General features: G+C 41.0%; 1 protein-coding gene and 1 pseudogene across 3 annotated transcripts; both read right to left on the reverse strand.

Moving 5' to 3' along the window:
• Positions 1-53768: 53768 nt before the first annotated feature.
• On the reverse strand, positions 53769-72390 carry LOC309653406 (diacylglycerol O-acyltransferase 2-like protein 6; annotated as a pseudogene). Its single transcript has 6 exons — positions 72376-72390; positions 65960-66058; positions 56549-56653; positions 55950-56025; positions 55377-55581; positions 53769-53962 (listed from the first exon to the last, which is right to left on the reverse strand). The product of its transcript is annotated as a diacylglycerol O-acyltransferase 2-like protein 6 (transcript).
• Positions 72391-75506: 3116 nt separating this feature from the next.
• On the reverse strand, positions 75507-111679 carry LOC309653422 (immunoglobulin-binding protein 1-like). Of its 2 annotated transcripts, XM_082448039.1 has the most exons (6): positions 111459-111677; positions 110778-111071; positions 102399-102594; positions 100738-100817; positions 99907-100019; positions 75541-75836 (listed from the first exon to the last, which is right to left on the reverse strand). In XM_082448039.1, exons 1-6 carry the CDS (start codon positions 111647-111649, stop codon positions 75697-75699), a joined length of 1014 nt encoding a protein of 337 aa, XP_082304165.1. In that variant the 5' UTR covers positions 111650-111677; the 3' UTR covers positions 75541-75696. The 2 variants fall into 2 exon arrangements, with proteins under 2 accessions (XP_082304164.1, XP_082304165.1); XM_082448038.1 differs by lacking the exons at positions 99907-100019; positions 100738-100817 and having other exon boundaries at positions 75507-75836; positions 111459-111679.
• Positions 111680-144179: the final 32500 nt, after the last annotated feature.

Consider the following 144179-nt stretch of genomic DNA (forward strand, 5'->3'; position numbering starts at 1 on the left):
CTGTTCTCAGCAAGAATCTCACTGAGATTGGACGGAGAAACGAAAAACTTTACAGAAAAACACACGGTAAGAGAATTCAGCACCATGCAACAGCTTTATAACAAAGGATAAAGGAACTTCTCTAGGCAGGAATCACAAAGAAAAGAAAAGACCTCCTAGAACAAACCAAAAACAATTAACAAAACGGTAAGAGGTACATCCATATTAATAATAACGTTACATGTAAATGGATACATTGCTCCAACTACAAGTGATAGACTCCCTGAAGGGATACAACATCAAGACCATTATATGTGCTGCCTAAAAGAGACCCACTTTAGACCTAGGGAGACATACAGACTGAAAGTGAGGAGATGGCAAGAGACATTCCATGCAAATGGAAATCAAAGGAAACCTGGAGTTACAATTCTCATATCAGGCGAAATAGACTTTAAGATAAAGACTATTACAAGAAACAAACAAGGACACTACATACTGATCAAGGGATCAAACCAAGGAGAGGATATGACAAATGCGAATACTTATGAACCCAACCGAGGAGCACTTCAATACATAACATGTATCCTAACAGCCATAAAGGGGAACTTGACACTACCACCAAAAGAGTAGGGGACATTACCACACAACTTCCACCAATGGACAGATCATCCAAAATGAAAAAAAATCAGGAAACATAAGTTTTAAATGACACATTGAACAGGAGGGACTTCATTCATATGTATACAACATTCTATTGCAAAACAACAGAAAACACTTTTTCCTCAGGTGCTCATGGCACATTCTCCAAGGTATATTTCATGTAGGACCACAAATAAAGCCTTAGAAAGTTAAGAAAATTGAAACAGTATCAGGTATACTTTCCACCCACAGTGCTATGAAACTAGTTAGCAATTAAAAGGAAAAAAAACTGTAAATGATACAAACACGGGGAAGCTAAAGAAAACGCTGTTACATAACCAAGATTTCACTGCAGAAAACCAAGATGGGATCAAAAATACCTGGCAAAAAGTGACAATGAAAATAAGACCACCCAAAACTATGGTATGAAGCAAATGCAAATGTAAAAGGAGAGCTGTGTGAAAAAAAAAGCCAAAGGGAAATCTCTCCCAGCAGCCGCAGGAAGAGTGGATGAAATCTGCACACTCAACGTGAAGCACCGCGCATCTGTGGAACACCTGAATACACAATGAATCAGACCAAAATTGACGAGGTGGACTTTGAGAGCAAAGACATATTATTCTTTCCAGTTTTTCACTTTTTGTGACTGTGGAGGTGTATGCTGCTGTTTGGGATTTTGTCTGTATAGCTTAGCTTTAACCATTTGTGTAGAGTTCTGTCCGTCTGTTATGTGTTTTTAGTTTTTAAAACTTTCTCTTGATACATACTTTTTATTTTAATAACTTCATTTTATTTTATTTTACTTTATTTTGTTTTATTTTATCTGCATTCTTTGTTTCCTTCTCTTTCCTCTCCCACTTTTTCTGAGCCGTGACGATGCATGTCTCTTGGTGGTCCGGCCAGGAGTCAGTGTGGTGCATCTGAGGTGGGAGAGACAACTTCAAGACACTGGTGCACAGGAGACCTGACAGCTCCACATAATATCAAAGGGAGATAAACTCCCAGAGATTTCTTTCTTAATGACAAGACCCACAATCACTCAGTGACCAGCAGTCTACAGTGCTGGACACCGTATGACAAACAATGAGCAAGACAGAAACACAGCCCCATCCTTTATCAGACAGGATGCCTTAAATCATAATAAGGACGGAGACACGAAAATACACACCACCAGACGTGGACTTGCCCACCAGAAATAAAAGATCCAGCCTCATCTTCCAGAACACAAGCACAGCTCCCCTCAACCAAGAAGCATACAGAACCCACTGAACAAACCTTAACCGCTGGGGACAGACACCAAAGACAGCAATAACTACGGGCATGCCGCCTGTGAAAAGGAAACCCAAGCACAGTAAGTTAAGCAAAATGAGGAGACCAAAAAACACACAGCAGACGAAGCAGCAAGGTCAAAACGCACCAGACCTAACAAAGGAAGAGGAAATAGGCAGTCTACCCGAAAAAGAATTCAGAATCATGATAGGAAAGACGATTCAACATCGTAGAAATAGGAGAGAGAAAATACAAGAAACGTTTCACAAGGGTCGACAAGAACTGAAGAGCAAACAAACAATGATGAAGAACACAATAAATGAAAATAATTATTCTCTAGCATGGATCACTAGCACAATAAATGAGTCAGAAGAACGGTTAAGTGACCTGGAAGATAAAATAGTTCAAATAAATACTGCGGATCAAAATAAAGAACAAAGAAAGAAAGGAACGAGGACAGTCATAGCGACCCTTGGAACAACATTAAATGCACGAACATTCGAATTATATGGGTCTCAGAAGAAGAAGAGAAATAGAAAAGGCTTCAGAATATACTTGAAGAGATGATAGTTGAAAACTTCCCTAGTAAGGGAAACGAAAGATTAAGCCAAGCCCAGGAAGCACAGAGAGTCCCATACAGGATAAATCCAAGGAGAAACACACCAAGACACGTATTCATCAAACTATTAGAAACTAAATACATAGAAAGCATGTAAAAAGCAGCATGGGAAAAGCAGCATATACCATACAAGGGAATCCACGTAAGTTAACAGCTGACCTTTCAGCAGAAATTCTGCCAGAGAGAAGGGAGTGGCAGTATACGTATTTAAAGAGATGAAAGGAAAAAAACCTACAACCGATGTTACTGTTCTCAGCAAGAATCTCACTGAGATTGGACGGAGAAACGAAAAACTTTACAGAAAAACACACGGTAAGAGAATTCAGCACCATGCAACAGCTTTATAACAAAGGATAAAGGAACTTCTCTAGGCAGGAATCACAAAGAAAAGAAAAGACCTCCTAGAACAAACCAAAAACAATTAACAGAACGGTAAGAGGTACATCCATATTAATAATAACGTTACATGTAAATGGATACATTGCTCCAACTACAAGTGATAGACTCCCTGAAGGGATACAACATCAAGACCATTATATGTGCTGCCTAAAAGAGACCCACTTTAGACCTAGGGAGACATACAGACTGAAAGTGAGAAGATGGCAAGAGACATTCCATGCAAATGGAAATCAAAGGAAACCTGGAGTTACAATTCTCATATCAGGCGAAATAGACTTTAAGATAAAGACTATTACAAGAAACAAACAAGGACACTACATACTGATCAAGGGATCAAACCAAGGAGAGGATATGACAAATGCGAATACTTATGAACCCAACCGAGGAGCACTTCAATACATAACATGTATCCTAACAGCCATAAAGGGGAACTTGACACTACCACCAAAAGAGTAGGGGACATTACCACACAACTTCCACCAATGGACAGATCATCCAAAATGAAAAAAAATCAGGAAACATAAGTTTTAAATGACACATTGAACAGGAGGGACTTCATTCATATGTATACAACATTCTATTGCAAAACAACAGAAAACACTTTTTCCTCAGGTGCTCATGGCACATTCTCCAAGGTATATTTCATGTAGGACCACAAATAAAGCCTTAGAAAGTTAAGAAAATTGAAACAGTATCAGGTATACTTTCCACCCACAGTGCTATGAAACTAGTTAGCAATTAAAAGGAAAAAAAACTGTAAATGATACAAACACGGGGAAGCTAAAGAAAACGCTGTTACATAACCAAGATTTCACTGCAGAAAACCAAGATGGGATCAAAAATACCTGGCAAAAAGTGACAATGAAAATAAGACCACCCAAAACTATGGTATGAAGCAAATGCAACTGTAAAAGGAGAGCTGTGTGAAAAAAAAAGCCAAAGGGAAATCTCTCCCAGCAGCCGCAGGAAGAGTGGATGAAATCTGCACACTCAACGTGAAGCACCGCGCATCTGTGGAACACCTGAATACACAATGAATCAGACCAAAATTGACGAGGTGGACTTTGAGAGCAAAGACATATTATTCTTTCCAGTTTTTCACTTTTTGTGACTGTGGAGGTGTATGCTGCTGTTTGGGATTTTGTCTGTATAGCTTAGCTTTAACCATTTGTGTAGAGTTCTGTCCGTCTGTTATGTGTTTTTAGTTTTTAAAACTTTCTCTTGATACATACTTTTTATTTTAATAACTTCATTTTATTTTATTTTACTTTATTTTGTTTTATTTATCTGCATTCTTTGTTTCCTTCTCTTTCCTCTCCCACTTTTTCTGAGCCGTGACGATGCATGTCTCTTGGTGGTCCGGCCAGGAGTCAGTGTGGTGCATCTGAGGTGGGAGAGACAACTTCAAGACACTGGTGCACAGGAGACCTGACAGCTCCACATAATATCAAAGGGAGATAAACTCCCAGAGATTTCTTTCTTAATGACAAGACCCACAATCACTCAGTGACCAGCAGTCTACAGTGCTGGACACCGTATGACAAACAATGAGCAAGACAGAAACACAGCCCCATCCTTTATCAGACAGGATGCCTTAAATCATAATAAGGACGGAGACACAAAAATACACACCACCAGACGTGGACTTGCCCACCAGAAATAAAAGATCCAGCCTCATCTTCCAGAACACAAGCACAGCTCCCCTCAACCAAGAAGCATACAGAACCCACTGAACAAACCTTAACCGCTGGGGACAGACACCAAAGACAGCAATAACTACGGGCATGCCGCCTGTGAAAAGGAAACCCAAGCACAGTAAGTTAAGCAAAATGAGGAGACCAAAAAACACACAGCAGACGAAGCAGCAAGGTCAAAACGCACCAGACCTAACAAAGGAAGAGGAAATAGGCAGTCTACCCGAAAAAGAATTCAGAATCATGATAGGAAAGACGATTCAACATCGTAGAAATAGGAGAGAGAAAATACAAGAAACGTTTCACAAGGGTCGACAAGAACTGAAGAGCAAACAAACAATGATGAAGAACACAATAAATGAAAATAATTATTCTCTAGCATGGATCACTAGCACAATAAATGAGGCAGAAGAACGGTTAAGTGACCTGGAAGATAAAATAGTTCAAATAAATACTGCGGATCAAAATAAGGAACAAAGAAAGAAAGGAACGAGGACAGTCATAGCGACCCTTGGAACAACATTAAATGCACGAACATTCGAATTATATGGGTCTCAGAAGAAGAAGAGAAATAGAAAAGGCTTCAGAATATACTTGAAGAGATGATAGTTGAAAACTTCCCTAGTAAGGGAAACGAAAGATTAAGCCAAGCCCAGGAAGCACAGAGAGTCCCATACAGGATAAATCCAAGGAGAAACACACCAAGACACGTATTCATCAAACTATTAGAAACTAAATACATAGAAAGCATGTAAAAAGCAGCATGGGAAAAGCAGCATATACCATACAAGGGAATCCACGTAAGTTAACAGCTGACCTTTCAGCAGAAATTCTGCCAGAGAGAAGGGAGTGGCAGTATACGTATTTAAAGACATGAAAGGAAAAAAACCTACAACCGATGTTACTGTTCTCAGCAAGAATCTCACTGAGATTGGACGGAGAAACGAAAAACTTTACAGAAAAACACACGGTAAGAGAATTCAGCACCATGCAACAGCTTTATAACAAAGGATAAAGGAACTTCTCTAGGCAGGAATCACAAAGAAAAGAAAAGACCTCCTAGAACAAACCAAAAACAATTAACAAAACGGTAAGAGGTACATCCATATTAATAATAACGTTACATGTAAATGGATACATTGCTCCAACTACAAGTGATAGACTCCCTGAAGGGATACAACATCAAGACCATTATATGTGCTGCCTAAAAGAGACCCACTTTAGACCTAGGGAGACATACAGACTGAAAGTGAGGAGATGGCAAGAGACATTCCATGCAAATGGAAATCAAAGGAAACCTGGAGTTACAATTCTCATATCAGGCGAAATAGACTTTAAGATAAAGACTATTACAAGAAACAAACAAGGACACTACATACTGATCAAGGGATCAAACCAAGGAGAGGATATGACAAATGCGAATACTTATGAACCCAACCGAGGAGCACTTCAATACATAACATGTATCCTAACAGCCATAAAGGGGAACTTGACACTACCACCAAAAGAGTAGGGGACATTACCACACAACTTCCACCAATGGACAGATCATCCAAAATGAAAAAAAATCAGGAAACATAAGTTTTAAATGACACATTGAACAGGAGGGACTTCATTCATATGTATACAACATTCTATTGCAAAACAACAGAAAACACTTTTTCCTCAAGTGCTCATGGCACATTCTCCAAGGTATATTTCATGTAGGACCACAAATAAAGCCTTAGAAAGTTAAGAAAATTGAAACAGTATCAGGTATACTTTCCACCCACAGTGCTATGAAACTAGTTAGCCATTAAAAGGAAAAAAAAACTGTAAATGATACAAACACGGGGAAGCTAAAGAAAACGCTGTTACATAACCAAGATTTCACTGCAGAAAACCAAGATGGGATCAAAAATACCTGGGAAAAAGTGACAATGAAAATAAGACCACCCAAAACTATGGTGTGAAGCAAATGCAACTGTAAAAGGAGAGCTGTGTGAAAAAAAAAGCCAAAGGGAAATCTCTCCCAGCAGCCGCAGGAAGAGTGGATGAAATCTGCACACTCAACGTGAAGCACCGCGCATCTGTGGAACACCTGAATACACAATGAATCAGACCAAAATTGACGAGGTGGACTTTGAGAGCAAAGACATATTATTCTTTCCAGTTTTTCACTTTTTGTGACTGTGGAGGTGTATGCTGCTGTTTGGGATTTTGTCTGTATAGCTTAGCTTTAACCATTTGTGTAGAGTTCTGTCCGTCTGTTATGTGTTTTTAGTTTTTAAAACTTTCTCTTGATACATACTTTTTATTTTAATAACTTCATTTTATTTTATTTTACTTTATTTTGTTTTATTTTATCTGCATTCTTTGTTTCCTTCTCTTTCCTCTCCCACTTTTTCTGAGCCGTGACGATGCATGTCTCTTGGTGGTCCGGCCAGGAGTCAGTGTGGTGCATCTGAGGTGGGAGAGACAACTTCAAGACACTGGTGCACAGGAGACCTGACAGCTCCACATAATATCAAAGGGAGATAAACTCCCAGAGATTTCTTTCTTAATGACAAGACCCACAATCACTCAGTGACCAGCAGTCTACAGTGCTGGACACCGTATGACAAACAATGAGCAAGACAGAAACACAGCCCCATCCTTTATCAGACAGGATGCCTTAAATCATAATAAGGACGGAGACACCAAAATACACACCACCAGACGTGGACTTGCCCACCAGAAATAAAAGATCCAGCCTCATCTTCCAGAACACAAGCACAGCTCCCCTCAACCAAGAAGCATACAGAACCCACTGAACAAACCTTAACCGCTGGGGACAGACACCAAAGACAGCAATAACTACGGGCATGCCGCCTGTGAAAAGGAAACCCAAGCACAGTAAGTTAAGCAAAATGAGGAGACCAAAAAACACACAGCAGACGAAGCAGCAAGGTCAAAACGCACCAGACCTAACAAAGGAAGAGGAAATAGGCAGTCTACCCGAAAAAGAATTCAGAATCATGATAGGAAAGACGATTCAACATCGTAGAAATAGGAGAGAGAAAATACAAGAAACGTTTCACAAGGGTCGACAAGAACTGAAGAGCAAACAAACAATGATGAAGAACACAATAAATGAAAATAATTATTCTCTAGCATGGATCACTAGCACAATAAATGAGGCAGAAGAACGGTTAAGTGACCTGGAAGATAAAATATTTCAAATAAATACTGCGGATCAAAATAAAGAACAAAGAAAGAAAGGAACGAGGACAGTCATAGCGACCCTTGGAACAACATTAAATGCACGAACATTCGAATTATATGGGTCTCAGAAGAAGAAGAGAAATAGAAAAGGCTTCAGAATATACTTGAAGAGATGATAGTTGAAATCTTCCCTAGTAAGGGAAACGAAAGATTAAGCCAAGCCCAGGAAGCACAGAGAGTCCCATACAGGATAAATCCAAGGAGAAACACACCAAGACACGTATTCATCAAACTATTAGAAACTAAATACATAGAAAGCATGTAAAAAGCAGCATGGGAAAAGCAGCATATACCATACAAGGGAATCCACGTAAGTTAACAGCTGACCTTTCAGCAGAAATTCTGCCAGAGAGAAGGGAGTGGCAGTATACATATTTAAAGAGATGAAAGGAAAAAAACCTACAACCGATGTTACTGTTCTCAGCAAGAATCTCACTGAGATTGGACGGAGAAACGAAAAACTTTACAGAAAAACACACGGTAAGAGAATTCAGCACCATGCAACAGCTTTATAACAAAGGATAAAGGAACTTCTCTAGGCAGGAATCACAAAGAAAAGAAAAGACCTCCTAGAACAAACCAAAAACAATTAACAAAACGGTAAGAGGTACATCCATATTAATAATAACGTTACATGTAAATGGATACATTGCTCCAACTACAAGTGATAGACTCCCTGAAGGGATACAACATCAAGACCATTATATGTGCTGCCTAAAAGAGACCCACTTTAGACCTAGGGAGACATACAGACTGAAAGTGAGGAGATGGCAAGAGACATTCCATGCAAATGGAAATCAAAGGAAACCTGGAGTTACAATTCTCATATCAGGCGAAATAGACTTTAAGATAAAGACTATTACAAGAAACAAACAAGGACACTACATACTGATCAAGGGATCAAACCAAGGAGAGGATATGACAAATGCGAATACTTATGAACCCAACCGAGGAGCACTTCAATACATAACATGTATCCTAACAGCCATAAAGGGGAACTTGACACTACCACCAAAAGAGTAGGGGACATTACCACACAACTTCCACCAATGGACAGATCATCCAAAATGAAAAAAAATCAGGAAACATAAGTTTTAAATGACACATTGAACAGGAGGGACTTCATTCATATGTATACAACATTCTATTGCAAAACAACAGAAAACACTTTTTCCTCAGGTGCTCATGGCACATTCTCCAAGGTATATTTCATGTAGGACCACAAATAAAGCCTTAGAAAGTTAAGAAAATTGAAACAGTATCAGGTATACTTTCCACCCACAGTGCTATGAAACTAGTTAGCAATTAAAAGGAAAAAAAACTGTAAATGATACAAACACGGGGAAGCTAAAGAAAACGCTGTTACATAACCAAGATTTCACTGCAGAAAACCAAGATGGGATCAAAAATACCTGGGAAAAAGTGACAATGAAAATAAGACCACCCAAAACTATGGTATGAAGCAAATGCAACTGTAAAAGGAGAGCTGTGTGAAAAAAAAAGCCAAAGGGAAATCTCTCCCAGCAGCCGCAAGAAGAGTGGATGAAATCTGCACACTCAACGTGAAGCACCGCGCATCTGTGGAACACCTGAATACACAATGAATCAGACCAAAATTGACGAGGTGGACTTTGTGAGCAAAGACATATTATTCTTTCCAGTTTTTCACTTTTTGTGACTGTGGAGGTGTATGCTGCTGTTTGGGATTTTGTCTGTATAGCTTAGCTTTAACCATTTGTGTAGAGTTCTGTCCGTCTGTTATGTGTTTTTAGTTTTTAAAACTTTCTCTTGATACATACTTTTTATTTTAATAACTTCATTTTATTTTATTTTACTTTATTTTGTTTTATTTTATCTGCATTCTTTGTTTCCTTCTCTTTCCTCTCCCACTTTTTCTGAGCCGTGACGATGCATGTCTCTTGGTGGTCCGGCCAGGAGTCAGTGTGGTGCATCTGAGGTGGGAGAGACAACTTCAAGACACTGGTGCACAGGAGACCTGACAGCTCCACATAATATCAAAGGGAGATAAACTCCCAGAGATTTCTTTCTTAACGACAAGACCCACAAGCACTCAGTGACCAGCAGTCTACAGTGCTGGACACCGTATGACAAACAATGAGCAAGACAGAAACACAGCCCCATCCTTTATCAGAGAGGATGCCTTAAATCATAATAAGGACGGAGACACCAAAATACACACCACCAGACGTGGACTTGCCCACCAGAAATAAAAGATCCAGCCTCATCTTCCAGAACACAAGCACAGCTCCCCTCAATCAAGAAGCATACAGAACCCACTGAACAAACCTTAACCGCTGGGGACAGACACCAAAACAGCAATAACTACGGGCATGCCGCCTGTGAAAAGGAAACCCAAGCACAGTAAGTTAAGCAAAATGAGGAGACCAAAAAACACACAGCAGACGAAGCAGCAAGGTCAAAACGCACCAGACCTAACAAATGAAGAGGAAATAGGCAGTCCACCCGAAAAAGAATTCCGAATCATGATAGGAAAGACGATTCAACATCGTGGAAATAGGAGAGAGAAAATACAAGAAACGTTTCACAAGGGTCGACAAGAACTGAAGAGCAAACAAACAATGATGAAGACCAAAATAAATGAAAATAATTATTCTCTAGCATGGATCACTAGCACAATAAGTGAGGCAGAAGAACGGTTACGTGGCCTGGAAAATAAAATAGTTCAAATAAATACGGCGGGACAAAATAAGAAAGAAGAAAGAAAGGAATGGTGGACAGTCTTAGCGACCCTTGCGACAACATTAAACGCAACCACATTCGAATTATATGGGTCTCAGAAGAAGAAGAGAAATAGAAAAGGCGTGAGAATATATTTGAAGAGATTATAGTTGACAACTTCCTTAGTAAGGGAACGGAAAGGGTCAATCAAGTCCAGGAAGCACAGAGAGTCCCACACAGGATAAATCCAAGGAGAAACACGCCAAGACACGTATTCATCAAACTATTAAAAACTAAATGCATAGGAAACATGTAAAAAGCAACATGGGAAAAGCACCATATACCATTCAAGGGAATCCACGTAAGTTAACAGCTGACCTTACAGCAGAAATCCTGCCAGAGAGAAAGGAGTGGCAGTATACGTATTTAAAGAGATGAAAGCAAGAAAGCTACAACCGATGTTACTGTTTTCAGCAAGAATCTCATTGAGATTGGACGGAGAAACTAAAAACTTTACAGAAAAACAAACGGAAAAAGAATTCAGCACCAACAACAGCTTTATAACAAAGGATAAAGGAACTTCTCTAGGCAGGAATCACAAGGAAAAGGAAGACCTCCTAGAACAAAGCAAAACAATTAACAAAACGGTAAGAGGAACATCCATATTGATAATTACCTTACATGTAAATGGATTCATTGCTCCAACCACAACAGATAAACTGGCTGAAGGGATACAACAACAAGCCCATTATATATGCTGCCTAGAAGAGATCCACTATAGACCTAGGGAGACATACAGACTGAAAGTGAGGAGATGGCAAGAGACATTCTATGCAAATGGAAATCAAAGGAAACCTGGAGTTACAATTCTCATATCAGAAGAAATAGACTTTAAGATAAAGACTATTTCAAGAAACAAACAAGGACCCTACACACTGATCAAGGGATCAAACCAAGGAGAGGATATAAGAAATGCAAATACTTATGAACCCAACCGAGGAGCACTTCAATACATAAGGGATATCCTAACAGCCATGAAGCGGAACTTGACAGTGAAACCATAAGAGTAGGGGACATTACCACCCCACAATCACCAATGGATAGATCATCCAAAATGAAACTAAATCAGGAAACATAAGCTTTCAATGACGCGTTGAACAAGAGGGAATTCATTCATATGTATACAACATTCTATTGCAAAACAACAGAAAACAGTTTCTCCTCAGGTACTCATGAAACACTCTCCAAGATATATCATATGTAGGGTCACAAATAAAGCCTTAGAAAACTAAGAAAATTGAAATAGCATCAGGTATAATTTCCACAAACAGTGCTATGAAACTAGATAGGAATTAAAAGAAAAAAAAACTGTACATAATACAAACACATGGAAGCTAAACAAAACGCTGTTACATAACCAAGAATACACTGCAGAAAACCAAGATGGGGTCACAAATACCTGGGAAAAATTGAAAATGAAAATAGGAACACCCAAATCTGTGCAATGAAACAAATGCAACTCTAAAAGCAGAGCTTTGCGAGCAAAGAAGCGAAAAGGTAATCTCTCCCAGCACCGGCACGAAGAGTGGAAGAAATCTCCACATTCAATGTCAAGTACCCCGCATCTCTTGAACACCTGAATAGAACAATGAATCAGTCCAATATAGAGAAGGTGGACTTTGTGAGCATAGATATATTAGTTTTTCCACTTTTTCACTTTTTGTGAGTGTGTAGGTGTATGCTACTGTGAGTCGTTTTGTCTGTATAGCTAAGCTTTAACCATTTGTGCTAGAGTTCTGTGTGGCTGTTTTTTTTTTTTACTTTTTAAAATTTTCTCGTAATAAATATTTTTTATTTTAATAACTTCATTTTATTTGATTTTACTTTATTTTGTTTTATTTTATCCTCACTCTTTGTTTCCTTCTCTTTTTTCTCCCACTTATTCTGAGCTGTGAGGATGAAAGTCTCTAGGTGCTCTAACCAGGAGTCAGTGCTCTCCATCTGAGGTGGGAAAACCCACTTCAGGACACTGGTCCACAGGAGACCTGACAGCTCCACATAATATCAAATGGAGAAAATCTCCCAGAGATTTCCTTCTCAAGGCCAAGACCCACATTCACTCAGTGACCAGCAAGCTACAGTGCTGGACACTGTATGCCAAACAATGAGCAAGACAGACACAGCCCCATCCGTTATCAGAGAGGATGCCTTAAATCATAATAAGGACAGAGACACCAAAATACACACCACCAGACGTGGAAGTGCCCACCAGAAAGAAAAGATCCAGCCTCATCTTCCAGAACACAAGCACAACTCCCCTCAACCAAGAAGCATACAGAAGCCACTGAACAAACCTTAGCCGCTGAGGCAGACACCAAAAACAATAATAACTACGGGCATGACACCTGTGAAAAGGAACCCCAAGCACATTAAGTTAAGCAAAATGAGGAGACCAAAAAACACACAGCAGACGAAGCAGCAAGGTCAAAACGCAACAGACCTAACAAAGGAAGAGGAAATAGGCAGTCTACCCGAAAAAGAATTCAGAATCATGATAGGAAAGACGATTCAACATCGTAGAAATAGGAGAGAGAAAATACAAGAAATGTTTCACAAGGGTCGACAAGAACTGAAGAGCAAACAAACAATGATGAAGAACACAATAAATGAAAATAATTATTCTCTAGCATTGATCACTAACACAATAAATGAGGCAGAAGAACGGTTAAGTGACCTGGAAGATAAAATAGTTCAAATAAATACTGCGGATCAAAATAAAGAATAAAGAAAGAAAGGAAAGGAGGACAGTCACAGCGACCCTTGGAACAACATTAAATGCACGAACATTCGAATTATATGGGTCTCAGAAGAAGAATAGAAATAGAAAAGGAGTCAGAATATACTTGAAGAGATTATAGTTGAAAACTTCCCTAGTAAGGGAAACGAAAGATCAAGCCAAGCCCAGGAAGCACAGAGAGTCCCATACAGGATAAATCCAAGGAGAAACACGCCAAGACACGTATTCATCAAACTATTAGAAACTAAATACATAGAAAGCATGTAAAAAGCAGCATGGGAAAAGCAGCATATACCATACAAGGGAATCCAGGTAAGTTAACAGCTGACCTTTCAGCAGAAATTCTGCCAGAGAGAAGGGAGTGGCAGTATACGTATTTAAAGAGATGAAAGGAAAAAAACCTACAACCGATGTTACTGTTCTCAGCAAGAATCTCACTGAGATTGGACGGAGAAACGAAAAACTTTACAGAAAAACACACGGTAAGAGAATTCAGCACCATGCAACAGCTTTATAACAAAGGATAAAGGAACTTCTCTAGGCAGGAATCACAAAGAAAAGAAAAGACCTCCTAGAACAAACCAAAAACAATTAACAAAACGGTAAGAGGTACATCCATATTAATAATAACGTTACATGTAAATGGATACATTGCTCCAACTACAAGTGATAGACTCCCTGAAGGGATACAACATCAAGACCATTATATGTGCTGCCTAAAAGAGGCCCACTTTAGACCTAAGGAGACATACAGACTGAAAGTGAGGAGATGGCAAGAGACATTCCATGCAAATGGAAATCAAAGGAAACCTGGAGTTACAATTCTCATATCAGGCGAAATAGACTTTAAGATAAAGACTATTACAAGAAACAAACAAGGACACTACATACTGATCAAGGGATCAAACCAAGGAGAGGATATGACAAATGCGAATACTTATGAACCCAACCGAGGAGCACTTCACTACATAACATGTATCCTAACAGCCATAAAGGGGAACTTGACACTACCACCAAAAGAGTAGGGGACATTACCACACAACTTCCACCAATGGACAGATCATCCAAAATGAAAAAAAATCAGGAAACATAAGTGATAAATGACACATTGAACAGGAGGGACTTCATTCATATTTATACAACATTCTATTGCAAAACAACAGAAAACACTTTTTCCTCAGGTGCTCATGGCACATTCTCCAAGGTATATTTCATGTAGGACCACAAATAAAGCCTTAGAAAGTTAAGAAAATTGAAACAGTATCAGGTATACTTTCCACCCACAGTGCTATGAGACTAGTTAGCCATTAAAAGGAAAAAAAACTGTAAATGATACAAACACGGGGAAGCTAAAGAAAACGCTGTTACATAACCAAGATTTCACTGCAGAAAACCAAGATGGGATCAAAAATACCTGGGAAAAAGTGACAATGAAAATAAGACCACCCAAAACTATGGTATGAAGCAAATGCAACTCTAAAAGGAGAGATGTGTGAAAAAAAAAGCCAAAGGGAAATCTCTCCCAGCAGCCGCAGGAAGAGTGGATGAAATCTGCACACTCAACGTGAAGTACTGCGCATGTGTGGAACACCTGAATACACAATGAATCAGACCAAAATTGACGAGGTGGACTTTGTGAGCAAAGACATATTATTCTTTCCAGTTTTTCACTTTTTGTGACTGTGGAGGTGTATGCTGCTGTTTGGGATTTTGTCTGTATAGCTTAGCTTTAACCATTTGTGTAGAGTTCTGTCCGTCTGTTATGTGTTTTTAGTTTTTAAAACTTTCTCTTGATACATACTTTTTATTTTAATAACTTCATTTTATTTTATTTTACTTTATTTTGTTTTATTTTATCTGCATTCTTTGTTTCCTTCTCTTTCCTCTCCCACTTTTTCTGAGCCGTGACAATGCATGTCTCTTGGTGGTCCGGCCAGGAGTCAGTGTGGTGCATCTGAGGTGGGAGAGACAACTTCAAGACACTGGTGCACAGGAGACCTGACAGCTCCACATAATATCAAAGGGAGATAAACTCCCAGAGATTTCTTTCTTAACGACAAGACCCACAATCACTCAGTGACCAGCAGTCTACAGTGCTGGACACCGTATGACAAACAATGAGCAAGACAGAAACACAGCCCCATCCTTTATCAGACAGGATGCCTTAAATCATAATAAGGACGGAGACACCAAAATACACACCACCAGACGTGGACTTGCCCACCAGAAATAAAAGATCCAGCCTCATCTTCCAGAACACAAGCACAGCTCCCCTCAACCAAGAAGCATACAGAACCCACTGAACAAACCTTAACCGCTGGGGACAGACACCAAAGACAGCAATAACTACGGGCATGCCGCCTGTGAAAAGGAAACCCAAGCACAGTAAGTTAAGCAAAATGAGGAGACCAAAAAACACACAGCAGACGAAGCAGCAAGGTCAAAACGCACCTGACCTAACAAAGGAAGAGGAAATAGGCAGTCTACCCGAAAAAGAATTCAGAATAATGATAGGAAAGACGATTCAACATCGTGGAAATAGGAGAGAGAAAATACAAGAAACGTTTCACAAGGGTCGACAAGAACTGAAGAGCAAACAAACAATGATGAAGACCAAAATAAATGAAAATAATTATTCTCTAGCATGGATCACTAGCACAATAAGTGAGGCAGAAGAACGGTTATGTGGCCTGGAAAATAAAATAGTTCAAATAAATACGGCGGGACAAAATAAGAAAGAAGAAAGAAAGGAATGGTGGACAGTCTTAGCGACCCTTGCGACAACATTAAACGCAACCACATTCGAATTATATGGGTCTCAGAAGAAGAAGAGAAAGAGAAAAGGCGTGAGAATATATTTGAAGAGATTATAGTTGACAACTTCCCTAGTAAGGGAACGGAAAGGGTCAATCAAGTCCAGGAAGCACAGAGAGTCCCATACAGGATAAATCCAAGGAGAAACATGCCAAGACACGTATTCATCAAACTATTAAAAACTAAATGCATAGGAAACATGTAAAAAGCAACATGGGAAAAGCACCATATACCATTCAAGGGAATCCACGTAAATTAACAGCTGACCTTACAGCAGAAATTCTGCCAGAGAGAAAGGAGTGGCAGTATACGTATTTAAAGAGATGAAAGGAAGAAAGCTACAACCGATGTTACTGTTTTCAGCAAGAATCTCATTAAAATTGGACGGAGAAACTAAAAACTTTACAGAAAAACAAACGGAAAAAGAATTCAGCACCAACAACAGCTTTATAACAAAGGATAAAGGAACTTCTCTAGGCAGGAATCACAAGGAAAAGAAAGACCTCCTAGAACAAAGCAAAAACAATTAACAAAACGGTAAGAGGAACATCCATATTGATAATTACCTTACATGTAAATAGATTCATTGCTCCAACCACAACAGATAAACTGGCTGAAGGGATACAACAACAAGCCCATTATATATGCTGCCTAGAAGAGATCCACTATAGACCTAGGGAGACATACAGACTGAAAGTGAGGAGATGGCAAGAGACATTCTATGCAAATGGAAATCAAAGGAAACCTGGAGTTACAATTCTCATATCAGAAGAAACAGACTTTAAGATAAAGACTATTTCAAGAAACAAACAAGGACCCTACACACTGATCAAGGGATCAAACCAAGGAGAGGATATAAGAAATGCAAATACTTATCAACCCAACTGAGGAGCACTTCAATACATAAGGTATATCCAACAGCCATAAAGCGGAACTTGACAGTGAAACCATAAGTGTAGGGGACATTACAACCCCACAATCACCAATGGATAGATCATCCAAAATGAAACTAAATCAGGAAACATAAGCTTTCAATGACGCGTTGAACAAGAGGGAATTCATTCATATGTATACAACATTCTATTGCAAAACAACAGAAAACACTTTCTCCTCAGGTACTCATGAAACACTCTCCAAGATATATCATATGTAGGGTCACAAATAAAGCTTTAGAAAACTAAGAAAATTGAAATAGCATCAGGTATAATTTCCACCTACAGTGCTATGAAACTAGATAGGAATTAAAAGAAAAAAAAAACTGTACATAATACAAACACATGGAAGCTAAACAAAACGCTGTTACATAACCAAGAATACACTGCAGAAAACCAAGATGGGGTCACAAATACCTGGGAAAAATTGAAAATGAAAATAGGAACACCCAAATCTCTGCAATGAAACAAATGCAACTCTAAAAGCAGAGCTGTGCGAGCAAAGAAGCGAAAAGCTAATCTCTCCCAGCACCGGTACAAAGAGTGGATGAAATCTCCACATTCAACGTCAAGTACCCCGCATCTCTGGAACACCTGAATAGAACAATGAATCAGTCCAATATTGAGAAGGTGGACTTTGTGAGCATAGATATATTAGTTTGTCCACTTTTTCACTTTTTGTGAGTGTGTAGGTGAATGCTACTGTGAGTCATTTTGTCTCTATAGCTAAGCTTTAACCATTTGTGCTAGAGTTCTGTGTGGCTGTTTTTTTTTTAACTTTTTAAAATTTTCTGGTAATAAATATTTTTTTTTATTTTAATAACTTCATTTTATTTGATTTTACTTTATTTTGTTTTATTTTATCCTCATTCTTTGTTTCCTTCTCTTTTTTCTCCCACTTATTCTGTGTTGTCAGGATCAAAGTCTCTAGGTGCTCTAACCAGGAGTCAGTCCTCTCCATCTGAGGTGGGAAAACCGACTTCAGGACACTGGTCCACAGGAGACCTGACAGCTCCACATAATATCAAATGGAGAAAATCTCCCAGAGATATCCTTCTCAAGGCCAAGACCCACATTCACTCAGTGACCAGCAAGCTACAGTGCTGGACACCGTATGCCAAACAATGAGCAAGACAGACACAGCCCCATCCGTTATCAGAGAGAATGCCTTAAATCCTAATAAGGACAGAGACACCAAAATACACACCACCAGACGTGGAAGTGCCCACCAGAAAGAAAAGATCCAGCCTCATCTTCCAGAACACAAGCACAACTCCCCTCAACCAAGAAGCATACAGAAGCCACTGAACAAACCTTAGCCGCTGAGGCAGACACCAAAAACAACAATAACTACGGGCATGACACCTGTGAAAAGGAACCCCAAGCACATTAAGTTAAGCAAAATGAGGAGACCAAAAAACACACAGCAGACGAAGCAGCAAGGTCAAAACGCACCAGACCTAACAAAGGAAGAGGAAATAGGCAGTCTACCCGAAAAAGAATTCAGAATCATGATAGGAAAGACGATTCAACATCGTAGAAATAGGAGAGAGAAAATACAAGAAACGTTTCACAAGGGTCGACAAGAACTGAAGAGCAAACAAACAATGATGAAGAACACAATAAATGAAAATAATTATTCTCTAGCATGGATCACTAGCACAATAAATGAGGCAGAAGAACGGTTAAGTGACCTGGAAGATAAAATAGTTCAAATAAATACTGCGGATCAAAATAAAGAACAAAGAAAGAAAGGAACGAGGACAGTCATAGCGACCCTTGGAACAACATTAAATGCACGAACATTCGAATTATATGGGTCTCAGAAGAAGAAGAGAAATAGAAAAGGCTTCAGAATATACTTGAAGAGATGATAGTTGAAAACTTCCCTAGTAAGGGAAACGAAAGATTAAGCCAAGCCCAGGAAGCACAGAGAGTCCCATACAGGATAAATCCAAGGAGAAACACACCAAGACACGTATTCATCAAACTATTAGAAACTAAATACATAGAAAGCATGTAAAAAGCAGCATGGGAAAAGCAGCATATACCATACAAGGGAATCCACGTAAGTTAACAGCTGACCTTTCAGCAGAAATTCTGCCAGAGAGAAGGGAGTGGCAGTATACGTATTTAAAGAGATGAAAGGAAAAAAACCTACAACCGATGTTACTGTTCTCAGCAAGAATCTCACTGAGATTGGACGGAGAAACGAAAAACTTTACAGAAAAACACACGGTAAGAGAATTCAGCACCATGCAACAGCTTTATAAAAAAGGATAAAGGAACTTCTCTAGGCAGGAATCACAAAGAAAAGAAAAGACCTCCTAGAACAAACCAAAAACAATTAACAAAACGGTAAGAGGTACATCCATATTAATAATAACGTTACATGTAAATGGATACATTGCTCCAACTACAAGTGATAGACTCCCTGAAGGGATACAACATCAAGACCATTATATGTGCTGCCTAAAAGAGACCCACTTTAGACCTAGGGAGACATACAGACTGAAAGTGAGGAGATGGCAAGAGACATTCCATGCAAATGGAAATCAAAGGAAACCTGGAGTTACAATTCTCATATCAGGCGAAATAGACTTTAAGATAAAGACTATTACAAGAAACAAACAAGGACACTACATACTGATCAAGGGATCAAACCACGGAGAGGATATGACAAATGCGAATACTTATGAACCCAACCGAGGAGCACTTCAATACATAACATGTATCCTAACAGCCATAAAGGGGAACTTGACACTACCACCAAAAGAGTAGGGGACATTACCACACAACTTCCACCAATGGACAGATCATCCAAAATGAAAAAAAATCAGGAAAAATAAGTTTTAAATGACACATTGAACAGGAGGGACTTCATTCATATGTATACAACATTCTATTGCAAAACAACAGAAAACACTTTTTTCTCAGGTGCTCATGGCACATTCTCCAAGGTATATTTCATGTAGGACCACAAATAAAGCCTTAGAAAGTTAAGAAAATTGAAACAGTATCAGGTATACTTTCCACCCACAGTGCTATGAAACTAGTTAGCCATTAAAAGGAAAAAAAACTGTAAATGATACAAACACGGGGAAGCTAAAGAAAACGCTGTTACATAACCAAGATTTCACTGCAGAAAACCAAGATGGGATCAAAAATACCTGGGAAAAAGTGACAATGAAAATAAGACCACCCAAAACTATGGTGTGAAGCAAATGCAACTGTAAAAGTAGAGCTGTGTGAAAAAAAAAGCCAAAGGGAAATCTCTCCCAGCAGCCGCAGGAAGAGTGGATGAAATCTGCACACTCAACGTGAAGCACCGCGCATCTGTGGAACACCTGAATACACAATGAATCAGACCAAAATTGACGAGGTGGACTTTGTGAGCAAAGACATATTATTCTTTCCAGTTTTTCACTTTTTGTGACTGTGGAGGTGTATGCTGCTGTTTGGGATTTTGTCTGTATAGCTTAGCTTTAACCATTTGTGTAGAGTTCTGTCCGTCTGTTATGTGTTTTTAGTTTTTAAAACTTTCTCTTGATACATACTTTTTATTTTAATAACTTCATTTTATTTTATATTACTTTATTTTGTTTTATTTTATCTGCATTCTTTGTTTCCTTCTCTTTCCTCTCCCACTTTTTCTGAGCCGTGACGATGCATGTCTCTTGGTGGTCCGGCCAGGAGTCAGTGTGGTGCATCTGAGGTGGGAGAGACAACTTCAAGACACTGGTGCACAGGAGACCTGACAGCTCCACATAATATCAAAGGGAGATAAACTCCCAGAGATTTCTTTCTTAACGACAAGACCCACAATCACTCAGTGACCAGCAGTCTACAGTGCTGGACACCGTATGACAAACAATGAGCAAGACAGAAACACAGCCCCATCCTTTATCAGACAGAATGCCTTAAATCATAATAAGGACGGAGACACCAAAATACACACCACCAGACGTGGACTTGCCCACCAGAAATAAAAGATCCAGCCTCATCTTCCAGAACACAAGCACAGCTCCCCTCAACCAAGAAGCATACAGAACCCACTGAACAAACCTTAACCGCTGGGGACAGACACCAAAGACAGCAATAACTACGGGCATGCCGCCTGTGAAAAGGAAACCCAAGCACAGTAAGTTAAGCAAAATGAGGAGACCAAAAAACACACAGCAGACGAAGCAGCAAGGTCAAAACGCACCAGACCTAACAAATGAAGAGGAAATAGGCAGTCCACCCGAAAAAGAATTCAGAATAATGATAGGAAAGACGATTCAACATCGTGGAAATAAGAGAGAGAAAATACAAGAAATGTTTCCCAAGGGTCGACAAGAACTGAAGAGCAAACAAACAATGATGAAGACCAAAATAAATGAAAATAATTATTCTCTAGCATGGATCACTAGCACAATAAGTGAGGCAGAAGAACGGTTATGTGGCCTGGAAAATAAAATAGTTCAAATAAATACGGCGGGACAAAATAAGAAAGAAGAAAGAAAGGAATGGTGGACAGTCTTAGCGACCCTTGCGACAACATTAAACACAACCACATTCGAATTATACGGGTCTCAGAAGAAGAAGAGAAATAGAAAAGGCGTGAGAATATATTTGAAGAGATTATAGTTGACAACGTCCCCAGTAAGGGAACGGAAAGGGTCAATCAAGTCCAGGAAGCACAGAGAGTCCCATACAGGATAAATCCAAGGAGAAACACGCCAAGACACGTATTCATCAAACTATTAAAAACTAAATGCATAGGAAACATGTAAAAAGCAACATGGGAAAAGCACCATATACCATTCAAGGGAATCCACGTAAGTTAACAGCTCACCTTACAGCAGAAATCCTGCCAGAGAGAAAGGAGTGGCAGTATACGTATTTAAAGAGATGAAAGGAAGAAAGCTACAACCGATGTTACTGTTTTCAGCAAGAATCTCATTGAGATTGGACGGAGAAACTAAAAACTTTACAGAAAAACAAACGGAAAAAGAATTCAGCACCAACAACAGCTTTATAACAAAGGATAAAGGAACTTCTCTAGGCAGGAATCACAAGGAAAAGAAAGACCTCCTAGAACAAAGCAAAAACAATTAACAAAACGGTAAGAGGAACATCCATATTGATAATTACCTTACATGTAAATGGATTCATTGCTCCAACCACAACAGATAAACTGGCTGAAGGGATACAACAACAAGCCCATTATATATGCTGCCTAGAAGAGATCCACTATAGACCTAGGGAGACATACAGACTGAAAGTGAGGAGATGGCAAGAGACATTCTATGCAAATGGAAATCAAAGGAAACCTGGAGTTACAATTCTCATATCAGAAGAAATAGACTTTAAGATAAAGACTATTTCAAGAAACAAACAAGGACCCTACACACTGATCAAGGGATCAAACCAAGGAGAGGATATAAGAAATGCAAATACTTATCAACCCAACTGAGGAGCACTTCAATACATAAGGTATATCCTAACAGCCATAAAGCGGAACTTGACAGTGAAACCAAAAGAGTAGGGGACATTACCACCCCACAATCACCAATGGATAGATCATCCAAAATGAAACTAAATCAGGAAACATAAGCTTTCAATGACGCGTTGAACAAGAGGGAATTCATTCATATGTATACAACATTCTATTGCAAAACAACAGAAAACACTTTCTCCTCAGGTACTCATGAAACACTCTCCAAGATATATCATATGTAGGGTCACAAATAAAGCCTTAGAAAACTAAGAAAATTGAAATAGCATCAGGTATAATTTCCACCTACAGTGCTATGAAACTAGATAGGAATTAAAAGAAAAAAAAAACTGTACATAATACAAACACATGGAAGCTAAACAAAACGCTGTTACATAACCAAGAATACACTGCAGAAAACCAAGATGGCGTCACAAATACCTGGGAAAAATTGAAAATGAAAATAGGAACACCCAAATCTCTGCAATGAAACAAATGCAACTCTAAAAGCAGAGCTGTGCGAGCAAAGAAGCGAAAAGCTAATCTCTCCCAGCACCGGCACAAAGAGTGGATGAAATCTCCACATTCAACGTCAAGTACCCCGCATCTCTGGAACACCTGAATAGAACAATGAATCAGTCCAATATTGAGAAGGTGGACTTTGTGAGCATAGATATATTAGTTTTTCCACTTTTTCACTTTTTGTGAGTGTGTAGGTGAATGCTACTGTGAGTCATTTTGTCTCTATAGCTAAGCTTTAACCATTTGTGCTAGAGTTCTGTGTGGCTGTTTTTTTTTTAACTTTTTAAAATTTTCTGGTAATAAATTTTTTTTTATTTTAATAACTTCATTTTTTTGATTTTACTTTATTTTGTTTTATTTTATCCTCATTCTTTGTTTCCTTCTCTTTTTTCTCCCACTTATTCTGAGTTGTCAGGATCAAAGTCTCTAGGTGCTCTAACCAGGAGTCAGTCCTCTCCATCTGAGGTGGGAAAACCGACTTCAGGACACTGGTCCACAGGAGACCTGACAGCTCCACATAATATCAAATGGAGAAAATCTCCCAGAGATATCCTTCTCAAGGCCAAGACCCACATTCACTCAGTGACCAGCAAGCTACAGTGCTGGACACCGTATGCCAAACAATGAGCAAGACAGACACAGCCCCATCCGTTATCAGAGAGAATGCCTTAAATCCTAATTAGGACAGAGACACCAAAATACACACCACCAGACGTGGAAGTGCCCACCAGAAAGAAAAGATCCAGCCTCATCTTCCAGAACACAAGCACAACTCCCCTCAACCAAGAAGCATACAGAAGCCACTGAACAAACCTTAGCCGCTGAGGCAGACACCAAAAACAACAATAACTACGGGCATGACACCTGTGAAAAGGAACCCCAAGCACATTAAGTTAAGCAAAATGAGGAGACCAAAAAACACACAGCAGACGAAGCAGCAAGGTCAAAACGCACCAGACCTAACAAAGGAAGAGGAAATAGGCAGTCTACCCGAAAAAGAATTCAGAATCATGATAGGAAAGACGATTCAACATCGTAGAAATAGGAGAGAGAAAATACAAGAAACGTTTCACAAGGGTCGACAAGAACTGAAGAGCAAACAAACAATGATGAAGAACACAATAAATGAAAATAATTATTCTCTAGCATGGATCACTAGCACAATAAATGAGGCAGAAGAACGGTTAAGTGACCTGGAAGATAAAATAGTTCAAATAAATACTGCGGATCAAAATAAAGAACAAAGAAAGAAAGGAACGAGGACAGTCATAGCGACCCTTGGAACAACATTAAATGCACGAACATTCGAATTATATGGGTCTCAGAAGAAGAAGAGAAATAGAAAAGGCTTCAGAATATACTTGAAGAGATGATAGTTGAAAACTTCCCTAGTAAGGGAAACGAAAGATTAAGCCAAGCCCAGGAAGCACAGAGAGTCCCATACAGGATAAATCCAAGGAGAAACACACCAAGACACGTATTCATCAAACTATTAGAAACTAAATACATAGAAAGCATGTAAAAAGCAGCATGGGAAAAGCAGCATATACCATACAAGGGAAACCACGTAAGTTAACAGCTGACCTTTCAGCAGAAATTCTGCCAGAGAGAAGGGAGTGGCAGTATACGTATTTAAAGAGATGAAAGGAAAAAAACCTACAACCGATGTTACTGTTCTCAGCAAGAATCTCACTGAGATTGGACGGAGAAACGAAAAACTTTACAGAAAAACACACGGTAAGAGAATTCAGCACCATGCAACAGCTTTATAAAAAAGGATAAAGGAACTTCTCTAGGCAGGAATCACAAAGAAAAGAAAAGACCTCCTAGAACAAACCAAAAACAATTAACAAAACGGTAAGAGGTACATCCATATTAATAATAACGTTACATGTAAATGGATACATTGCTCCAACTACAAGTGATAGACTCCCTGAAGGGATACAACATCAAGACCATTATATGTGCTGCCTAAAAGAGACCCACTTTAGACCTAGGGAGACATACAGACTGAAAGTGAGGAGATGGCAAGAGACATTCCATGCAAATGGAAATCAAAGGAAACCTGGAGTTACAATTCTCATATCAGGCGAAATAGACTTTAAGATAAAGACTATTACAAGAAACAAACAAGGACACTACATACTGATCAAGGGATCAAACCAAGGAGAGGATATGACAAATGCGAATACTTATGAACCCAACCGAGGAGCACTTCAATACATAACATGTATCCTAACTGCCATAAAGAGGAACTTGACACTACCACCAAAAGAGTAGGGGACATTACCACACAACTTCCACCAATGGACAGATCATCCAAAATGAAAAAAAATCAGGAAACATAAGTGATAAATGACACATTGAACAGGAGGGACTTCATTCATATGTATACAACATTCTATTGCAAAACAACAGAAAACACTTTTTCCTCAGGTGCTCATGGCACATTCTCCAAGGTATATTTCATGTAGGACCACAAATAAAGCCTTAGAAAGTTAAGAAAATTGAAACAGTATCAGGTATACTTTCCACCCACAGTGCTATGAAACTAGTTAGCCATTAAAAGCAAAAAAAAATGTAAATGATACAAACACGGGGAAGCTAAAGAAAACGCTGTTACATAACCAAGATTTCACTGCAGAAAACCAAGATGGGATCAAAAATACCTGGGAAAAAGTGACAATGAAAATAAGACCACCCAAAACTATGGTATGAAGCAAATGCAACTGTAAAAGGAGAGCTGTGTGAAAAAAAAAGCCAAAGGGAAATCTCTCCCAGCAGCCGCAGGAAGAGTGGATGAAATCTGCACACTCAACGTGAAGTACCGCGCATCTGTGGAACACCTGAATACACAATGAATCAGACCAAAATTGACGAGGTGGACTTTGTGAGCAAAGACATATTATTCTTTCCAGTTTTTCACTTTTTGTGACTGTGGAGGTGTATGCTGCTGTTTGGGATTTTGTCTGTATAGCTTAGCTTTAACCATTTGTGTAGAGTTCTGTCCGTCTGTTATGTGTTTTTAGTTTTTAAAACTTTCTCTTGATACATACTTTTTATTTTAATAACTTCATTTTATTTTATTTTACTTTATTTTGTTTTATTTTATCTGCATTCTTTGTTTCCTTCTCTTTCCTCTCCCACTTTTTCTGAGCCGTGACGATGCATGTCTCTTGGTGGTCCGGCCAGGAGTCAGTGTGGTGCATCTGAGGTGGGAGAGACAACTTCAAGACACTGGTGCACAGGAGACCTGACAGCTCCACATAATATCAAAGGGAGATAAACTCCCAGAGATTTCTTTCTTAACGACAAGACCCACAATCACTCAGTGACCAGCAGTCTACAGTGCTGGACACCGTATGACAAACAATGAGCAAGACAGAAACACAGCCCCATCCTTTATCAGACAGGATGCCTTAAATCATAATAAGGACGGAGACACCAAAATACACACCACCAGACGTGGACTTGCCCACCAGAAATAAAAGATCCAGCCTCATCTTCCAGAACACAAGCACAGCTCCCCTCAACCAAGAAGCATACAGAACCCACTGAACAAACCTTAACCGCTGGGGACAGACACCAAAGACAGCAATAACTACGGGCATGCCGCCTGTGAAAAGGAAACCCAAGCACAGTAAGTTAAGCAAAATGAGGAGACCAAAAAACACACAGCAGACGAAGCAGCAAGGTCAAAACGCACCTGACCTAACAAAGGAAGAGGAAATAGGCAGTCTACCCGAAAAAGAATTCAGAATAATGATAGGAAAGACGATTCAACATCGTGGAAATAGGAGAGAGAAAATACAAGAAACGTTTCACAAGGGTCGACAAGAACTGAAGAGCAAACAAACAATGATGAAGACCAAAATAAATGAAAATAATTATTCTCTAGCATGGATCACTAGCACAATAAGTGAGGCAGAAGAACGGTTATGTGGCCTGGAAAATAAAATAGTGCAAATAAATACGGCGGGACAAAATAAGAAAGAAGAAAGAAAGGAATGGTGGACAGTCTTAGCGACCCTTGCGACAACATTAAACGCAACCACATTCGAATCATATGGGTCTCAGAAGAAGAAGAGAAATAGAAAAGGCGTGAGAATATATTTGAAGAGATTATAGTTGACAACTTCCCTAGTAAGGGAACGGAAATGGTCAATCAAGTCCAGGAAGCACAGAGAGTCCCATACAGGATAAATCCAAGGAGAAACACGCCAAGACACGTATTCATCAAACTATTAAAAACTAAATGCATAGGAAACATGTAAAAAGCAACATGGGAAAAGCACCATATACCATTCAAGGGAATCCACGTAAATTAACAGCTGACCTTACAGCAGAAATTCTGCCAGAGAGAAAGGAGTGGCAGTATACGTATTTAAAGAGATGAAAGGAAGAAAGCTACAACCGATGTTACTGTTTTCAGCAAGAATCTCATTGAAATTGGACGGAGAAACTAAAAACTTTACAGAAAAACAAACAGAAAAAGAATTCAGCACCAACAACAGCTTTATAACAAAGGATAAAGGAACTTCTCTAGGCAGGAATCACAAGGAAAAGAAAGACCTCCTAGAACAAAGCAAAAACAATTAACAAAACGGTAAGAGGAACATCCATATTGATAATTACCTTACATGTAAATGGATTCATTGCTCCAACCACAACAGATAAACTGGCTGAAGGGATACAACAACAAGCCCATTATATATGCTGCCTAGAAGAGATCCACTATAGACCTAGGGAGACATACAGACTGAAAGTGAGGAGATGGCAAGAGACATTCTATGCACATGGAAATCAAAGGAAACCTGGAGTTACAATTCTCATATCAGAAGAAATAGACTTTAAGATAAAGACTATTTCAAGAAACAAACAAGGACCCTACACACTGATCAAGGGATCAAACCAAGGAGAGGATATAAGAAATGCAAATACTTATCAACCCAACTGAGGAGCACTTCAATACATAAGGTATATCCTAACAGCCATAAAGCGGAACTTGACAGTGAAACCATAAGAGTAGGGGACATTACCACCCCACAATCACCAATGGATAGATCATCCAAAATGAAACTAAATCAGGAAACATAAGCTTTCAATGACGCGTTGAACAAGAGGGAATTCATTCATATGTATACAACATTCTATTGCAAAACAACAGAAAACACTTTCTCCTCAGGTACTCATGAAACACTCTCCAAGATATATCATATATAGGGTCACAAATAAAGCCTTAGAAAACTAAGAAAATTGAAATAGCATCAGGTATAATTTCCACCTACAGTGCTATGAAACTAGATAGGAATTAAAAGAAAAAAAAAACTGTACATAATATAAACACATGGAAGCTAAACAAAACGCTGTTACATAACCAAGAATACATTGCAGAAAACCAAGATGGGGTCACAAATACCTGGGAAAAATTGAAAATGAAAATAGGAACACCCAAATCTCTGCAATGAAACAAATGCAACTCTAAAAGCAGAGCTGTGCGAGCAAAGAAGCGCAAAGCTAATCTCTCCCAACACCGGCACAAAGAGTGGATGAAATCTCCACATTCAACGTCAAGTACCCCGCATCTCTGGAACACCTGAATAGAACAATGAATCAGTCCAATATTGAGAAGGTGGACTTTGTGAGCATAGATATATTAGTTTTTCCACTTTTTCACTTTTTGTGAGTGTGTAGGTGAATGCTACTGTGAGTCATTTTGTCTCTATAGCTAAGCTTTAACCATTTGTGCTAGAGTTCTGTGTGGCTGTTTTTTTTTTAACTTTTTAAAATTTTCTGGTAATAAATATTTTTTTTTATTTTAATAACTTCATTTTATTTGATTTTACTTTATTTTGTTTTATTTTATCCTCATTCTTTGTTTCCTTCTCTTTTTTCTCCCACTTATTCTGAGTTGTGAGGATCAAAGTCTCTAGGTGCTCTAACCAGGAGTCAGTCCTCTCCATCTGAGGTGGGAAAACCGACTTCAGGACACTGGTCCACAGGAGACCTGACAGCTCCACATAATATCAAATGGAGAAAATCTCCCAGAGATATCCTTCTCAAGGCCAAGACCCACATTCACTCAGTGACCAGCAAGCTACAGTGCTGGACACCGTATGCCAAACAATGAGCAAGACAGACACAGCCCCATCCGTTATCAGAGAGAATGCCTTAAATCCTAATAAGGACAGAGACACCAAAATACACACCACCAGACGTGGAAGTGCCCACCAGAAAGAAAAGATCCAGCCTCATCTTCCAGAACACAAGCACAACTCCCCTCAACCAAGAAGCATACAGAAGCCACTGAACAAACCTTAGCCGCTGAGGCAGACACCAAAAACAACAATAACTACGGGCATGACACCTGTGAAAAGGAACCCCAAGCACATTAAGTTAAGCAAAATGAGGAGACCAAAAAACACACAGCAGACGAAGCAGCAAGGTCAAAACGCACCAGACCTAACAAAGGAAGAGGAAATAGGCAGTCTACCCGAAAAAGAATTCAGAATCATGATAGGAAAGACGATTCAACATCGTAGAAATAGGAGAGAGAAAATACAAGAAACGTTTCACAAGGGTCGACAAGAACTGAAGAGCAAACAAACAATGATGAAGAACACAATAAATGAAAATAATTATTCTCTAGCATGGATCACTAGCACAATAAATGAGGCAGAAGAACGGTTAAGTGACCTGGAAGATAAAATAGTTCAAATAAATACTGCGGATCAAAATAAAGAACAAAGAAAGAAAGGAACGAGGACAGTCATAGCGACCCTTGGAACAACATTAAATGCACGAACATTCGAATTATATGGGTCTCAGAAGAAGAAGAGAAATAGAAAAGGCTTCAGAATATACTTGAAGAGATGATAGTTGAAAACTTCCCTAGTAAGGGAAACGAAAGATTAAGCCAAGCCCAGGAAGCACAGAGAGTCCCATACAGGATAAATCCAAGGAGAAACACACCAAGACACGTATTCATCAAACTATTAGAAACTAAATACATAGAAAGCATGTAAAAAGCAGCATGGGAAAAGCAGCATATACCATACAAGGGAATCCACGTAAGTTAACAGCTGACCTTTCAGCAGAAATTCTGCCAGAGAGAAGGGAGTGGCAGTATACGTATTTAAAGAGATGAAAGGGAAAAAACCTACAACCGATGTTACTGTTCTCAGCAAGAATCTCACTGAGATTGGACGGAGAAACGAAAAACTTTACAGAAAAACACACGGTAAGAGAATTCAGCACCATGCAACAGCTTTATAACAAAGGATAAAGGAACTTCTCTAGGCAGGAATCACAAAGAAAAGAAAAGACCTCCTAGAACAAACCAAAAACAATTAACAAAACGGTAAGAGGTACATCCATATTAATAATAACGTTACATGTAAATGGATACATTGCTCCAACTACAAGTGATAGACTCCCTGAAGGGATACAACATCAAGACCATTATATGTGCTGCCTAAAAGAGACCCACTTTAGACCTAGGGAGACATACAGACTGAAAGTGAGGAGATGGCAAGAGACATTCCATGCAAATGGAAATCAAAGGAAACCTGGAGTTACACTTCTCATATCAGGCGAAATAGACTTTAAGATAAAGACTATTACAAGAAACAAACAAGGACACTACATACTGATCAAGGGATCAAACCAAGGAGAGGATATGACAAATGCGAATACTTATGAACCCAACCGAGGAGCACTTCAATACATAACATGTATCCTAACAGCCATAAAGGGGAACTTGACACTACCACCAAAAGAGTAGGGGACATTATCACACAACTTCCACCAATGGACAGATCATCCAAAATGAAAAAAAATCAGGAAACATAAGTTTTAAATGACACATTGAACAGGAGGGACTTCATTCATATGTATACAACATTCTATTGCAAAACAACAGAAAACACTTTTTCCTCAGGTGCTCATGGCACATTCTCCAAGGTATATTTCATGTAGGACCACAAATAAAGCCTTAGAAAGTTAAGAAAATTGAAACAGTATCAGGTATACTTTCCACCCACAGTGCTATGAAACTAGTTAGCCATTAAAAGCAAAAAAAAATGTAAATGATACAAACACGGGGAAGCTAAAGAAAACGCTGTTACATAACCAAGATTTCACTGCAGAAAACCAAGATGGGATCAAAAATACCTGGCAAAAAGTGACAATGAAAATAAGACCACCCAAAACTATGGTATGAAGCAAATGCAACTGTAAAAGGAGAGCTGTGTGAAAAAAAAAGCCAAAGGGAAATCTCTCCCAGCAGCCGCAGGAAGAGTGGATGAAATCTGCACACTCAACGTGAAGTACCGCGCATCTGTGGAACACCTGAATACACAATGAATCAGACCAAAATTGACGAGGTGGACTTTGTGAGCAAAGACATATTATTCTTTCCAGTTTTTCACTTTTTGTGACTGTGGAGGTGTATGCTGCTGTTTGGGATTTTGTCTGTATAGCTTAGCTTTAACCATTTGTGTAGAGTTCTGTCCGTCTGTTATGTGTTTTTAGTTTTTAAAACTTTCTCTTGATACATACTTTTTATTTTAATAACTTCATTTTATTTTATTTTACTTTATTTTGTTTTATTTTATCTGCATTCTTTGTTTCCTTCTCTTTCCTCTCCCACTTTTTCTGAGCCGTGACGATGCATGTCTCTTGGTGTTCCGGCCAGGAGTCAGTGTGGTGCATCTGAGGTGGGAGAGACAACTTGAAGACACTGGTGCACAGGAGACCTGACAGCTCCACATAATATCAAAGGGAGATAAACTCCCAGAGATTTCTTTCTTAACGACAAGACCCACAATCACTCAGTGACCAGCAGTCTACAGTGCAGGACACCGTATGACAAACAATGAGCAAGACAGAAACACAGCCCCATCCTTTATCAGACAGGATGCCTTAAATCATAATAAGGACGGAGACACCAAAATACACACCACCAGACGTGGACTTGCCCACCAGAAATAAAAGATCCAGCCTCATCTTCCAGAACACAAGCACAGCTCCCCTCAACCAAGAAGCATACAGAACCCACTGAACAAACCTTAACCGCTGGGGACAGACACCAAAGACAGCAATAACTACGGGCATGCCGCCTGTGAAAAGGAAACCCAAGCACAGTAAGTTAAGCAAAATGAGGAGACCAAAAAACACACAGCAGACGAAGCAGCAAGGTCAAAACGCACCTGACCTAACAAAGGAAGAGGAAATAGGCAGTCTACCCGAAAAAGAATTCAGAATAATGATAGGAAAGACGATTCAACATCGTGGAAATAGGAGAGAGAAAATACAAGAAACGTTTCACAAGGGTCGACAAGAACTGAAGAGCAAACAAACAATGATGAAGACCAAAATAAATGAAAATAATTATTCTCTAGCATGGATCACTAGCACAATAAGTGAGGCAGAAGAACGGTTATGTGGCCTGGAAAATAAAATAGTTCAAATAAATACTGCGGGACAAAATAAGAAAGAAGAAAGAAAGGAATGGTGGACAGTCTTAGCGACCCTTGCGACAACATTAAACGCAACCACATTCGAATTATATGGGTCTCAGAAGAAGAAGAGAAATAGAAAAGGCGTGAGAATATATTTGAAGAGATTATAGTTGACAACTTCCCTAGTAAGGGAACGGAAAGGGTCAATCAAGTCCAGGAAGCACAGAGAGTCCCATACAGGATAAATCCAAGGAGAAACACGCCAAGACACGTATTCATCAAACTATTAAAAACTAAATGCATAGGAAACATGTAAAAAGCAACATGGGAAAAGCACCATATACCATTCAAGGGAATCCACGTAAATTAACAGCTGACCTTACAGCAGAAATTCTGCCAGAGAGAAAGGAGTGGCAGTATACGTATTTAAAGAGATGAAAGGAAGAAAGCTACAACCGATGTTACTGTTTTCAGCAAGAATCTCATTGAAATTGGACGGAGAAACTAAAAACTTTACAGAAAAACAAACGGAAAAAGAATTCATCACCAACAACAGCTTTATAACAAAGGATAAAGGAACTTCTCTAGGCAGGAATCACAAGGAAAAGAAAGACCTCCTAGAACAAAGCAAAAACAATTAACAAAACGGTAAGAGGAACATCCATATTGATAATTACCTTACATGTAAATGGATTCATTGCTCCAACCACAACAGATAAACTGGCTGAAGGGATACAACAACAAGCCCATTATATATGCTGCCTAGAAGAGATCCACTATAGACCTAGGGAGACATACAGACTGAAAGTGAGGAGATGGCAAGAGACATTCTATGCAAAAGGAAATCAAAGGAAACCTGGAGTTATAATTCTCATATCAGAAGAAATAGACTTTAAGATAAAGACTATTTCAAGAAACAAACAAGGACCCTACACACTGATCAAGGGATCAAACCAAGGAGAGGATATAAGAAATGCAAATACTTATCAACCCAACTGAGGAGCACTTCAATACATAAGGTATATCCTAACAGCCATAAAGCGGAACTTGACAGTGAAACCATAAGAGTAGGGGACATTACCACCCCACAATCACCAATGGATAGATCATCCAAAATGAAACTAAATCAGGAAACATAAGCTTTCAATGACGCGTTGAACAAGAGGGAATTCATTCATATGTATACAACATTCTATTGCAAAACAACAGAAAACACTTTCTCCTCAGGTACTCATGAAACACTCTCCAAGATATATCATATATAGGGTCACAAATAAAGCCTTAGAAAACTAAGAAAATTGAAATAGCATCAGGTATAATTTCCACCTACACTGCTATGAAACTAGATAGGAATTAAAAGAAAAAAAAAACTGTACATAATATAAACACATGGAAGCTAAACAAAACGCTGTTACATAACCAAGAATACATTGCAGAAAACCAAGATGGGGTCACAAATACCTGGGAAAAATTGAAAATGAAAATAGGAACACCCAAATCTCTGCAATGAAACAAATGCAACTCTAAAAGCAGAGCTGTGCGAGCAAAGAAGCGCAAAGCTAATCTCTCCCAACACCGGCACAAAGAGTGGATGAAATCTCCACATTCAACGTCAAGTACCCCGCATCTCTGGAACACCTGAATAGAACAATGAATCAGTCCAATATTGAGAAGGTGGACTTTGTGAGCATAGATATATTAGTTTTTCCACTTTTTCACTTTTTGTGAGTGTGTAGGTGAATGCTACTGTGAGTCATTTTGTCTCTATAGCTAAGCTTTAACCATTTGTGCTAGAGTTCTGTGTGGCTGTTTTTTTTTTAACTTTTTAAAATTTTCTGGTAATAAATATTTTTTTTATTTTAATAACTTCATTTTATTTGATTTTACTTTATTTTGTTTTATTTTATCCTCATTCTTTGTTTCCTTCTCTTTTTTCTCCCACTTATTCTGAGTTGTGAGGATCAAAGTCTCTAGGTGCTCTAACCAGGAGTCAGTCCTCTCCATCTGAGGTGGGAAAACCGACTTCAGGACACTGGTCCACAGGAGACCTGACAGCTCCACATAATATCAAATGGAGAAAATCTCCCAGAGATATCCTTCTCAAGGCCAAGACCCACATTCACTCAGTGACCAGCAAGCTACAGTGCTGGACACCGTATGCCAAACAATGAGCAAGACAGACACAGCCCCATCCGTTATCAGAGAGAATGCCTTAAATCCTAATAAGGACAGAGACACCAAAATACACACCACCAGACGTGGAAGTGCCCACCAGAAAGAAAAGATCCAGCCTCATCTTCCAGAACACAAGCACAACTCCCCTCAACCAAGAAGCGTACAGAAGCCACTGAACAAACCTTAGCCGCTGAGGCAGACACCAAAAACAACAATAACTACGGGCATGACACCTGTGAAAAGGAACCCCAAGCACATTAAGTTAAGCAAAATGAGGAGACCAAAAAACACACAGCAGACGAAGCAGCAAGGTCAAAACGCACCAGACCTAACAAAGGAAGAGGAAATAGGCAGTCTACCCGAAAAAGAATTCAGAATCATGATAGGAAAGACGATTCAACATCGTAGAAATAGGAGAGAGAAAATACAAGAAACGTTTCACAAGGGTCGAGAAGAACTGAAGAGCAAACAAACAATGATGAAGAACACAATAAATGAAAATAATTATTCTCTAGCATGGATCACTAGCACAATAAATGAAGCAGAAGAACGGTTAAGTGACCTGGAAGATAAAATAGTTCAAATAAATACTGCGGATCAAAATAAAGAACAAAGAAAGAAAGGAACGAGGACAGTCATAGCGACCCTTGGAACAACATTAAATGCACGAACATTCGAATTATATGGGTCTCAGAAGAAGAAGAGAAATAGAAAAGGCTTCAGAATATACTTGAAGAGATTATAGTTGAAAACTTCCCTAGTAAGGGAAACGAAAGATTAAGCCAAGCCCAGGAAGTACAGAGAGTCCCATACAGGATAAATCCAAGGAGAAACACACCAAGACACGTATTCATCAAACTATTAGAAACTAAATACATAGAAAGCATGTAAAAAGCAGCATGGGAAAAGCAGCATATACCATACAAGGGAATCCACGTAAGTTAACAGCTGACCTTTCAGCAGAAATTCTGCCAGAGAGAAGGGAGTGGCAGTATACGTATTTAAAGAGATGAAAGGGAAAAAACCTACAACCGATGTTACTGTTCTCAGCAAGAATCTCACTGAGATTGGACGGAGAAACGAAAAACTTTACAGAAAAACACACGGTAAGAGAATTCAGCACCATGCAACAGCTTTATAACAAAGGATAAAGGAACTTCTCTAGGCAGGAATCACAAAGAAAAGAAAAGACCTCCTAGAACAAACCAAAAACAATTAACAAAACGGTAAGAGGTACATCCATATTAATAATAACGTTACATGTAAATGGATACATTGCTCCAACTACAAGTGATAGACTCCCTGAAGGGATACAACATCAAGACCATTATATGTGCTGCCTAAAAGAGACCCACTTTAGACCTAGGGAGACATACAGACTGAAAGTGAGGAGATGGCAAGAGACATTCCATGCAAATGGAAATCAAAGGAAACCTGGAGTTACAATTCTCATATCAGGCGAAATAGACTTTAAGATAAAGACTATTACAAGAAACAAACAAGGACACTACATACTGATCAAGGGATCAAACCAAGGAGAGGATATGACAAATGCGAATACTTATGAACCCAACCGAGGAGCACTTCAATACATAACATGTATCCTAACAGCCATAAAGGGGAACTTGACACTACCACCAAAAGAGTAGGGGACATTACCACACAACTTCCACCAATGGACAGATCATCCAAAATGAAAAAAAATCAGGAAAAATAAGTTTTAAATGACACATTGAACAGGAGGGACTTCATTCATATGTATACAACATTCTATTGCAAAACAACAGAAAACACTTTTTCCTCAGGTGCTCATGGCACATTCTCCAAGGTATATTTCATGTAGGACCACAAATAAAGCCTTAGAAAGTTAAGAAAATTGAAACAGTATCAGGTATACTTTCCACCCACAGTGCTATGAAACTAGTTAGCCATTAAAAGCAAAAAAAAATGTAAATGATACAAACACGGGGAAGCTAAAGAAAACGCTGTTACATAACCAAGATTTCACTGCAGAAAACCAAGATGGGATCAAAAATACCTGGGAAAAAGTGACAATGAAAATAAGACCACCCAAAACTATGGTATGAAGCAAATGCAACTGTAAAAGGAGAGCTGTGTGAAAAAAAAAGCCAAAGGGAAATCTCTCCCAGCAGCCGCAGGAAGAGTGGATGAAATCTGCACACTCAACGTGAAGTACCGCGCATCTGTGGAACACCTGAATACACAATGAATCAGACCAAAATTGACGAGGTGGACTTTGTGAGCAAAGACATATTATTCTTTCCAGTTTTTCACTTTTTGTGACTGTGGAGGTGTATGCTGCTGTTTGGGATTTTGTCTGTATAGCTTAGCTTTAACCATTTGTGTAGAGTTCTGTCCGTCTGTTATGTGTTTTTAGTTTTTAAAACTTTCTCTTGATACATACTTTTTATTTTAATAACTTCATTTTATTTTATTTTACTTTATTTTGTTTTATTTTATCTGCATTCTTTGTTTCCTTCTCTTTCCTCTCCCACTTTTTCTGAGCCGTGACGATGCATGTCTCTTGGTGTTCCGGCCAGGAGTCAGTGTGGTGCATCTGAGGTGGGAGAGACAACTTGAAGACACTGGTGCACAGGAGACCTGACAGCTCCACATAATATCAAAGGGAGATAAACTCCCAGAGATTTCTTTCTTAACGACAAGACCCACAATCACTCAGTGACCAGCAGTCTACAGTGCAGGACACCGTATGACAGACAATGAGCAAGACAGAAACACAGCCCCATCCTTTATCAGACAGGATGCCTTAAATCATAATAAGGACGGAGACACCAAAATACACACCACCAGACGTGGACTTGCCCACCAGAAATAAAAGATCCAGCCTCATCTTCCAGAACACAAGCACAGCTCCCCTCAACCAAGAAGCATACAGAACCCACTGAACAAACCTTAACCGCTGGGGACAGACACCAAAGATAGCAATAACTACGGGCATGCCGCCTGTGAAAAGGAAACCCAAGCACAGTAAGTTAAGCAAAATGAGGAGACCAAAAAACACACAGCAGACGAAGCAGCAAGGTCAAAACGCACCTGACCTAACAAAGGAAGAGGAAATAGGCAGTCTACCCGAAAAAGAATTCAGAATAATGATAGGAAAGACGATTCAACATCGTGGAAATAGGAGAGAGAAAATACAAGAAACGTTTCACAAGGGTCGACAAGAACTGAAGAGCAAACAAACAATGATGAAGACCAAAATAAATGAAAATAATTATTCTCTAGCATGGATCACTAGCACAATAAGTGAGGCAGAAGAACGGTTATGTGGCCTGGAAAATAAAATAGTTCAAATAAATACGGCGGGACAAAATAAGAAAGAAGAAAGAAAGGAATGGTGGACAGTCTTAGCGACCCTTGCGACAACATTAAACACAACCACATTCGAATTATATGGGTCTCAGAAGAAGAAGAGAAATAGAAAAGGTGTGAGAATATATTTGAAGAGATTATAGTTGACAACTTCCCTAGTAAGGGAACGGAAAGGGTCAATCAAGTCCAGGAAGCACAGAGAGTCCCATACAGGATAAATCCAAGGAGAAAAACGCCAAGACACGTACTCATCAAACTATTAAAAACTAAATGCATAGGAAACATGTAAAAAGCAACATGGGAAAAGCACCATATACCATTCAAGGGAATCCACGTAAGTTAACAGCTGACCTTACAGCAGAAATCCTGCCAGAGAGAAAGGAGTGGCAGTATACGTATTTAAAGAGATGAAAGGAAGAAAGCTACAACCGATGTTACTGTTTTCAGCAAGAATCTCATTGAGATTGGACGGAGAAACTAAAAACTTTACAGAAAAACAAACGGAAAAAGAATTCAGCACCAACAACAGCTTTATAACAAAGGATAAAGGAACTTCTCTAGGCAGGAATCACAAGGAAAAGAAAGACCTCCTAGAACAAAGCAAAAACAATTAACAAAACGGTAAGAGGAACATCCATATTGATAATTACCTTACATGTAAATGGATTCATTGCTCCAACCACAACAGATAAACTGGCTGAAGGGATACAACAACAAGCCCATTATATATGCTGCCTAGAAGAGATCCACTATAGACCTAGGGAGACATACAGACTGAAAGTGAGGAGATGGCAAGAGACATTCTATGCAAATGGAAATCAAAGGAAACCTGGAGTTACAATTCTCATATCAGAAGAAATAGACTTTAAGATAAAGACTATTTCAAGAAACAAACAAGGACCCTACACACTGATCAAGGGATCAAACCAAGGAGAGGATATAAGAAATGCAAATACTTATCAACCCAACTGAGGAGCACTTCAATACATAAGGTATATCCTAACAGCCATAAAGCGGAACTTGACAGTGAAACCATAAGAGTAGGGGACATTACCACCCCACAATCACCAATGGATAGATCATCCAAAATGAAACTAAATCAGGAAACATAAGCTTTCAATGACGCATTGAACAAGAGGGAATTCATTCATATGTATACAACATTCTATTGCAAAACAACAGAAAACACTTTCTCCTCAGGTACTCATGAAACACTCTCCAAGATATATCATATGTAGGGTCACAAATAAAGCCTTAGAAAACTAAGAAAATTGAAATAGCATCAGGTATAATTTCCACCTACAGTGCTATGAAACTAGATAGGAATTAAAAGAAAAAAAAACTGTACATAATACAAACACATGGAAGCTAAACAAAACGCTGTTACATAACCAAGAATACACTGCAGAAAACCAAGATGGCGTCACAAATACCTGGGAAAAATTGAAAATGAAAATAGGAACACCCAAATCTCTGCAATGAAACAAATGCAACTCTAAAAGCAGAGCTGTGCGAGCAAAGAAGCGCAAAGCTAATCTCTCCCAGCACCGGCACAAAGAGTGGATGAAATCTCCACATTCAACGTCAAGTACCCCGCATCTCTGGAACACCTGAATAGAACAATGAATCAGTCCAATATTGAGAAGGTGGACTTTGTGAGCATAGATATATTAGTTTGTCCACTTTTTCACTTTTTGTGAGTGTGTAGGTGAATGCTACTGTGAGTCATTTTGTCTCTATAGCTAAGCTTTAACCATTTGTGCTAGAGTTCTGTGTGGCTGTTTTTTTTTTAACTTTTTAAAATTTTCTGGTAATAAATATTTTTTTTATTTTAATAACTTCATTTTATTTGATTTTACTTTATTTTGTTTTATTTTATCCTCATTCTTTGTTTCCTTTTCTTTTTTCTCCCACTTATTCTGAGTTGTGAGGATCAAAGTCTCTAGGTGCTCTAACCAGGAGTCAGTCCTCTCCATCTGAGGTGGGAAAACCGACTTCAGGACACTGGTCCACAGGAGACCTGACAGCTCCACATAATATCAAATGGAGAAAATCTCCCAGAGATATCCTTCTCAAGGCCAAGACCCACATTCACTCAGTGACCAGCAAGCTACAGTGCTGGACACCGTATGCCAAACAATGAGCAAGACAGACACAGCCCCATCCGTTATCAGAGAGACTGCCTTAAATCCTAATAAGGACAGAGACACCAAAATACACACCACCAGACGTGGAAGTGCCCACCAGAAAGAAAAGATCCAGCCTCATCTTCCAGAACACAAGCACAGCTCCCCTCAACCAAGAAGCATACAGAACCCACTGAACAAACCTTAGCCGCTGGGGACAGACACCAAAGACAACAATAACGACGGGCATGCCGCCTGTGAAAAGGAAACCAAAGCACAGTAAGTTAAGCAAAATGAGGAGACCAAAAAACACACAGCAGACGAAGCAGCAAGGTCAAAACGCACCAGACCTAACAAATGAAGAGGAAATAGGCTGTCCACCCGAAAAAGAATTCAGAATAATGATAGGAAAGACGATTCAACATCGTGCAAATAGGAGAGAGAAAATACAGGAAACGTTTCACAAGGGTCGACAAGAACTGAAGAGCAAACAAACAATGATGAAGAACACAATAAATGAAAATAATTATTCTCTAGCATGGATGACTAGCACGATAACTGAGGCAGAAGAACAGTTAAGTGGCCTGGAAGATAAAATAGTTCAAATAAACACTGCGGATCAAAATAAAGAACAAAGAAAGAAAGAAAAGGAGGACAGTCACAGCGACCCTTGGGACAACATTAAATGTACCAACATTCAAATTATATGGGTCTCAGAAGAAGAAGAGAAATAGAAAAGGCTTTAGAATATACTTGAAGAGATTATAGTTGAAAACTTCCCTAGTAAGGGAAACGAAAGAGTAAGTCAAGCCCAGGAAGCACAGAGAGTCCCATATAGGATAAATCCAAGGAGAAACACGCCAAGACACGTATTCATCAAACTATTAGAAACTAAATACATAGAAAGCATGTAAAAAGCACCATGGGAAAAGCAGCATATACCATACAAGGGAATCCATGTAAGTTAACAGCTGACCTTTCAGCAGAAATTCTGCCAGAGAGAGGGGAGTGGCAGTATACGTATTTAAAGATATGAAAGGAAAAAAACCTACCAACGATGTTATGTTCTAAGCAAGAATCTCATTGAGATTGGAAGGAGAAATGAAAAAAATTACAGAAAAAAAGACGAAAAGAGAATTCAGCACCATGCAACAGCGTTATAACAAAGATAAAGGAACTTCTCTAGGCAGGAATCACAAAGAAAAGAAAAGACCTCCTAGAACAAAACAAAAACAATTAACAAAACGGTAAGGGGAACATCCATATTAATACTAACCTTACATGTAAATGGATTCATTGCTCCAACTACAACAGATAGACTCGCTGAAGGGAAACAACATCAAGACCATTATATGAGCTGCCTAAAAGAGACCCACTTTAGACCTAGGGAGACATACAGACTGAAAGTGAGGAGATGGCAAGACACATTCCATGCAAATGGAAATCAAAGGAAACCTGGAGTTACAATTCTCATATCAGGCGAAATAGACTTTAAGATAAAGACTATTTCAAGAAACAAACAAGGACACTACACGCTGATCAAGGGATCAAACCAAGGAGAGGATATAGGAAATGCAAATACTTATGAACCCAACCGAGGAGCACTTCAATACATAAGGTATATCCTAACAGCTATAAAGCGGAACTTGACAGTGAAACCATAGGAGTAGGGGACATTACCACCGCACAATCACAAATGGATAGATTATCCAAAATAAAACTAAATCAGGAAACATAAGCTTTCAATGACGTGTTGAACAAGAGGGAATTCATTCATATGTATACAACAATCTATTGCAAAACAACAGAAAACACATTCTCCTCAGGTACTCATGAAACACTCTGCAATATATATCATATATAGGGTCAAAAATAAAGCCTTAGAAAATTAAAAAAATTGAAATAGCATCAGGTATAATTTCCACCTACAGTTCTATGAAATTAGATAGGAATTAAAAGAAAAAAAAACTGTAAATAATACAAACACATGGAAGCTAAACAAAACGCTATTACATAACCAAGAATACACTGCAAAAAACTAAGCTGGGATCACAAATACCTGGGAAAAATTGAAAATGAAAATACGACCACCCAAAACTATGGGATGAAACAAATGAAACTCTAAAAGCAGAGCTGTGTGAGCAAACAAGCGAAAAGGTAATCTCTCACAGCACCCGCACGAAGAGTGGATGAAATCTCCACATTCAACGTCAAGTACCCCGCATCTCTGGAACACCTGAATAAAACACTGAATCAGTCGAAAATTGAGGAGGTGGACTTTGTGAGCATAGATATATTAGTTTTTCCACTTTTTCACTTTTTGTGAGTGTGTAGGTGGATGCTACAGTGAGTCATTTTGTCTGTATAGCTAAGGTTTAACCATTTTTCCTGGAGTTCTTTGTGGATATTTATTTTTTTACATTTTAAAATTTTCTCATAAAAATATTTTTTATTTTAATAACTTCATTTTATTTGATTTTACTTTATTTTGTTTTATTTTATCCTCATTCTTTGTTTCCTTCTCTTTCTTCTCCCACTTAATCTGAGCTGTGAGGATAAAAGTCTCTAGGTGCTCTAACCAGGAGTCAGTGCTCTGCATCTGAGGTGGGAAAACCAACTTCAGGACACTGGTCCACAGGAGACCTGACAGCTCCAGATAATATAAAACGGAGAAAATCTCCCAGAGATTTCCTTATCAAGTCCAAGACCCACATTCACTCAGTGACCAGCAAGCTACAGTGCTGGACACACTATGCCAAACAATGAGCAAGACAGAAACAGCCCCATCCGTTATCAGAGAGGATGCCTTTAATCATAATAAGGACGGAGGTACCAAAATACACACCACCAGACGTGGAAGTGATCACCAGAAAGAAAAGATCCAGCCTCATCTTCCAGAACACAAGCACATCTCCCCTCAACCAAGAAGCATAGAGAACCCACTGAACAAACCTTAGCCGCTGGGGACAGAAAAGAAAAACAACAATAACTAAGGGCATGACGCCAGTGAAAAGGAACCCCAAGCACAGTAAGTTAAACAAAATGAGGAGACCGAAAAACACACAGCAGAAGAAGCAGCAAGGTCAAAACGCACCAGACCTAACAAATGAAGAGGAAATAGGAAGTCGACCCGAAAAAGAATTCAGAATAATGATAGGAAAAACGATTCAACATCGTGGAAATAGGAGAGAGAAAATACAGGAAACATTTCACAGGGGTCGACAAGAACAGAAGAGCAAACAAACAACGATGAGAACACAATAAATGAAAATAATTATTCTCTAGCATGGATCACTAGCACAATAACTGAGGCAGAAGAACGGTTACGTGGCCGGGAAGATAAAATAGTTCAAATAAATACTGCGGATGAAAATAAAGAACAAAGAGAAAAGGAACAGTGGACAGTCACAGCGACCCTTGGGACAACATTAAATGCACCAACATTTGAATTATATGGGTCTTAGAAGAAGAAGAGAAATAGAAAAGGCGTGAGAATATATTGGAAGAGATTATAGTTGAAAACTTCCCTCGTATGGGAAAGGAAATAGTTAATCAAGTCCAGGAAGCACAGAGAGTCCCATACAGGATAAATCCCAGGAGAAACACGCCAAGACACGTATTCATCAAACTATTAGAAACTTAATACATAGAAAGCATGTAAAAAGCAGCATGGGAAAAGTAGCATATACCATACAAGGGAATCCACGTAAGTTAACAGCTGACCTTTCAGCAGAAATTCTGCAAGAGAGAAGGGAGTGGCAGTATACGTATTTAATGTAATGAAAGGAAAAAAACCTACAACCAATGTTACTGTTCTCAGCAAGAATCTCATTGAGACTGGACAGAGAAACTAAAAACTTTACAGAAAAACACACGGAAAAAGAATTCAGCACCAACAACACCTTTATAACAAAGGATAAAGAAACTTCTCTAGGCAGGAATCACAAAGAAAAAAAAGACCTCCTAGAACCAACCAGAAACAATTAACAAAACGGTAAGAGGAACATCCATACTGATAATTACCTTACATGTAAATGGATTCATTGCTCCAACCACAACAGATAAACTGGCTGAAGGGATACAACAACAAGCACATTATATATGCTGCCTAGAAGAGATCCACTTTAGACCTAGGGAGACATACGGACTGAAAGTGAGGAGATGGCAAGAGACATTCCATGCAAATGGAAATCAAAGGAAACCTGGAGTTACAATTCTCATATCAGAAGAAATAGACTTTAAGATAAAGACTATTTCAAAAACAAACAAGGACACTACACACTGATCAAGGAATCAAATTAAGGAGAGGATATAAGAAATGCAAATACTTATGAACCCACCCGAGGAGCACTTCAATACATGAGGTATATCCTAACAGCCATTAAGCGGAACTTGACAGTAAAACCATAAGAGTAGGGGACATTACCACCCCACAATCACCAATGGATAGATCATCCAAAATAAAACTAAATCAGGAAACATAAGCTTTCAATGACGCGTTGAACAAGAGGGAATTCATTCATATGTATACAACATTCTATTGCAAAACAACAGAAAACACTTTCTCCTCGGGTACTCATGAAACACTCTCCAAGATATATCATATGTAGGGTCACAAATAAAGCATTAGAAAACTAAGAAAATTGAAATAGCATCAGGTATAATTTTCGCCTGCAGTGCTATGCAACTAGATAGGAATTAAAAGAAAAAAAAATGTAAATAATACAAACACATGGAAGCTAAACAAAACGCTGTTACGTAACCAAGAATACACTGCGCAAAACTAAGATGGGATCACAAATACCTGGGAAAAATTGAAAATGAAAATACGACCACCCAAAACTATGGGATGAAACAAATGAAACTCTAAAAGCAGAGCTGTGGGAACAAGGAAGCGAAAAGGTAATCTCTCACAGCACCCTAACGAAGAGTGGATGAAATCTCCACATTCAACGTCAAGTATCCCGCATCTCTGGAACACCTGAATAGAAGAATGAATCAGTCCAAAATTTAGGAGGTGGACTTTGTGAACATAGATATATTAGTTTTTCCAGTTTTTCACTCTTTGTGACTGTGTAGGTGTATGCTACTGTTAGTCATTTTGTCTATGTAGCAAAGCTTTAAACATTTGTGCTAGAGTTCTTTGTGGCTATTTATTTTTTTATATTTTAAAATTTTCTCATAAAAATATTTTTTATTTTAATAACTTCATTTTATTTGATTTTACTTTATTTTGTTTTATTTTATCCTCATTCTTTGTTTCCTTCTCTTTCTTCTCCCACTTATTCTGAGCTGTGAGGATGAAAGTCTCTAGGTGCTCTAACCAGGAGTCAGTGGTCTGCATCTGAGGTGGGAAAACCAACTTCAGGACACTGGTCCACAGGAGACCTGACAGCTCCACATAATATCAAATGGAGAAAATCTCCCAGAGATTTCCTTCTCAAGGCCAAGACCCACATTCACTCAGTGACCAGCAAGCTACAGTGCTGGACACCGTCTGCCAAACAATGAGCAAGACAGAAACAGCCCCATCCGTTATCAGAGAGGATGCCTTAAATCATAATAAGGACGGAGGCACCAAAATACACACCACCAGACGTGGAAGTGCCCACCAGAAAGAAAAGATCCAGCCTCATCTTCTAGAACACAAGCACAACTCCCCTCAACCAAGAAGCATACAGAAGCCACTGAACAAACCTTAGCCGCTGAGGACAGACAAGAAAAACAACAATAACTACGGGTATAATGCCTGTGAAATGGAACCCCAAGCACAGTAAGTTAAGCAATATGAGGAGACCGAAAAACACACAGCAGAAGAAGCAGCAAGGTCAAAACGCACCAGACCTAACAAATGAAGAGGAAATAGGCAGTCTACCGAAAAATAATTCAGAATAATGATAGGAAAGACGATTCAACATCGTGGAAATAGGAGAGAGAAAATACAAGAAACGATGCACAAGAGTCGACAAGAACAGAAGAGCAAACAAACAATGATGAGAACACAAAAAATGAAAATAATTATTCTCTAGCATGGATCACTAGCACAATAACTGAGGCAGAAGAACGGTTACGTTGCCGGGAAGATAAAATAGTTCAAATAAATACTGCGGATCAAAATAAAGAGCAAAGAGAAAAGGAACGGAGGACAGTCACAGCGACCCTTGGAACAACATTAAATGCACCAACATTCGAATTATATGGGTCTCAGAAGAAGAAGAGAAATAGAAAAGGCGTGAGAATATATTTGAAGAGATTATAGTTGAAAACTTCCCTAGTATGGGAAAGGAAATAGTTAATCAAGTCCAGGAAGCACAGAGAGTCCCATACAGGATAAATCCTAGGAGAAAGACGCCAAGACATGTATTCATCAAACTATTAGAAACTAAGTACATAGAAAGCATGTAAAAAGCAGCACGGGAAAAGTAGCATATACCATACAAGGGAATCCACTTAAGTTAACAGCTGACCTTTCAACAGAAATTCTGCAAGAGAGAAGGGAGGGGCAGTATACGTATTTGAAGTAATGAAAGGAAAAAAAACCTACAACCACTGTTACTGTTCTCAGCAAGAATCTCATTGAGATTGGATGGAGAAACGAAAAACTTTACAGAAAAACACACGGTAAGAGAATTCATCACCATGCAACAGCTTTATAACAAAGGATAAAGGAACTTCTCTAGGCAGGCATCACAAAGAAAAGAAAAGACTTCCAAGAACAAACCAAAAACAATTAACAAAACGGTAAGGGGAACATCCATATTAATACTAACCTTACATGTAAATGGATTCATTGCTCCAACTACAACAGATAGACTCGCTGAAGGGATACAACAAAAAGCCCATTATATATGCTGCCTAGAAGAGATACACTTTAGACCTAGGGAGACATACAGACTGAAAGTGAGGAGATGGCAAGAGACATTCCATGCAAATGGAAATCAAAGGAAACATGGAGTTACAATTCTCATATCAGACGTAATAGACATTAAGATAAAGACTATTACAAGAAACAAACAAGGACACTACATACTGATCAAGGGATCAAACCAAGGAGAGGATATGACAAATGCGAATACTTATGAACCCAACCCAGGAGCACTTCAAAACATAACATGTATCCTAACAGCCATAAAGGGGAACTTGACTGTACCACCAAAACAGTAGGGGACATTACCACCCCACTTCCACCAATGGACAGATCATCCAAATGAAAAAAAATCAGGAAACATAAGTTTTAAATGACTCATTGAACAAGAGCGACTTCATTCATATGTATTCCACATTCTATTGCAAAAGAACAGAAAACACTTTTTCCTCAGGTGCTCATGGAACATTCTCCAAGATATATTATATGTAGGAGCACAAATAAAGCCTTAGAAAATTAAGAAATTTGAAACAGTATCAGATATACTTTCCGCCCACAGTGCTATGAAACTAGATAGGAATTAAAAGGAAAAAAAAACCTGTAAATAATACAAACACGCGGAAGCTAAAGAAAACGCTGTTACATAATCAAGAATTCACTGCAGAAAACCAAGATGGTATCAAAAATACCTGGGAAAAAGTGACAATGAAAATACGACCACCCAAAACTATGGGATGAAGCAAATGTAACTGTAAAAGGAGAGCTGTGTGAAAAAAGAAGCCAAAGGGAAATCTCTCCCAGCAGCCGCAGGAAGAGTGGATGAAATCTGCACCTACAACGTGAAGTACTCCGCATCTGTGGAACACCTGAATACACAATGAATCAGCCCAAAATTGACGAGGTGGACTTTGTGAGCTAAGATATATTATTCTTTCCCGTTTTTCACTTTTTGTGACTGTGGAGGTGTATGCTGCTGTTTGCGATTTTGTCTGTATAGCTTAGCTTTTACCATTTGTACTAGAGCTCTGTCTGTCTGTTATGCTTTTTTAGTTTTTAAAACTATCTCTTGATACATATTTTTTATTTTAATAACTTCATTTTATTTTATTTTACTTTATTTTGTTTTTTTTTAATCTACATTATTTGTTTCCTTCTCTTTCCTCTCCCAATTTATCTGAGCTGTGACGATGCATGTCTCTTAGTGGTCCGGCCAGGAGTCAGTGTTGTGCATCTGAGGTGGAAGAGACAAATTCAAGACACTGGTGCACAGGAGTCCTGACAGCTCCACATAGTATCAAAGGGTGATAAACTCCCAGAGATTTCTTTCTTAACGCCAAGACCCACATTCACTCAGTGACCAGCAGTCTACAGTGCTGGACACCATATGCCAAACAATGAGCAAGACAGAAACAGCCCCATCCGTTATCAGAGAGGACGCCTTAAATCATAATAAGGACGGAGGCACCAAAATACACACCACCAGTCTTGGAAGTGCCCACCAAAAAGTAAAGATCCAGCCTCATCTTCCAGAACACAAGCACAACTCCCGTAAACCAAGAAGCATACAGAACCCACTGAACAAACCTTAGCTGCTGGGGACAGACAGCAAAAACAACAATAACGACGGGCATGACGCCTGTGAAAAGGAACCCCAAGCACAGTCAGTTCAGCAAAATGAGGAGACCAAAAATCACACAGCAGACGAAGCAGCAAGGTCAAAACGCACCAGACCTAACAAATGAAGAGGAAATAGGCAGTCCACCCGAAAAATAATTCAGAATAATGATAGGAAAGACGATTCAACATCGTAGAAATAGGAGAGAGAAAATACAAGAAACATTTCACAAGGGTCGACAAGAACTGAAGAGCAAACAAACAGTGATGAAGAACACAATACATGAAAGTAATTATTCTCTAGCATGGATCACTAGCACAATAACTGAGGCACAAGAACGGTTAAGTGGCCTGGAAGATAAAATAGTTCAAATAAATACTGCAGATCAAAATAAAGTACAAAGAAAGAAAGGAACGGAGGACCGTCTCAGCGACCCTTGGGACAACATTAAATGCACCAACATTCGAATTGTATGGGTCTCAGAAGAAGAAGAGAAATAGAAAAGCCGTGAGAATATATTTGAAGAGATTAGAGTTGAAAACATCCCTAGTATGGGAAAGGAAAGAGTTAATCAAGTCAAGGAAGCACAGAGAGTCCCGTAAAGGATAAATCCAAGGAGAACCACACCAAGACACGTATTCATCAAACTATTAGAACCTAAATACATAGAAAGCATGTAAAAAGCAGCATGCAAAAGAAGCATATACCATACAAGGGAATCCACGTAAGTTAACAGCTGACCTTTCAGCAGAAATTCTGCAAGAGAGAAGGGAGTGCCAGTATACGTATTTCAAGAGATGAAAGGAAAAAACCTACAACCAATGTTACTGTTCTCAGCAAGAATCTCATTGAGATTGGACGGAGAAACTAAAAGCTTTACAGAAAAAGACACGGAAAAAGAATTCAGCACCAACAAGAGCTTTATAACAAAGGATAAAGATACTTCTCTAGGCAGGAATCACAAAGAAAAGAAAAGACCTCCTAGAACAAACCAAAAACAATTAACAAAACGGTAAGAGGAACATCCATATTAATAATAACGTTACATGTAAATGGATACATGGCTCCAACTACAACAGATAGACTCCCTGAAGGGATACAACATCAAGACCATTATATGTGCTGCCTAGAAGAGACAAACTTTATACCTAGGGAGACATACAGACTGAAAGTGAGGAGATGGCAAGAGACATTCCATGCAAATGGAATTCAAAGGAAACCTGGAGTTACAATTCTCATATCAGACGAAATAGACTTTAAGATAAAGACTATGACAAGAAACAAACAAGGACACTACATACTGATCAAGGGATCACACCAAGGAGAGAATATGACAAATGCGAATACTTATGAACACAACCGAGGAGCACTTCACTACATAACATGTATCCTAACAGCCATAAAGGGGAACTTGATAGTACCACCAAAAGAGTAGGGGACATTACCACCCCACTTCCACCAATGGACAGATCATCCAAAATGAAAAAAAAATCATGAAACATAACTTTTAAATGACACATTGAACAGGAGGGACTTCATTCATATGTATTCCACATTCTATTGCAAAACATCAGAAAACACTTTTTTCTCAAGTGTTCATGGAACATTCTCCAAGATATATTATATGTAGGACCACAAATAAAGCCTTAGAAAATTAATAAATTTGAAACAGTATCAGGTATACTTTCCGCCCACAGTGCTATGAAACTAGATAGGAATTAAAAGGAAAAAAAACCCTGTAAATAATACAAACACGGGGAAGCTAAAGAAAACGCTGTTACATAACCAAGAATTCACTGCAGAAAATCAAGATGGGACTAAAAATACCTGGGAAAAAGTGACAATGAAAATATGACCACCCAAAACTATGGGATGAAGCAAATGCAACTGTAAAAGGAGAGCTGTGCGAAAAAAGAAGCCAAAGGGAAATCTCTCCCAGCAGTCACAGGAAGTGTGGATGAAATCTGCACATTCAACGTGAAGAACCCCGCATTTGTGGAACACCTGAATACACAATGAATCAGCCCAAAATTGACGAGGTGGCCTTTGTGAGCAAAGATATATTATTCTTTACAGTTTTTCACTTTTTGTGACTGTGGAGGTGTATGCTGCTGTTTGCGATTTTGTCAGTATAGCTTAGCTTTAACCATTTGTGCTAGAGTTCTGTGTGGCTGTTTTTTTTTGTTTACTTTTTAAAATTTTCTCGTAATAAATATTTTTTATTTTAATAACTTCATTTTATTTGATTTTACTTTATTTTGTTTTATTTTATCCTCATTCTTTGTTTCCTTCTCTTTCTTCTCCCACTTATTCTGAGCTGTGAGGATGAAAGTCTCTAGGTGCTCTAACCAGGAGTCAGTGGTCTGCATCTGAGGTGGGAAAACCAACTTCAGGACACTGGTCCACAGGAGTCCTGACAGCTCCACATAATATCAAATGGAGAAAATCTCCCAAAGATTTCCTTCTCAAGTCCAAGACCCACATTCACTCAGTGACCAGAAGTCTACAGTGCTGGACACCGTATGTCAAACAATGAGCAAGACAGAAACAGCCACATCCGTTATCAGACAGGACGCCTTAAATCATAATAAGGAAGAGGGCACCAAAATACACACCACCAGACCTGGAAGTGCCCAGCAGAAAGAAAAGGTCCAGCCTCATCTTCCAGTACACAAGCACAGCTCCCCTCAACCAAGAAGCATACAGAACCCACTGAACAAACCTTAGCCGCTGGGGACAGACACCAAAAACAACAATAACGACGGGCATGACGCCTGTGAAAAGGAACCCCAAGCACAGTAACTTAAGCAAAATGAGGAGACCAAAAAACACACAGCACACGAAGCAGCAAGGTCAAAACGCACCAGACCTAACAAATGAAGAGGAAATAGGCAGTCCACCCGAAAAATAATTCAGAATAATGATAGGAAAGACGATTCAACATCGTAGAAATAGGAGAGAGAAAATACAAGAAACGTTTCACAAGGGTCGACAAGAACTGAAGAGCAAACAAACAATGATGAAGAACACAATACATGAAAATGATTATTCTCTAGCATGGATCACTAGCACAATAACTGAGGCAGAAGAATGGTTAAGTGGCCTGGAAGATAAAATAGTTCAAATAAATACTGCGGATCAAAATAAAGTACAAAGAAAGAAAGGAACGGACGACCGTCTCAGCGATCCTTGGGACAACATTAAATGCACCAACATTCGAATTATATGGGTCTCAGAAGAAGAAGAGAAATAGAAAAGGCGTGAGAATATATTTGAAGAGATTATAGTTGAAAACATCACTAGTACGGGAAAGGAAAGAGTTAATCAAGTCAAGGAAGCACAGAGAGTCCCATAAAGGATAAATCCAAGGAGAAACACACCAAGACACGTATTCAAAAAACTATTAGAACCTAAATACATAGAAAGCATGTAAAAAGCAGCATGGGAAAAGCAGCATATACCATACAAGGGAATCCACGTAAGTTAACAGCTGACCTTTCAGCAGAAATTCTGCCAGAGAGAAGGGAGTGCCAGTATATGTATTTCAAGAGATGAAAGGAAAAAAACCTACAACCAATGTTACTGTTCTCAGCAAGAATCTCATTGAGATTGGACGGAGAAACCAAAAGCTTTACAGAAAAACACACGGAAAAAGAATTCAGCACCAACAACAGCTTTATAACAAAGGATAAAGGAACTTCTCTAGGCAGGAATCACAAAGAAAAGAAAAGACCTCCTAGAACAAACCAAAAACAATTAACAAAACGGTAAGAGGAACATCCACATTAATAATAACATTACATGTAAATGGATACATTGCTCCAACTACAACAGATAGACTCCCTGAAGGGATACAACATCAAGACCATTATATGTGCTGCTTAGAAGAGACCCAGTTTATACCTAGGGAGACATTCAGACTGAAAGTGAGGAGATGGCAAGAGACATTCCAGGCAAATGGAAATCAAAGGAAACCTGGAGTTACAATTCTCATATCAGGCGAAATAGACTTTAAGATAAAGACTATTACAAGAAACAAACAAGGACACTACATACTGATCAAGGGATCAAACCAAGGAGAGAAATAAGCTTAAGAGTTATTTGCAGGAATAATGTCCCAGACAGAGGGGACAGCTAGAGCAAAGACCCTAAGGGAGGAATGTGTGGCTTGTTTGAGGGATAGCAAGGAGGCCAGTGTAGTTCTAATAGAGTGAGCAAGAGGGAGGGCAGTGGCTGATGAGATCAGAGAGGTGGCAAGATGATTTAGGGTCTTGCAGGTCCTTGCAAAGACTTTGGTTTTTCTCGGGGTGAAATGGGAGCCACTGGAGCATTTGGAGTAGTGACATGATCTGACTCACACTGAATAGGATCATCCTGGCCATGGTTGAGAATAGACTCTTGGATGTGAGGGAGGCAAGGATAGAAGCAGAGAGAGCACTTAGGAGACTGTTGTAATAATCCAGGGGCGAGACGATGGGCTGGTAAACCACGGGGCGATAGTTGAGATGGTAAGTGGTTGGCTTCTGGATATATTTTGTAATTATATGTGAACATGTCTGTCTTCCATCGGACTGTGAGTTCCTTAAAGGCAAGGACTAGGTCTTATTTATTTTTATATCCTTAATGCCTAGTACTATGCCTGACACACAGTAGCTGTTTAATAACTGCTGAATGAATGCATTCTATTTCTCAAAAAGATTATATGCTCTTTGGGGGCAGTATACATGTCTTTTGCATCTTTGCAATCCGCTCAGCATCAAGCCCTGTGCCTTCCTTGCCCTGGGTAAGTTTTCTCGGCCTCACAGTTCATGGGTTGATATAGGCTAAAGCCCCACTTCCCCAGACCCCCAGCCTACCAGGCTAATGGGCAGAAGGTAAAGGTCTTTTACTGTTTTTTCTCCAACTTCAAGTTTTAAAAGTACCCACCAGAATGTGTCTGGAGGCCCAAACACCCTTAAGGCACAGTGTGAGCGAGTAGAGAAAAGCAATCAGAATGAAGAGGGAACCACCTCTAACAGGTTTCCAAGGAAGGTTACCATTCTGGAGAGGTGCTACAGAGGACCTATGGCACCCTGATGATAGGGCATCAGAACCTAGGGACCCACCCTGTCTTCAGTGCCAACCTCGCAAAACCTTTACACTGTTTAAGGAGGACGGTAGAGGATCCTGGGTGGCACAAGAAGGCTTCAGCAGCTCCACACACCACAATAACCACAGCGTTGCCCGAACCTTTCTTGGTCAGCAAATACTTCAAGGCCAACTCACTCACTGGGCACACACCTGTGAAACCAAAGAGTCAAGTGGTATAACAAACTTGGTGCTTGGGGACGGGATAAGGGGTTCCTCCAGGGTCTTCCTGCTGGAGACAGTTCTTCTGTCTCCTGACTGTGCTTGTTTCCACTCTTCTGTCTTTCACCTCCATATCCTGGGTTAGCCCTGAGGTTGGTCCTTAAGGTCAGCTTCTTGCCTTGCAGCTCTGAGCTACTACAGTTGGGGCTACTTTGAGTTCTTCTGCCTAATTTCTCTTAACTCTATAGGATTTAAGCCCATCCCTTCCTTCTCTACCCAGGAACCACAGCTGTCTTCCACTCTCCCCAGGCTGATGGCAATTGAGGCTCTCCAGAGTTCTCTTCCCTAGGAGTAATGAGGAATAGCCACCACCAACATGTTTCCTCCTTAGAGCAACCTGGCAAAGGGAAGCCATTGGCTGGGGGTTCTGGAGAGTAGGCAGACCCAGAATCCTGTCCAAGGCAAATTGAAATGTAGATGAACCATGGAATGAGGATGACATCTTCCTGCTCTACAACAGTCACAGAGTCTTTCCACACCTCTGTTTTCCAACTTTGCCCTGTGCAAAGTTCTGTTCTCTCTTGGGATGGCAGACATTGGCTCCAGGCCACAGTCCTTGAGATCCATGGTCATACCAACCTCAGAGGGGAGTAGAATCATCCTCTGGGACTCTAGTGGTCCCACCTGGCCCCTCCAGATATCAATGTATCTTACATTCAATGTTTGGCTTTGGTTGTTTTCTGGTGTCCAGAAGGATGGATATTCATCCAAAGAAAAGGACATTTGGCACAGTACCATGGCTTGAAGCCTGGCATGTGGAAGTTGTCCTGGATTCTGACGGATGCCTATCCTTTATCCCTTGATGTCTTATGCAAGTTCAAAGGGGTTCTCAGGAGATGAAGGTCATGGGCCAGGAGGGTACCAGCTAGTATGAAAGACTTAAAAGTGTCTTTGAGACACCCTGAGATGAGAGCTGCTAAATAAATGACTAGTCAAAAGAAGCCAGTTGACATCCCTCAAAAATCAGGCAAAGTTCATCTGAGCTGTCCCATTCATGCCTCATTTTCCCTCTGTTTGGTTTTGATATTTGGTTTTTGCTTTCTGCTTTCCACTTTGGCTTTGATCCTGAACTCCAGGCTTCTGCTTCCTCCTCTGAAAGGATCCATGGCAACGCTTACTAATGCATATAACTTATCCTGCTGCCTAATCAAACCCTGCCTCTCGGATCTTGGACAGAACCTGAGGCTTGGACACATATTCCTGTTACTGGCCCAGTGTGTTCTGGACTCATTTTCTACTAAGAAGTCCTCTTCCAGCAGGGAGTGAGAACTGGACTGACTGTCAAGTCTTATAGAAGTTGGAGCCCTGAGGTAGGTCAGAGAATGGAATGATTTCTTATACCCACCCACTGACATCATATAATCTCACACAATTGGGATCCAGAAGATCCCTTCCAAGGTCCCTACATAAAGAGTGATGGCTGGGAAATTCTGAGCAAAGCCAGTGGCCTCAGTGGCAAAGTTGATGAAGACACCATAAGAGAGAATGCCATGGGGGTGGTTGGCAATGATATAGTTGTGTTTGGGACAGAGGTCATGAGTCTTCACCAGCTGTTAGAGGGAGATTGGATCAGAGTAGTGGATAGAAGGAAGAGAGGACATGTGGACTCAGATCCCAGTAGGTAGCCTGTGTTGCCCTTGGGGAGCCCCAAATCCCTATTCACTGGGATGTCTTCACTGCCACAGGATTGCCAGGGATTATGATGCTCAGAGAGGCTGACCTGGGTCTGCCACTCTGAGGCAAGGTGTTATCCATTTGTCTCCCCACCTGCCCATCCATCTTGGGTCTCTATTCTGCAATATGCCTCTGGGCCTTTATGTCCACTGCTGGCCACCAAAGCCTTTGAAACCATGGGGCTGAATAGGGAGGAAGAGTCTGAGTAAGAGGGAATGAGGGTACTCAGAGGTAGCATAGTCACCATTACTGGGAAGTAATTTGGAAATAATTCCAGAGCGTCCAGTTTCATACCCAAGTTGAACGCCTACCACCAGCAGGTATGGAAGGGAAGGGAAGACTGGGTGAGATCTTGCCAATCCCTCTACTTCTCTCGGAGGTGGAGGGTTCTTCCTAAAATCTTCAGGTCACTAGAGGGGCCTCCTTCTCACATTTCCATATCTTGGGCACAGAGCTATAGGTATTGTCCCTAAATCCAACTCCCAAGGAGACACAGGAAGTCCCGGCTCCTCTGGAGCAGTCAGAAAGGTGGGAGGGAAGTAGTAGGATGCTGGGAGCACCCTCCCAGAAACCAGGCTCAATTCTTCCTGGGAAACCTGGCAGAGACCTCTGTTCCTTGCTGGGCTTTGCCCTCCTGTCTCCCTTTGCCTTCCTGTGCTCCTCTCCCTCTCTCCTTCGCTTCGCCTCCCTGACCTCCTTTCCTTTCCCTTTCCTCTTCTTTCCTCTCCCCACCTCTTCTCCATCTGTTTCTCCCACTCTCTCCTTCCACCCCCACCCCATCCCTGTGGTTCCATCCTTGGTACATACAGGGACCACCACTCTTCCCCTGTTTCTTACCTGGACTGTGGGTGTTTCAGTCATAGGCGAGCCAGGCTAAGGCGAGCACGCACAGCATCCCGAATTTAGTGAACACCAGAAAGTAGGGTATAAGAAGAATAGGAATAGCTCCTGAGGGGACACAAAAGGTTCGTGCCCTTCAGTTCCCTTCAAGTTTAATACACCTATCATAACCCCAATCTCTGCTCTGTAGTGAAGGAGCAGGTCGAGGCCGGTGTGAGACTCTTCTCTCCTCATCACACCCCCCAACACCCTACCACACTCCTAGCTCTGCTGTGGTCCGGGATGACCTCTGAGTCCCTGGATCTGGGTCCCCTTGATGGCTGGTATCTTAACTGAGGAAACAGCAGATCCATGACGTTCTCAGAGGAGCTCCTCAGCTGGGGTCAAAGGACAGCACTACTTGGCAATTGGAAGGAAACAGCATCTTGGGCCGGTGGCTTACATCCCCATTCTGGGACCTCAGGAAGTCCTTTCTGAAAGCTCAACCCTCCTTCCTTTGTGCAAATGCTCTGTCAGCACATTCCAGTGGAGAGGGGCAGCCTGCAGTGTATGGGCTGTTTGATGCTGAGAAGAAAACACATATTAGAAACTGCTTTACTTTGTTCAATTTTGTCCCATTAGAAATCTCTCAAAAGTTCAGAAGGGAGAAAAATCATCTCTGTTAGCAAAGGGTCACAGCAGGCTGTGAAATGCAGACGGGATACATCTTACAGCAGTGGAAGTTGAATTCCATTTTAAAATCTGCATTCATGAGAATGAGGGGCTCAGTACAGATATTGTGAATTTAAAAATACCCAGCTAAAAGAATGACTTCTTTGACAAGATAATATCATAGTAGATAAAAGTTTCAGAGAAGGGGAAGAAACTCAAGAGTTACCTGCCAGCAGGTTTGTCTCTCGCATTTTGGGCTTAGATGAAAATAACAGGAAAAAGATGGAATGGAAATTAAAAAAAAAAAAAGTCGTGTTATGGAGTAGAAGAAACCTTAATGATAGGCTGAATTCCCCTTACAAGAGCTGGCTGAAGGGGTTGTTGTAAGCATACCAATTAAATAGGAAAAATAACAGGGGGAGGGATTTATGGGAAGATTGCCATGGATACAAATCTTGCTACCTCTGACCCTCATAAAAGATGAGAGTAAATTTGCTGGGTAAGCTTCAGAAGAAAACTTAGGTAATGTTAAATATGAATCATTATTATTATTTTTTCAACTTCTTTATTGGAGTATAATGGCTGTATAATGGTGTGTTATTTTCTGCTTTATAACAAAGTGAATCAGCTATACATATACATATATCCCCATATCCCCTCCATCTTGCATCTCCCTCCCACCCTCCCTATCCCACCCTTCTAGGTGGTCACAAAACACCGAGCTGATTTCCCTGTGCTATGTGGCTGTTTCCCACTAGCTACCTATTTTACATTTGGTAGTGTATATACGTCCATGCCACTCTCTCACTTCGTCCCAGTTTACCCTTCCCCCTCCCCATGTCCTCAAGTCCATTCTCTAGTAGGTCTGCATCTTTATTCCAATCCTGCCCCTAGGTTCTTCAGAACCATATTTTATTATTATTTATTTTTTTTAGGTTCCATATACATGTGTTAGCATATGGTATTTGTTTTTCTCTTTCTGACTTACTTCACTCTGTATGACAGTCTCTAGATTCATCCATGTGTCTGCAAATGACCCAGTTTCATTCCTTTTTATGGCTGAGTAATATTCCATTTTACATATGTGCCACATCTTCTTTATCCATTCATCTGTCGATGGACACTTAGGTTGCTTCCATGTCTTGGCTATTGTAAATCGTGCTGCAATGAACATTGGAGTGCATGTGTCTTTTTGAATTATGGTTTTCTCAGGGTATATGCCTGGTGGTGGGATTGCTGGGTCATATGGTAACTCTATTTTTAGTTTTTTAAGGAACCTCCATACTGTTCTCCACAGTGGCTGTATCAATTTACATTCCCACCAACAGTGCAAGAGGGTTCCCTTTTCTCCACACCCTTAGAGGGATTTTTTTTAGTAGATTTTAAAAGTATTTAATTTAATGGGATTTTCTACACAGATGATCATGTCATCTGTGAATTAGGAAAGTTGTATTTCTTACTTTTCAATGTGTATGCTTTTCTTTCTATTTTTTTTTCCCCTCTTGCTTTACTGCACTTGCTAGGACTTTTAGTATGATGTTGAATACAAATGGTGAGAGTGAACATCCTTGCTTTGCTCCCCATCTTAGGGAGAAAGCTTTCAGTCTTTCACCATTAAATATGATATTACCTGCAGGGTTTTTTTTTTTTTTTACAGATGCTCTTTATCAAGTTGAGAAAATTGCCTTCTATTCCTAGTTTGCTGAGAGATTTTATCATGGATTAAAGTTTGTCAAATGCTTTTTCTACATCAACTGATATAATAGTGTGTGTTTTTTCTCCCTTTGGTGGTTAATATGTTAGGCTACATTGATTGATTTTCAAATATTTACACTTGCATTCTGGGACAGAGCTCACTTGGTCATGGTATATTAATCTTTGTTTGATTTGCTTGTATTTTTTTGAGGATTTTTGCATTTATATTCATGAGGAATATTGGACTGTAGTTTTCTTTTTTGTACTGTTTTGTCTGGTGTTGGTGTCAGGGCCTGGCCTCATAAATGAGTTGAGAAGTGTTCCTTCCTCTTGTATTTTCTGAAAAAGATTGTTTAGAATTTGTTGATATATCATCTTTAAAATGTTTGGAAGAATATGCTGTTGAAACCAACTGGGTCTGCAGATTTCTGTTTTGGAAGGTTTATAACCTTCCAAAATTAAAATTTTCTTTAATTAATAGTTACAGGTTATCTATTTCTGTTGGGTGAGTTTTGGTTGTTTGTGGTTTTCAAGGAAGTCTTCAAATATAATTGTTAATTTGTCTATTTTTTTCCAGTTCTGTCAGGTTTCACTTCATATATTTTAAAGCTCTATTGTTAGGTGCCTAGAAATTTAGGATAGTTATGTCTTCTTGGTGAATTGACCCTTTTACCATTATGTAATATCCTTTTTCACCCTTGGTCTTGAATTAAAAAAAATAAATTGAAACCTGTACACCCTCACATTACTAATGATTACTAGCTTAAGTTAAAGATGGTACCAATATGAAGCTAAGTGGGTCCTTTCTTCAAATCATTTCTGATTCATTTTGCTTGCTCACTTTTCCCATATAGTAATAGTCAACATTTACTGTACACTCATCATGTAAAACTAAGTATTTTATAAGTGTATTTTATTTAATCTTCATAAAACACCCATTAGGACAATAATCATTCTCATTTTGTGAATGAGGAACCCAGGTTCAGAGAAGTTAAATAACCACTTAAGGTCACACAGCCAGCTAGTGGGTGATCCAGAGTTAAGAACTCACACTCTTCCTCCAGAGACTGTACTCTTTGCCACTGAGCTCTAATTATTGCTTTCCTTTAGTCAATTATTAATTCCCATCAGTTCTGTCCTCCAAACATCTTTCAAATTATTCTATTCCCCACCTCCATGCTACCATCCGGTGCAAGCCACCATTCTCTCTCTCTAAGCTGACTGCCAATGTCTTCCCAACAGGTTACCTGCTTCAATTTGAACCATGATGCAGCCAGCATGCTAAATGCAAATCTCTGTCCTTCTATAGTCTATAACCAAGAACATGGCTGGTTTGTCAAAGAGACATTTCTGTGGTCCTGTGATTACTTAATGGATCAAAATTAGTGATAAATGTGAGAACCTATGGGGGTTAATGGTAATTCAATAATTCAACAACTCACATGTCTTCCTATGACTCTTAGGATGCAGTCCAGTCTCATAACCTTGGTTCTGAAGGTCCTCGGTGATGGAGCCCCTGGCCATCCCCTGGTTCTCTGCATGCCACCATACTGTTCTTCTGTCAGTTTCTTCAACTCATTGTGTTCCCCAGTCTCTGGGCTTCTGTGCATGTTGTCCCTTTTGTCTGGAAGACTCTTTCCTCAGCTCGTTGCCTGGCTAGCTCCTATTCATATTTCAGGCCTCAGGATAAATGTCACAGTTTCAACATTTTGGAGCTATCTTTAACTTCTCTCTCTTTCCAAAAAAAAAAAAAAATCTCTCCCATTCATCCTCCTGCCTCTGTCTCCATTGCCACTGCTGTGGTCCAGAACTTGATCTCCTCTGGTCTGGACTGCAGCCTCTTGTCTATTCTTGCCTGCTGGTCTCTTCCCCTCCAGTTTATTTTCCATGCCGCAAATATATTTTTAAGGCACAGTCATAATGTTGTTTGCCTCCTCTGAAACCTTCAGTATTTTCCCACTGCTAACAGGATAAAGTCCAAACATGTTAGCCTGCTGTTTAAGGCCCTCCATGGGCTGGCCCCACACACCTTCTTGGCCTCATCTCTCAGCACCGGCACTCACACCCCTTATGATCTAGCATGAGGTGATCATAACCACACTACTGTAAGGACACAGGGTGATCTGAAGTGGTTCATGGATGGAAAGTTATTTTAATGTGTAGTGAATAAAAGTGAATTCATGGTGGTAATGTAAAGTTTCCTGTTAGAATATATTAACTTAGGTTACAGGAATGAGTCAATTTGGGGAAAAAATGTTAAGTAATAATAGCATAAGTGGTACTCAGCTGTGGGAAGAACCAGAAAGTGGGATGCAAATGGCTGAAGAATGGGAAACGGGGGTCCAACCACCTTAGTCTGCTCCCGATTCTTTCAACCCACCGTGCAATTTCACCTCTCCATGCCTTTGGTGATACTGTTCCCTTATTCTGACTACCCGCTCTCCAACTTTCTGTCTATATCAAAATTCTCTCAGCCCTCAAAGCTTAACTCAAATGATACCTCCTTGATGATATCTTTGCTTATTCTCTGGTCAGAATGAAGAGTTCCCTCCTCTACACACCCACAGCACATTAATTCTGCATCTATTTGGCCCTGTTTCATTTTGCTGCTTGTGTAGTTAGCACCTTACATGGCTGGCCCTTTGCCTTTTAGACAGTAAGCTTCTTTTTTTTTTAATAAATTTATTTATTTTTGGCTGTGTTGGGTCTTTGTTGTGGTGCACGAGCTTCTCATTGCAGTGCCTTCTCTTGTTGCGGAGCATGGGCTCTAGGCACGCAGGCTTCAGTAGTTGTGGTTCTTGGGCTCTAGAGCACAGGCTCAGTAGTTGTGGCGCATGGGCTTAGTTGCGCCATGGCATGTGGGATATTCCCTGACCAGGGCTCGAACCGTGTCCCCTGCATTAGCAGGCGGATTCTTAACAACTGCGCCACCAGGGAAGCCCTAGACAATAAGCTTCTTGAAAACAGCCTTCAGCACAGTGCCAAGCACAGGAGGATGACTCAGGATAAATGTATTTGTTACATTCAGTTGTAGCACAGGGAAGTTTGATTTCAAAATTCTCCAAGTGACAGGTGAATGTTAACAGGAAAAGAAACCACCAATGCCCTTATTCCAAATAAAGAAAGGCCTTCTGAGGTTCCAGGGTGTGCATGAGTGTGTAAGACTATGGACAGCCTGTCATTTCTAGTGTAAAACGAAAACCCGGTGTCTTAATCAGTTGGCTCAAAGCCTTCAGAAATCCAAGAATGTAGCTGGTTTGTCAAAGACGAGTTTCTGTGGCTTTGTGATTACTTATTGGATCTGTATTACCATAAATATGAGAACCCGCGAGAGTAAAAAAAAGATAACTTAGTAATTCAGCAAACATAGACGAAGCATACCTCATGTGAAATATCTGTGCTAGAAGCAATGGGGGCAGGCTTGGGGCCTGGAAGGAGGAGGGTGAAAAGCATAAGTATGAAAATGATGAAAATACCTTAAGTATGGTTACTGATAAGTTGTAAGAGCATTTATTGTCAACAAGCACACTGTTCAGCACTTAATGTACATTAGCTCATTTAATCCTCTCATGACCCTGAGAGGTAGATAATTTTGTTATCCCCATTTTACATATGAAGAAACTGAGGTTCAGAGACATCACATATCTTCATTTCAAGCTTTGGGGAAGAAAGTAGGTAGCATTTGTTGAGTCTTTATTATGAACCAAGAGCTACTTTAAGCACTTTGTGTATGTTTAATTAATTTTAAGTCATATTAAGACATGTAAAAAATAAAGTTCCTGCTTTCCAGAAACTCATAGTCAAGAGGGGAATACTGACACCATAAATAATGGATATATCCTAGAGGGTGAGAACAATACAGTTAGGGTTCAAATGTCATTTTATGGGGACCAAAGTAGAAGGCCATTCTTTACTACCAGGCAACCTAGAAAGCCTTCTTGCAGAAGGTAAGAGTTAAATTGAATCTTGAAGGAAGAGTAGGGTTTTGACAGATGGATTTGTGCTGGAAGGGCCTTCCACGCACAAGGAAGAGCTCTAATGAAAGCCTGGAGATGGAAGAGTCCAAGGTCTGTGAGTAATACCATAACCTGCAAAAGTACAGGGAGCATGGGAAGCCATGGAACAGGAGATGACACTGGGAGGGAGCAGGGGAGCTCAGGTCCCATGTTGAATGGAATGAGCAGCCAATGATTGTTCTTAGCAGAGGAAGACCGTGATTATATCTGCGTATCAGTAAGATCATCTGAGACGACTGTACGAGCAGGAGAAACGGTAGGCAGAGAGGTCAGCTAAGAGTTGCAGTGACTTAGATGAGAGGCAATGGAAACGTGAAATAAGCCACTACTTCAGAAATCAATTTGAACGATACTATGGAGGTAGAATTTTCAGGGGTTTGCAGCTGACTGGATGTAGGGGGTGAAGGAGAGGGAGTAGTGAATGATGCCTTGAAAGGGCCTGTGGGAATGCTCGGCAGGTATCAGAGTCTCTGCCTCATTTTCTAGGATCTAGTTACTCATTAGTCTTCCTGAAGGTGCAATAAATTTAGAGTCTAGGGTGCCTGTCTCAGAAGTGGTAGTCACTCTTCTGTTGATCAAACGTCTTCTAAGGTGGGGTGGTTGGGCTCTGATGTCAATTTCTATAACAGAAAGAAAATGAACATCTACTGAGGGTTTTCTTTCCTCTTTGATTTTCAGAATGGTCTTGAGAGCTCTGTTCTACAATGGTAGAGGGTGAATGACTTACTTGCACAAGCTCACACAACAAGTAAATGGCAGACCTGGTCTGTCTGACTCCCAAGAGTATGTTCTATTTTTTGTATTATCAGCAACCAGAGATAGGAGGCAGACACACACACACACACACACACACACACACAAAGATGTCCATGAGAGAGAAAAAAGAACAAGAGGTGGACTGAAAGGTCTTTACTGAGGAGAAGAAATCTGAAAGAATCAACAGTGTCAAGCTTGGTCTTGCAAGAAACATAAAAATGACAAGACGTGGCTCCTGTTTTCATGGAGCTTACTGGGTAGAGGAGGCATAGGGTATAAAGGCTGCTATGCAACCAATGTTTCCAAAGTGCTCTGCACTTTCAGAGATAATGTAGTCTCAGGTTGCCAGGAAAATGTTGCAGAGAAGGTATGACTTGAGCAATATCTCAAAGGAGGGGTTGTCCATGGATAGTCCAGGAAGGGTGTTCAGGGAATCTTTTAAGTGGAGGAAATAGAGCAGAGGTGAAGGAGTGAGAGAGTAAGTACCCTTCACATTTGTTCTGTGAATAGATTGCCTGGAATATGAGCTTTGCCTAGGGGAAGAGTAGGGGGATGAGCCGGTAAAGAGTTCGAGGCAGAGAGTGCAGCAGTGCTTTGAATGCCCAGGATAACACATTTGTACTTCATCAAGTAGGCAAGGGAAAACCGCTGACTATTTTTCAGCAGCAAAGGGCTGTAATCAAAGATGCATTTGAAAGACTCTCCTGGTTGTAGGCAGTGGAATATATGGGAGAGGGTGGAGAATAGAAGGCCAAGAAAGAGGATATTGCAACAGTTTAGATAGATGGCAATACAAGCCCAGAAAAGAAGAGACAGATGGAGAGCCATCTTTTAACTGGAATCTGGGCCTCAGAGGGGCTCTCAGGAGCATTGCCTAATTCCAAGGGTCATGAATATTTATATTCCACATCTCCCCCAAACCATCTCTTCATTCTTCTCTCCTCGCTTCTTTTCTCCTTCTTGTCCCTCTGCCTTTTCTCTCCCCCTCTTCCCTACTTTTTCCCCCATCACTCCCAGTAGTGTTCAGTAATCAGCCATGATTCTCAACATCATTCAGGAAGGAGGAGAAGCGCTGAGGGAGGCTCTGAGCAAGACAGAAAGAATGAAGGAAAGAGGGTGAGAAAAAGAAGGAAGAAATGAATTAGGAAGGAGGAAGGGAGGGAGGAAGGAAGGAAGGACACTTTTCTGTAAGGAGCATTTACTGGGAACCAGGCCATGGACCCCTTTGGCAGTCTGGTGAAGCCCTTTTCTGAACAGTATTTTTTAATGCACAAAATAAAATACACAGAGTTACAAAGGAAACTCATCATAGTAAAACACCGTTATCAAAATATTGCCAAAAATGTCATACAGTAACATGGGCTTCTTGATTTATGCATTAAATAACCACACCTAATGGTAGTTCCAATAACTGTTGGAATTTGGACGTGGTAACGAGCATAAATGAACTTTTGAGATGACTGCAACAACTGGCATGTGAAATGTAAATCTCTGTGATGTCTATTATCGACAAATTCACAGGTATTTCTGTGGTTTGCTGACTACATTCATCATTTCAATATGAAGTTAGTGAAAATAAACAGGTAAGTTTTTCCATCCAAATTCAACGTTGTCCCTCCCTGCCTCATTCTAGGTCTATAGGTCCTTAGTTAAGAACCACTGCTCTACGGGGTCATATAGCTTCCCACAGATTGGACTTGGCAGCCTCCTAACCTGTCCCATCCTTCAGGATGACATTTCTCCACGTCCAGTTTCCAAACTTGCCCCTGTAATTGGCTGCTCACAAAGCCCTGGTTTCTGACTGAGAAAAGCTTCAAGCTCTCAGCCCATTTGCCCAGCACTGATGACTGTCATTCTCTGAGTCCATTGAAGAACTGGCCCTTTCTCAAAATTCTGTCTAATGAGTCACTCATGCAGCCCACAGATTTTCCATAATTCTCTCATCATAGTCTTATCCTGGAAAATCACCTTACATCTACCAGTAACACCAACTCTGCCCCTGCCCCCGAATAGGTCTCTTTTCAGCTAGTTCACAGGGGACAGTCCTGAGAGAAGGTTGGGGTAATCTTTAAACCAGGAAACCTGCAGCCTCACTCCTGGTCTTCATGCCCCTCAGATGGGAGGAGAAAAATCTAATGAACTCAACAGTAGCCATCTCTCTGAGTGGAGAGGCACAGTCCTTCCCAGAGAGAGAGGACCAATGAAATGATCTCTTTGGAGCCCTCCTCATCTGGAGATTCCTGGTCTCTTTCTTCATCTGTTCCCTTGTGCTCTCCAGCCCCTGGGGTTCACTCACCTACAAAGAATAGGCTGGGATCCACTGCAAAACAGAGAGTGTTTGGAGGCTTTCCTGAAGATACCGATGGGAGAGAAAGGCAATGGCCACGGTGCTGTTCTGTTATGGTAAGAAGGCTGGTGCCTCCAAAGCTGAGCTGATTGCAGGTGCTTTGCTTTAATCTCATCACTGAGTCCTTTTATCTGCTGGAGGTTTTAGCCTTGACTTAACGTTTCTCCAGTCTTCCCTGTTCTCTTCTCACCTCAACTTCCTACACACACACACCAGGCTTTAGATCATACTTTCTAATCTCTCTAATATGCATCCTTTCCCCATAGATGCTCAATTGCCTCGGGCTGGTTCTAGCTGTGTGTGTGGGAGGTGGGGTGGGGAGGAGGGGTCCCTCACAAATTAGTGCAGGAAAAGGGAATGGCTTAGGCCTCAAATAGGATCTCTGAAAAGCAGTCTGCTCTGGTGGATGCTCTTTGACTCCTCCTGTCTTCTGCTGAGAGCCACCTAGTCGACTAGAGCCTTTTTTTGCATGAATATCTAGACTTCTCAGATCCCTCCTTGTGCCTCTGTTCCCAGGGGTTCTGTACCAGTGGCCAGTGGGAGAAGCATTGCACAGAGAGCAGACCTGGCTTTCGGTCCTGGCTCCGCCAAGTTCCTCCCCGGACGCTGTGGGGGAATCGCTCTGTTTCTCTAGATCTGTTGTTGGGAGGCATTCTAGTTGCTAAAGGCATGGACTTTAGAGCCAGATAGCTGGGGTTCAGATCTCAGCTCTTCCACTTACAAGTTGGCAAATCTCTGTGGCTCAGTTTCCCCAACTGCAAAATGGGGATAATAATGCCACCTGCTTCATAGGGTTGTTCTGAGGATTGAGTGAGTGAATGTAAAGCACTTAGCACAGGGCCTGGCTGGCACACAGGAGGTATTACTGTAAGTGTTTCCTATTATTATTCTTCGTTTAATTAAATGAATGACTACTGAACATCTATTATGTTTCAGGCTAAAAGGCTTGCTTCTGCACACCAGCCTTTTCAAATTTAAAGATTGTCTCCAGGTCCCAGGCCTGTGGATTCCTTTTTTCGGTAACTATCTGTTGAGTGATTACCGTTTGCCAGGTTCTGTTCTAGGTGTTGAGGATTCATTGGGGAAGAAGATGGGCATGATTCCTGCCTTCGCTGAACTCACAGTCTAGTGGAGGAGACAGACATTAAAAACTTACAAAACTGTCTATACACTTGAATTTCTGATAAGCATCCTAAAGGAAAAGGCCAGTAATTCTCAGCATAAGGCTTCTAATGTAGGTGCTCAAAAAAATCTTTTGAATGTAATCAAAAAGGTTGCTAGGAAAATCAAATACAAAAAGGTATCAAGTGTCCTACAAGTACAAGGAAATATTGATTCCTTAGCCTTTTCCAGGAATATTAGTGGAACTCTGTCTCCCTCCCTATCTCCCACTCTGGCTTGGGCCTCCTCGATTAGACTGACTAATATGAATCTTCGGAGTTTAGCTTAGGGGATGGTTTTGGTGCACCTTGGGATGTATTGTCCTCCCCAAATGTACCCTCCATGGCCACTTGACATGCCACCCTTCCTCCTCTTCCTCTTTCTTTTCTTCCCCTTGGTTAGCTGGGGTTACCAAACTGCTTCTTGGGGGCTAGTTGGCCACATACAGGGTGAGACATATAAGAGCACATCTGCTCAGAATCTGCAGGGGAGAAGGGAGAGAGGTAAGAGGTGGGCCTGGGCTCTTCCAAGGCAAAGCACAGATGTGGGGAGGGCGAGAGTATCCTGGATAGATGAGTTCCAAAATGCTGCCAGCTCCAAGGCTGCTTACAAATCAGGTCTCTACCCCGCTTCACTTTCAGATGGGTAAATGGAAGAGGCCTAGAAAGGGCTCACACATGGTGCTAGATGCAGGGCAAAGACGCACGGATTTCTTTTTCTGTCTCCCTATTGTCCGGTTCAGGGCCTGGTACAGTGTAGGCATTCAAGTAAATGCTTGTGGAATAAATAATGAGGTCTGGTTTCCTGGTTCTTTAAGCAAGATGGACTGGCAGGGCTGGGCCATGACCCTGATTTGCCAGCCATTTCCCCCCCAAAACAAAGAGCATACCATCTGAGCTGGAGCCTCCCTGAGCCAACAGGACAAGGATAACACGAACACCAGTGAATGTAGTAAAAGCAGGAAGAAGAGAAGTAGGTGACCAGACAAATCCTGAATAACCAGCACTCATGATTTCTCAAGTACAATCCAACCAAGCAATAAGCAAACCCTTAGCTGCCTCGGAGTAAACAGTATCAAAGGAGAGGTGGCTGAGAAGCACAAAAGGGTCTGGTAGTTTCCTTCATAGACATTTAGGGCTGATATGATTGTAACCCTCAAGAAACTCACAGTCCAACATGTGAGGTGGATGGAATCACAGACACCCGAATGGGGTGCCGTGGGGTGTGCAGACACAGATGAGAGAAGCATGCGCCAGCCTGAGGAGGACAGGGAAGCCTCTATGGAAGCAGAGGTGCTGCGGTGAGGAGAAAGGGTGCAAAAGGCATGGAAGGACAGCACGGGGAAGACTGCAATTAGCTCACCAAACCAGAAGCTAAGAAGCTTTGCAGGAACAACAGAAAACCAAAGAAGACTGGAAGGAAAAGGAGAGCAAGGGCACTTGGGAGCTCAGGAGAAGTGGGTGGAAGTGAGGGAAATGCTGAGAAAGAAGCAGCCCTAGGATTCCTTCTTCCTGGATTCTGAAGGTTCACCCTCAGCCTTCAGAATGACTCATTTCTAGAAAGCTTTGGATAGCTGAGGTTTGCCATAATGTGTTTTCTTCTGATCGTTCCCCTTCAATCATACTCTTACTTGTTTCGGTACTGCAATTTCAGCAATACCTGCATAGGAGAACCTATTTAATGCCAGTCAATGGGCTAGGTACTATACAAGGGACATACATAGTCCCTTCTTTCACCAAAGTTTTATTGAGGTTCTACTCAAGCCTGGCATTATTCTAGGTTGATAATCATGTGTGTGGTGGGTCAGGGGGCTGGCAGGGAGTGAAAAATACACACATCATCAACACAAGGATTGGGGCCATCAGAGAAGTATAAAGAAGACGGAGGGGAAGGCTAGTACCTGTGTGACCTTGGACAAGACACTTCCCTTCTCTGAGTCTTGGTTTCCTCCTGTGGAAAAAGGGACTAATCATATTTATTTGCTGTGAGGAGTAGTGGTAATGTTTGAAATGTTCTCGGGCAGTGTCTGCCACTCAGAAGCTTTTCCATGGTACTGGTACTCAGCTGTGTGGGGGGGTGGCATTTGCAATGGGCTTCAACAGGCAGAGAAGTAGGAAGAGTGATCTGTCTTGTGGTGGCTGGGGAGACACAAAAGTCTGCAGGTTTGCTTTGTTAGAGGGACTAGTTTCATTTGATAGGACCCTCAGGTTTGTGGAGGGGAGCAGAAAGACAGAAGATTGGACGTTGGCAAGTGGGGATGTCTTCCTCATAAATCCTTTTATGTCTGGAGATCAGCAGCTCTAGAAAGAACCTACAGAAAGTAAATGAACCCAGGAGTAGTGGCTGGAGGTGGGGACCGAGGAGGTAGAGGGTGGGACAGAACAGTGTATTTCAAAATCTCTTGGAAGTCACTGGATCACTTCTCAGGGCAGGCAGGCTCTGGGGAACAACAGCATATAGTGCCTTGGTTCAGGCTAGAATGACCAACTATGTCTATTTGCTAGGGGCTGAGGAGTTGCCCGGGACTCAGGACTTTCAGTGCTAAAACCAGGGTGGTTTGGGACTTATTGGGACAGCTTGTCCTCTAGTTCAGGCCTTTGTCACTGTCTCCTGGACTTCAGCAGGCTGCTCCCCACTGCTCTACCTCCCTTTGGTCCTTTGCTGCTAGAGGATTGCTATCAAACACAGCTCTTACCCTCTGCCCTGTTTCTAACCCTCCAAAGGTTCCCATGGCCTCCGGGATCAAGTTTGAACCCGAGAGCCTGGCCTCCAGAGCCCTTGCTCCACTGGTTTCTGCCCTCCTTGAAAGTCTCACTTCCCATAACTTTCACACCACACCAGATACAGCCTCCTTTCCCAACCAGGAAGTGCCCTTTGCTATTCTGTGCCTTTGCCCACGGTGGTCTCTTATCAGCCTACGCATGCTTAGCATGTCCTACGCATGCTTCAAGTTGCTGTGAAAATGTCACCGTCTGAGATTCTCCACCCTGCTCTCTCCTCTGGATTCCCAAGGTACATTATACAGACTTTTGGGAGAGCAAATATTAGGAAGTTAGTTTGAGAGTGTAGACCCCACTGCTATATCCAGCTTCTAGTGAGATGCTTCATGTACAGTAAGCTTTTGGTATATATATCTTGAATAGTCAGCATATTCACATGATTCAAAATTCAAAAGGGTCTATGGGGAAATTCAGTGAAAAGTCTCCTTCCCACTCCTGGCCTCTAACAATCCCACACCCCTCCTCCTCCTCCAGGGAAATTTTATGCGTGCCCAAGCAAATAAGGTAATTTGCTTTGTTAAATGAATAAAGGAAATAACAGTAGAAATCTAGAAACAATACAAATGTTCAAAATCTGGACCTGGCTAAGTAAGCAATTATATAGGAATCTTATAGACAATCTGCAGTCATTAAAAGTCATAAAAATTATTATAAGGTAGACTCAGTAGTATATGACATGGTAAGCTTTCAAAGCAGAGTATAAAGCAGACCTCTCCACTGAATACACTTTGTGAAGTGATAGGATGAAAGGGGGTCTGAGAGAGAAATGATTGCTGCTTTAAGGTGAAGGGATTCTGGGTTTCCTTTTATGTAAAGTTGTTTGAATATGAAAAGAAAGAGGCTGCATTATTGTGAATCTGCCTGACGAAGAAGCATGATTCATGATGGGACTCATTCATTCAATAATTCATTCTGCAGACACTGAATGCTGGCTTTGTCAGGAGAAGGCCAGAAACAGTGCTGAGCTTCCCAGGAAGAGCACTAAGTAGGCGACAGGCCCTAAGAAACTCTAATGGAGCCAGAGGGGTGGGGAGTGTGATGAGTTCATTGCCAGGCTGTTGAGTTCGAGTTTTTGTTCATCAAGAGGAGTGGTGTGGTAGATAGATGATAGGATATGGGTCAGGGAGCTCAGCAGAAAGGTCAGGGCTAGTGCTGGCCATCAGCATACATGTGGTGTGTCATGGAAGCCGGAGGTGGGGTGAGCTCACCCAGGCAGAAGGTAGACAAGGAAAGGAGAAGACAGGTTCCATAAAGCGGGTGAGGAGTATTTCTGCCAATCTCTCAATGTCTCTGAGCCGGGGACAAGGGCACCAGGGTAGCAGAGGTGGTATCTGTTGCTGAGTGTGGGAGGGCCTCAGAGTTCAGGCAGAAATCCTCCCTCCCAGCCCCTGGCTGCCAAGTCTTATGCGCTCACAACCTGGGTCTGGTCTTAGTAGTCCAAGAGGGCCTGGTAGATCAAGAGGGGGAGCTTTGACGGGCTTAGAAAATGTGTAGGAACCCTTAAGTGAGAGGGTGGAATAGAGAGAGGGTTTAAAAGATTCACTTGTACCAAGATTGGATGGGGCTGGAAACAGGTGAGCCTGGCACTGGGAGCAGGAATGTTCTACAGGTTGAGGGATGTAGGGCCCCAGGAAGGGGAAAGTTCTGAGTCCGGGGTATTCCCCTAGTGAGCAGGTCTCATATGTGCCCTTAAAGGGCCTGGCCAGCAAAGCTGATAGAATCATTGCTCAAAATTTAGACAGAGAAAGGGGAGGGGTGATCCCCAGAGCAGTGTGCCAGTGTGGTATTTCGCCCGCCTTCATATGTCCCCCGTGATTTGTGCTTCCCAGGGAATGTGGCAGACTGGAAGGACGTGGCCTGTGGAATCAGGCCCACCTGGAAGCCAGGCCCAGCTCGACACTTAGGGCTGAGTGATCTTTGGGAAATCCCTTCTCTGAGCCTCAAGTTCCTCATTTACAAATTGAGGCAATAATAATATCTACCTTGGGACGTTGTTGTGAGGATTAGAAATAGTCAACTCCTAGTATACAGTAGGTGCTCAATACATGAATTCTTGTTATTTGTGCTACCAAATGGGAATAGGATGGCCTAAGTCATTGCTGAGTTGTATTCTCTTGGAGGGATTTATTGCCAGTTGGGACAAGAAACTGAAATCTTTTTGTTTACCATCTTTTCACATATGTTTGTCAAAGGCGGTCTGGTGGGCAGATAAGTAAAAACCGTTCTCAATTTCCACTGCAGGTAACAATTCTCTCCTGTGCTGGTCATCTCCAGCACACAAAGAAAAGCATGTTCACAAACCTTTTCGCTGGTGGTGATATATATAGAAGACTGAGAAAGCAATAGGGGGGCAGGGGTTAAAATAAGTTGTGAAATACTGAATTTAAAAAACAATGCATCCCCTCCTCTGGCCGCCAAACTTACAAACATTTGCGCCATGTTTTCTAATTGTTCAAAGTGCTTTTCCATATTTTATTTCATTTGTTTCTTACTCTGGCCTGTGAGGTAAGTAGGCCAGATGTTGTCAGCATCTGGGAGGCGCTAAAACTGAGAGAGCTGGTATTAGAACCCATACCTCCTTGCTATGGAGCGTGAGTGAACTGAGCCAGGTTAAACCTTGGATGAATAGGTGAAAAGCAATCTGTGAGGAAATGATGTGCAGGTGTTGGAAGGAGCTGTTTTGCAAGGAGACAAAGGTCACAGTGCCATCTTGTTGTTGGGTGTTTGAAAGAGCTGGGTGGCAGTGTATCTTTTGTGCTGATGAGCAAACCAGAGGCCCACAGTAAGGAGAGGAGGACTTTGGAACTCAGTTGACATAGAGAGGTGGATTTGGGTTCAAAAGTTTTATCCTTTGCACGTTGTTTTAAATGACAGCAGTGACCCCGGTGACCTGGGTGGCCCTGGGTCACCCGGCTAGGGAGGGGCAGAGCACTGAGGATTGAGACTCAATTCAGAACCCTTAACTCCAACTTCTTGGGCTTGAAATCGGCTCATTCAGTCCCCTGCCCTGTCTTTCTTACAGGGGTGTTGAAAAGAATAAGAGTGGAAAGGACAAATCACCACATGATGGCATTAAAAGAAGTAGTGCCCAGCATTCACCTTTTCCAAATAACTAACTGGCCTCCATGTGAGAGCTACAGAGGGCAAATATTTTGGCTACACTGATATGTTTGCACGGTCTACGTATTAGCCGTGTGCTGAAGTAAGTCACTCACTGTGTTTCCCCAAGCCAGTTTCTTTCCCTGTAAAATGAAGGCATCATCTCCTGCCTGACGGGTTGTGAGAACGAACTATGCAGCATACGTGAAATAAGCATAGCGCAAACGATGAGGCAGTACTGTTATCTGTGGAATGCTTTGAGTCCTCGCTTGCCGCAGTCCACCACACTCAGCTCACTCTAGGACCCTGAAACGCCTTCTTCTGGTGGGAGTAGAGAAGGTGGTTCTCTTTTTGTTTTCTCTAGCCGCCAGGCAGGCAGACTGAACTAGGGAGGAAAATGGAGGAAGATGGGTTTGCTCACAGCCTCTCTCTTCTTGTCCCCCATCTGAGGGGGAAATGGCAGGGGGGAAGCAGGGTGGCATAACCTTTTCTTCGGTGAGTCAGCTAAAAAGGAATTTCTAGAGCTCCAATAACATATAAGTGGTGGTTTGGGTTTGGATTTTTCAAGCTGCTCCCTCTTTTTAAGCTGCTTTGAGATGCACAACTAAAAGCACATGCAATTGGGAAGCACATGGAAAATGACAGAAGCACAGCTTGTTACCAATGTGAACTTGAAGAAATCACTCAGCGTCTCTGGCCCTGTTTTCTCATCTGCAAAACGGGGACGATGCTACTTATTTCGCAGGGTCATTGTGAGTATTAATAGCATGTGAAAGTGCCGGGTCTGGTGCCTGGCACAGAACAGAGTTTCGAACACCTACCTTTCCATTCCCTTTCCCTTCCTAGTGGACAGACCATAGTCACTGAGCTCAGAGGAAAACACTTATTATTCAGCCTATTATCATGGCTGCCATTATTCATTTAATTTTCACAACAACCCTATGAAACAGCTCATCTATGAACATAGAGAAAACAGAGGAGCAGTTCAGAGAAGTTATATTGCCCAAGGTCACACAGCTTTCAACTTTTAAAGCCAGGATTCAAACCCACTTTGTCTAGTTTGCCTCTTCGATATCAGAATGTGAGGGGGCTTCATCAGGCTGGATCTTCTGGAAAGACCATCTTTAAATAGACTCAGACCAAGGGGATAACCCCAACCTGGCCCATTTTGGGAATGAGCTCAGGGTGGAGTTTCAAGGGCACGAAATAGGCCATTGCTAGGGACAGCCTGGCAACAACTGGAAGAGAACTACAAATGAATGTTTGATTCCCAAATCTGTGGGGAAGTTAACCTGTGCTCTGCCAGTTTCAGGAGCTTATGCTGTGAGGGTGACATGAATTCTTTATTAAGCAGTATATGTTTAGCAATAAATATATCATTGGTAGTCTTCTGTCATCTCTCACTAAACATAACGTCCTATTCATCGTCTGACAGCCCTCCATTTACCACGCTACAAAGGAGAGGGATCTGAGTCTCCTTTTCAAACCCCTGTCCGAAGCTAGACTGCAGAAGCTAGAATAGGAAGGCTGAGTCATCTTCTTAAAAGAAAATGAAGTGTACCAAAGCCACATAGAACAAAAGTATGTTTTCTATAGGTATCATTTGTTTTCACACATGGCTTCTTTTCTAGGGTATTAACCCGGGAGCTGAGGACGTGTCTTCTCTTTACCGCAGAAAGTAGGTACCTTTCCTTGTCATCTGTGCTGTCCCCCCTCTTTCACCCCCAGTTATTGGCATGACTGCAGGTACCTTATTAACTAGCAAAGTAACTGCCACGGCACACTGACCGCTTGGGACTGTGCCAGGTATGGCACAGCACGGGCAAAGAGGGCCAAAATGGTCTTCCAGCAGCCCACTTAAGAGCTAGGCTATGGACTGAGCTGCTCTTACCCTCAGGGTTCTAGATAGATCCAGAGTAAAGGCCCCGGCCTCAGATGCTCACACAAAGATGGCTCTCATAGTGCCTTATCGGTTTCCTCATTTCTCATGGCTGAAGCAAGGAAGATTGGGTAGATAGGATTGTTATGTTCTGTTCATTCACAGCTGTAATTCCTGAAAATAGAGCCGTGTGGCAGGGCAAGTCCTGGCTTTTGTGCTTGTCCCTTGTAAAGCAAGTGTTGGGTTAGTTCCCAGCACTGGGGTAGAAAGGAGAAAGCAAGCTCCAGCCAGTCTGGGCAGCTCTGATGCTGGGTAACTCACTGCCCACATCAAAGGGAGATGACCAGGATCTCTCCATAAGCCCAGGGAACTACAGCTGACCCCCTCCCCTCACCCCCTGGAAGAAAGCAGCTGATACTTATATTTCTGCACAGTCTCACATCATAGAGGGGACTTTTCTTTTTCAAAGAGAATTCATACAGCCATTGATTATACAGAACCATTTCTTAGTACTCTTTTCTTTCCATTTAAGAAAAGTGGAATATACCATGATGAGGATTCTAATGCCAAGACAAGATTGCTGGCTCATCATCTAGGGTACATATACACACTTAATTGTTTGACATTTTAATGAACGCAAAGCAAGATTAAGCATCTCTGCCTTCGTTGTACACAGCTGAACCAGGAGCCCAGGGAGGGGAAGACTGCACAGCTTTCCTTGGTGGGGAAGACAGAAGCCCCTGTAGTCCTGTCTTGTTGTGGGGAGACTAACCCATGTTCTGTCGGTTGCCATAGCCCCTAGGATGGGTGTCCTTCCAGTCATCCCAATCCCGAGCTCTGTGGAGTGCACATTCATCATCCTCTTCCTCCTGTTCCTGATCTTGTCGCTGAGCTGCTGTTCTGAACTCTGCCCAAGTGGAAAAATGAGAAAGCAGGGTGAGGCAAAGAGTGACTGATACGGGCCCCAGCTCCACTCTGAATACAACCACATAACAAGAGAACAAAGAATATATCCCTAGCTGCCTACCCTGGGGCCAGCAGAACTGGGAAGAGTACTTACTATTACTTAACAGGTGACATGTTAAATAATAGTGAGACAGGATCCTCTGAGTGGTTTTCATGAGAAGGCAAAAACATATAAGTTGCCCCTCAAAATGAATTCTATTTTGGGAAAGAATTCTTGCTAAAATGGCCAACCCCTCACAACAGAAAACAAAAACACCAACTGACCAACAGTACCCCAGCAAACCAGAAACACTGAAGTGTTTCCATAGTATAGTGGTTATCACACTTGCCTGACAAAAACACTAAAGTAAAAAATATTTATGGTGTTATGATTTGTGATTTGCCAGGGAGGTGGGACTACAGGTGACTTCTCCTTCATCCATTTCCTTTATTACAGTTCTACAATTCTGTGTGTGTATAAAATTGGAAATCACGTGGCAGTTGAACCTACCAGAAAAGAATGTGTGTTATTTTGCACGTTTGGAACAGGGTGTGAGGTCCAAATGGCACTTGTCATGCAGTGTACCAAATACTACGTCTCTTTTGCACGATTTCTTTCTTTCCTTTGTGAGGTAAAGGAACAATTTCCTAGCTACTTTGAATTTGCCCACGAGAAATACTCTCATTACCATGATAAAGGATGAAATATGTGGGGAATCTGATCTCTCCTTACAGCTTAAGAGTCTTGTGTTCTGCTTTATTTAACCCTTTATTGTAAAATATAAGATACTGGAAATCACACAAAAATATATATAACTTAAAATTTGGTAAGGAGGCTATACCTTTATAGCCTTCACTTGGGTCAAGATATATATTTTCTGTACCCATCCCCAAAGTTTCTCCATGAGCATCTACCAAATGACACACTGTGCTCACTGGCAGTTAATTCCCATTCCTTCCCTCCCTGGAAATCACCAATCTACCTTCTATCTCTATAGATTTGCCTATTCTGAACATTTCACATAAATGGAATCATGTAACAAGTGGTCTTTTGTGTCTGACTTCTTTCACTTACCATAATGCTTTTGAGGTTAGTCTTACCCATTTTCAAATATTTTGGTATATTTTTAATCTACAGGTTTCTTCTTCCAGCCCTTTCTTTCCTTACAAGTTCTCTACTGAAGAGGCAGGGGCATTTGACCTGTAGTTTCCCCAAATCTGGATTTTGCTGACTGCAGTCGTGATGGAGTCCAACATGTTCTTCGGTATTTCTGCAGATTGGCAAGTGGACACAGAGCTTGATATGACTCAGGGTTGATCCCTTCGCATGAATACAGGTGGTGCTGTCCTCCCCCAGCAGGTGGCACATAGTATCTGTGTCTCCTATTTGTGATGTTAGCAGCTGTTGATGCTCAATGCCTAGATTCGTTAATTTTCCCAGGGTTTCAAAATGGTGATACTCTTTAACATTTCCTTTTTTATTAAGTAGAATGCTTTTTATAAAGAGAGGCTTTCCCTCATCTACTACTATTTACAGGAAAAGAAAACAAGATTAATGTTTGATTCTTCTGCTTTAATTTACCATTTCTCAAGGTAATAAATTGGTTCCGTATCATCCTCTGAAATCGAACAATTTTTGTTTTAACTATAGTTATGAACTCATGGATTTAAACATATTTGATGAGTTTCAATGAATTGCAATGATTTCTAAAAAATATTCAAATAAGCTTTCTAATTTTAGTTTTAATTTACAGAAAAATTGAGAAGATAGTACAGAGTTCTTATACATCTGTACCCAATTTATTTTATTGTTAACAGCTTACATTCCTATGGTTTGTGTGTCATAACTAATGAACCAATACTGATACACACATAACAACTAAAGTTCATACTTTATTCAGATTTCCTTAGGTTTTACGTAATGTCCTTTTTTTTGGGTTCCAGAATCCCATCAAATATTCCATATTACATTAGTCCTCTGTCTCCTTCGTCTCCTCTTGGCTGTGAGAATTTCTCACTTTCCTTGTTTTTGATGACCTGGACAGTTTTGAGGGGTACTCATCAGGTATTTTGCAGAATGTCCCTCAACCTGGGGTTGCCTCATATTTTTCTCATAATTAGACTAGGGTTATGACTTTTGGAAGAGAATAACACAGTGAAGTTTCCTCCTTATCACATCAAACCAAGGCTACACACCACAAACCTGACTTATCACTGTTGATGTTAACTGGGATCACTTCAGGTAGTGTTTGTAGGGTTCCCAACTGCTCCCCCCTCCTTCTATACTATAGTCTTTGGAAGCAAGTAACTAAACATAGCCTACACTTAAGGGGTGAGGAGTTATGCTGCATCTCCTTGAGACAGGTGTATATACACAAATTATTCAGAATTATTCTGTAGGGGAGATTGGTCTCTTCGCCCCTATCTATTTATGTAATCATTTATTTCTATCACTATAGACTCACGGACACATTTTATTCCTTGTGTTATAATCCAATACTGTTATTTTCCTGCTCACATTCTTCCAGTTTTGGCCAGTAACAGTTCTTTCCAAAGGCCCTGTGTCACATTAACATACCTCAATATTTTTTTGTTTGTTGTTATTGTTTTTTGAGTGCTTCTTTATTTTCCAGTACTACAAGATATTTCAGGTTCATCTTGTATATTCCTGGTCCAGCCCTAGAATTATCCATTTCTCTAAGGAGCCCTTTAATTGGAGAATAGTATTAGAAACCAAGATTTGGGCACTAGATGTGCTCGTTGCTACTGGCAATTATCCTTTTTCAAGCCAAACTGTCTTTGGCCAGTGGAAACGTCTTCAAAGTGGCTTCTGAGTCCCTTTGACATGACCATAGCAGTCTTTGAAAGCTTCTTTCCTATCCTTTATGACAAGATGTTCCAAGCTCATCTTATTTATTTCCTGCTGCAAACTTGGAATTAGCTATTTCTCTAAGACATCCTGGTTTATTTTAATGGGAATGGTATTTCAAGAACAGAACCTGGGTTACTAGGTGTGCTCATTGCTTCTGGGCTGGTCATTGTTTCTAAGCCTTTTCAGTGGAAAAAGCAAAAGTGTGTGCGTGTGTGTGTGTGTGTGTGTGTGTGTGTGTACTTTTCAATAAAATGTCTCATGAGTTCATATTCAGGACTACAGGGGTGTTTTGTTTCTAACTCAAATTCGTTTGAGTTACATCTGTGTTCTTCCACACTAAAAGTCTTAGCTCTCAAAGACAGAGGATGATGGAATTTGAATATCTCATAATTACTCAGTTAATATTATCTCACATTACACGGTCCTGGAATAACATTAATACTGTTACCAATATAATTGCTGAGAACAGTTCTTTTTTTTTGCATATTCTTTCCCCATTTCTCCATGGGGAGATCTACATTACCAGAGCACTGGGCATATAGGCATTATTACTTTCTCTCTTTCAAATCTCATTTAGTCTTAGTTCTACAAGTAACTATATATTTAATGCTGACTGATATTACTTATATCAATGTCTCTCACATCACTTTGGTTGTCTTAAGCTCATTCTCTAGCAAATTTCTCAGAAAGGGATCATGGGACCAATATTTCCTGACTTCGTGTATGTTGATAAATACCTGTACCCTTTATACCTAAAAGTCAGTTTTACCAGATATAATGTTCTTGGCTCACATTTTTTCCCCTTGAGTATCTTAAATGTTACTCCATTTTCTTCTGGCATAAACTGTTGGTGTCAAAAAGTTTGAAGATGATTGAATTTTCCTTCCTTTACAACCCACCTGCTGTTTTTGCTGAAGTATCCAAGGCATTTCTTTTAAAAAAAGTCTAGTAATTTTATTAGAATGTGTCTTGCTGTTGGTCATTCTGGAGCAAAATTCTTAGGTACGCGGTGTGCTTTTTAAAAGCAAATCTAAAGTTTCCTCAATATTAGTTTTTTTTAAAAAATATCTTTATTGGAGTATAATTGCTTTACAATGTTGTGTTAGTTTCTGCTGTACAACAAAGTGAATCAGCTGTATGTATACAGGTATTCCCATATCCCCTCCCTCTTGCATCTCTCTCCCTCTCACCCTCCCTATCCCACCCCTCTAGGTGGTCACAAAGCACTGAGCTGATCTCCCTGTGCTATGCAGCTGCTTCCCACTAGCCATCCATTTTACATTTGGTAGTGTATATATGTCCATGCCACTCTCTCACTTCATCCCAGCTTATCCTTCCCCCCCACCATATCCTCAAGTCCATTCTCTACATCTGCATCTTTATTCCTGCCCTGTCACTAGGTTCATCAGTACTGTTATTTTTAGATTCCATATATGTGCGTTAGCATATGATATCTGTTTTTCTCTTTCTGACTTACTTCACTCTGTATGACAGTCTCTAGGTCCACCCAATATTAGTTTTAAGCATTTTTTTCTTTTTCCTTGCTTCGGTATCCTTCTTTAGATAATCTTATTATCTATATGTCAGGTCTTCTTTGCTATCTTTCATATTTGTCACTTTTTCTAGAAATCTGTTCATCTTTGCCTCTTTTTGATTTAAAACATTTTCCTTTTTACTTTAGAAAGGCATTTTCTGCTATATTCAATCATTCTTGTTTTCTTCTAGTTTAGCCTTCATTTCTTTTCTTTTATTCAAATTGAAGTCTAACTGATTTACAATATTAGTTTCAGGTGTACAACATGTTGATTTAATATTTTATATATTATATTCCATTTAGGGTTATTATAAAATATTGGGAAGATGGTGGAAGTGTAAGAAGTGGAGATCACCTTCCTCCCCACAAATACAACAGAAATACATCTACATGTGGAACAACTCCTACAGAACACCTACTGAACGCTGACAGAAGACCTCAGACTTTCCAAAAGACAAGAAACTCCCCACGTACCTGGGTAGGGCAAAAGAAAAAAGAAAAAAACAGAGACAAAAGAATAGGGATGGGACCCACACCAGTGGGAGGGAGCTGTGAAGGAGGAAAGGTTTCCACACACTAGGAAGACCCTCCATTGGCAGAGATGGGGGTGGGGGGGGAACCTTCAGAGCCATGGAGGAGAGCGCAGCCACAGGGGTGCAGAGGGCAAAGTGGAGAGATTCCCGCACAGAGGATCGGTGCTGACCAGCACTCACCAGCCCGAGAGGCTTGACTGCTCACCCGCCGGGGTGGGTGGGGGCTGGGAGCTGAGGATCGGGCTTTGGAAGTCAGACCCCATGGGGAGGACTGGGGTTGGCTGCATGAACACAGCCTGAAGGGAGGTGGTGTGCCACAGCCAGCTGGAGGGAGACCAGGAAAAAGTCTGGAACTGCCAAAGAGGCAAGAGACTTTTTCTTGCCTCTTTGTTTCGTTGTGCGTGAGGAGAGGGGAATAAGAGCACCACTTAAAGGGGCTCCAGAGATGGGTGTGAGCCAAGGTTATCAACGTGGACCACAGAGACGGGCATGAGATGCTAAGGATGCTGCTGCAGCCACCAAGAAGCCTGTGTGTGAGCACAGGTCACTCTCCACACCTCCCCTCCCAAGAGCCTGTGCAGCCCGCCAGTGCCAGGGTCCACTGATCCAAGGACAACTTCCCTGGGAGAACACACGGCACGCCTCAGGCTGGTGCTACGTCATGCCAGCCTCTGCCACCACAGGCTCGCCCTGCATCTATAACCTTCCTTGCCCCCGACCTGAGTGAGCCAGGTCCCCTGTATCAGCTGCTCCTTTAACCCCGTCCTGTCTGGGCAGGAACAGATGCCCTCAGGCGACCTACACACAGAGGCGGGGTCAAATCCAAAGCTGAACCCCAGGAGCTGTGCGAACAAAGAAGAGAAAGGGAAATTTCTACCATCAGCCTCAGAAGCAGCGGATTAAAGCTCCACAAACAACTTGATGTACCTGCATCTCTGGAACACCTGAATAGACAATGAATCATCCCAAATTGAGGTGGTGGACTTTGGGAGCAATGATATATATATATTTTTCCTTTTTCTCTTTTTGTGACTGGGTATGTGTATGCTTCTGTGTGTGACTTTGTCTGTATAGCTTTGCTTTAACCATTTGTCTTAGGGTTCTGTCTGTCTGTTTTTTGGGGTTTTTTTTAGTATAGCTTTTAACACTTGATATCATTGGTGGATTTGTTTTGTTTGGTTGTTCTCTTCTTTCTTTTTTCTTTTCTTTTACTACTTATCTAAATTTACAAAAAAATTATTAATTATTTTTTATTTTAATAACTTTATTTTATTTTTTCTTTCTTTCTTTCTCCTGTTTATTCTAAGCCTTATGGATGACAGGGTCTTGGTGCTTCAGCCGGGCATCAGGTCTGTGCCTCTGAGGTGGGATAGCCAACTTCAGGACACTGGTCCACAAGAGACCTCCCAGCTCCACGTAATACCAAATGGCAAAAATCTCCCAGAGATCTCCATCACAACACCAAGACCCAGCTCCACTCAACGACCAGCAAGCTACAGTGCTGGACACCCTATGCCAAACAACTAGCAAGACAGGAACATAAACCCACCCATTAGCAGAGAGGCTGCCTAAAATCAAAATAAGGTCACAGACACCCCAAAACAAACCACTGGATGAGGTCCTGCTCACCAGAAGAAACAAGATCCAGCCTCATCCACCAGAACACAGACACTAGTCCCCTCCACAAGGAAGCCTACATAACCCACTGAACCAAACTTACTCACTGGGAGCAAACACCAAAAACAATGGGAACGAACAACCTGCAGCCTGTGAAAAGGAGACACCAAACACAGTAAGTTAAGCAAAATGAGAACAGAGAAACGCACAGCAGTTGAAGGAGCAAGGTAAAAACCCACCAGACCAAACAAATGAAGAGGAAATAGGCAGTCTAGGTATTTCTGAAAATAATTTAGAGTAATGATAGTAAAGATGATCCAAAATCTTGGAAATAGAATGCAGAAAATACAAGAAACATTTAACAAGGACCTAGAAGAACTAAAGAGCAAACAAACAGTGATGAACACAATAAATGAAATTAAAAATTCTCTAGAAGGGATCCATAGCAGAATAACTGAGGCAGAAGAACGGATAAGTGACCTGGAAGATAAAATAGTGGAAATAACTACTGCAGAGCAGAATAAAGAAAAAAAATGAAAAGAATTGGGGACAGTCTCAGAGACCTCTGGGACAACATTTAACGCACCAACAATACAATTATAAGGGCCCCAGAAGAAGAAGAGAAAAAGAAAGGGACTGAGAAAATAATTGAAGAGATTATAGTTGAAAACTTCCCTAACATGGAAAGGAAATAGTTAATCAGGTCCAGGAAGCACAGACAGTCCCATACAGGATATATCCAAGGAGAAATAAGCCAAGACACCTATTAATCAAACTATCAAAAATAAAATGCAAAGAAAACATATTAAAAGCAGCAAGGGAAAAGCAACAAAAACCATACAAGGGAATCCCCATAAAGTTAACAGCTGATCTTTCAGCAGAAACTCTGCAAGCCAGAAGGGAGTCACAGGACATAGTTAAAGTGCTGAAATAGAAAAACCTACAACCAAGATTATTCTACCCAGCAAGGATCTCATTCAGATTTGATGGAGAAATTAAAACTTTTACAGACAAGCAAAAGCTAAGAGAACTCAGCACCACTAAACCAGCTTTACAACAAATGTTAAAGGAACTTCTCTAGGCAGGAAACAAAAGAGAAGGAAAAAAAACTACAATAACAAACACAAAACAATTAAGAAAATGGTAATAGGAATATACATATCAATAATTACCTTAAATGTAAATGGATTAAAGGCTCCAACCAGAAGACACAAACTGGCAGAATGGATACAAAAACAAGACACCTCCTTCAGACCTAGGGACACATACAGACTGAAAGTGAGGGGATGGAAAATGATATTCCATGCAAATGAAAATCAGAAGATAGCTGGCATACCAATTCTCATATCAGACAAAATAGACTTTAAAACAAAGACTATTAGAAGAGACAAAGAACGACACTACATAATTGATCAAGGGATCAATCCAAGAAGAAGATATAACAACCATAAATATTTATGCACCCAACATAGAAGCACCTCAATACACAAGGCAAATGCTAACAGCCATAAAAGGGGAAATAGACAGTAACACAATCATAGTAGGGTACTTTAACACCCCACTTTCACCAATGGACAGATCATCCAAAATGAAAATAAATAAGGAAACACAAGCTTTAAATGATACATTAAACAAGATGGACTTAACTGATAATTATAGGACATTCCGTCTAACAACAACAGAATACACTTTCTTCTCAAATGCTCAAGGAATATTCTCCAGGAAAGATCATATCTTGGGTCACAAATCAAGCCTTGGTAAATTTAAGAAAGTTGAAATCGTATAAGTATGGTTTCTCACCACAACACTATGAAACTAGATATCAATTACAGGAAAAAAACTTTAAAAAATACAGACATGTGGAGGCTAAACAATACACTACTTAATAACCAAGAGATCACTGAAGAAATCAAAGATGAAATCAAAAAATACCTAGAGATAAATGACAATGAAAACATGATGACCCAAAACATATGGGATGCAGCAGAAGCAGTTCCAAGAGGGAAGTTTATAGCAGTACAGACCTACCTTAAGAAACAAGAAACATCTCAGATAAACAATCTAACCTTACACCTAAAGCAGTTAGAGAAAGAAAAACAAACAAACAAACAAAACCCCAAAGTTAGCAGCAGGAAAGAAATTATAAAGATCAGATCAGAAATAAATGAAAAAAGAAATGAAGGAAACAATAGCAAAGAGCAATAAAACTAAAAGCTGGTTCTTTGAGAAAATAAACAAAATTGATAAACCATTAGCCAGACTCATCAAGAAAAAAAGGGAAAACCTCAAATCAATAGAATTAGAAATGAAAAAGGAGAAAAAACTGACACTGCAGGAATACAAAGGATCGTGAGAGATTACTACAAACGACTATATGCCAATAAAATGGACAACCTGGAAGAAATGGACAAATTCTTAGAAAAGCACAACCTTCCGAGACTGAACCAGGAAGAAACAGAAAATATAAACAGACCAATTCCAAGCACTGAAATTGAGACTCTGACTAAAAACATTCAAACAAACAAAAGCCCAGGACCAGACGGCTTCACAGGCGAATTCCATCACACATTTAGAGAAGAGCTAACACCCATCCTTCTCAAACTCTTGCAAACTATAGCAGAGGAAGGAACACTCCTAAACTCATTCTACGAGGCCACCATCATGCTGATACCAAAACCAGACAAAGATGTCACAAAGAAAGAAAACTATATGCCAATATCACTGATAAACACAGATGCAAAAATCCTCAACAAAATACTAGCAAACAGAATCCAACAGCACGTTAAAAGGATCATATACCATGATCAAGTGGGGTTTGTCCCAGGAATGCAAGGATTCTTCAATATATGCAAATCAATCAATGTGATACACCATATTAACAAATTGAAGAATAAAAAAACATATGATCATCTCAATAGATGCAGAAAAAGCTTTTGACAAAATTCAACACCCATTTATGATAAAAACCCTCCAGAAAGTAGGCATAGAGTGAACTTACCTTGACATAATAACGGCCATATATGACAAACCCACAGTCAACATCGTCCTCAATGGTGAAAAAATAAAACCATTTCCACTAAGATCAGGAACAAGACAAGGTTGCCCACTCTCACCACTATTATTCAACATTGTTTTGGAAGTGTTAGCCACAGCAATCAGAGAAGAAAAAGAAATAAAAGGAATCCAAATCAGAAAAGAAGAAATAAAGCTGTTAATGCAGATGACATGATACTATATATACAGAATCCTAAAGATGCTACCAGAAAACTACTAGAGCTAATCAATGAATCTGGTAAAGTAGCAGGATACAAAATTAATGCACAGAAATCTCCTGCATTCCTATACACTAAGGATGAAAAATCTGAAAGTGAATTTAAGGAAACACTCCCTTTTACCATTGCAACAAAAATAATAAAATACCTACGAATAAACCTACCTAAGGAGACAAAAGACCTGTACCCAGAAAACTATAAGACACTGATGAAAGAAATTAAAGGTGATACAAATAGATGGAGAGATATACCATGTTCTTGGACTGGAAGAATCAACATTGTGAAAATGACTCTACTACCCAAAGCAATCTACAGATTCAATGTAACCCTTATCAAACTACCACTGGTATTTTTCACAGAACTAGAACAAAAAATTTCACAATTTGTATGGAAACACAAAAGACCCGGAATAGCCAAAGCAATCTTGAGAAAGAAAAACGGAACTGGAGGAATCAGGTTCCCGCGTACTTCAGTTTAGACTAAAAAGCTACAGTTATCAAGACAGTATGGTACTGGCACAAACACAGAAATACACATCAATGGAACAGGATAGAAAGCCCAGAGATAAACCCATGCACATAGGTCACCTTATTTTTGATAAAGGAAGCAAGAATACACAATGGAGAAAAGACAGCCTCTTCAAGAAGTGGTGCTGGGAAAACTGGATAGCTACATGTAAAAGAATGAAATTAGAACATTCCCTAATACCATACACAAAAATAAACTCAAAATGGATTAAAGACCTAAATGTTAGGCCAGACACTATCGAACTCTTAGAGGAAAACATAAGCAGAACACTCTATGACATAAATCACAGCAAGATCCTTTTTGACCCACATCCTAGAGAAAGGAAGTAAAAACAAAAATAAACAAATGGGACCTAATGAAACTTATAAGCTTTTGCACAGCAAAGGAAACTACAAACAAGATGAAAAGACAACCCTCAGAATGGGAGAAAATATTTGCAAACGAATTAACGGACAAAGGATTAATTTCCAAAATGTATAAACAGCTCATGCAGCTCAATATTAAAAAACAAACAACTCAATCCAAAAATGAGTAGAAGACCTAAACAGACATTTCTCCAAAGAAGACATACAGATGGCCAAGAAGCGCATGAAAAGCTGCTCAACATCACTAATTATTAGAGAAATGCAAATTAAAACTACAATGAGGTATCACCTCACACCGGTTAGAGTGGGCATCATCAGAAAATCTACAAACAACAAATGTTGGAGAGTGTGTGGAGAAAAGGGAACGCTCTTTCACTCTTGGTGGGAATGTAAATTGGTACAGCCACTATGGAGAAGAGTATGGAGGTTCCTTAAAAAAGTAAAAATAGAACTACCATATGACCCAGCAATCCCACTACTGGGCATATACCCTGAGAAAACCATAATTCAAAGAGTCACATACCACAATGTTCATTGCAGCTCTATTTACAATAGCCAGGACATGAAAGCAACCTAAGTGTCCATTGACAGATGAATGGATAAAGAAGATGTGGCACATATATACAATGGAACATTACTCAGCCATAAAAAGAAAGGAAACTGAGTTATTTGTAGTGAGGTGGATGGACCTAGATCTGTCACACAGAGTGAAGTAAGTCAGAAAGAGAAATACAAATACCATATGCTAACACATATATATGGAATATTAAAAAAAAAGTTTTAAAAAAAAGGTCATGAAGAACCTAGGGGCAGGATGGGAATAAAGACACAGACCTACTAGAGAATGTACTTGAGGACACGGGGATGGGGAAGGGTAACCTGGGACAAAGTGAGAGAGTGGCATGGACATATATACACTACCAAATGTAAAACCAATAGCTAGTGGAAAGCAGCTGCATAGCACAGCGAGATCAGCTCGGTGCTTTGTGACCACCTAGAGGGATGGGATAGGGAGGGTGGGAGGGAGGGAGATGTTAAGAGGGAAGAGATATGGGGATATATGTATATGTATAGCTGATTCACTTTGTTATAAAGCAGAAACTAACACTCCATTGTAAACCAATTGTACTCCAATAAAGATGTTAAAAAAAATTGGCTATATTCCCTGTGCTGTACAATGTATCTTTGTAGCTTATTCATTTTATACATAGTAGCTGGTACCTCTTAATCCCCTACCATCTTGCCCTTCCCTCCCTTTTCTCTCCTCACTGGTATCCACTAGGTTGTCCTCTGTATCTGTGAGTCTGGTTCTGTTATATTTTTTATTAGATTATTTTTTTGATTCCACATATAAATGATATCATACAGTATTTGTCTTTCTCTGACGTATTTCACTAAGCACTAATACCCTCTAGGGCTAATACCCTCTAGGGGCCATCCATGTTGTTGAAAATGGCAGAGTTTCACTCTTTTTAGGGTTAATACTCCACTGTATATATAAATATCTATATATTTTGGATATTAACCCCTTATTGGGCATACCATTTGCAAAATATTTTCTCCCATTCTGTAGGTTATCTTTTCATTTTGTTGTTGGTTTCCTTTGCTGTGCAGAAGTTTTTAAGTTTAATTAGGTCCCACTTGTTTATTTTTGCTTTTGTTTCCTTTGTCTGAGGAGACAGATCCATAAAGATATTGCTACGATTTATGTCAAAGAGTGTTCTGCCTTAGCTTTCATCTCTATTATTTTTATTTTTATTTTTTGGCCACACCACACAGCATGTGGGATCTTATTTCCCCAACCAGGGATCGAACCTGTGCTCCCTGCAGTGGAAGCATGAAGTCTTAACCACTGGATCACCAGGGAAGTCCCAGCCTTCCTTTCTCTTTTCTTTTCTTTTTTAACTTACTTGGCTGCGTTGGGTCTTTGTTGCGGCATGCTGGCTCTTTGTTGCGGCATATGGGCTCTCTAGTTGTGGCTCATGGGCTCTAGAGTGCATGGGCTTACTTGCCCCACAGCATGTGGGATCTTAGTTCCCTGACCAGGGATCGAACTCACATCCCCTGCATTGGAAGGCAGATTCTTAACCACTGACCACCAGGGAAGTCCCTCAGCCTTCATTTCTCAAGTGATTCTTTCTTCTTACTTCCCCCAAGTTGTCACTACATTTCTGAGTTTTTCTAATCCTGCTTTGTATTGTTCTTTCATGTCTTATTTAATTTTCTTAATGTCTTCCAACTCATTTTTAAACAGTATATTTTAAATTTGTTGTTTTCTGAATGTGTCTTTCTGGAATTTTTTCCCCCTTTTTCTCTTTTTTTTTAGTTGAAGTATAGTTGATTTACAATACTGTGTTAGTTTCAGGTGTACAGCAAAGTGATTCAGTTATGTATATATATATATGTTTTTTCAGTTTATATCCTTTATTATCAATTACATGTGGAATCTAAAAAATAATACAAATGAAACTATATACAAAACAGAAACTGACTCAAAGACATAGAAAACAAATTTATGGTTCCCAAAGCAAGGAGGGAGGGAGGGACAAATTAGGAGTATGGGATTAAAAGATACAAACTACTATACATAAAATAGATAAGCAACATGGAATGCTTTTGATTCTCTCCTTTTTCTCCTTATAATAATTTTGTGAGGGATCTGACCTTGATTAATTTTCCATTCATTTTTCTCACAGTTTTATTGAGATATTTTTCACATACCATAAAATTCACCTATTTAAAATGTACAATTCAGTGGTTTTTAGTATATTCAGAACTCTGCAACCATCATCACAATCTGTTGCTCATTCTTATGTGTGCTAAACTTTCCTGAACTTTTAGAAAGAACTATGGTTCAGGGTGGCTTTTCTAACTTCACAGAGGCTCCCTTTGTGCTGTTTTTATGTATGTTAAAGGAATACGATGACTTGCTTCATTAGAGTTCTTGGTTCTGGTCCTCTCTCCCATTCTTATTGAGACCTTTTCTTTCCTTATTCTTTTTTGTCCCTGTTCTACTCAATTTGAATTCTATTCTCAGCAATTTCTCCTCAGTGTGAGACTGTGTATGAGTCAGGAGATCTGGTGGCTCATTTTCAAGAGTTCATTAAGGGTTAGCTTGCTCCATCCCTTTCAGACCTTCTGACCACAGGTTCTTTGTATTCATTCAGTTTTTATTGGAGGGCAAAACCCCTCCCATTTCAACTAATATTCTTAAACTGAACTGCCACACTTCTATTTTTTTCATTAAAAATGTTTAATTGAAGTATAGTTGACTTACAATATTTGTTTCAGATGTACAACATAGTAATTCTATATTTGTATCAATTATGTGCCATACAAAGTTAATTTAATATTATTGATTATATTCCCTGTGCTGTGCATTACATCCCTGTGACTTATTTATTTTATAACTGGTAATTTGTATCTCTTAATCCCATTCACTTATTTCACCCATCCTCCCATTCTCTCAATCACTAGTTTGTTCTCTGTATCTATGAGTCTGTTTCTGGGTTTTTTAGGAGTCATTTGTTGTATCTTTCTCTGTCTGACTTATTCACTTAGCATAATACCCTCCAGGTCCATCCATGTTGTCATAGATTGCAAGATTTTATTCATTTGTATGGCTTAGTGGTGTTGGGAAAACTGGAGAGCTACAAGTTAAAGAAACTAGACCATTTTCTCACATCATTTACAAAAATAAACTCAAAATGAATTAAAGACTTAAATGTAAGACCTGAAACCATAAAACATCTAGAAGAAAACACAGGGAGTATGCTCTTTGAAACTGGTCTTAGCAATATTTTTTTTGATCTGTCTCCTCAGGCAACGGCAACAAAACCAAAAATAAACAAATGGAACCATATGAAGCTAAAAAACTTTTGCACAGCAAAGGGAACCATCAGCAAAACAAAAAGGCAACTTAACTGAATGGGAGAAGATATTTGCAAATAATACATCTGTTAAGGGGTTAATATCCAAAATATATAAAGAACTCATACAACTCAGTACAAACAATCTGAATAAGAAATGGGCAGAAGACCTGAATAGACATTTTTCCAAAGAAGACACAGAGATGGACAACAGGCACATGAAAAGGTACTCAGCATCACTAATCATAAGGGAAATGTAAATCAAAACCACCTCAACTGCAATGAGATACCACCTCACACTAGTCAGAATGCCACGCTTTTTAGTGAATACTTGTTTGTTGTTTTGGAATTCTCCTGTTTGTCAGGCCTTTCACATGGTCTGTCCACTCCTTGTGCTTTCTCCTACACAGATGTCCATTCCTTGTTGATCTTGTGGCTATGAATGATTTGCCCTTACCTGTTTTTATTTTGTGTTTCATGAGGATACACTGTCACTTAGTTTTGCTGTAAATATTATCCATGAATTTTTTGTCTTTTTACTGAAATATAACATACATGCAGAAAAATACACACAGTATAGTTCAATCAATTTTCACATCTGAACACATCCATGTAATTGGTTACCCAGATTAAGATACAAAACATTACTAACTCTTCAGAAGTCCCCCTCAGATCCAGTTCCATTCATGATCTCCCACTAAGGGTGAGCACCATACTGGCTTTTAACCAGCATATACAAGTTTCAGCCATGTCTGAACTTTATGCTCTTTTGTGTCTGACTTTTTTTACTCAAATTATGTTTGTAAAATTTAGCTATATTTGTTACTTATAAGTAAAGAACTATAGTCTGTTTAACCTTATTGCTAAATAGTATTTCACTGTGTGAATATGACAAAATTTATTTATCCATTTCTACTATGTATGGGCACTTAAGTAGTGTTCAGTTTGGGGCATTACAAATAGTGCTGCTATGAGCATTCTTGTACAAGGCTTTTGAGGAAATATGGTCTCATTCCCCTTAGGTATATACCTGGGAGTGAAACTGCCAGGTCATGAGGGTATACACATGTTTGACTCTTGTGCAACAGTACAACCACCAACCCCCCCGAGGTTCTCAATCTTTATTGTTTCCTTTCTTCCATATACTTTAAGCTTATTTTGTTCTTGTTTTCTCCAACTTCTTAAGTTAGTACCTTAGTAACTGATTTTACCTTTCTTTTTTCTAATATAACTACTGAAAGTTATACCTTTCCCTCTCAGCACTGCTTTAGTTGTATCCCACAAGTTTTAATGTATTTCATTACCATTCAGTTAAAAATACTTAATTTTCTTTGTGATTTCTTCTTTGACTGATGGGTTATTTATAAGTATGTTGTTTAATTTTAAAATATTTAGGGACTTCCTATATGTCATTGATTGCTAACTGAATTAGACTGTGGTCAGAGAACATAGTGCAATTTCAGTCTTTCAGAGTTTATGGAGGGACTCCCCTGATGGTCCAGTGGTTAAGAATCCACCTTCCAATGCAGGGGACAAGAGTTCGATCCCTGGCTGGGGAAATAAGAACCCACCTGCCATGGGGCAACTAAGCCTGTGCACCACAACTCCTGAGCCCACGCATTCTAGAGCCCATGCGCCACAACTAGAGAGAAGCCCGTGCGCTGCAATGAAGAGCCCATACACCACAACAAAAGATCTCACATGCCGTGATGAAGATCTCACGTGCCACAACTAAGATCCAATGCAGCCAAATTAATTAATTAATTTTAAAAATAAATTAATTAATTAAAAAAAAGAAAGTTTATGGACACTTATTTGGTGGCGCAGACTATGGTCTAAGTTAGTGAATGTACCACGTGCATTTGAAAAAAGGTGTATTTTGCAGCTATTGGATATATTTTTCTATAAATGTCAAACAGGTTAAGGTGGCTGTGAGTTTTCTCCAGATCTTTTATGTCCTTACTGATTTTCTGTCCAGAAATTCTTTCAGTTACTGAAAGAGAAGTATGAAAATCTCTAACTATGGCTGTAGATTTGTCTATTTCTCCATTTAATTCTGTCAATTTTTCTTCATGTGATTTGAAGATTGTTATTAGTCACAAACATGTTTATGATTGCTATGTCTTCCAGATAAATTGCCCCTTTTATCAGCACTAAATGTCTTTTTGAAAGTCCAGTAACACCTTTTGTCTTGAAGTCTACTTTATCTGACATTATATAGCTTCTGCAGCTTTCTTATGTTTACTGTAAGCATGGTATATTTAAAAAATCTTTTTACATTCCACCAATCTGTATCTTTATATTTAAATGCATCTCTTGATAGGAGATCAAGAGGGTGGTGTAAGAAGAGGTGGAGTTCACCTCTCCCCATGAACACATCAAAAATATATCAACATGTAGAACGATTCTCACTGAAAACTAACTGGAAATTGGCAGAAAGACTCCTGTACAACCAAGGTTGTAAGAAAGATACACAGAAGTCCATAGAGAAACCTGGGCTCCACTCATGAGTACTGCATGGTAGATTGTCCCCAGGTAGGGTAGAGAAACCAGCAGTCTGCTGCCCTAGGCTACTGGTTTCATGCAACAGCCATGCTGTGCTCTCCAGCCAGAGTTGAAAGTATGTTCTAGCTCTGCTCACTTCATGCCACAAGCATGGCACTGGATCTAGGGTGGCCAGGACCTGAAAAAAGACTTGACCTTGAGATGGAGAGGTGACCTGGCCCTAGGGTGGAGCCCACGTGGGGCAACAGTGGTGACCATTGCTGGAATTTACTCAAGAGGCGCCCCAGAAGCTGCCCAGACTTCTGATGGCAGCAGAGCTACTGGGTTTCCCACAGCTGCTTTGCTGCATGTGTACCCCAGCCCCAGCTGAATGTTCTGGCCCTGCTCACTCCATGCCACAGTGTGGCACTACAAAAAAAGGAAAGTACAGGCCAGTATATTTGATGAATATAAATGCAAAAATCCTCAACAAGATATTAGCAAACCAAATCTAAAAATATATAAAAAGGATCATACACAACGATCAAGCTGAATTTATTCTAGGGTCACAAGGGTAATTCAATATATGCAAATTAATCAGTGTGATACACCACATTATCAAAAGGAAGGATAAAAATCACATGAACATCTCAATAGATTTAGAAAAACCAATGTGACAAAATTCAACATCCATTAATAATAAAAACTCTGAAAGTGGGTATCGAGGGAACATATCTTAACATAATAAAGGCCAATTAGGACAAACCCACAACCAATGTCATACTTAACGGTGAAAAGCTGAAAGCCTTCCCGCTAAATTCTGGAACAAGACAAGGATGCTCATTCTCCCCACTTCTATTCAACATAGTATTAGAAGTCCTAGTCACAGCAGACAAGAAAGAAATAAAAGGCATCCAAATCAGAAGGGAAGAGGTAAAACTGTCATTATTTGCAGATGACGTGGTACTATATCTAGAAAACCCTAAAGTCTCCACCCAAAAACTATTAGAACTAATAAATGAATTCAGCAAGGTTGCAGGATACAAGACCAATATACAGAAATCTGTTGCATTACTATACACTAACAATAAAATATCAGAAAATAAAACAAAAAAAATCCTGCTTAAAATTGCATCAAAAAGAATAAAATACCTAGGAATAAACTTAACTAAGAAGGTGAAAGACCTATACTCTGAAAACTATAAAACATTTATAAAGGAAACTAAAGATGATACAAAGAAATGGAAAGATATCCTGTGCTCTTGGATTAGAAGAATTAATATTATTAAAATGGCCATGCTGTCCAAAGCAATTTACAGATTTAATGCAATCCCTATCAAAATACACATGATATTTTTCACAGGACTAGAACAAATAACCCTAAAATTCATATGGAACCACAAAAGATCCTGAATTGCCAAAGCAATCTTGAGGAAAAAGAACAAAGCCAGAGGTATAATGCTCCCAGGCTTCAGAATATACTACAAAGCTACAGTAATCAAAACAGCATGGTACTCACACGAAAACAGACACACAGATTAATGGAAGAGAACAGAGAGCCCAGAAATAGGCTATGGTCAATTAATCAATGACAAAAGAGGCAAGAATATATAATGAAGAAAGGACAGTCCCTTCGGTAAGTGGTGCTGGGAAAATTGGACAGCTACACGTAAAACAGTGAGATTAGAACATTCCCTCATACCACATACAAAAATGAACTCAAAATGGATTAGGAGACCTAGATACAAGACCTGAAACCATAAAACTCCTAGAAGAGAATATAGGCAGAACACTCTGACATAATCGTAGCAATATTTTTTTTTGGCTCTGTCTCCTAAGGCAAAAGAAGTAAAAGCAAAACTAAACAAATGGGACATAATTAAACTTAAAAGCTTTTACACAACAAGGGAAAATATTGACAAAATGAAAAGACAACCTATACAGTGGGAGCAAATATTTACAACTGATGTGACCCATAAGGAATTACTATCCAAAATATTATGAACAGCTCATACAATTCATCATCAAAAAAACAGACAACCCAATAAATGGGCCGAAGACCTGAAGAGACAGTTTTCCAAAGACATACAGATGGCTAACAGGCACATGAAAAGATGTTCAACAAAACTAATTATTAGAAAAATGCAAATCAAAACCACAATTAAGTATTACCTCACACCTGTCAGAACGGCTATCATCAAAAAGTCTACAAATAACAAATGCTGGGGAGGATGTGAAGAAAAGGGAACCCTCGTACACTGTTGGTAAGAATGTAAATTGGTGCAGCCACTATGCAAAACAGTATGCAGGTTCCTCAAAAACCTAAAAATAGAACTACCATATGATCCAGCAATTCCACTCTTAAGTATATATCTAGAAAAACTGAAACCATTAATTCGAAAAGATACATGCACCCCGATGTTTATAGCAGCACTATTTACAATAGCCAAGAGATGGAAGCAACCCAAGTGCCCATCAACAGATGAATGGATAAAGACGATGTGGTATATATATATATACATATATATATATATATATATATACACACACACACACACACACACACACACACACACACAGAATGGACTATTACTCAGCCATAAAAAAGAATGAAATTCTGCAATTTGCAGCAACATGGATGAACCTAGAGAGTATTATGCTTAGTGAAATAAGTCAGACAGAGAAAGACAAATACTGTATGATATTACTTATATGTGGAATCTAAAAAGTAATACAAATGAATGGATATGAAAAACAGAAACAGACTCAGAGATATAGAAAACAAACTTGTAGCTACCAAAGAGGGCGAGGAAAGTGGGGAGGGACAAATTAGGGGTATGGAATTAACAGATACAAACTACTATGTATAATATAGATAATCAACAAGGATATATTGTATAGCACAGGGAATGATACTCATTATCTTGTAATAACTTATAATGGAGCATAATTTACAAAAATACTGAATCATCTTGCTGTACACCTGAAACTAATATTGTAAATCAACTATACTTCAATTAAAAAACAAATAAAATGAACCTCTTGTAGACAGCAGGTGGTTGAGTCTGGTAATCAATCTCTGATTTCTAATTTGAAGGTTTACTCCATTTATATTTAACATAATTACCGACATGGCTGTATTGGGATTTACCATTCTGCTATTGGTTTTCTGTTCATCTCATCTGTTTTTTGTTTCTCCATTCTTTCTTGCCTTCCTCCCTTTTAATCTCTCCATTGACTTTATAGCTTTCTCTCTTTGCATTATTTTTTAAAAATAGGCCTTAGTTTTAGAGCAGTCTTAGGTATAGAGTAAAACTAAATGAAAAGTACACAGCGTTCCTATATACACCCTGCCCCACAAAGACACAGCCTCCCCCCACTATCAACATTGAGCCACAGTGGTACATTTGTTATAATCAATGAACCTACACTGATGCATTATCATCATGCAAAGTCTACAGTTTATATTAGGGTTCACTCTTGGTGTTGTACATTCTATGGATTTGGGCAAATGTATAAAGACATATATTCACCATTACAGCATCATACTGAGTAGTCTACCTGCCCCAAAAATCCTCTGTGTTTTGCCTATTCATCCCTTTTCCTCTAATCCCTGGCAACCACTGACCCTTTTACTCTCTCCATAGTTTTGCCTTTTCCAGAATCATACAGTATGTAGCCTTTTCAGATTAGCTTCTCTCACTTAGTAATATGCATTTAAGTTTCCTCCATGTCTTTTTATGTCTTGATAGCTCATTTGTTTTTAGCAATGAATATTATTCCATTGTCTGTATGTACCACAGTTTATCCGTTTGCCTACTGAGGGCATCTTGGTTGCTTCCAAATGTTGGCAATTATGAATAAAGCTGCTATAAACATTTGTGTGCAATTTTTGTGTGGACCTAACTTCAACTCATTTGGGTAAATACCAAGGAGCATGACTGCTTGATAGCATGGTAAGAGAATGTTTAATTCTGACAAACTGTCTTCCAAAGTGTCTGTACCATTTTACATTCCCACCAACAATGAATGACAGTCCCTGTTGCTCCATTATCTATGCCAGCATTTGGTGTTGTCAGTATTTTGGATTCTGGCCATTCTTATAGGGGTGTAGTGGGATCACGGTTGTTTTAATTTGCAATTCCCTAATGACATATGATGTTGGGCATCTTTTCATATGCTCATTTCCCATCTATATAATCTTCTTCAGTGAGGTGTCTAAGGTCTTTTACTCATTTTTAACTTGGGGTGTTAAGGGACTTCCCTGGTGGCACAGTGGTTAAGAATCTGCCTGCCAACGCAGGGGACACGGGTTCGAGCCCTGGTCCGGGAAGATCTCACGTGCCACAGAGCAACTAAGCCCCTGTGCCACAACTATGGAGCCCATGTGCCACAACTACTGAAGCCCAAGCACCTAGAGCCTGTGCTCTGCAACGAGAAGCCACCGCAATGAGAAGCCCACACACCACAACAAAGAGTAGGCCCCGCTCGAAGCAACAAGAGAAAGCCTGCACGCAGCAACGAAGACCCAATGCAATGAAAAATTAAATAAATAAAATTGGGGTGTTTAATTGAGGCATTGCTTTACTATCTCTGGGACCCACTGTTTCAAATGGGAAGGTGACAACAATTCAAATCATTGTTCTTCTGTGTGTAATATGTACTTTATCTCTGGCTGCTTTCAAGATTCTCTTTTTCTTTTGTTTTTGGCAGTTTGACTACGATGTGCCTATGCTTGGTTTTCCACTGTATTTAAAACCTGCTTAGTTAGGGCTTACTGATATTTCTAAATTTGAAAATTTGTGTTTCACAGATTTGGGGAACATATCAGCCATCATTTCTTCATTTTTTTTTTAATGGCCCCTTCTCTCTCTTTCTTCTCTCCTACTGGTATTCCAATTGTACATATGGTAGAACTTTTTACATTGTTCCACAGGTCATTGAGGCTCTTCATTTTTTACCAATCTTTTTTTTTTTTTTCAGATTGGCTTATATCAAGTTAACCAACTCTTTCTCCTGTCATTGCCTATCTGTTATTAATCTCATCCAATTTTAAAAAATTGAAATATAGTTGATGTACAATATGTTAGTTTCAGGTGCATTACAGTGGTTTGACATTTGCATACATTATGAAATGATCACCACCATAAATCTGGTAACCGTCTGTCCCTACACAAAGTTATCACAATATTATTGACAACGTTTTTTATGTTGTATATTACACCCCTGTGGCTTTATTTATTTTATAACTAGAGGTTTATAGCTCTTAATCCCCTTCACCTATTTCCCCTCTCCAACCTCCCTCTCCTGTGGCAACCACCCATTTTTTTGTCTGTATCTATAAGTCTGGTTTGATTTTTAAACTTCAGATATTGTATTTTTCAGTTCCAGAATTTTTTGTGCAGTTTCAACTTCTCTGAGATTTCTTACCTTTTCATTCATTACAAGTATATTTTCCCCTATGCCCTTGAGCATAGAAATAAGCTGCTTTAAAGTCCTTATCTGCTAATTTCAACATCTGAGTTATCTTGGGGTTGGTCTTCATTGATTGCTTTTCCTCTTGACTATAAGTCACATTTTCTTTTTTTTTCTCCCGTACGTATAGTATTTTAGGACTGAATCCCAGACTTTGTGAACGGTTATGTTGTAGAGATTATGAATTCTGTTTTGTTCCTCTAAAAAGTACTGATTTTTCATTTTAGTTAGTTTTCATTTGTCTAGAATGAAAATTCCAAATTCTGTTTCCTCTGCATTGGGCAGTAGCTAGATTATCCATTCAGTTATTTTACCTCTATCGAGGGTGCTTGGCGTCAATCCTGTATAGCTTAGTAGTCTGCCAGAGATTTGGGCAGGGTTTATACAATTAGGGCTCCTCCTCTGTGGTTCTCTCCTGGGATATCTTCCCAGTTTTCAGTTGCTACAGTCACCCTGAACTCAGTTCTCTCCTTCCTCATCCAATAAGACTGGTTTCTATCCAAGTTTTACCTACCTCCATATAACAGCAAGTGTAGCCTGCCCATGGGTGAAAAGCTATACAAATAACAGGAAACCTTTTCAAATGATCACTCTTCTCTTTGCTACAGTGGAAACAGCATTGGAAGTGGGAATTTTAGGGCCTGTATTAAGACCCTAGCCTGGCCACTTTCTAGCTATGTTTACTTTGGGTTAGTTCTCAGACACCATTTCCTCATTCTAAAATGGGAGTAAGAATGTTTGCTTCATGGTGTTGTTAAGAGTATCAAGTGAGATAATACGTAAGATAAGGAAAATAGGCTAAGAAGGGCTAGATGATGTCCTATCTAAGTGGTAGGAGTAATTGGTTACTCCAGATCTGTCCATGCTTTTTCTGCTATGCCATATTGCTTCCATCTTTCTAATGACTAGCAGCTCCACCTTTCCCTCCCAAAGACACTTCCAAGTACCTACCATGATCTAATTACCAAACTGAGCACCAAGAACACAGTAAGCCAAAGTCCTTGCCCTCAAGAAGTTCCAAGTACCGTTCCCTTCTTATAAGTGTTGACTGCCCTACAGTTTATGTCTGATTTTGGTCACTCTCAGTGCCTTCAGATAGCTGTTTTGTTATATTCTGTTCAGTCTGTAATTGTAATCTATAGGAGGGGTTGGCCTGATACAACCTATCTACTGTTACCAGAAGCAGAACTGCTATCTATGGATTTTTGGCTTTGCTATCTAGCTGCTCAGTCTGTTTTTATGCCATGATATTTAGAGAAATTAGAAAACTATGCTGTCCCACTGCCTCCATCCTCCCAAAATCATGTGCTATTTATTTTAATAATAAATGAAATAAAATACTGACTAGAATCTATTACTCAGAATCCTTGTCCAGATTTCTTTTGCTTCTAAAAGGCAAAAATACTTGGTCTGAATTTAATTGCTCCAGAGTTAGGGACCAGTAGTGTAGTAGTATAACTACCCTCCTCCCACCCCTCCATACCTGATGTTTTCTTGGCTATACCCTGATCGGGTAATGCTCCAAATTTCCGATGCTCTTCATACCAGTCATTCACTGTCATAGATGCCAGACTTGGGTAACAAGCTCCAAATACTCTGCAAGAATCACACTGCATTTAGAAAAGTAAACATAAATAGCTCTATTAAAAAGCCTCTTCTCTTTAGTGATAAATCCTGTGTCTGTTTCATCCTTGCTCCCCTACCCAGCTATCTTCTGGGGGATTTGTGCAAACTGCTGTTAGGATATGTAAAAAGAGGCATCCAGGAAGGAGAATTAAAGGCAAGAGCTTTCATGAGAAGATAAATAGCCCAGAATCATCTCTCAGTAAGCAATCCTGGAGGCTAACGCCCCACAGAGGAGTGATGATACGATGGAAGGAGTATTTATACTTGGAGGGTATAAAAGATACACAGAGGAAGAAGACTCTTCTGCCACCCTATGGAAAAGCATCCCAAAACTCAGAATTAAAACCTAGATAGGCAAACATGTCCTTTTGAGAACTGTAGCTGAAGGAAACAGTGGGAAACAATTTTAAGGTCTACAATTCTCCCTTAGATTCTTTACTTCTTTCTGTTTTTAATTAGTTAATTAATTAATTTTTGTTGGTTTCCTTTCTAGCCTATTTTTAAGCTCGAGTTTGTGAGAGAAATGTCTGATGAAGACAGACAGAGAAAGTATCAGAAGAGATAATATCCCTCTGATGAAAGAACAGCCTCCCCAGGTGAAGCCATTACCTTCTGTTACTCATGCACTGTAAATGAACCATAAAAGCATGGGGCTTGCAAAGGCAACCCACTTTTTAATACTACCTACTTGGCTTGGACCATGTTCCGAGTGAGAACAGACGGTTTCACTGGACGCCTGTCCTGACGAGATGAGTGAAAAGTTGATGCCTAAAAAGGAAATTAATTATCAGAAGTGTACTTGTCATTCTGCCCACCCCACTATGCAGGCTCTTATGTCTTTAGGTGCTTGAAAAGCCCTATTTATCAGTCTCTAAAATATATCTGCAGAATACTAATGGTGGAGGTTGGTTAGCTCTCCTGAGGTGGCCCAAGTATCTTGCTGGAAAGGAAGGAAGAGAAAGCTCTCCCAGGAATCATTTCACCACAAGTGAAAAATTACTTGACTTTAAAATACTCCCCTCCAAAGAGGAAGATTCCAAAGCCTTCTTCCATGTTCTATCTAAAACCCTTGAGCTGAATTTGAAGCCCCTTTCCTTAGCCTGGCCTTCAGTGCTAAAGCTGAATTATGAAGACCCTTCTGCTAAAACCTTGTCCAATGTAATTTTGCTATTAACTGTCATGAGCTCCCTAGGATGTTTTAGAAGTGGATGTTCCTAAATGCAAGGGGGGGGGGAAGAATGGGTTAGTATCTTTCATATATAGGTGTATAGAAATGTTTCAAGGAAACTTGGCTGTCCAGGGGCACACCAAAACAAAGAAAAGATCAAAGAAAAGATGTTCACTTGGTTCTAAACTCCATCACTTCCAGAGCCAATCCCAATACCAAATGAGAGAGCATAAAAACAAAAAAACTAAGGAGATGGGAGGATCCAGAAGAGTCCAGCCTCATGATGCTTGAAAACCACTGATTTAGATATGCCCAAGGGGCCTTACGGCTTTAGAATACTAATTGTTCATTCTTTGATCCTTTCACACGAGAAACTAGGTTGATGTTACCCTGAGGCAAAAGCTCCTGGGCTAATCAGTGAAAATCGAATTAGCAAGAGGTTTCTCTGAGGACTTAAATGCCTGCGACTAGCTGATAAATTGAACTCAATTCATGTTATATTGTGAACCAAAAAAAAATTGGCAGCAGAGCCTAATATTTTGAAGTAGCAGCTCCAAAACACATTTATGATCTTTAGAGACAGCCAAAGTGCCGTTACAACAAGTTTTCTTTACCAATATGCCCGACATTTTGTGCACAGAGATGTCCTTGCTGTGTTTCATACTTGGGTGACCTAAGGTGTGAGAGTGTATCATTGTGTAAGGTTAAATCCTGGTTTCTCCCCCAACCTAAACACATTCCATGTCTTTTGCTTCATCTTCTTTTTACTGTTTTCTCTTTCTCAAGTTACACTCTTCTTCTTCATTCCCATCCTATCCCTCTTCCTGTTTATTACAGTCAAGTACAGGTTTTCAAGGCCCACCTCCCTATGCCTTCCTTCAGCAGTCATGACTGCTCACAGCCCAAACCAATTTTCACTTCAGAGAAGCCTCTCTCCCTCCTGGCATGTCACAAAATTACAAAAGACTGGAAGTGTGTTACAGGTTAGAAAGCAGTGGGGAACAATACTATAAGCTAGAAAGAAAGCTATCCTAGTGAACCTTCAGCCTTCCTCCACTAATCTTAATAAGAACAATGATTTTATGGAGACTTAAAAGGATTTTAATTCGATTACTCTCCTCTAGAAGATTCAAATCTCTGACAGTAGCTTTTTTAGCAATATAGACAGTGATGAGGCTTACCTCTTTTGAAGAGTCTTTTCCTCTCAAGATCTTTATCTCCTGGTCAATGCTCTCAATCTCTTCTAAGCTGATACAAATCCACCTTCGAAGGTGAAGGAGGTAATATTCACGAACACGCTCATCATCTGCTTGACCACTTTCCACAGCAGATTTCAGTGCAGACAACCTATGCTCCACCTCCTTCTTCTGCTTGTATCTGTTCCACAGAAACGCATTACCATGAACTTAAAAATAAAGAGGTGTTCCTTCAAAAGAAGGCCACAATACAATTTTAACTTTACAAATGACCGGGTACACCGATTTCCATTTAGGCAAAAATACAGATTCTATACCTCAGAATTTGCCACCAAGGCAGTTCTCTCAAGACTACAAGGCAAGGAAGGTATCAGCAGAAGCTGAGAAATACATTCTGAAACTAGAAAAATATCAAAGTAACCTGATCTGAGCAACTCTTCCCATCATATTTTGAGATGGGAGTGTCTTAGTAATTTTATGACATCAACCTTTACTAGGTTGGGTGCTTAGTATATACAATGTCTATTTGGGAATTACAGCTTCAAATAGTCATAGAATCTTAGGGGTCATTTACGTGCCATTGATGCAGGAATTCCTTGTGAAACAGCCTAAAAAATGGTCATCTCTTCTTTTCTTCTGGGCAAAACATTTCCAACTCCTCTAACTCATCCTAGTATAATCTGAAGACTCATATCCACCCTGCCTGCTTTTTTCAAGATGCCTTCTAGTATGTCACCTATCACTCACTGGACAACTATTTACTGAGTACCTATTGCGTGACAGGTACTGTTCTCAGTGCTTGAGACACAACAGTGCATACAAGAAAGTCCTTGCTCTCCTTAAGCCTTCAATCTAGTGTGAGAAGACAGACAAAAAGAAATAGATGAGTCAGGTGGTGGTGAGGTGCTCTGAAGAAGCAAAAAAAGCAAGGTAATGTGGATAGAGTGATGGTGCGAAAGTAGGGGTGATCAGGAGAGACTTCTTTGAAGACATGACATTTGAGCAAAGACTTCAAGGAAATAAGGATGGAAGCCATGCCAGTATCTGAAACAGTGTTCTAAGGGGGAAAAGCAAATATGAAGGTCCTGGGGTGGGAGAGTGCTGGCCTGACATCTTTGAGAAATAGCAAGGAGGTCAGTGTGGTTGGCATGGAGTGAAGAATAATAGGAAGTGAGGTCAGAGAGATAGTCAGGGCCATAATTTGTAGAACCCTGTAGGCCAAGAAGACACGAAATATCAAACGTCATGATATTTTGAGAAGAGAAAGCCACTGGAAGCTTTAAAATAGAATACATGAAATGAACATTTTTTTAATGGACTACTCTGTTGTGTGTAGACTTGGGGGGGTGGGAGGCAAGGGTGGAGCAGGAAAATCAATTAAGAGGGTATTGCCACAATCCAAGTGAGAGACAGTGACTTGAAATAGGGAGGTGGTGAGATGTGGACATAATTAAAATATAACAGTATTTGCTGATTTATTGGATGTAAAGTCTTGAGGCAGAGAGGAACCAAGGGAAAACTCCACAACTTCCAAGAGGAGTATCTTGAAATATCTATGTCTGGAACCCCACTCTAGACATCCAGAACCAGACGCTCCTCTGTGGGTGTTCACCCAAATCTGGAGTTCTTAACCTGAGGTCCATGGACAGAGTTTGGAGAGAGGGGTGTTCTTGAACTCCCCCAAATTTTGTATAGAATTCTACGTGTATGTTTCTTCTTCTTCTTTTTTTTTTTTTTTTTTTTACTGGGGAGAGGTTAAGGAGGACCACGACCCACAAAAAGTCAAGAACCTCCCCTCTGGAAACATTCTTTATTATAAAAACTTTGAGGCTCTTCTGCTTCTTTTAATCAACAAGTGGGCACTTTATGTAATGTTACAAATAACTGTCACAGCACCATCACAGGTGGCCTTCTGAGTCAAACACTACACAGGTCAATTCCTAGTTCATGAATGCTATTACAGATATCACTTGAGAACACTTAACTCTGGTGCCACTCCTACCCCCACCCTCTTTCCTGGATGCACCTAAGTCAGGGAAAAAAAACTATATATATATATATATATATATATATATATATATGTATATATATATATATATATACACACACACACACACACATACATACACACACACACACGCACGCACGCACATATATATATCAGGGCCTTAGAATGTATGTAATCAAGGGTATATTCTTGGTTAGTCTACTGGGCCTTTGAATAAGGTTCCTGTGCTTCCTTTCCCATCCTCTGCATGCATGTGGTCTAGTCACACTCTCTGGTCTTTCCTTCTTCTCTACTTCCTTTGCTTCTATGACTTTGCTCCTAGTCATCTTTGGGACTTCTAAGTTCCTGAACTCCTATTCTTTGAGGCCAGTATTTTTTAAACCTTTCTGTCTTAGCAGAAGAACCCTTTCTTCTTATGAGAGCTTATAGTAATAAAAAAAAAAGTAATAAAAGATAAAATCCGCCCTGTTTAAATCAGAGGAGGGCTCCCAACATGCCCCTTACCCAGGCACTGTGGTGGAATCTTAGGGCTCGAAGGAACAGATTGTAAACCACTGTCCTAGACCTGTGTTACTGTTCTAGATTTCCTATGGTGAGACACTGCATGCGAACACTCCCTATCACCCTAGAATTCCCCACTGCCTGTCACCCTTCTGACTCTGGGCAACTTTCATCATTCATTCCCCTTTTCTGTCCCCAAGCTGCTGAAGAGAGGTAACGAATTACAAATTTGTGTCAAATGAGTCAACCACAAATTCATATGATCAAACTTCAGTGGAACGGTCACTCTTGTTCAGCTTTTTGTTCATCTTTTGTGGATTCCATGCCACCATCATGCTCACCAGATGGCCAGCCAATGTAGAAATTCAATTTCCCTTTTTACCTTAAAATCTCTATAGCTTCACCTTTCCTCCTCTCCTCTTGCCTTTAAGGAGCTACTGTTGTCTTTACCATTCCACTTTGGCTATAAATCCTGTCCCCACCCACATTCTTCCAAGCCTCACTCAATCAATCATCCGCCCTGTCATTAGCAGTTACAATTTTTCACTCTACTGGTGCCTTTCACCTATCCTAGAAACACCTTCCCTCAATCCATGTTCTGCCTTTTCAAATGACCACTCTTCTCTCTTTTCTAAACAGCAATAGAACTGGGAATTTGAAGACCTGAGTTTAATGCCTGGCCACTTACCAGCCATGTAACTTTGGAGAAGTCAGTACTCAGAGCCTATTTCCTTATTTCTAAAATGGGATAATATCTGCTTCACGGGGCTGTTAAGAGGATCAAATGAACAATATTCATGAAAGTGCTTTGTAAGCAGCAATATATTGTTATCTGATGGGAAAAATTGACGTTAAGGAGGGCTAGATGATGCCCATCTACTAGGTGGCAGAAATTGGACTGGTCACCCCAGGTCTGACTCCAAAGCCCAGGCTTTTTCTGCTATACTATATTGCTTCCATCTTTCTGATGACCACTCTGTCCTTCCCAAAGATACTTCAAGTACCTACTATGATACAATTACTGGTTGGGTACCCAGGATATAAATAGGATACTAAGGATATAATTAGTTAAGGTCTCTGACCTCTAGAAGTTCCAAGTCTAGAAAATAACAGATTGTTATGCCCTTATAAGTAACATAAACTAAGTGCTACAGTATCTGGGAGGGGAGACAGGTAGAGAGAAGCTTCAAAGAGGACATGACATTTGTTCTCTCTCTTCCCCAGGATTCTTTCTATAAGTACTTTTACCTGTATCTTGTTGAGTCTCTTACCTCTGCTCTTTCTTTCCTCTTCTTTCTCCCTTAATTTGCCCCAAGGTTTTGCCCTTGACTTTTTTTTTTCTCTCTACATGTTTTTTCTTGGCAAACTATCCACACCCAGTGACACTCCTGAATTTTTAGCACTAGCAGCAAAACAGTCTGATAAGTTTTAGTTACACATTTACATCTGTCTATAGACATGGCTGTCCAGTTGTCACTTTAGGACCTAAATTCAGTAAATCTAAAACTAGACTCATTACTTACCCAGCTTCTACTTCTCCATTTCTGTCGAAAGAATGTAGGTAGAGTTAATCAAGACTTATGCCTCAAAGATGGGAATTAGAGTAGAGAAGATATGTGAAGAAACAGGTTTTGAGGGAGAGAGAGCACATACCATTCAGGTGTTTTATGTAGGATGGCCTCAGTGTGTAAAGTCCTGAGGTGGGGGATGGAGGACTTACAGAAATTAAATAAGGATTTGAACAATTTGTTTTCTAATCATATAAATGCTTCTTGCAAAACTAATATCTCTGATAGTTGTAACTTCATTTCTATCACTTCTTCCCAGTTGAAGTACTCTTATAACACGTTAACTTGTCTTTCTGCCCCTCTCTTCCCTTTCAATGTCCCATACACCTCACGTCCTTACAGTCCTCCAACCATACTACTCTTAGGTTCTGACAAATCAGACTATTCTCCATTTCCTGTACATACCTCCAACTACCCTGCCTTGGGCTTTTGCTCATATTGTTCCCCCCTGCTTGACAAGAATAAATACTTTTTGAGCACCTTCTATATACCAAGCCCTGTGCTAGACATACCACAGAGAACAAGAGAGAAATGGCTACTGCTTTCATGGAGTATACATTCCAGTAGGGGAGAAAGACAAAGCCCAGAAAGACAGATAAACGAAGAGCATTCCATGCAAAGAGAACAACATGCACAAAGACTCTGTAGAAGGAAAGGACTGGATCTGTTCGGAACTGAAAGAAGGCTATTACGGCAGCAGTCTAGTGAACAAGGGGAGTATGATATATGACGAGATTGTAGAGAGGCAGATGCCAGATCATCCAGGTCTTTATAGTTAACGGCTTGGATATTTCAGGTGAGAGATGCTGGTGGCCTAGAGGAAGGTATGACAGTGGAGAGAGAAACAGAAGGACATAAGGTACATTTTGTAGCTAGAACTGGCAGGCCTTGTTGATGGACTGGATGTGGCAATTCAGAAGGGAGGAACTGAAGCTAACTCTGAGGTTTCTGGTTTAAAACCTGGGTGAGTGGTGGTCTGCTTATTGAGATGGTAAAGACATAAGTGTGGGGGCACATTTGGGGATTAAAAAGCCAGCCGTTCAATTTAAGGCATGTTAAGTTTGAGATGTCTGTGAAACATCCACGTATGGTGTTCAAAGTCAGGAGAGGTCTGGGTTAGTGATATAAATATGGGAGCCATTAGCGAAAAGATAGTGTTGGTATCTCATCTGTCAGGCATTAAAAAAAAAAAAAAAAAAGTTCAAAGATCAAGCTTTCTAACCAAAGAAATGCAAATCAAAACAATGAGGTATCTTTCCTGCTTGCCCATCTGGATTTTCTAAGTGTTGCCATTCAGTACTGTTGCAGTGGGACATACTTTGAAACTTTGTTATTGTGGAAAGCAATATAATTACCATCAAGAGTCAAAATATTCAAACCCTTTGATTTAGCCACTGGTTCTTCTAGAAATCTGTCCTACAGGAACAGTGACAGATGCAGTTATGTTTCCTCGTAACATTACTTAGAATAGCAAATAAAACATCAACCCATAAACAGGCTAAGCATTTGACAATATTAGTTTAAATAATTATGATATGACTGTTAAGCTGGAATACTATTTAACCATTAAATACCATGGCTTCAAAAGACATGGGGAAATCAAAACAGGATGTTAGGTTTAAAAAAAAGGATTAAAAAAATCTATATTTATGGTATTCTTCCGAATTTATTAATTATAATAACTATATATCCGGAAGGAAATAAATCAGATAGTTAACAAAGATCATCTCTGAGTGCTAGGATGAAGACTTATTTTTAATTTAAAAAATGTTCTGTTTTCCAACTTTCTACAATGAGTATTATTACTTTTACATTCAGGCTAACCTGTATTTTGCAATGTTTAACCATCCTTCTAGTCTCACCTCAAATGCCACTACATTCGGAAACCTTTTCCTTAACCCTCCAACCAGATGTGATCACTCCCTGGTCTTTGTCCATAACACCATTTGTATCTCTCTAGTGCATTTACAGTCTTTTTTTTTTTTTTTTTTGGATATATTATGATTATTTGGATACCAAACTCACTGTTTAAACTACCTGTTATATCCCAAGGGGCTGCCCCTACCTTCTTACAAAGGACATGATACTGAATTCCACTTCATATCAGTCTATCCCATTTCCTCAAAAATTATTCTCTGTCACTCACTAGCTCTTAACCATACTTTATTATTCTTTAAAGCCCTTACCACCTAAAATCACATTTTTATTTACTAGCTTACTGTCTGCCTCCTCCACCAAAACAAGAGCTCCATGAGGGCATATGGACTTTGTCTGGATCTCCATTACTTAGCACACAGTAAAGTCTCAATAAATATGTTAACTGAATCAATCACTTTTCAGCTCTCTAGACCAGGCCTCTCCTCTGAGCTTCATGCTACAGATACCTTGACTTGAATGTCTCCTAGGCACCTTAAATGCAACATGTCTCAATATACAACTCATACTCTCCCCTATCTGTTCTTCCTCTTCTATCCCCCCATCTCAATGAGTTCCACAGCCAACCACCTACATCAGAAACGTGGACATCTTCCTTGCTGCTTCCTTCTACCCTACCTGTCACAACCAATTGATCGTTTTCTGCAGATTCAACCCTATAAATAAATATATCCCCTCCATCCCTTCTGCCATTGCACTAGTAAGGTCTCATCACCTCTGTGACCTACCCGGATCTAATCTTCTCCCTCAGAATGCTTCCTAACTGCTGCCAGAGTATGCTAGTTAAAATGCAAATATGACCTTGCTACTCTTTAAGGAAAAAAAAAAAAACAAAAAACCTCCAGTGGATCCCTAGTCACCAAACAAATCTCAAGCTCTTTAGCATGGCCTAGTAATAGGTAACATTTATAGACTATTTACTAGGTAATACATACTGTGCTAGCTGTTTTATGTGGTTTATTTTATTAATGCCTCTTAACCCTATGAGATAGGTACCACTGTTACTTAGACTTCACATATGAGGAAACCTGAGACTCAGACAGGTTACATAAGTTACCCAAAGTCCAATGGCTTATAAGTAAAGCTGGGTCTCAAACCCAGGTCTCTCATTCCACGACCTGTACTCAGCTACAAAGATATGACAATAGCTGACTTTGAGTGCTTACTGTATCAGACAATGTAAGAGCTTTTTATGCATTTCTCTTCTATCTTATAGGACCTATTATTATCCAATTTGACATCTGGGGAAATTAAGGCACCGAGGGATTAAGCGACCTACGCAAAATCAGAATGATTAAATTTTGGAGCTGGGATTCAAACCCCCTTCCCAAGTTCTCAGGAACAAGGTCGTTCTTTCACCTTCCTCACACCCTAAGCTCTCCTTGGTCTGAACCCTACAAATTCTTCAGCATCATTCTTTCCCCTCCTTCACCACCCACTTTGTGTTCTAGCATCACCTAATTGCTTATGGTTGTTCCCCACCCCAGCACTGCGGTCTTTAATGTCCCTGTAGCTTTACTAATGCTATTATCTCTGCTGGCTAAAGCCCTCCTTTCCTCTTCCTCTAGATGATACTCCTATTTATCCTTAAGCAACTCATCACAGGAGTCACCTCGTCCAGGGAGACTTCTCCTCTCTCCTGCTCCCTCTTTGGTTAGGTGCCCCTCCTGTCTGCTCTCATGATACCTTGTGCATTTCCCTATCACATCATTTTATAATTTATACTGTTTCTATGCCTCTTTTCCTCACCACACCGTATGCTCCTCCAAGGCAGAGACCACCCATATTCATACAAACGCCCATACTCAGTTTGAATCCCCAGTGCCTAGCAGAGCTCCTAAACACTGTGAGCACTCTTTTTAAAAAAAACTAAACTAAGAGAGTAAGCAAGGTGTTCAAGGTCACATAATGAAGCTATGCCAATACTAAGATTAGTTCAGGATGTTACACATCTCATCCAGTATTGTTAGAACAGAGCTTCTCAATCAATTGACCATAAGTGGACTATAGCTACAAGATATTTGTGCCCTTCAGAGATACTTACCTCACTGTACCATGTGGGTATTGCTGTGCTGTGATGTGGGAGAGACTGGGAGACACTCTGCTAAACTACATTGCTGTTGTTGGCAACCATAAGGTGCTAGGGGTTTGACAGTTAGGTATGATCATTTCAACCAAGGCAGAGGTTTCTTGAAAAACTCAGGAGTTTGCTCTCACCAGGGCCTATGCTAAATAAGAACCCAAGAGTGACACACACCATTGTTTCCCACCACCCCAGGAAAAAAAAAAAAAACAAACATGCACCCCTCCCCCGCAACAGCACTGCCATTGGGCAGTCCTCAAATGACCCACCTCTCTCTTCTAGCCTGTCTCTGAGATGCCATAGCAACGAGGCTAGAATAGGGCAAGGAGGAATTAGCAGTGTTATTTTCAGCGGAGTTGGTCTTGGTTTTGGGCAGCTCAAACTCTGCCACATGATAGTATTGGCACTGAGTTAAGTAGTTTAAAAAGTGTTCTCGAGCCCACTGCAAATGATCTAGGCGCTTGCCGGGGTTGACTTGTTTCATGGCGAATGCTCCTTGAAATGCTGGCACCATCAGGTACTTCAGATCGCAGGAGGCAATCTCTTCCAAATCTTCATTTCGGCTGGAAAGAGCAAAGAGGAGGCTGTGAAGTCTGGCTGGGCATTCAAACTCTGGCCCTGGCTTCCTGGGGGAGGGAAGGGCTGGGGTGGATGTGGGGGTGGGACAAAGGGAGGAGGCACCGGGAACAGCTGCCAGTTTTCTTCATTGACAGTGGCTGAGCGCTCACACCCAGTGCCTATGCAAATAGCCAACACTAGGGAACCGAGTCGTGTGATATTAAGTATCTCGGAAGAGACGTGGAGAATGTAAACAATGTACACAAGGTCGCAGTGGGAGGAAGGAAAGAAAGGCTCCGGGTTTTAAAGTTCTCCTGCACCCAGGATCAATGGTTCCGCCCTTGGTAACTATTATTACCTACTTTCTCAGTCGTACTACCCTCTCCCCATACCTGAACAAGTCGAGCTCCAATAACATTTCGGCAGCCTTCTTCAGGAGGGCCAGTCCCTTGAACACCTTAGCTTGGATGATCTGGGAGCCGGCGGGTTCAGTCGCGACTTCCACTTCATCCAGAAGCTGCTTGCTGGTTTTGAACAGCTCGGGGAGCCGCGGCAGCGGTAACGCGCCTACGGCCGTTGCCATCTTGGGGCAAGGAAGAACACAGAAGACCTCACTTCCGGCCCTGGGACAGATGGGCTGGGCTGCCAGCAACGAAACCGGAAGGGGCGTAACATTGGTCCAGTGGCTCCATTGTTACCTAAGCGTCGGACAACTGCCAGAAGCCGCTGTTAGCTAAACCTAGCAACCGTTTCCATGGACTCATTTTACCAGGCTGCCTATTACCGGTAGTAGGCATCTGTTACAGACACACAACGCGCAAACAAACAAGCAAACCCTAGGTGCTGCTTTACGCGTGTCTACTCGTCGCCGATGTGCTTTCAATGTAAAATATACACCGGATTTTGAGAACTTATTACGAAAAAATAATGTAAAATATCTCAATAACTTTTACACTGACATGTTGAAATGCTAATGTTTTGTACATAGTGGGTTAAACATATTATTAAAATTAATTTCACTTGTGTCTTTTCACTTTTTTAATGTGTCTACTAGAAAACTTAGAATTACGTTTGTGGCTAACAGCTACTGTACGGCGCTGATGTAAAAATATAATTCCAGGACTTTGAAAGAAGGGACCTCACTGCTTTGAACAAATCAATATAAATATGTACTGATTACCATAGGACACACCCCCAGTTGTCCTAGGAGATTTAATTTAAGTAAAATGCATGTTGCCTGCCCTGGAAAATAAGCTTTTAAACTAAATGTAGTTTACACTATCATTGAGAAGAAAACAATTTTCATGTAAAAACAACTAGAGGGCAATATAGTACAGTATATAACTAGGGGATATGCTGTACTGCATAGGTTGTTGGAAACCCAAGAAATGACAAATCATTTTATGTTAGGAGTAGTCAGAAAGCTTCTTAGACATGACATGCAGTCACAGAATTTCAAAGTTGGAAGAGGATCTCAAAAATCAGAGGAAAAAATCCGGAGACCAGATAAGTGACTTGCCCAACGAGTTGTGACAAAGCCAGTGTCTTCTAAGTTCAATTGTTTTTACTCCATCTATCTTAAATTGAGTAGGATTTAAAAAGATGGAGAGGCCTTTCATGTGGGACAGAATGAAGCCCCAAGCTAAACCAGTGCTTGGCAAGAAGGAGAGGAGAGTGGGGCGTAAGTGTGGGTTGAAAAAGCTTCCCAGGTGATTCTAATATGCCTTCCCTTGCAACCTGCTTTAGAAGCTGAGGAGGAAAGGAAGCTCTGGTGAATCACGAATTTCATTTGTCTGGAACCTCTAATGAGTCTTGTAAACTGAACTTTCAGGGTCAGCCTTGGCCAAGAATACAAAGAAGAAAGATAGTACTTGTGAAGGAGACTTAGAAACAGTAATTGTGACACTAAAGATAATTCGTTCCTGCACATTTGCTTGGATTAAGACATAGTTTTACTGTTGCCCAAGAGAGAAAAAAAAATATGCAGAATTTGAATTTGGTCTTGAACTTTGTAAGCCATTTTTCTATGGCTTTCAAAATGACAGTCTTCATGAGAATCACCAGTTACTTTCAGAGTGCATATCATATATTCACATCATCATTTTAAGTATTGCATTGCAACTTACTGAGATAACACCAAGACTAAAAAGTGGTTAGAAAAAAAGTGATAATAAAAATGAGTCATTTATTGTGTTTCTGTGTGTAAACACTTTATCACATTAAATCCCTGTTGTGTATGAGAGATTTTTTTTAAAAAATCCTAGTTTAGGGGAACCAGAGGGGCCCTTAGAAATCTTGTAAGTAAAATGTCACTTAAACTTTTTGTAGTAGCAGAACTCTTTTTCCAAACCAAATTTTAGACAGGCCCATAGTTTTCAAAAGGGCTGCTGTGTTTGAAGTAGATACACAGAAGCCTGCCAACTCAGCCCATCTTTTCCCCAACTTGTGCAGTGGCACCGAAGGCACCAAAGCACTTCTGAGGGACACGAGGGCTTAAGTAGCACAGTATTAAAAGCACTAATCTAGCACAGCCCCCTCATTTAGCAGATGAAGAAACTGAGACCCTGAGAAGTTAGGTAACTTGCCCAAAGTTGCAGAGCTAGGATGACTAACTGGTCAACAGTATATAGAGTGAGTCGGAATGGGGAGAAACTAAAGTCCAGGAAAATAGTAGAAAGCATTTTAAGTAATCTATGCATAACTATAGAAATGAGATGACCTTTCAAGTATTTCCTGTTGTGACTCCCCGATAGAAATGATGTTCATTTGTCATGTTTGGATGAACACAGATTTTTTTCTCTTAGATAAATTTTGTGAGTCATGAGATAAATGGTATAGTAGACATTTTCCTGCCTGTCTGAATTAAGGCGTTCGGCAATTTAGACCTTCTTTGGTCTACTGCTGTTTCGTCTTGAGTGAGTAATGTTCTACTGCTATGTGTACCTGTAATGCCAGCAATAACACTAGATGAGATCAAATTGCACACAGTGTAAAGCCAAGCGCAGGCTGTAACTTGCCAAAAATTATATATGGAATAATGACTTAATCCTTAGTGTTCAAACTATCTTCACTAAGTATTTCTGAGATTTGAATTTGCCTGACTAGTAACAAGAAGTTCATTAAGCCATGAAAGGAAAAACTCTAGTACAATGAAGACTGAAGTAAATGAAAGATTTAAATTCCTACTTTTATATCCAACTCTGAGGAATGTGGTAAAACAGTTAAAAACACTCTGGAGACTGATATTTGAGTCCTACCTCTGCTACTGAGTAGCTGTGTGTCCTTGCAGAATTCCCTTCCTTTCCACATTAGTTATGTGCTACCTAAATCCTAGGCACTGGAAATTCAAAGAACAAGACACTGGGTTTGAGCTCTTAAGGGGCCCATAGTTCAATGGGAAAGACCAGTAAACAAATAATCAAATAGGAATTTGGTAAGAATGGAGGGAATAACTTTAGCCCTGAGGGGGGCATTCTGTTAAAGGTCAAACTCCGTACCTGACTTTCTGATCCTTTCTGACTTGCTGCTGACATCCTTTCCATTCTGTTCACCCGTGGATCCTAAGCTCCACATTTAGTGGACTCTCCTAGTTCTCCAAACTATCATGTCCTCTTAGGCCTTCATGCATTTACATGGGTCATGCCTTCTGCCTGCAATGTCCTTCTCTCCCTTGTCTGCCTGGCAAATCTGTATTTAGTACTGACACCTTAGCTGAAGGATCACTTCCTCCAGGAAGCATTTCCTGATCATTTACCTGCAGGTGAGGTGCCCTCCTCTTAGCTCTTCCAGCACTTTATTCATCTCCCTATGACAGTACTGGACTATGGTTTTCTTTATCCACAGTTGTCTCTCAGTAGCCTGAGAGCTCCTTGAGGTCAGGGAGAGTGTCTTGTTCGACTTTGTTTACCTCAGCACAGCACCTGACACTGTGGGGTCATTAGGTAGGGACTCAATGTTAAATGAATTACAAAACAATAATACCTTACCTTCTCTGAGTGCTCATTTCCTGCCAGATGACTGTGCTAAGTATTTTATGTGCATTTTCTCGATGAATCCCTACAACTGCCCTAAGAAATAGGTATTGTTATATCCTGATTTTACAGATGAGGAAATTGTGGCTCAGAGAGGTTAAAGTAACTGGCCCTTTAGTGTTCCTTTACCATGGGATTTGAACCCAACTCCATTGAATCCAGATCCTATTCCAGAGCCCATGCTTTTAACCACTGTACTATACTACAAAAGAGGGGGGAAATTACAGACCCAGTGAAGAATGAAAGGGGAAATGAACATGTAACAGGTTGTGCTAAAAAGTAAAAGGAAACAAGGCTGAATCAGTAGGCTGGCCCACATTATGGAAGATGTGGAGTCAGACAGAAGTGTGTAGACTTGATGTGCTATAAGCAATAGGGAGGCATTTGGTTTAATTCAATATTTATTGAAGACTTATTATATGCCAGCCACTGTGCTAGCTGCTGGGATATAAATATGCGTAGTCTTTGCTCCCGAAGCTCTAACTGCCAGGTGAGGGAGACAGACGACAAGTCAATGTAAAGTGGTATATGATTTTATAGTGATACATAGTGATACATTGAGAGTGATACATCTCAAAGGAGATGATGCCAAAACTGAGTCTTGAATGGTGATAGGATGTGTAGGGAACTTGAATCATTTCACTATTACTGGAACTTACAGTTGGATGCAACAAAAGGTAGGTAATTAATTCATTCAACATGTATTTATTGAATGCCTGCTATGTGCAAGACACCATTCTAGGCGCTGGAGCGAATGAGACAGACAAAACACCTGCCCTTGTGGATCGCAAGGCAAGCAGTAGCTACTGCATGCCCATTTGTACAGCACTTATTTCCAAAGAACTTAGATAATGTCTTAACTGTGCCCCACAGTAGCTCTGAGAGAGACTACAGTAGGTATACTGGTCAGTCTTTCCAAAATGTGGAGGCATACTGGTGATACGAGAGATGAATTTAGGTGGTACATGGAGGACCACTTAAAACATTTAAATAGCTCTAAGCAATACCCCTAGCAACCTTCTAGCATCAGAGATAGAAAGCTTCACCTCCCGCTGTTCCCTAGGTGACTCCACCTCTTCCCCATCTGTTGCCATGGAGATGAGTGGTTTCACTTCTCTAATTCCCCTACCTCCACCCCTAGGTGAGACTCAGAGAGCCCCCTCCCAATCTCCAAGGAAAGAACTCCATGATCCCCAACCTTTCTTCCAAATCACGTCCTGCTTCTCAGGCTGTCACCATAGAAACAGAAATGTCATCCCCATCCACCCAGGCATCTCCATGGTGACCCTCAACCTTACCCCCAGGACATAATCAGGATTAATCCCTACTAGAAGTCTAGAAATCAGGGGGCGCTGGAAGGAAGGTGAGGTTGACTCCCTGCTGTGGCTGCAGTCTTTGTCTCTTTCCCTCTGGCTTTGAATGAAGGCATGGGGACCCCTCTCTCAACAAACGGGTTAGGGAAATTACAGTTTATAAGTACCAGTTAGGTGCCAGGCACCGGGCTAGGCACTTTACATACTCAACCCATACATTTTACAGAGTTTAAGGGAGAAAGGCTCACAGAGGGGGAGGCACTTGACCTTGTTTCCCCTGCTGAGCCTCTTATCATCCTCACTGAAACCGGGAACCAAGAGGATTTTATTTCCACCATTCTTCTTTGCTGTATGACCTTGGGCAAGTAGCCTCCTGTCTCTGAGCCTCATTTTCCCCATCTGTAAAATAACAGTATTGGACTAATTGTCACCTTGAATATCCCCTTATTAATGTCAGATCATAAGTAGTTCTGATCTTCTCTTGAGGAACTGATTTTTTTCTAGGTATGAATGCTAGTAAATCTGTTAAGGTGTTTTTGTTTTTTTAAACGGACATAGTGGAGGTCTTCAAAAGTTTTTGACTGAATACTCTATAAGTTTATTGTTTAGAATCTCTAATGGTTTCTTCTAAGGTTTTTTGTTTGTTTTGAAATTTCTATTTTGAAGTAATTCACAGGAAGCTGCAGGGAGGACTTGTGCATCCTTTACCCCACTTCTGCCAATGTTGGCATCCTAACTACCAGTATAATATCAAAACCAGTCAACGGACATGGATACAATCCACAGAGCTTATTCAGATTTCACCAGTTTTACATGAACTCATTGGTGTGTGTGTGTGTGTGTGTGTGTGTGTGTGTGTGTGTGTAGTTCTAATGCAATTTTATCGCATGTGGAGATTCATGTATCCACAGCCTCAGAAGACACAGTGTTGTTCAATCACCACAAGGAATTCCTCGTGTTGTCCCTTTATAACCACACTCACCTACTTCCCTCCCTTCATCCCTAATCCCTGGCAACCATAAATCTGTTCTCCATGTCTACAGTTTTGTTATTTCAAGAATTTTATAAAAATGGAATCATATAGTATATAACCTTTTGGAATTTCTTTTTTCACTCAGCATAATTCCCTGGGGATTCATCCAAGTTGTTGCATATATCAAGAGTTCATTCTTTTTATTGCTGAATAGTAAGTATCTGATGGTATGGAGGCACCAGTTTGTTTAACTATTCACCTGATGAAGGACATCTGGATTGTTTCCAGTTTTAGGCTGCTATGAACATTCATGTCTTTTTGTGTGAGTCAAACATGTCTTTCATGAGCAAAATGTTTAATTTTGATGAGGTTCAATTTATCAATTTTTACTTTTATGGACTGTACTTTTCGAGTCAAGCCTAAAAACTCTTTGCCTAGCCCTAGGTCCCAAAGATGTTCTCCTATTTTTTTCTAAGAGTTTTATAATTTTATGTTTTATATTTAAGTCTGTAATCCATTCTGAGCTCATTTTTGTATAAGGTTGCAGTTTATTTTTTGCCTATGGTTGTCCAGTTGCCCTACTACCATTTGTTGGAAAGACTATCCTTCCTCCATTGAATTGCTTTGTACCTTTGTCAAAACTCAGTTGGGCAGATTTGTATGGGTTTATTTCTGTGTTCTCTTTTCCACTGGTCTACGTGTATATCCCTGTCAGTGCAGAGGACGGGCTTTTGAGACAGAATGCCTAGTGCCAGTTGCTAGCTGGGGTGACCCTGGGCAAGTTACCCTTCCATGACTTCCTACCTCATTCAGTATATAAGAAGGCCTTCCGAGCCTCACCTGATCTAACCCCGGCCTACCTCTCTGTGCATATCTCCTATTACTCCTCCCCTTATTCACTCTGTTCCAGCCACACTGGTCTCCTGACTGCTCCTTAATCACATCACATATGTTCCCACCTTAGAATCTTTTCTGGGCTATTTCCTTATCTCAGAACCTTCTTTCCACAGACATCTCGATTGCTACCTCCCTTATCTCCTTCAAGACTTTTCTGAAATTTCATCTTCTCAGTGAGGCTTTATTTAAAATGGCAAAGCCTTTGCCTCTCCCCTTTCCCATGTGTTTTTACCTCCGCAGCATTCATCACCATCTAATACACAATATCATCTACATATTTATTCTTTGTCTGTCTCCCACCACTAGACTACGAGCTCAAGGAGAGCAGGCATTTTTGTTTTACTCACTGCTGTATTCCCGGTGCCTACACTGTGTCTGGTACAATACACCTTTGTTGAATGAATGAAGAAATGAGTGGATAGATGGATGGATGAATGAATGAGTGAAAGAATGCTGTGAGCCAGGGCCAGCTCACTTGAGCAGTCTCTGCCCTGTAGCTTGTGCCAAGACAGGGCTCCAGCCAGCCCCATCCACTTGCCTTTCTAAGACTGACCACCAGGTGGCAGTTGGAGCCTGAACTCTGGCTACATTTGCTTGCAGCACCACCCCGACCCCCGCCCCCCACCTCTGGCTTTCTCCCTGCTGCCTGTCAGTCTTGCCCAGGACTGTTTGACCTTCTCTGCCAAGGCTTGGCCAGGGGATTTTGTGTGAGCTGTTGAAGTAGGCAGCATTAGTACCTGAAGCTTTGCATCTTTTTCTCCTTAGAAAGGTACTAGTTTCTTTCCTATCCCCTTCTGCTTTCTGTCTCAAATGGAAGAAACCATAGATAGTAGCCACTGGGCTGCTCCAAGGTCACTGTCTGCAGCCTCTAGGACATCAGGGAACATGGACCTAAAGAGATTATATCTCCACTTCTGCCCAGCCCAGCAAGCCTCTCCCTTAAGTGGTGTTACTACACTCCTTAAAGGGGTAAAGGCTAGGTACTTTAGTGCCAGGGTTAAGCCTTTTGAGTCAGCCTGGGTTTCAATCTCTACTGTGCTGCTTATTAACCCTGTATCTTGGGTGATGTTGGGTAACTGACCCAGATTCTTCAAGCCTTGGTTTTTTCAGCTGTAAAATGAGGATAATAATGGTTCCAAATTCACTGGGTGGTAAGAAGATTCAATGCGATAATGTGTGTATACAACATTAGCAGAGTGCCTGGTATGGAAGAAGGCTCAATTGAAGAGAAATCAGGGGCAGCGGTGGGGATAAATAAGACCAAACATGACGAAAACTGACCAGGGAGTATGAGGAGGGTGCCGCTTAGGTGACTAGCAGGTTGAAGCCAAGAGAAGGTGAGAGATCCAGGAAGTCTTTGCATAAGAGACCATGTTTCAGCTGTAGCTCATAGGTCAGGTCAAAATCTGCCAGACAGTCAAGCTGGAAGGAGAATCCCAGGAAGAAAGAGTGGTATGTGCAAATAAAGAAAGGCACAAAACAGTATGTGCATATCCCTGACTAACTGTAAGTAGTTAAGTATGGCTGAAATACATGTTTCCTGTGGGGAAGTGACAAGAAATAAAGACAGGGCCCAGATCACAAAGGGCCTCATGGAGAAGAAGATTGGGACTTGATCTGGCATGCAGTGGGGAGCCATCAAAGAATTTAAAACAAGGAAATGATGGTTACACTTGCTGGCTTGGAGATTCAGCTGCCTTGAAGGAGGGCAGAGACTGGAGGCAGGTGAGAGATTAGCTGGGCTTAGATTGGAGAAGATGTAGTGGGGATAGAGAACAATGGATGAAGACCATGGCTTTATTTCAGAGGAAGAAATCAGCAACCAGGTTTTTCTAAAAGCTTGCCTGAAAAAAGAAGGAGTGCTAGGTCCAGAGAAGGAAATTATGGTACAGTTTTTTTTTTTTTTTTTTAATACAGGTGAGACTTGAGGCTCTTCTATTCCCCGTAGCACCTGACACCAATTAATTGAATGACTGGAGGGAGGGGCACATAGCCCAATACCTGCCAAGCGGTAGGGGCCTATCCCAGATTCAGTGGGGACCCCATCCTCTGACTTCCCTCTCATCTCTAAGCCGGAGTCCCATGACACAAGTGCTGAGAGGCTGGTGAATTTACTCAGAGCCTGGATTTCCCTTCCACTTAAGGGACTTCCCTATAATGGTCCCCAAGGACTGAGGGAAACTTATAAGCCAGCCAGAGAAGGTATCCCACTTTGTTCATTTCTTGGCACGTCAATATGTTAGGAAAGCCCAGCAATTCTCCTCTGTTTCTTTTTCACTTTCAAAGACCTTCACCCCCTTCTCTGCATTATCTTTCCCCAGGGAGAATTGTTGGTTCTTGATTTTCCCATCTTTTATCAATACTTCCTACTCAGCATGGGACTATTTAAAACTACCCAAGGTCCAGCCCAGGCCCACAGTTTGGAAGAAAACTAAAGGAGTCCAACAGCAAAGGCCATTCAGAACTCAGCCTGCTTTTGGCCTTGCTGTCTGTGCACCTCATGGGCAGTAGTAGAAATTCTGCCCCTCTGCCCCAAGGCTGCTATCTTCTCCATGCTGGGGACTTTTGCCTTCCTGGCCCATCTGGGGTGAAAATACAGGAGTTTGTGGTGGATAAGAAAGGGACAAATGAATACTTATATACGGGTACTTTGTGTTAAGTGTTTTGTAGATGTCATTGCATTGCATCTCCACAGCAACCCGATGAGGGAGGTATTGGTGTCATTATTTTATGGATGAAACTGAGGCTCAGGGAAATGGTAGAATTTGCCCAAGATTATTAGGTTAGTTAGTGGTAAGTCAGGAATTAAACCCATGTGTTTTTAACCTCAAAATGCATTTGTACCCAGTAAGTTATTTTGCGGGGAGAGTGGGGTGGGGTTGGGGGTGGGAGGAGAACCCCCCTGGTTGACATGGTTTCTAAGAGAAAAGGCTAGAAATAGGTTTCTCCTGCCCTGAGTGGGTGCCACATCTCCCAAAATAAAAAAATTTTAAAAATTAAAAAAGAGTAACCAGGGGTAGGCAGTGTCTACCTAAGGAATCTATACATGGATTCATTGTTGCCTCTCCCTCCTTTCTTCACCCCCACTTGGTGAGCTCCTGGGGAACAGGGTGAGCGGGCAGACTCAGACGCAGGTTTGCTGTCCCCTCGGACAAGTCTCTTCCCCTCTCTGAGCCTTTTGTTGTTCCAGCTATAAAATGAGAGTATTGTCAGAGAGAAATGGTCTCTAAGGTCTCTTCCAGCTCTAACATTCAAGGATTGTATTGATTGTATTGTACTGTAGGATCGCCTGATTCATTCATGTATAGAAACAAATTTCCTGTTGCCATAGAGAACAAGGGCTTTTTGAACTAGAAAAAGATATGCTCAAGGAGGCAAGATAAATAGTGGAAAGGGCATAGGCTTTGAGTCAGCCAGACTTGGGTTAAAATCCTGTGCACTGGGCAGGTCACTTTGCTTCTCTGCACTTCTTTCATCATCTATAAAGCAGGAAAAACTACTCCTGTTTCTTGGAGTGAGGTAATGTATATGACAGTGCCAAGGGAGGTACTCAAGACCTTTTGTGTGTGTGTGTGTGTATGTGTAAATGGGGTTTGGCTCTTCCTCCCCAACTCCACCCCACTCTGTCTAGCTCACAGGATATTCTTCTCTCTCCTCCTCCCTGACAGCCAGGCTGAGTGTTTCCTGCCAGGGCCTCGGCTTCCAAATTTTTCTGGCAAGGCTATCAGGAAGTGTGTAACAACTCGACCTCTCTCACAACCTTGTAAAAGCCCTAAAGGGGATGGTGCAACTGAGACCCGACCAAAGACTGGACTTTAGGTGTAGCTAGCTGGAGGCTCTGGCCTCAGAGGCCCTCAACCAGCTTTGTTGGCTCAGCTCCCTCACCCTGGCCTCCAGTCTCCTGGACCATAACTGCCTGGCTAATGACAGAGTGCGCCAGTTCTTGTGTCACCCTCAGGTTCTGGACCTCTCAGCCAATTGCCTCATCAGTGACATGACTGCTTACCAGGTGACCAAACTCAGCTCACTGGAGAGCCTAATCTCTCAGACAATCACATGACTCACCTGGCTTGGGCTGCCTTCTTGGATCCCCTTTTCTGTTGGGCATCAACCCGAGCAACAGCTACATTCTGGAAATTTGCTGGCTTGTCCATGCTGTAGGAGCTCATTTCGGCCAGGAATTCTCTTCATTGAATATCCACCTTCAGCCTCCCAACCTGTGGCAGCTCCACTTGAGCCCCAGTGGCCTGCAGTTATCCATAGCTGAGGGCATACTAGTTTCAGGTATTAGACCCGAGTCATTACTGACTGAGTACCTTCCCACTTCTACCCACCCAATACCATCTCCTCTATTTTAACCTCTTTGATGACTCCCTGGCCTTCCTAGAATCAAATCCCCTATCCCCAGCTTTGGGGGTTGCAGTCGGTACCATGATATAACATCCAACCTGAACGCATTATCTTGGCATATCCCACTTGACCTAAGTAGGCAGCAATCCCATGAGACTTCCTTGGTAGGCTTCTTGCCCTTCAGCACCTCATAATGGCCTGGAACTGTTTCCAGAATGTGACAACCCTCTGCCCCATGGCATCACCAGTTCTGAGGCCGGTCCCTACTTTTCCACTGTCCTTCTGCCCTTGACATCTCTGGATCTCTGGGGGAATATTATTTAGTCATTGCCCACCTGGTTCTTTGAAATTATGCCCAGGCTGGAAGCCATGGACTTGAGGAACAAGGGGTTCACCTGTGTTGGAGGCATGGGGCCACGGGGGAAGAGCCCCTCAAAAGCCCCACCCCACCCCCTGCCCAAAGTCTTTTCAGGGCAGTCTTCCTAGTGAAGCATCTGGGCCTTCATGGAAGAAGCCCAGGGTCTTACATTCAGGAATCTGCCCCTGCCACCTTTTGCTCCCTGGATCTCTCAGGTAATACGGGGCTGACTTTAACTGCAGGGACATTCCGAGGCCTGCATTTCTGTTAATGGAAGCTCTCTTTGTACGGTACGGCAATAGCATGACGGACTCCCAGGCACAGCCTCCCTGCCTCTAGGAGCTCAGTGCCTTGACTTCTCTGGCTACAAGCTGAGCAGCTTTCTCAACCAAGGGCCTTGGCTGTTATCCCTTGGCCAGTCTGGACCTTCATTACCAGAGCCTGCAAGCTGTGAAAGAGTGACCCTGAGGGTCGTGCCTGACCACCTCACAAGCTTGACCACTTCTAGCAATCTTCTCCACTGCTGGATGCTCTGCTTAGGGCCAGACCTAGAGGAAGGCCAGAGTATCTATCTATCTTGGTAGCAGAACAGCTGCTGGGCTTGACTAATGGGTGACCACAGTTTACCGTGTATGAGGCATGGGAGCCTTTGGACTATGTGGACCTGGCTGGTGGTGACTGGCCTGTTGGTCATCCGGTGTGGTCTGACCACCTTATTGAGAAAGAGTCATTGCTTGGCTTTTGGTCTGCAGCTCCACAGCAACAGTATCAGCCCAAGGCCTGAATAGGAAACTATGGGGAAAGACTGTGGGTGGGATTCTTTTGCAAGGCACGGCCCAAACCTCTTGGAGAGGGGTAAGAGAAATGAAAAACATGTGAAAGAAAATAACCATAAGCAGGCCACAGGGGGTTTCCTGTGTACAGACGGAGACATGTTTCTCTCTAGCAGCTGAAGTGTGGATTCACAGAGGACTTTAAAGGTATCACATTTGGGTCTTTTTTTTTTTAATTTATTTTTATCTGCATTGGGTCTTCATTGTGGTGCATGGGCTTCTCATTGCGGTGGCTTCTCTTGTTGTGGAGCACGGGCTGTAGGCGCACAGGGTACAGTAGTTGTGGCACGCAGGCTCAGTAGTTGTGTCTCACGGGCTCTACAGCACAGGATCAGTAGTTGTCATGCACGGGTTAATTGCTCCACGGCATGTGCGATCTTCCCAGACCAGGGATCAAACCCGTGTCCCCTGCGTTGGCAGGCGGATTCTTAACCACTGCACCACCACGGAAGTCCCCATATTTGTGCAGCCAGAAAATGGAGATGTGCCAGTCCGCTGGCACTACAAGAGAACTTTAGACACATCCTCCCCTCCCCCCTTCCTGAATGGTCATGCAGCCTCTGCTTAGACATCCCTCTCCCTTCCCGGGAAGCCTGTTCTAGCCATGGACTACTCTGAGTCCTAAGACAGATTTTCTTCCTTGTATTGAGTCCAAGTCTGCTTCCATTCCTGGGTTCCAGCTCTGCCCTCTGGGGCCACATCCAAATTCATCTGTTCTCTTGGACTCTGACAGAAGTCTGAAGACAAGAGACCCATGAATCCTCTCTTCTTCAGGCTAGACAGTCCTAACTCTTACAATAAATCTTCAGGTACTAAATTGTCACCAAATGTAACTTCTCTGTGTCTCAGTTTCCTCACCTGTAAAATCGGGACTAAACCAGATAATACAAGCAAAAATCTTGTAACAGTGTCTGGCATATTGGAAGCAGTTGGTGAGTGTGGGCTATAATTATTAAACTCATATTGCTAGATTGGATCACTCTGTGAAGTCAAAAGGCTGTGCCTTATTAATCTCGGCATGGCCAGTGCTTAGTCCAGTGTCTTGCACACAGTCGACACTTAATTCATGTCATCTGTGAGATGGTGACATGGTCTCGAGTCCCTGTTCCAGGCTACTCACTCTCTTTTGGATATATTCTGGTTTGTTCCTCTTAATGTATGAAGCCCAGAACTGAATACTGTCGGATTATTTCAGGTTCAAGTAAGTTACAGGCATAAAATCCCAGAATCCCAGAATCTCACAACAGGGATGGACTTTAAAAGTCTGTTATCTATTCCATCGAGTCTGTCTTCATCTCCCAACTCCTCCATCTGATTCTACCTGCCCCAGGAAATTGTCATCAAATGCGTGAATAACGCAGTGAGGCAGGTTATGGGAGGACAGCAGTTTCTGTGGGAACTCAAGCCCTGTGATCTCAACACACACCAGAAGAGGTGTTGGGGACTTCCCTGGTGGTGCAGTGGTTAGTAATCTGCCTGCCAATGCAGGCAACACGGGTTTGAGCCCTGGTCCGAGAAGATCCCATATGCCGCGGAGCAACTAAGCCCGTGTGCCACAACTACTGAGCCTGTGCTCTAGAGCCCATGAGCCACAACTACTGAGTCCTCATGCCACAACTACTGAAGCCCATGCACCTAGAGCCCATGCTCCACAGCAAGAGAAGCCACCACAATGAGAAGCCCATGCACCGCAGTGAAAAGTAGCCCCCACTCGCCTCAACTAGAGAAAGCCCGTGCACGGCAACGAAGACCCAACCCAGCCAAAAATAAATAAATAAATTTAAAAAAAAAGAAAAAGACAAAAGAAGAAGAGTTAAGGGGTTTGGTTTAGCATCCTGACTGAGGCAGCATCTGTGCTCTGGGCCAGATTCCTTTCCCTTCATTTCTAAGTGAAATTACCTTTTTAAATGTGTGGGTTTGTCAAAGGGAAAAAATGGGTGTTTCTGTATCTGGGCATGTGAAGTAAGCAGTGAAGAAAGAGTGAGAGAGAGGAGAGAGGACACACAGACAGACAGAGACAGAGCGAGAGAGACAGAGATGAAAAGAGAGAGAGAGGAGACAGAGAGAGGAATGAATAGTGGTGGAAGAGAAAGGGGGAGAGAAGAGAGACTGAGAGATAGTGATGCAGAGAAACTAAAGAGACATGTGTACATACATAGAAATGAAGCAAGAGAGGAGAGAGAGACTGAGACACAGAGAAAGACAGAAAGAAAAGAGAGAGAGAAAGGAGAAAGAGATGGTATATAAGTATACACACACTCACACACACACACACACACAGTTGGAGACAGAAACAGTGCAAGTGAGAGACAGACAGAGAGACACACACACACACACACACACACACACACACAAGCCAGTAAGAACAAGTGAGCATGAGATTCAAGCTGTCTGTGGAGCCTGGAGTCCTTTCCCACCTGAATGATGGTCCTGAAGCCTTTGGGGCAACCCAGAGATCAGCAACCTAGATTTTTCCACCTGGAAGGACTCCAAAGGTCAGTTGCAGACCCTGTAACTGGCTAGTTTCTGGTCTCTCTACTATCAGTCACCCACCCCCCCACCCCAAGTGTGATTCCTTCAAGTCTTGGTCAGTGGGTTGGTAATCATAGGGAGCGCCCAGATGGTCCTTTCTCCAGCCACCCCATGGCAGAAAAATATATACAGGCATCTCTAGTGATGGTGGCCCACAAGGAGTGTGCCAGTGTCCCAGACCAGAGTGATGCTAAGGTGCTTGGACCCACTGCCAGACAGAAGTCACCTACGCCTACATTCTGGGGAGCTTGGACTCACTGCCACATATTGGCCCATACACCACCTGGACTGGTCTGGTCTGTGGCTCCTAGATCTTTCATTCTCAAAGAACCCTTATTAAACACCTTGGCAGGGCTGGGGCTGGGGCAAGCCCTGCATGAAAGGAATCCAAAGCCAGGCCTAGGCTTACAGAGGGGAACCAGAAACAAACAGCTGAAAGGCTGCATGTGATTAACCAAGCGAACAGGTAACCAGGGCAGAATGAATAATCGACAAACACATCTACATTATGTACAAGAATAAGGATAAATCCATACCTGACAGCAGAGAGAGAACAAGAGAATAGGCAGGGCAGAGCCAGCAAATTGGCCGCTCTTCTAACTAATCAGGAGAGGCTCTCTGGATAAGGTGGAATTTCAGATTTCTGAGCATGTCTGCCCTCTCTGTAATGTGATTAAAATTGGTTTAGAAATTTATGCTATATTTCAAGTGAGTGCTGTGCTTAAAGTGTAATTGTGTTTGGCCTCATATCTGACATTCTTGAAATTAGAGCAGCTTGCATGCAATAAGGAAATTTGTTGAGAATGGAATTTGATTTTTTAAGCCAACACACAGAAGAGCAGTTGCAATCTGAGCCTCTGATGGATGGCTCCTTCAGGGCTCCCTCTCGGCTGTCTCTCTCTGTGCTGAACTTCCTGTTCATTCTGGAACTCTCCTCCAGCTCTCAGCAGGAGGGAAGCTTCTTCACCTCTGACTCCAGAAACCATATTTCTCCTGGCAGTCAGAGTCTGAGCTTTCGTGACTCTCTGATCCAGGCCTCTCCTACACATCTGCCAGCCTCAGACTGTATGCCAGGTTGGGCAATTAGGGACTTCATCTTTGTCACCCAGGACTTAGGACCTTGATCTGGGATCTGAAACACCCAGAGCTGGTGCTATGTGTATCCTGGCTTGCTCTCCTTTGTCAGAACTCAACAGAGCTGTTAGGATTGCTGGCTAATTCTCCCTCTCCACTATGGCAGAGGCTGAATGGCTGCTCAAGATTCTGTTACCACCTCAATAGAGATGGTGATGAGAAAGGAGAGAAATAGAGGGGAAAAAAAGATGTCATATTTCAGGGTATCCCAAACCCTGCTCAGATCTGACTCTGGCTAATTAACCATGGCCTTGCCATTGCGAGTTACAGAGGAACAGCCTACCTGTGTGACCCTAGAATCCTAAGACTGAGAGGGACTGCAGGCATCATCTAGTCAGTCAACAAATATTTTGAGCACATACCATGATGTTGGGGTTATAGAGCTGAACAAAACAGGCCTTGTCCCTCCCTCAGGAGCTTCCAGTCTAGAGGCGAAAACAGTCTTTATACAGAAATGTGCAATTGTTTCATTACTTGTCGGTGTGCAAAGTGCTCAGGGAAAGTACAGCTACTCTGCCTAGTTTAGTAGTCTGGAAGGCTTCCCTGCAGAATTAATGTTTCAGGTCAAGGCCAGCAGGAGGAGAGGTTAGCTAGGAGAAGGGTGGGGGGGGCGGTTTGTGGGGCTCCATGCAGGAGGGAGCAAAGTTCCAACTACTTCATGGGCTAATTAACTTCACATAGGAAAGCCGCTCCTCAGGCCAGCTGTCTTGCAAATGACTGCTTTTGGTCACAAGAAGACCAGACTATGACAAGCCTGGCATAGAGGTATTACTCCCTCAAACATGCCCATGGATGGATCCAAGAGGATCAACTATGGATTTGATGGACAGGACACTGTTATGCTGGCAGGCAGGCAGACAGCAGCTTTGTTTAACCTTCTTCTGGTCTTATTTTTGTTTATTGGGCATGGTATATAGAGGCCTCCAATTTGACACCAGTCCAAGGGATAGGGCTGGCCTCTGTGGATCGCACCTGTCCTCAGTAAACATATTCTGCCAAGCCAAGGAAAGGGAAGAAACACTTATTGAGCACATGCTCTGTGTCAGGTGCTTTTACAAATACCTCATTAAATCCTCACGGTACACTTAAGAGGCAGGTACCTCTCTGTTTTCACAGATAGGGAAACTGAGGCACAGAGCAGTGAAGTAACTTGGTCAAGTTCACAGAGCTAGAAAGTGGGGGAGATGAACTGCAACCTAATGGGACTGATTCCCAAAGCAAGCTTTTCCCGCAGTTCAACACAGTTTCTCTGAAACAGCTGGACGTTCCTACCAAGCAGCAGTCCACCTGGGAGTAGACCCAACTGGGTCGTTCTGGTTCTCCATACTGGGGCCTACCTTCATGCCCGGCTGGGGCTGCCATCACTATTCTCATCACACCTGTGCAGGGCCAGCTGGCAGACGTCTCGGCTTCTCTAAGTTCTAATCAGCCTTGATCCAGCACAGAGGTGCAATTAAGGGGGAGGGTGTGGAGAGACAGGCTGGTAGAGGTCTCACTTGATGCCCCTGGGGGGACAGACTCCCCCTATGTGTCCAGAGCAAAGCGTGACAGGCATACATCCTAGAGCCTTGGAAGCAGTTTCTCCTTCTCCCCAGGGAAGGCAGCTAATTCTCCGAGTGCTTCTCCCTTCTTGCCATACTCCATGTTTCCCACTCTTGGCTCATTTGGTTCTGTGCCCCAGTCGTGTGCAATGATGGGCTGCCCACTCTTGAAAGTTAGCACAATCCCTTTCGGGGAGGTATTGGTGCTTGCATCATGAAAGAGCGCTGGGGGCCGTGTGAGAAAATGAAGCACAACATCCTGTCTCTTCTGTAGAATAAACTGGGTTTTACTCTCCAGTGCCACTTCCCAAGGGTACCAAGGGGGTTGAGGTGGGGTTTCCTATCCCTGATTATAGACCTGGGCTAAAGTCTGCTGCCATTTTTCTTACTGGATGGGCCTCTTGTGGAAGAACAATACTTTCACTGAGAACTGTGAATTCTAGCACCTGACCCTGACAGAGGCATTAGGCCTTGAAATCTTAAAGAGCTCACATTCCCTTAAGACTACCTTATACCCAGGAACTGAGCCCAAGAACAGTGTTTTCCTGGCAGATAAAATTCTGTTTGGGGAAGAAAGCTCACTCAGGAAAATAAAGGCCAACTCAAAAATATGTTTGGGGAATAGAGAAGACATTAAGGTGTTGCTGGGTGTGAGATGGCAGTGGTGAGCTGGACTAACTGGCACTCTCTAAGATCTCCTCCATCTGGGAGATTCAGAGCAAAGGCAAATGTTCACAGGGATCCTTTGATCTGGCTTGACTGACAGCTTGAGAAATCATCATGTCCCTTTCCAAAGGAGTTTCTCTCCCCAAACCTATGGACAGAGTACTGGTCTGGGACTCTCCTGCGGCCCAGAGCCTGACTCTCGCCTTTGCCCAGTTCACCTCTTAGCTCTCTGACCTGGACTCTATTCTGTGGTCTACTGGCCGAAAATGACTGCAGCAAACCTTCTGTTTAATGTACATGTGGGGGGGGGGCGGGGCTTGAAATAGAGACACCCATTGTGAATTGTGTTGAATGTAGAAAAATGAGCCCTCTGTTTTGAAGGGAGAAATTTGAGCAAAGTACCAAGGAGGCCTTCACTTGGGCAAAAAAGGGGGTGCTCTAGGCCCCAGGGAGTCCAGAGGCACCTGAAGAGCAACTGAATTCACTTTTTGTTCCCCTCTCAGAACCCCTGGGACCTCTACCAAGCTGACATCAAGATGAGAAGATTCTCACAAAGAATTACACACACATGTGGAGTGGATGTAGACTCACAGAGCTCCTGGACTGGTGGCTGCTAGGTGTTTACCCTTTGTAATTGGTACTATGCTGGGTCTCAATCGAAATACTTTAGAATTCATTGTCTTACATCTTCCTTCTCTCACCCATTTTTATTAATGCTGATGGGCATTTGAGCTTGCAACTCTTTTTTTTTTTTTCTTACAAGGAGGAGCCATTGCCTTCCTGGCCTTTTCTTTTCTTTTCTTTTCTTTTTTAAGACACCAATTGTACACCAATTGTACTTGAACATTTGTTACTTTTTTTAAAAAATTAATTTATTTATTTTTGGCTGTGTTGGGTCTTTGTTTCTGTGCGAGGGCTTTCTCTAGCTGCGGCGAGCGGGGGCCACTTTTCATCGCGGTGCGCGGGCCTCTCACTATCGCCGCCTCTCTGGTTGCGGAGCACAGGCTCCAGACGCGCAGGCTCAGCAGCTGTGGCTCACGGGCCCAGTCGCTCCGCGGCATGTGGGACCTTCCCAGACCATGGCTCGAACCCGTGTCCCCTGCATTAGCAGGCAGATTCCCAACCACTGCGCCACCAGGGAAGCCCTGAGTTTGCAACTCTTATTACACCTCTGCCACAGAACGATGAATGATAATCACAATGATAACTATAACCACAGCAACAACCCTTCAATTTGTATAATGATTTAGATCCATGGACTGGCAGCATGAGCAGCACCCGGAAGCTTGTTAGAAATGCAGAATCTCAGGCTCCCTGAACCAGAATCTGCATTTTATTTACTTAATTTTGGCTGTGTTAGGTCTCTGTTGCTGTGCACGGGCTTTCTCTAGTTGTGGTGAGCAGGGGCTACTCTTCGTTGTTGTGCACGGGCTTCTCATTGTGGTGGCTTCTCTTGTTGTGGATCCCAGGCCCTAGGTGCACAGGCTTCAGTAGTTGTGTCTCTCAGGCTCTAGAGCACAGGTTCAGTAGTTGTGGTGCACGGGCTTGCTCCGCAGCATGTGGGATCTTCCCAGACCAGGGATTGAACCCATGTCCCCTGCATTGGCAGGCGGATTCTTAACCACTGTGCCACCAGGGAAGTCCCAGAATCTGCATTTTAACAAGATCCCAGGCGACTCGATTCACACTAAAGTTTGAGAAGCACTTGTTTAGTAGACCATGGACAACTGCCATGGGAACTTGGTCAAAGTTCTTGGGCCTCTGGATTACCTGCCATATTTCCTGTTTTGTCACCTTCTATCATTGACTCTATACCCTAAATCCTAAAGTGCCTATGAGTCTGTTTCAGGGACAGCAAAAAAGCTGGGAACTAGAGCAGTGTATCTGACTTTGTAGGCAGTCTGGGCGGGGAGAGGTGATGGTAGCTAGAAGGGAGAGACACGAATGGACCCACATGGGGCCTACGACAAACTCACAGTGCTCCCCAATAACCATTCCTTAGTATATTTAGATGTGACCTGGTTACCGGATACTAAAGCAGGGTTAAGAACACCAAATGGTTATGGAATGAAACCAGGTTGTTGAACACAAGCACAGAACAAGTGTTTTAGCTGTAAAGTTTAACCAGACATTTCAGTGTTCTCTGCTATCAAGTTGTCATCCAATCTCAGCTTGCACTCCAGTGACAAGGAGCTCATTACCGCACAAGGTATCTATTCTGATTCATGGGTGACCAGTTCTGTTAGAAAGTCAATTCCTTGTGTTGAGCTGAAATATGCTTTCCCACAGTTTCTGTCCATTTATGGGCCCTGGCTCTGTCTCTTGAGGCCTGTACCCCATCTGCTCTTGCTGTCCTGTAACAGCCCTTCAGAGGTATGGAAACCACACTGCCTTTGGTCTTCTCTTCTCCAAGCTAAACAGCTCCAGCTCCTTCAACTGCTTCTCATGAGACCTGGGTTCCAGTTCTCTCCCCAGCCATCTGGGCTTCCCTTAACTGGAACCCTAGCAGGATTAAGTGCAAAGGTGCAGAAAGAGAGATCAAGAGGCTAAGCAGCAGCCTGAACCCATGGCTGAAGATTGGGATCCAAGTGCACGTCAAAGAGGCTCGGCTTAGAATCTAATGGCAGGCCTTTAGTCAGTTGAATAATAAAGGACTTTTGTTCTTTTGAGAACATTTTTAGAACCTGGTACTTCCCACCAGAGGCAAAACAAGGCAGGTTTTAAGTAGTTAGTCCTTGATGCAGTACTGGTTCCTATCCACCTGGAGAGGGTATACCAGCACTTTTATCTCTCTGCCACTCCCACTGCCCCCAGCGCCTTCCTTCACTACCTCTGTAGGATGTAGCTCCAGTACACCTGGTCACTGACTGTCTTTGCCAGCCAGGGACCCTAGTAAGACCCGCCAGGAGAGGGTACAGCTCTCATTTTGCCACTGTTTTCCTGTCTCCTCGTGAGCTCTTCTCTGGTCACAAGACTGTCTTTTCTACTCTTTGGGTGCTTTTCATGAATCTGCTTGAACATCCCATTGCCTAAGCTACTTTTCATAGATCATACTTTCAGTGGCCTTGGGCCACCCCCAACTATGGTGAATAATAAAAATAGCAACATTAATAGCTAATATTTATTGAGCATTAAGTGTTTATTATGTTTCAAGCACTTTACATACATTAACTTATTTAATCCTCACAACAACCCTACGAAGTGGGTACTATCTATTATTAGCCCCATTTTTCCAGATGAGTAAATTGAGGCATGGAGAGGTTAACTAACTTGCCAAATGTGCAATGGGAGATATATAGTAGTATGTAGAATCTAGCTCCAAAGCCCACATGCTTAGTACTGTCACTATAGAGGCCAAATTTCCCCAGTGTATCCACAGACCACCTATATCAGAATCACTCGGAGAGCCTTAAAAAGTTCCAATCCCAGGGAAAACTATGCCTTCATGCTGTCTCACAGGGTGGATGGACCATCTTTCCTTCATCTTCTGAGGCCTGTGGACCTCATAAGCCAGTATGTCTCTCAAACTCAGGGTTTATCAGAACCCCCTTCAGAGCTTGTTGAAAACACAGGCACTGGGGCTCCACCTCCAGAGAGTCTGATTCAGCAGGCCTGAGGTGGGATCCAGAAATGAGCAATTGCCATCATTTTAACTGTCATAAACACTGAGTAATCCTCACTGCAGGTTTTCTCCAGCTTTCTTTACCCACTCCGGGCCTCCTTCTGGCTCAGCAAAGGCTCTCACTGTCTCCTGATGTGAGGCTCTCTCGGCTCGCCACTGCACAGACCTCGCCTTTCTTCAGCTCTTCAGGGCAAAACTGTACAAATATGGGTTCTTGATCCATCCCCTTCTGGCCTCCTGGGGGAGGACCAAGCACTTTTGCTCTCTTTCCCCCACTCTCTCTGTCTTCTCTCCTCGAACCATAAATGCACTCAACCCTGCCTAAAACAACAGAAAAACAAAAAACAAACCTTTCTGCTTTCTACATGAATTACTGTTCTCTCTTCTCATTCACTATACACTTCTAGAAAGAGTACTTTATAACCTCCTTGGACAAGTTAACCACTCTTTACATTAGTTTCCTCATCTGTAAAATGAGGATTATGATAGTACATACCTCATAGGATAAGGAAAGATTAAATTTATGAATATATGCAAAGTGCTTTGAGTAATTCCTGGCACGTGGTAAGTGTTCAATATAATAATAATCAGCCATGTACATGGTAGCTATTATGATTATTCACAATAGCCAACAATCTAGTCTCAGTCCTCATCCTGAAATTCTGTGACCTTCAATTCTGTTTGACTTCCCTATTTTTGTTTTTAATATTATTTACTGAAGAATAACACACATACAGAAAAGTGCCCATTTCATAAGCGTACAACTCCATGAGTTTTCTCAAGTGAATATACCTGTATTGCTAGTGCTCAGATTAAGAAATACAGTAGTAGTATCATTACCCTCAGAAGCCTCCCCCCACTCTCTTAGACACTTCTCCCATTGTAAAAATTTATTTTTAACATTTTTGGTTTGTATATGACACCTAAAAATTTAGAAGGATAATTAATTTTCTTGTAAATTACCTATTTATTTGTATGGTCTCATTTTACAAATTACTTTGCAGCTTCATTTTTCTAATGAGTACTTAAAATATGAAGCTACTTTTAGGAAAACACTGAATTAAATTTTTTTTTAATTTTCAATTATTCATTATAATGACTTTCTGTGTTTCAAGAAAGATTTTAACTTTGAATCATGCTAGCTATTGTGTATGGAGGTAGCACTACAATACTGAAACTTTTAAAATTTAACATTTAGAACAAGCCTGTTAGGGAAGTTTTTATTCACTGGAAAAAAATCATTGCTAATTGGTTTTTCGTTAAAAAAAGAAAAGCATTTGCAATTTTAAATGATTTTTTTCTTAATTAAAAAAAGGTCTTTTGTTTGCAGAAAAAAATACTACAAAATGATTTTAATGAGTCTCTTACAGTATCTAGGAATCTTTATACTGATTTGTTTTTATTGAAATACAATATAAAACAAAACTGTAATATATGCGCACTGTCAATAATCTGGAGAAATTAAATCCCATAATTCCACTGGGAGAAAACCTCTGTTAACATTTTGTGTTTTTTCTTACCATGCCTATTCTACTCAAATAGAACTGTTAAACAAAGAAACAACAGGCCCAAAATGAAGTCGCTTGTGCTATGCCCCACATCAGTAAACCAAGACGTAACATGTAACCAAATTGCAGTTTTAGCCCATCCCATGAAAGTGACTTTAACCAGTCAGTCTGGAATTTCCTGGCCAGCACTAGTGAGGTAGTCTGCCACATAGACCCCTGCCTTCCCGAAAAGGAAGGTGACCTTGTCTGAAATAACCCCTTCTTTTGTTTATGACTTCTTTGTCCCACCCCTTCCCTGCCTTTCAAAACCTTCCATTTTGTACAGTTCCTTGGAGCTCCTCTCTACTTGCTAGATGGGATGCTGTTCGATTTATGAATTGCTGCATAAAGCCAACTGATCTTCAAATTTACTCAGGTGAATTTTGCTTTTTAATAGAACTTTAAGTGGTGCTCCCCGCCATCCTGTCTGTCTATCACTGTCCCCACCTTGGCCTCTGGGGACTTCTCTTCTATCTTCAAAGATCAGTGAGGGAATACATCAAGGCTAAAAATTTGACCCGGCTCAAAGTAAAAAATCAAAAAAACAAACAACAAAGCAAAACAAAAATTCTTAAATTTCAAAGTTTCTGTGGCAATTTCTTTGTGTCACCAAGGTTTAGTGGTTCTGCTTTTAGACAAGGCATTGTAGTGGGCCTCAGGTCTCTGCATAAGTAGAAGCAGAAGAAAGAAACAGGAACTGCTTTGCAAATGATGCAAAACTCAAAATCCATTGTGGGTCTGATTTCAGGAAAAAATTATACTGCTTTTAAAATGTGGAATTAATGATCCCCTCATCTTATCAATGAAGGAAGGAAGTGTCAGAGAGGGGGAGTCTTGGGCTGATGGTCACACTGCAGAATTCCACGGCTGACTCATCTGTGTCACTTTTCCCACTGCACTGTGCTGCTACCACAAGCAGCCTTGACATGACTCTTGGCTGTAAGTCAGGCAGAGCAGTCCCAACATAGCTTCTGGGGCCATCGGGAGGAATCCCTTATGAAACAGCCATAAATTCATCTATGAGATTCAAAGAGACCTTGTACATGCCCTCTGACAATGCCCATGTGTGAGCAAGAGACTCTTCATGAGCTCTGCAAGCCTGAAATCACCTTGTAAAGGTGGAGGGCAGGGCTGGAGAGGAGAAATTCCTGCTGTGGAACACACGTGCATCTGCCTCTAGTGCCTGCCTCCTCCTTGGCCAAAGCAAAGAGCCTGTTCAAGCAAACTCAAATGGATTTAAAGAAACACACTTATTTTTCCCTGGAAAAGTAATGTGTTCGGGCTTCCCTGGTGGTGCGGTGGTTAAGAAGCCGCCTGCCAATGCAGTGGACACAGGTTCAAGCTCTGGTCCAGGAAGATCCCACATGCCACGGAGCAACTAAGCCCGTGTGCCACAACTACTGAAGCTTGCGCGCCTAGGGCCCGTGCTCCACAACAAGAGAAGCCACCGCAATGAGAAGCCCGCATACTGCAACCAAGAGTAGATCCCGCTCAGGGCAATTAGAGAAAGCCGCATGCAGCAACAAAGACCAAATGCAGCAAAAAAAAAAAAAAAAAAAAGTAATGTGTTCATGACAGAAAAATTTTAAAATGAAGAAAAATGCAAAGAAAGTAAAAATCTCATAATCTCACGATTCAGACTTCACAATTCATTGTTGACATTTGGCTTATAGCTTTTTAGTGTTTCTTTTATATATGCATGTATCTGTATGTATATGTACTGTATAAAGGTATATGTATACATATGTATATATTATATGATTCTTATTATAGTAAAATAAATACAATTTACCATTTTAACGAAAAAATGTGGAATTTAGACTTTATTATCTCTGAGGATTATTTGCTTTCCTTGAAAGCAGTGGGATGTGTATATGACACAGAGAGAGGCTGTGAACTGTGGTCAAATAGTTACCTACTAGAGAACTACAGGAGGAAGGATGTAGAGCCCTCCCTGTATTGTCCTGATGAAGCTCCTGTCTTATTATTATCAACTGAAAAATTCTGAGCTTGGTGACAGTACTGATGGGTGACGCACGCTTGTCTTGCTACTGCTTTTATTTATTTATTTATTTATTTATTTATTTGGCTGTGCCATGCGGCTTGTAGGATCTTAGTTCCCTGAGCAGGGAATGAACTCGGGCCCTTGGCAGTGAAAGTGAGGAGTCCTAACCACTGGACCACCCGGGAAATCCCGTACTGCTTTTATTCTTAAATTTTGATTATATAGTTAAATTTTTAAACTATATTTATATTTTGAATAATCAGTGCATTCACACTCTATTGTCAGCTGCTGAGTTTGTCTCCTTGGAGTTTCTTGTGTATCCTTTCTAAGATAGTCTGTGCTCACTCACACGCTCTTTTCAGTTTGGCTCAGATGTACAAAAAGCTTTAGTGTACAAAGGTTGTATACGTGAAACTGGGGACACTCTACTTGACTGGTAATTGAAGGGATTTTTAAGAGTCTATCTCAGTGGACCATTTCCTGAGTTACTCCAGCCAGAAACCAGGGAATCACCTCTGATCCTGTCTTTGTCTTTACCCTCCACATAAAACAAATGTTAATTCTACTGCCAGTGTCCATCACTTTGGTCCCCTGTTCTCTCCCTGCTGCCACAGCCCCAGGCCAGGTCAGCGTTGTCTATCATGGATCAAAAGACAACCTCTCAAATCATCTTCTTGCCTCTAATCTCTCTCCTTGCAATCCATTCTTTCCCCTAGGATTCCTTATCTCTAAAGCATAGCTCTGATGTCTCGTTCCTTCTGAAAAACAAACTTTTAACAGATTCTACTCCCTCTAGGGTAATTTTCAAACTCCTCAGTACAGAAGATTTTTTCCACAAAGGATGGACCAAGTGGCAGAAATATTCTCTCTTCTCGGGTGTGGCTGGTCACTGAATCTGGGCCCTACGGGAAGGCAGCTCATGATCAGAAACTCATGACCGGGATCAGAAACCGGTTACACCCAGGACCCCTCAGTGATGCTTGCATTCCTGGGAATGGACAAACACTAATTCACATCAGACTGCCACAGGCCCCCGACTTCTCACTTACTTCTTAGAGAGCCCACTCCCCAGGGGCTAGAATACCCCGAGTAGCCTGTTCTTGGTTTCAAGGTAGCTGAGAAACCCAGATAAAGCGGTTTCGTGGACATGGGAAAACACTTTTGTCGCTACCCATTTCCTTCCTCTTTTGTTTCAAACAAAATTCTGCAGTGATTTTCCAAGAACGCTGAACTCACCTCCAATTCCAGGAAGGCCTTATTAGCCTCTTCCTAGGAGGTGATTCAATTCGGTGATGAACCTTGGTGGCTTCACCTCAGCCACCCTGCTCACTGCAGTCCCTCCCCCTCCAGCTCCCACAGACGCAAGATGGCGGGGGCTCTGGATTTTGTTTCTCACAGGTTCAAAGGAGGAACAAAGTGCATGTGCTCATGGGCTTCACTCTGATTGGGCGGGCCCAAGCCATAGAGTCAGCTTGAGCCAATCACTGTGGCCCAGAAGAATCGGTGCTTTGATTGGCAGACCTGAAAGGAGAGGGTCTTGGAGGTGAACTGCTGTCACCCCAAGAGGGTGACAGGGGTTGGCACCCCCAAAAGGAAATTGGAGGCTTTTGTGGTAATGGAGGGAAACAGACGCTGGAGATGCAAACAACCCTTCTTTACTCGTGTCTCGCCCACTGCCACCTCTGGTGTTTGCCTACTGGGGTCCTCACAGCCTGGGACGCTCTTCCCTTTAGGGCTTCCCCCCTAAATCTGAGATGAGCTTTCCAAGCTTCCCGTTCCCTCTTCCTCCCTACTCCAAGCTGGCCCAGAGCATTCCCACTTCCTTTCCTCATCTTCTTACTGGACCACAGCACTTAAGGGTGGGCCTTGGGTTGGCAGTCACTGGGATTTGTGTGGTTCTCTTCTCCGAGGCTGTGAGGCTGCTGTGGAGAGCACAAACTCAGTCTTAATTATCTTGTGGCCCCTACCCTGGCCTTCCTGGGCCCCTACCCACCCAGCAGTGCCTGCTATTAGAGACACTCAGTGTATTTGGTTGAACTGATTAGGATCAGTTAAACTGTTTTAAAACTTAAACAGTTTAAAACTTAAACTGTTTTCAAGTCCCCTCAAATATGTCAGAAGCACTATTTACACTCTTGAGAATGTATTCCAGTGTTTCTAGGCTATTCATTAGAACAGGTCCCTTGGGCAACTATCCAAGCCTGCTGAACCAGTAGTTTTGCACTTAGGAACAAGGGCTGGAGTCAACATTGCAGTTGTGGTGTCTCTACCTTAGGCTATTCCTGCAGCTCCACAGTACTGTTGTGTTCCCAAACTCAAAACTGATCAGGGCCTGGGGGAGAGACGAACATTTCTGTGGTTCTAGAAAGAAGACTCAACTGAGTAAAAGAGTCCTAGCAAATCTCCTTTAGTGCTCCCCCAGCTCCCAGCCCAGGTTTCCCCATGCCCAGGGGCTTCTGTGGTTCTCTTCTGGCTCACTCCCCACCTCTAAATGCAAGAAACCACTTTTGTTTTCAGATTTCTTCTAAATCCCCTTGAGATGCTTGAATGGCCTGAAAACCTCTGAGGTGGTGATTATCCAGCCTGGGCTTACACATATCCAATAACAGAGAACTCACCACCTTGTGAGATGGTTTTTCATATCTTTGAATAGCTCTGATTATCAACACATTCTTTCTTGCTCCAAACCAAGACTGCTTCCCTATTCTTTCTGCTGTGTAGTGTTATGGGGTCATACGCAATGTTCAGAAACAGGTCTTAGATTTGTGTGTATGTGTGTGTGTGTGTGTGTGTGTGTGTGTGTGTGTGTGAAGGAGAGAGACAGAGAGATAGAGAGACAGAGAAACCAAAACAGACACAGAGGGAGCTGAAGGGCCTACAAAAATCATCTAGGTTAGTGGTTAACAAAGTGTTTTGGCAAGATTAATTCAGGAGCAATAAACATATTTAGGGGGCATATTTTTCCCATTCAAAGTCAAGTTGGGACTTGATGGTTGAGTAAATGTGCATATGTATAATCCCCCTAGGGGATACCCACCGAAATAAAAAATAATCAAAATGAATAAGAAGATGTCTTTTTCAAACTAGGAACAGGCCACAGATGCATAGCACAACCTTGGTATCTCCATATGCAAAATAATTTAAACCAAAGTAAAAATGAAGACGCCAGGAAAAAAAGGCACAAGCTACCTGGCTCCCCCCATGCCCTCCCCGACCCCATGACAAAAGGCCAGTTCACTATTTCTGTTTCCTTTGTTTTCTATCTGTTGCTCCAAGGGCTAGGTATTCTCTTTCCTTTAGTCTTTTTTTTTTTTTTTTAATCTTCTAAATGGGAGCATAGGCAATTCACTTTTAGTTCTACTGGTGGTTATTTTTATGACGGTAAGCACCCTGCTTAAGCCTATAATTCTCAATTTTTCAACTTCAAAAGTGAAATGGTACCTTTGACTCACCCTCTGAGAGATAAGAAAAATTTCACATTTACTCTTTACCTCCTGATTTTTTTGTCTAATTTTTGTCCTTATCTATTTTAGATAAATTATGGTGGTTTTACACAGCATAGCTTTTCTTCCAAGGACTGTACCTGACTGTCAAAGAGTCTCACTTCAAAAAAGGGCCCAGGCCCAGTTTCACAAGTGAATGGACTATTTCAAACTTTAAAGGAGCACATAATTCCTATGCTATTTAAATTATCCCAGAGGAAGCGGAAGAAAGGAAATAGTGTTTTGAAATCATTTTTTCTAGTTTTTAGATGATATATAGATAAAAATTTCTACTTAAAAATTCAATGATATAATGGATAAACAAAATGTGGTATATACACACAATGGAATATTATTCAGCTTTAAAAAGGAAATTCTGACACCTGCTGCAATGTGGATGAACCTTGAAGACATTATGCTATGTGAAATAAGCCAGTCACAAAAGGACAAATATTGTATGATTCCACTTATATGAGGTACATAGAGTAGTCAAAGTGAGAGACAGAAAGTAGAATGTTGGTTGCCAGGGGCTGGCAGGAGAGAGAATGAGGAGATATATAGCCTTACAATAAAAAAATTCAACTATATCGAAGTACATAGTTTAAAAGTAAAAGCTCAACACCTTCCTCCTTCCACCCACCCATTTCTTTCCCTCTCTCTAGAGGAAACAATTCATATGGATGATCCAAAATTTACTCAGCTAGTCCTTACTGAGGATATTTAGGTTGTATCTAGAGTTTTACTTGGACAAACAACACTCTAATGAATAACCTTGAAATATACTGCTGTATAATACATATATCTGTAGTATAGATCCCTGGATATAGACTGCCAGTTCAAAAGCTATGTGCATTTTATTTAGTGAGCTAGGTTTAGATTTATTTATTAACTCATATAGTTCAAAATATCAGCTGTTTAAGAGATTACACAGTGCAAAGCTCCATCCCATCCTTTTTTCCCAGCAACTTGGTTCCCCTCCTCAAAAGCAACCAATAGTATCATTTGAAATATATTCTTTAGTCATGTACAAGAGAAACAGTATGTTTGAGAATGCCTGTTTCTGCATTCTCCCATCAACACAGCATATTATCAAACTTGAGTTCTTTGCTAATCTGACTGATGAAAAATGGTATCTCATTTAATGTGTATTTATTTAATTTGTAATATTATGAATAGAACCAATGGTTACTAAAGCTGGGAGACCATGCCAGCCTCCCTCTGCAGCCTCTTTCCCACAGCTCCCTCACCTCTCACCTCTATCCTCCAGCTCCACCGAACACGGAGACACCCTGTTCTTTCACTCCTGCCTTTGCTCTGGCTGTGTCCTCGGCGAGCTCCTCCTAAGCCTCCCTGCCACCCCAGGTCTGATGAAGTGTCCTTCCTCTGTGCTTCCTTTCATCACAGCACTGGTCATGCTGCTTTCTGTTTATTTCTGTCTATTTTCCTATCTGCCACCTCTACTAGACGGTGAGCGCTGGGACTGGATCTTTATCTCTGTACGTCTATTGTTTATCACCATTCTCTTCAGTAAATATGGAGTGAATGGATGAATGGATAGCTGGCAGTTTCACATGGAGGTCACTGGAATGCAGTTATTCTGTGTGACTGACTGAAATGAGATTTACCCTCTCATAAGAATGTAATATACGTGGAAGGTGGCACTTCAATTCAGTGGTGAAATGGTGGATTATTCAGTAAGTGGTGTTGGGCTAACTGGTTAATTACCATAACTGGAGAAAATCAGTTTATGTCCTTATCTTACACCCAAGTAATTTCCAGGTGGATATGTTAAATAGTGTTAAATATAAAGAGAAAGCATAAAAATCTTGAAAGTATATACGAGTATTGATCCAACCTTGGGATGGGGAAGCCCTTTCTAAGCAAGACACCAAGACAGAAACCATAAAGAAAAAGATTGCTAGATAGACTCCATTACAATTTTAAACTTTAGCATATGCAAAAAGTCAGAAACAACACTGAAAGGCTAATAATGTACAGGAAAATCTATTTTTAAAAAATATCCGAATGAAAAGTGGAAGGACCTATTAAAAATCCATGAGAAGAAGACAAACTTACCCAGAGAAAATTAAGCAAATGTCAGGAACAGGCAATAAATTAAGAATTATTTGTTCCACCATGAATGAAATAGACATGCTAATAAATACTTAGAGGAATATTCCACCTTACTAGTAATCAACAAAGGGTCAACTAATACAGCATTTTTCACCTAACAAATTAGCAAAGATGATAATTTTCAGTGTTTGCAACTATATGGGGAAATAACACTCTCATACCCTGAGAGTGTAAATTGGCTCACTCTTTCTGGAGGGCAATTTACCAGTATGCATTAAAAGCCTCTCCTTTTGACCGAGATCACTTCTAGAAATCTTATCAAAGGGAACTAATCAGAAATATAGACAAAGACTCAGCTACAAGGATATTACAGTGGCATATTTATAGCAGTAAGAAATTGAAAGCAATCTAAATGTCCAGCAATAGGACAAATAAATTATGGCACACAGGCTAGAATGCAGGCATTAAAATCATCGTATTGAAGACTAAGGACAGAGGGAAATGCTTATAATGTATTGTTAAGTTAAAAAAAAAAAAAAAAGTAGTTCAAATAGAATGATACCAGTCTGGTTTTTAAAAATATGCATGTCTGTGTGTTTGTGTAGAAAAAGCATGGAAGGAAGGAAGATACTGACTGGCCTGAGGAGTCCCTGCACACAGGCCACCCTGTCCTCAAGAGGGCACTTTGGTAAGCTCCAGTGGCTTTTGCTTTCACGCTGCAGCCCAAGAAGTTCTGGTTTCCACTGTAGGACCTGTGGGAAGAGGCCAAGTGGCTCCAAAAGTTACTGTAGACAGAAGGAAGGGGTGGTTGCTGCCACAGCTGATAGTGTTATAGTCTTAGGCTCCTAGGTAATGATACATTTATTGCACATTTTATACATATTTCCATTTAATGTACCTAACATCCCAAGAAATACCTCTAAGACAGGTATTAACTGTCCCATGTTACTGATGAGGAAACTGAAGCCCAGAAAGATTAGATGACTTAATCCAAGTCACAAAGCTAGGAAGTGGGTATATGAGCTGGGCTTCAAATCCAGATAGATATCCTTGTCTTTGGCTGCTAAGGCAAAAGGGCATGATAATGAGTAAATGAAGAATAGTAAGTAAATGAATGAAGGTTGCTTCTGGAATTGAAACCCTTTGGGAACAGTACCCCATGGCTTTTGCACACAAAATTGCCCAGAACAGTCACTGTCCTCAGTGACTGTGGTCACTGTTACAAAAAGGAACAGACTGCAAATCCCTCGTGTCCTGCCAGATCCCACAGCGAAGGCCCCTTCTTGGCTTGTGCTCTGGGCCTGGTTGGAATCTGGCCTGGGTTTACTCTTTCCTGTCTTTCCAGCTGAAGGCAAACCCAGTGGAGGAAGCTGGAACAGGTCCAGTGAGATCTTAAGTATTCCCTAGACAGAAATAGTTATTTCTCTTGTATTTAGGGAGAAGCCTGTAAAATGGGGCTCTGCTGGTTTGTTTGCTGCCTTCTGCCAAAGAATTCCGTGGTCAGCACCAGGCCTTCTCCCCACTCCCAACAAGGCCCACATTACCAGGCAGTGCCCTCTTCACCAACCTATGCCCTCTTCCCCATTCAGGGCCTCTGCCCGGTACATGCCCCCTTCCTTGGCCAGTGCACCCTGCCCTCACAAGAGTGCCCCATTTGCATCCAGCCCCTCCCAACTTTATGTGCAGATAACTTCCCTAGCGAGTGCCTCCTCCCCTAGCCAGATGCCACTCCCTAGCCCTTCCCCATTCAAAAGCC

The sequence above is a fragment of the Balaenoptera physalus genome (genome assembly GCF_965194825.1).
Source record: "Balaenoptera physalus genome assembly, chromosome: Y".
Classification (NCBI taxonomy): Eukaryota; Metazoa; Chordata; class Mammalia; order Artiodactyla; family Balaenopteridae; genus Balaenoptera; species Balaenoptera physalus.

Excerpts from the sequence above, each read along its gene's own strand:
- LOC309653422 (XM_082448039.1), bottom strand. The coding sequence starts at position 111,649 with ATGGCAACGGCCGTAGGCGCGTTACCGCTGCCGCGGCTCCCCGAGCTG. Across the intron at positions 111,072-111,458 it reads TTGGAGCTCGACTTGTTCAG|CCGAAATGAAGATTTGGAAG; the intron begins GTATGGGGAGAG and ends TGCTCTTTCCAG. Across the intron at positions 102,595-110,777 it reads AGACAGGCTAGAAGAGAGAG|ATACAAGCAGAAGAAGGAGG; the intron begins GTGGGTCATTTG and ends TCTGTGGAACAG.